The sequence below is a fragment of the Osmerus eperlanus genome, chromosome 1 (assembly GCF_963692335.1).
Source record: "Osmerus eperlanus chromosome 1, fOsmEpe2.1, whole genome shotgun sequence".
Lineage (NCBI taxonomy): Eukaryota > Metazoa > Chordata > Actinopteri > Osmeriformes > Osmeridae > Osmerus > Osmerus eperlanus.
The window spans coordinates 27,114,077-27,231,297 of record NC_085018.1 but is presented as its reverse complement, the minus strand read 5'-3'; the positions used below and the strand labels follow the sequence as shown (position 1 = coordinate 27,231,297).

At 46.0% G+C, this 117,221-nt stretch overlaps 2 protein-coding genes across 11 annotated transcripts in view; both read left to right on the top strand.

The window, feature by feature from the left end:
* Positions 1-3,690: 3,690 nt before the first annotated feature.
* On the top strand, positions 3,691-70,349 carry kif21b (kinesin family member 21B). 9 transcript variants are annotated; one of them, XR_009931691.1, is made up of 36 exons: positions 3,691-4,058; positions 23,538-23,760; positions 23,948-24,130; positions 25,281-25,430; positions 25,571-25,702; positions 25,908-26,087; positions 26,279-26,394; positions 26,594-26,789; positions 27,069-27,258; positions 27,705-27,768; positions 29,839-30,063; positions 30,924-31,026; positions 31,463-31,595; positions 31,928-32,116; positions 32,719-32,918; positions 35,309-35,416; positions 38,313-38,641; positions 39,152-39,314; positions 41,035-41,223; positions 41,401-41,502; positions 42,468-42,633; positions 42,751-42,811; positions 42,919-42,967; positions 45,218-45,432; positions 45,696-45,770; positions 48,450-48,563; positions 52,653-52,691; positions 56,328-56,464; positions 57,711-57,891; positions 57,994-58,158; positions 58,344-58,461; positions 58,581-58,751; positions 62,297-62,496; positions 62,951-63,088; positions 65,001-68,770; positions 68,818-70,349. XR_009931691.1 is itself a non-coding variant. In XM_062474007.1 (35 exons), exons 1-34 carry the CDS (start codon positions 4,018-4,020, stop codon positions 63,048-63,050), a joined length of 5,004 nt encoding a protein of 1,667 aa, XP_062329991.1. In that variant the 5' UTR covers positions 3,691-4,017; the 3' UTR covers positions 63,051-63,088; positions 65,001-70,349. The 9 variants fall into 9 exon arrangements, 7 of the variants coding, with proteins under 7 accessions (XP_062329991.1, XP_062329990.1, XP_062329995.1 ...); XR_009931690.1 differs by having other exon boundaries at positions 65,001-69,223; positions 69,298-70,349; XM_062474007.1 differs by having other exon boundaries at positions 39,155-39,314; positions 65,001-70,349.
* Positions 70,350-79,798: 9,449 nt separating this feature from the next.
* Positions 79,799-117,221, top strand: part of cpne5b (copine Vb) — a 122,106-nt gene continuing 84,683 nt past the window's right edge. For both annotated transcript variants that reach the window (XM_062474017.1, XM_062474016.1), the window contains exons 1-3: positions 79,799-80,604; positions 113,976-114,016; positions 115,186-115,232. In XM_062474017.1, the coding sequence (XP_062330001.1) occupies positions 80,495-80,604; positions 113,976-114,016; positions 115,186-115,232 (198 nt within the window). In that variant the 5' untranslated portion in view covers positions 79,799-80,494. The remainder of the gene's footprint in view (positions 80,605-113,975; positions 114,017-115,185; positions 115,233-117,221) is intronic.

Below are 117,221 nucleotides of genomic sequence, written 5' to 3'. Positions count from 1 at the left end.
GGAGTCGGGCTAGTAATCTGAAGGTTACCGGTTCGATTCCCGGCTGTGCCAATGACGTGTCCTTGGGCAAGGCACTTCACCCTACTTGCCTCAGGGGGAATGTCCCTGTACTTACTGTAAGTCGCTCTGGATAAGAGCGTCTGCTAAATGACTAAATGTAAATGTTAATGTATTGAAGGCAGAGCTGAAGTCCACAAACAGGATCCTGGCATAGGATGCTGGGGAGTCCAGGTGCTGTAGGGTAGTGCCTTGCCCAAGGACACAATGTCATTTAGCACAGCCGGGAATCGAACTGGCAACCTTCTGATTACAAGCCCGATTTCCTAACCGCTCAGCCACCTGACTCCCAGTTCCCTGGTCCCAGAGCAGTCTCCTGGAGTTCTCAGTTGCGTCTGTTTCATAATGAGAGGAGAATGGACATTAGCGACCGCTCAGTCTCCCTGCCAGGACAATTCTGGACGCTCTCTTAATGCTGCTAGCTAGCTCTGTCTCTCTCTGTGTGTGTGTGTGTCTCTGTCTCTGTCTGTGTGTGCGTGTGTCTCTGTGTGTGTGTCTCTGTGTGTGTGTGTGTATCTGTGTTTGTGTGTATGTGTCTGTGTGTGTGTAGGACAAAGAGGCTTTTTGTCTCTTCAGCATCTCTGGCTCTCCCCCAGACGACTTTAGACTCTGTTGCCATAGAAACGAGGTATGGGATGCCCTTAAGAGAAATGGGTTGAGGGAGGGGGAGGAGACCAGGGGGAGGGAGGCAGAGGGGAAGGGAGTGAGAGTTGAGGGGGAGGGCTGAGACCAGGGAGAGACCACACCCAAATCAGTCAGCAGAAATGGACGTATTGTGTAAAAATTTGAATTTGATTCTTAGAGTATTGATACTGTACACTTGAGATTTTTACCTTAACTTAACCTACCCAAAAAATGTCTTCAATTAGAAATTCTGCAGTATTTCTCTGACTGAATTTCCCTCATCTCAGCCTCTGTAAGGCTTTTGGTTTCTCTTACCTAAAGGCCTCAGTCATTAGTCATTGAAGATGCAGGGGCTCTGTCGGCTTTGTGTGTGTTTTTGGGATTGGGGGAAGGGCGGGATCAAAGAACTACTTCAGTATTCCTTCTGACCTGTCTTCCATACCCACTCATTGCCACACACACACATACACACACAACGACACACACAGACACACACACACAGACACACACACAGACACACACAGACACACACACACACAAACCCACTCTTGTCCCATAGTTGCCTTACTGGTTGTGGCACAACCTCAGTCAACAATAGTGTCAGTCGGCCAACGATCTCTCTCTACCATGGCCCTAGGCTGGGTTAGGGTTAGGGTAGTCAGTAGGCCAACCATCTCTCTCTACCATGGCCCTAGGCTGGGTTAGGGTTAGGGTACTCAGTAGGCCAACCATCTCTCTCTACCATGGCCCTAGGCTGGGTTAGGGTTAGGGTAGTCAGTAGGCCAACCATCTCTCTCTACCTTGGCCCTAGGCTGGGTTAGGGTTAGGGTAGTCAGTAGGCCAACCATCTCTCTCTACCCTGGCCCTAGGCTGGGTCCACGTCCATCCATCCGCCCGGCTGGCCCCTAGAGCGAGACACCCTGGCCTGGGTAGAGGGGGAGGCACACACACACACAGTGACCCAGATGAAGTCCCAACCAGCTGACTGTGTGCTTGGAAGCTCTCTCTGTCTCCTCTGTTTGAGCCTCTCTCATTCTCAATGTGTTCCTTTCACTGCAATGTTCAAAATGAGGGTAACTTTATTGACGTGAAAATGTAATTTGGTGACACCAAAGTTTAGACCTACATCTTTCTAGAGGCCAAGACATCTCTGTCTGTCAATCTGTTTGAAGGTTTTTCTGCTTATCCTCATTGTGACATTTACACACACACACACACACACACACAAACAGTTGTGTCCACATTCCAACTTGTACACACCTCCACTCTTCCTGTTGTAACATTTACAGGTTTCTTTACAATATAACAACCTCAACAAGAACCAAGATTTTAAAGTGCCATTGTATTATGGAACCTTTCAAAACATCTGTTGGAGAAGCTATGATTCAGATTAGATATTGCATTGGTGCAGTTTGTCAGATTTGACTCTTTGAGTAGAGAAGGGATCTGGGTCTTAATGGGGCCTGAATCAGGATGAGGCCTAGCCAAGCTGGAGGCCCTGGCCTCCTTCAGGATGAGGCCAAGCTGGAGGCCCTGGCCTCCTTCAGGATGAGGCCAAGCTGGAGGCCCTGGCCTCCTTCAGGATGAGGCCAAGCTGGAGGCCCTGGCCTCCTTCAGGATGAGGCCAAGCTGGAGGCCCTGACCTCTTCAGGATGAGGCCAAGCTGGAGGCCCTGGCCTCCTTCAGGATGAGGCCAAGCTGGAGGCCCTGACCTCTTCAGGATGAGGCCAAGCTGGAGGCCCTGGCCTCCTTCAGGATGAGGCCAAGCTGGAGGCCCTGGCCTCCTTCAGGATGAGGCCAAGCTGGAGGCCCTGGCCTCCTTCAGGATGAGGCCAAGCTGGAGGCCCTGACCTCTTCAGGATGAGGCCAAGCTGGAGGCCCTGGCCTCCTTCAGGATGAGGCCAAGCTGGAGGCCCTGGCCTCCTTCAGGATGAGGCCAAGCTGGAGGCCCTGACCTCCTTCAGGATGAGGCCAAGCTGGAGGCCCTGACCTCCTTCAGGATGAGGCCAAGCTGGAGGCCCTGACCTCCTTCAGGATGAGGCCAAGCTGGAGGCCCTGACCTCCTTCAGGATGAGGCCAAGCTGGAGGCCCTGACCTCTTCAGGATGAGGCCAAGCTGGAGGCCCTGGCCTCCTTCAGGATGAGGCCAAGCTGGAGGCCCTGGCCTCCTTCAGGATGAGGCCAAGCTGGAGGCCCTGACCTCTTCAGGATGAGGCCAAGCTGGAGGCCCTGACCTCCTTCAGGATGAGGCCAAGCTGGAGGCCCTGACCTCCTTCAGGATGAGGCCAAGCTGGAGGCCCTGACCTCTTCAGGATGAGGCCTAGCCAAGCTGGAGGCCCGAAAGTCAAACTGCAGGACCTGCATAAGAGAACTGAGGAATTGAGCTAGATAGAGCATTTAGAAGAAGGCTGTGTGGTCCAGCAAACAGTGGAGGAGAGGAAGAGAGGTGAGGCAGGCATTGTTTGGGCTAGTGATCTGTCTGTTTACCAGAGCTCTGAACAAGAACCTCAGTTTCCTCTTTTGAAGAACCCTGATTCATGGCAGGAAGGAACTTCTGCTCTCTGCAACTTCCCTTTAAACTCGGCTTGTCATCAAAACACTCCGAACTTGAATTCAGTTTGAATTAAACAGGCCCACTTTCTGCTTTACTGGAATATGCCTACCGAATTTTACCTTTGGCTTTGACCTCGTCTGTGTGAAACCCGTGGCCCTTGAGCCAACCCCCGACAGGAGAATGTTCCCTCGTTTTACTGGCGTTTAACGGCTCTCAGATGTTGCCGCCCGACAGCCTTTCTCGGTTAGTGTTCGTGCCTGCTCACTATGCAAGCCAGTGAATGCACCCCTACTGAACTCTTGGAGCACTCTAATAGGTCTACTGAGGGAATTGGAGGCGGGAGCATTTGATGGGAGTGGTGGAACCGCTGTCAATCTGTTGCGATTACGCCCGCCCGCCCCCCCCGCCCCCTCCTCCTCTCTGCTCTACGAGCACTCAACGTGACAGACGCTCACAGGCAAGCTGTGTTTTGGGTGAGCGTCGAAGCGCGTTTGCATGCACGTATGATGACAGGATGTAGCGGTTGAAATAGTGGAAAAGAAAACCGTATTGTCTAAGATATTGCGATGTGACAAACGGCTACCATAGAAATGACTCTGACAATCGCGAGGGCCGGAGCGGAGCGTACGGACGGCAGGTCATGACGGCAGACCGGATCAACCCGACTGCTCGCTGCAGTTGCGCTTTTGTTTAATGCAACAGTGGATTTTCACGATTTTACCAAACTCCCAGAAATAGTTGCAATACTTTACAACTAACCTGCAAGCCTTTGAAAGCAGCGGCATGGCGAGCCAAAACGATTGCTCTGTGAAGGTTTCTTTAAGGTAAGCTCTTTGACGCGCCTCTGAATGTCTACTGAAAGATTTCTGCCGACCTTTGCGGATCACATTGTGTGTGCTTGTCTGTTGCCCGCTGATCAATACACATTAAAAACATTATTTCCCCACACGTGCGCCCTATTAATGGCATTAGCTGGCTTTGTTGTATCTCCTCGTGTAGTCTTTCGCACTGTGTGAGGATAAGTGCAGGAGATATATTTACCTTTACAACATATGGGTGTTGCCTTACTAACATATATCCTACCTATTGAAGCCATGCCTGAAGCATGCGCGCGTCTGGAGATGACGACAGCCTTATCCTGCAGGAGCCAAGGTGTTACTAAGCTTTTCTTATTTATTTTCTATAATGCGCTTAACAGTTAATATTGACTGATAGGTTTGTCTGTCATTAATCCAGTCTCATCCTAGTCCATGAGAACGGGGCGTTTTTGTGACCGCAATGAAATATCACATTTCCTCCATGTGATGCACGCATCCTCCATGCAAAATACTCCTTCGTTTGGTTTTAACTGAGATTAGATTCTGAAAATGACACAAAGAGGTCCTCTCCTTTTAAAGGAACAATCGTCCTTCATCATCTTTGTTAAGAACATCCAAGACTGTCATATAGCCTAGATTAAAGATTATATCCTATTATAGACTGTCACATAGCCTAGATTATCGATTATATCCTATTAAAGACTGGAATTTTTGACAATTGATCCATATTGGACAATTACTGTTTTGCGTCAAGGCTGAATTAAGTCGAAGTTCTTGTCTTCATGACAGTTCAGTGGACGTAAAGCCTAAATAATGTGAAAAGACATGACTTCAGTAGGTTAACCTAATTGGAACTGTATCTGCAGTCATGTGTATAGTTTCAGCCCCGTGGCGAGGCTGGGGTCTGTCGGCCCATTGTTTAACCGTCTCCCACAACGGGGAGGGGGGGGGGGGGTGAAACACAGCAGACGAACACAGTTTTGAAGTGAGCCGTGGTATTGATGGCCCTATATCCCGGGGCTGTAACACATAAATATAGGTTAGTAGCTCGTTGTCAGTAGTGAGTTCTCTTTGTTCTCGGTGCCGAGTAGAGGAAGTGTATAGATACTTTCTGCTGATGCTTTAACCCTTGTGTTATCTTCGGGTCATTCTGACCCATCAGTCATTGTGACCCACCGTCGTATTGCGACAAATTTACCTCATACAAAAACAAAGTGAAGCATTTTCTTTTAACTGTCGGGCTGTCTCAGACCCCCCACATTGGAATGGTTAAAAGAAAATTATTTTTATTTGTTTTTGTATTGGGTAAAATTGGGTAAACACAACAATGGTTCGTTATGAACCTTTGGGTCATGTGACCCGAAGGCAGCACGAGGGTTAAAAAGACGTGGAAAGATGCTGGTGGCGACCGTTGTTCATGTCGGGAAGTTGGAGTGTTTAAACCGGACAGACTAACTGGATTATTAAGATGGCCTTTCAGTAGACCGGAATTATGTGAGGATGAAGAGAGCTGGCAGATGTCAGCGCGGAGGTCACACTTCTCACACACCTTTCACGCTGTGCCGCCTGACACAGTCTGTCAACACGCAGGAAGAACATATAGGCTACGATGTGCCCAGTTGGGTGTCTGCAGCTGGGTGTCTGTTCAGCCTGCCTGTTCAAAACTGAATGGACAACGTATAAAACCACTTAAGACATACAATTCATTATTAATTTAGTTGGAAGGTTTATTGATCTAGTACATTACTTACTAAATCATCATGTCATTGACAGATAGTCTGCCTGAATAGGCCATTATCTCTCTGTAGCTGATGTGGCCTTGTATTTGCATGCATTGTTCCTCATGACTAGCACTGAAGGCAACACTGGGGACAGGAAATATAGGAACAGGTGAACTTCCTGAGGAATAAAACAGGTTTTCCTCATGACAGTGGTCTTTTTCCTGGCAAAACCACAGATAAGAAAGTGTGACTATCCCTAACCCTGCTCCAGCTTTGCTGCTTTGAGTCTGAGTCAAGGCCATAATCATAATACATATTGGGGGGGACACATCCCCCCCAATATATCCAAATCTGTTCAAAATGTCCCCCCCAATATATTGATATCAAAATATAAATGTGTTATGCTACGACAGGCAACCACGCACGCTGTCCGAAATTATCATAACAAATTTAATTTGTCCCCCCCAATGTTGACTCCATGGCTACGGCCTTGTACTGAGTTCTGCTGAGTTCCACACCTGGGTTTGATTGGTGTGTGTGTGTGTGGAGGGGATTATGGATGAGCCAAACACTCACACACCACTCTGACCTGGAGACCCCAGGCCTGCCTGCCGCACGCACGCACACACACACACACACACACACAGACACACACACACAGACAGAAGCTGTTTGTTTTCTGAATGTCAGATGTGACATTCAGAAAGTGTCAGAATCCTGCTGGCTTCTGCATGGAAGCTGGGGTAAGCTATGAACAGTGGGACTCTTCTCATCCTTGTGATGTCATAACTACACAGACCATCCCCAAGCACTCCTTACAGAAGTGTGGAGGCAACAGCCATGTGTTATAAATGGACACAAAGACAAATCTGTTTACCGCTGTCTTGTGAGCAGAGGTGGGAAGGACGAATGGATGGAGAGAGGGATGGAAGGAGGGAGGAATGGATGGAGATAGGGATGGAGGGAGGGAGGGGGGGGGAGAGACAGAGATTATCATACAGGCAGACATCTTCCTGAGGCGCTCTTTAAACCTATTTACCCATAAGCCCCAGGGAGCCTAGACAATGCAGGTCTCATGGGAGTCATCAGCTCCGTTGATGATGAGATGAAAATAAGTTCAGAAACAAAAATGGAATGATTCTGTTCTGGAGACGTGGACTGTGTGTGTTACAATGTTAACTGGCACATGATGATGAGTTGTGGTGTCTGATGGAAGATAGACTCAACTGTTCTACTGAGTAAACACACACTAGCTGCCCTGCCTGGCTGTCTGCACACAGATACACAATCAACAGTTATATGTCATTATAGCTATAAGCTATATATCAATATGCAAGGTCTATTTTTGACAGCCAATCGACATGACACCTATTACATGCATTTATTGACTGTCTGCACCGGTCCCTGTCACGGACCAAAACACTGATCGTGAAAACAGAGTGTGAGTTAGCAGAATGCAGCGGAGACAGAAGGGGGCCCACACAACTGAAATGTATAAGAGGGCTTTAAACTGGAGTTTTACAAATGGTTTGTTTTTATTGTAGTCGTGTGTCCTGTGTGTAGGCTACCAGTCTCGCCTGCTTCCTGTTGACTGTGTGTGACACAGTCAACAGGTCACAGTACACTCCCTCCTCTCTCCTTCCCTCCTTTCTACACTCCCTCCTCTCTCCTTCCCTCCTTTCTACCCTCCCTCTTCTCCTTCCCTCCTTTCTACCCTCCCTCCTCTCTCCTTCCCTCCTTTCTACCCTCCCTCCTCTCTCCTTCCCTACTTTCTACACTCCCTCCTCTCTCCTTCCCTCCTTTCTACCCTCCCTCCTCTCTCCTTCCCTCCTTTCTACACTCCCTCCTCTCTCCTTCCCTCCTCTCTCCTTCCCTCCTCTCTCCTTCCCTCATCTCTCCTTCCCTCCTCTCTCCTTCCCTTCTCTCTCCTTCCCTCATCTCTCCTTCCCTCCTTTCTACTCTCCCTCCTCTCTCCTTCCCTCTTCTCTCCTTCCCTCCTCTCTACCTTTCTCCTTCCCTCCTCTCTACCTCTCTACCTCCCTTCCTTCCTGCAGAACTAATCACCCATCTAACAAGACTGAAAAAATGAAAGCTGATGATAAGACGTCGTAGCTATCCTATAGCATCCTAACTTGTCATATTTGCCAGCGGTTCCTGTCTCTTCTGAGTGTGAGAGCAGAATGGGATGTCTGAAAGGGGTAATCCACTCCAACTTCAGAGATGCCTACTAGTCATAACTAACCCTAACTTACCCTAACCCTACTAGTCATAACTAACCCTAGCTAACCCTAACCCTACTAGTCTGTTGACTAAGTGAAACGCGGAGCATAGAGACACAGTATAGCAAGTCTCACCACTGTAATCAATACAAGATGCACGCTAAGCACTTCCTGTTTTCTCGGGTCACATTTAGTTTGACCTTTCACCCCATGTGGAGCTAACAGTCACAGGGCTCTTAAGTCTCACCCATTTGCCATGAGCCTCACGCATTTCAGCCATTTCTCACGGTCTCGCGCAACACCTTGTGTTTCTCACACATTTCAACCATTTCTCACGCGGAGAAATAAGGGATAACTTGTCCCGCTATATACAATTCATGGACAAGGCACAGGCATACTGAGATGATAGTTGTTTTGAGTTATACAGAGTAAATAGCCAATCAGAAAACATCACCAGAACTTATCTATCTAGTCTTACATCATCCATTATTAAGAAAAGAAGGATGCAAAGTTGAATGCTCTTAGGACCCCAGCAGAGGTCTTTCATGTGCAGGCTTTAGCCGGCTGAACAGTCTGTTTGAGGTGTCCTCTTTCTTGTAAGTCACTTTGGATAAAAGCGTCTGCTAAATGAATACATGTAATGTTAATGTTTGAGTTTTCCTGTCCATTGTCTGTTTCATAACATGAGGTTGGTCGAACAACCTGAACAGCAGGCTGAGGGAGATGCCTGGTGGCTCACAAACCAACTAATGTCATGAAAGTTGATCAGTGCAGAGTCATTATGGACTTAGCTAGTTAGCTTGCCAAGCCATGCTGATAAAGCTGGGGTTTGAAAACAAGAACAATTACAGCTAGTGCTAAATCTGATGATGAAATGTGGATGTGGCAGAATGACAGGATTGTGGGAATAGGAAATCTGCAGTTTAACGCTGCTTATCCTGAATCTAGCCTGGTCACCACAAGCAGTCTTCTACATTTGACTTAAGTTAGCAGAAGATTTTACCCAAAGCGATGTACAATTCAGGGGGAATCTCTGAACCTGTCACTCCTTGATCTGCTGTTGAATTGTCTTCTAGTGAGCTGATCTAACCTCAGAGAGGGTACAGCAGGAGGTCCCCTCCACCCTCAGCTGCTCTGGGATGTTTCAGCTACATTGTTTACACTGAACCAACTGCTTCTGATTGTTGAAAACTGATCGTCTCTAAAGCTACCGTAACGCCCCTCAGGGGCTTTCTGTGAAGTCTGGTTTTCTTCTGATGAACTCTACCTCCAGGTCATGAGCACTCTCACTAAAAGAGCTGTTACAGTAGGACTTCCTGTAAGACAGCCAGGGCCTCCCTTCCACTTCCTGTCGACTTCCTGTTTCAAGGTGTTGATTGACGAAGAAAGGTAGGAAATGGTGTCTTTTAAAGTATCAACAGAATTCTTGGAGTAGCAGCCTAAAAGATTGCCAGTGCATGTACCTTGGTATTCTGTTAAGTTAAAGTACACACACACACACACACTGCTTCATTTGAATTGTCACAGGATTAAAAGTCGGTTGGTTGGACCATTTGCATGTCAGCGATACCAATGAGAACGTATTCTCCGATCTTTGCAACTCAGTGACGTCATATTGTCTCCCCATCTTGTGTGTTCGAGAAAGTGAACAACAACAACATACATAATAAATATCCTGAATAGTCAGCAGCGTTTAAAGTGCCTGAACAAGTTCTGTTATTGTGTAGACTGTAGCTACTCAAATTACTACAATTCTTTATCTATTTACCACTTTTACCTACTTTGTGTGCTAGTTTTGGCGCCTGCTGTATAGACTGATATGGAGCAGCTATATAGACTGTATTATGTAGACTATATATTACTGTATATAGGTGTGTAGACTGATATGGAGCAGCTATATAGACTGTATTATGTAGACTATATATTACTGTATATAGGTGTGTAGACTGATATGGAGCAGCTATATAGACTGTATTATGTAGACTATATATTACTGTATATAGGTGTGTAGACTGATATGGAGCAGCTATATAGACTGTATTATGTAGACTATATATTACTGTATATAGGTGTGTAGACTGAGGTGTTTCATCAATGTGTTTCTGTTAGCCAGCTCATCACAGAGCTGCAGGGACTTGAGACAATACTGTGTGTGTGTGTGTGTGTGTGTGGGTTGGGAGGTCTGTTTGTGTGTGTCTGGTGTCTGTGTGTTCTCTCTAAGGAGATGGTCTGAACAGGCTGTAGAAGTTCTGCATTGAACACACACACACACACATTCATACACATGGTGGTGTGAAGGGGAGAGGAGTAAAGAGGGGAATTACAGGAGTGAACACGTGTAGACGAGGGAGAGAGAGGGGGAGAGGAAAGAAAGAAAAGCAGAAAGTGTTTCTCTTGTCCATAGTGCCACTGTGTCCAGTAAATATCAGCCCTTAACAGAACCAGGCATTCTAATCAGAGTGTGTATGACATGGACAGAAACAGTGTGTTTGTGTGTGGCACAGCTGCACCCATCCCTTATGTTCACACAGAGACAAGGCAATGTGTGTGTGTGTGTCTAGTCAGTGAAAATGAAGGGCTTCATGGTTGTATTACTCCTCCTATCCAGCCAAGGTCAGTATGAATAGTTGTTGATGAAACCCATTGATTTCTGGGTTATTTACATTTGAGTTCTATTTCTCATTGTAATATTCTGTCTCTCTCTTATTCACACACACACACGTACACAGACACACGGACATAACACACACGTACGCAGGCACACACACACACACAGGACCATGCTGGTCCAAAGAGGCCAGTGTGTTGGCCTCCTCTGGCACACTCTGACGCCTCTCTGGGCCTCTGGCCTAACTTCAGAGGACACACGCACTCACACACACATACTATTTGAAGAGACACACACAATATACATAAAGAGAAACCCATGGATTCATATACACACGCTTGAAACCCCTGAATCTCTTCCACCTCTGTAAACCCCTCCCCCAGCCTTGGGCCAGACACAGAGACCCCTCAGCCCCTCCCTTCTCACCCTCCTCTCTCACCCTACCCTCTCTCTCTCTCTTTCTCTGTCTCTCTCTGTCTGTCTCCTTCTCACCCTTCACTCTCTCTCTGTCTCTCTTTCTCTTTCTCTCTCTCTCTGTCCCCCATGTCTGTGTGTGCTGCTCCACTCTGCAGCTTGGATACGAGTCTCCACAAGGAGGTCTGGCCAGCTGGCTAATAAGCACCTCCAGCGCTTAGTAGCTTAATCGCTAACAGAGTGAGTGACTGAGTGTGTGTGTGAGACAGTGCAGTAAGCTTTCCAAGCACTTGCTTGTGTATTTGTGTGTGTATATGACTGCTGTGTGTGAGTGTAAGTTGTGTGGTCCTATATTGAATTTGGAAAACAGCTGATTTAGCACAAAGTACCAACTGCACAACAATTAGCATCAATAGCCTACTGGATTAGGTCGATGCAGACAGTAGACCACTAATAATACCGTCAGCAAATATCCCTACATAGGATGACTCATGTCCCCATAATAATCCATGAAGTAAAAATGGTATAAAGTGTGTTTGGTGACTCAGCAAATTCCGTGTATTAGCGTTATCTATTATTCCATCCAACCTGTTAAGGTGAGACTGTCGCTTATGAATATGCTTATTTGAACCTCCCACATCAAAGAGAAAAGGGTTGCAGTTTATTGCTGACTTTCAACCATTAGTCTTTTATCTTATAACCCTACATCTACCACTTGGAAAAAGACAACCAGGCACAACAGTATATCCTGCTGTTATGCTAAACTGGGGCAGACACGCCAACAGACAAAGCTATGTCTCATACACCTCCAGACAGGGATGTTGACAAGCTATGCTAACCCTCATGCTCAGTGCTGGCAGACAGAGAGACATGCTAACGCTAACCGTCATGCTCAGTGCTGGCTGGCAGAGAGACATGCTAACGCTAACCCTCATGCTCAGTGCTGGCAGACAGAGAGACATGCTAACGCTAACCCTCATGCTCAGTGCTGGCTGGCAGAGAGACATGCTAACGCTTAACCCTCATGCTCAGTGCTGGCTGGCAGACAGAGACACATGCTAACGCTTAACCCTCATGCTCAGTGCTGGCTGGCAGACAGAGAGACATGCTAACGCTAACCCTCATGCTCAGTGCTGGCTGGCAGACAGAGACACATGCTAACGCTAACCCTCATGCTCAGTGCTGGCTGGCAGAGAGACATGCTAACGCTAACCCTCATGCTCAGTGCTGGCTGGCAGACAGAGACACATGCTAACGCTTAACCCTCATGCTCAGTGCTGGCTGGCAGACAGAGAGACATGCTAACGCTTAACCTTCATGCTCAGTGCTGGCTGGCAGACAGAGAGACATGCTAACGCTAACCTTCATGCTCAGTGCTGGCTGGCAGAGAGACATGCTAATGCTTAACCCTCATGCTCAGTTCTGGCTGGCAGAGAGACATGCTAACGCTAACCCTCATGCTCAGTGCTGGCTGGCAGACAGAGACACATGCTAACGCTTAACCCTCATGCTCAGTGCTGGCTGGCAGACAGAGACACATGTTAACGCTAACCCTCATGCTCAGTGCTGGCTGGCAGAGACACATGCTAACGCTTAACCCTCATGCTCAGTGCTGGCTGGCAGAGAGACATGCTAACGCTAACCCTCATGCTCAGTGCTGGCTGGCAGAGACACATGCTAACGCTTAACCCTCATGCTCAGTGCTGGCTGGCAGACAGAGAGACATGCTAATGTAACATGGCCACACTCCGTCACAAGGTCTACGGGCCGCTGTTCGCCACTCGCTGGGCTCGACTTGCCAAGCGCGACCCAACCAGCTACGCCAACGAAAAGCTAGTTCTTCGTTGACGCGGGTGGCCTGTTATATACTTGAGGAGTGAGTTTCACAGATTCACACCCGTTACACTAACGCTAAGCCTCATGCTCAGTGCTGGCAGGCAGAGAGACATGCTAACGCTACGCAACCCCCTGGGGAGACAAGCAGACAGGCTGTGTCAGCGTTTGTGTTTACTACTGTAGTTTTAAAAAGTAAGCCAGCCGTAAGGGTCTGCTGTGTAGTCGATGAGCTTGACCACGTTAATAAGGGCAATCAAAATGTGTCTGTTATACAGCACACAATCACAGAGTAGGCCGTGGGAATGCAACTCTGCAGATGTTGCTGTAGCACTGAGTGTGTGAGTGTGTCATCCACATGCTTCACAGAGCGCTAGGTCATAAAGCTGTGTGAGAGATTCACGGACTGTCTAGTGTTGGTGGATCTGTGCTTCTGTGTTCCTGGTGGTCATGCTGTAGTGTGTCTGTCTGAACTTGGCTTCGGTGCAGGACATGCAGGGAATCTAAACCCGGCCTCAGGGGCAGTTATCTCACCGTGTGTGTGTGTGTGTGTGTGTGCGTGCGTGCATGTGTGTGAAGAATATGAACTTGGCCACTTGGCTGCCTCTGTCGCAGGACCAGTGTGTTAGATCTCGCTCTGCATGCATCTCCCTCCTTCCCTCCTTCCCTTACAGCTAGGAACAGCTAAGCACACAGAGGAGACTGTGTGTGTGTGTGTGTGTGTGAGAGAGGGGGGATGAGTGGTGTGTGTGTGTGCGAGAGAGCGGGGGGATGAGTGGTGTGTGTGTTTGTGTGTGTGAGATAGGTGGGAGGAATGGTGTGTGTGTGTGTGTGTGTGTGTGAGAGAGAGGGGGGTGAGTGGTGTGTTGGAGGGAGGTGATATCAGGGATGACCCAGAATTGTCTTTGTTGGGGCAGAATGACAAGGGCCTCTGTGACATCAGGGCAGTAAGATGTGTCTGACCCCGAGGGGGGGGGGTCAGACACAGGCTCTTTCAGACCCTGATAGAGGACCATGCCGATGACTAGTTTGAGTTTCTACATTGTTCAGGAAACTATTGATTATGTGTCTTATTGGGTCCAGAGATTAATTTTCCTTCGACAGAATCTAGGCAATTTACATATCAGTGGGTTTTGCTTTGACTTAGACAGCTTAGAGAGACAGAAGAGAGGAGGGAGAGTTACAAAACGCTGAGCAAATTGATTGTAAATCCTTTCCAGCACCCTGTCCTTCCACGAAAGAGGAGAAAAATAGAAACAACCAACGAAATCTCTCTCTATCTCTCTTATTAATTTGATGCCACAGTGCTCCCAAACAGAAACATACTTGAGTTCAGAAAAGTTTTCCAGATAAGCAAGCTGTAGTGATCAATGCCACACCTTTCTCCTAAATATGAAGTTTACTCTTGAAAAAGCGCATCACTTTGTTAATGTAATTGTGTCACAAACAGCAACTACAGAAGGCAACAATTATTTTAAAATAATTCACCATTTGCTTTGTGGTGGGAATGCAATATATCAGTAGTTGTGTTTGTCTGATTGTCATGTAAAGGTCAATCATTCCTTAATGGAGTGGTGCTTCCAGAGCACTCAGGGGCTTGATGGGAAGATGTGTATTACCTCAGACCTGCTGACCTGCAGGTTTCTTTCAGCTCCAGTCATGAGGAGCCCAGATACAGTCTCAGTTGTTTCTACCAGCTTGGAAGCCTTACTAGATGTACAGCTTGGTACATCTAGTAAGATGCCAAGAGGTGGGACATAAAGTCAGTACATGCAAGATATGTTCCACATACGATCACAAAAAATGAACAGAGAGATTTATGTACTTCGGTAAATTAGAAAAAGTATTAAAATGTCTAAAAGTTGGTTTTAAACAGATGAGATGAACAATTAAATTAAATCTGAGTTGTGTCAGAAGGTGACGTTTTTGAATGTGGACTTTTTACAGCTTTTTTTATGTAGCCTCAGAAATCCATCCATCCATCATCTTCCGCTTGTCCGGGGGTCAGGTCGCGGGGGCAGCAACCTAAGGAGGGAGGCCCTGACTTTCCTCTCCCCGGCCACTTCCACCAGCTCTTCCTGGGGGACCCTGAGGTGTTCCCAGGCCAGCCGAGAGACATAGTCCCTCCAGCGTGTCCTTAGCCTCAGAAATTTGTGAAATAAATATTTGAAGTCTAATGTTGCATGCTTCAGCATGCTTCAGCTTACACAGACATTGATAGCCAGCTTGTAAAGAGGTCCCTTGTCCATACTGTGGCCAGTTATAAGCTTCTCCACCCAGTCCTGCATCAGTCTGTGTAGGGCTATCTTGTCCAGGTCAATGTGTAAAACTCTTATTCCGTTTAAAGATACATTATTGAACACAGCTGTTCCTGACACGGAAGTTATCAAAGTGGTAAAACTGGGTCCCTTTGATAACCATAACCCTTTGATAACCTAACCCTAACCCTTTGGCTTCTCTCTCATGCAAATGTGTTTTTACACACACATACCCACACACACACCCACACATATCAACCACACACACACACCCACACATACATACACCCACACATACACAAACACTCTTACATACATGGTGCCCCACCCACCTCACCACTCTGGAGGGTCCTTATTTAACACACTTCCTGAACACGCTGTGTGTACCAGCTGTGCCCTTGCCCCTCCCACACACTCACTCATGTGCCAGGATCAGTATCTGTATCAGTGCAGGGTAACCCTTATGTGCACACACACGCTTTCTGATGGTGACTAAACTCAGATGATGGTAGAGGAGAGACAGAGAGACAGAGAGCATTAATGTCAGATACTCTACTGCCAGGTTATATAATGACTATAATCCCACTTGGACATGTTAGTCTGCCGCAGCAGGATTGTCTCTGTCTCTTTGGCTGTCTCTCTGGCTGTCTCTCTGGCTGTCTCTCTGGCTGTCTCTCTGGCTGTCTCTCTGACTGACCTGTAAGCTCAGTAGAACTGTGGCGCTTCAGGCTGCGAGGAGCCGGGCGGCCAGGCTGCTTCTGAGGGGCTTGCTGTCCTGCATGGGCACCCTGCCCAAACACATGATGATTCACTTACAGACTGGTGCTGTGGCTATCCCTCTGTGCGTGTGTGTGTGTGTGAGATGACAGGAATCATGCCTCTCAACTTCATGGTTATAATGAGACTGTTGACATGAGGGGCTTTTAAGTACCGTCATAAATTAGGCTAGCTGTCAGTGTGGTGTGTGTGTGCAGTGTCTCTTCTCTCTCTGTGTGTGTGTGTGTGTGTGTGTGTGTGTGTGGAGAAAAGAAGCCAAGAAGGCCTTCAACTTAACTTATGTCCAGAAAACGTGCAAATTCCCTGACATGTACACATGCACACATGGTTCTGCTCCCATACCTGGTGTCTGTCAGTTCACACACACCTCTTCCTGGTTTAAATATAGGAACTTACTGTATCAGTCGCTCATCTCTCTCAGGATGATGTCATATCCTGCCTGTCTGCTGAGTTTCCACAGCTCAGCACAGCTCTGCCTGTTAGCACTGTCCAATCAGAATGGCCGACAGACAGACAGGTGGCCCTGGCGTGGTTGTCCTCTGGTCAACACTAGGGATGCAACGATTATAGATTTTGATGGAATGATTATAGTCTGAGGAATAACCATGGTTTCACAATTATTATACATTAATTTATTTTACAACATTAGGGATGTATAAATGAACATTCTTAAATTAGAAGTTTTATTTTACAACATTTCTTTGATGGCTTTTGTCTTTAACAGTTGCTGTCTTTCCAAACAGAAATCATAGTTACCAAATAATACAGTACCAAATAAATAAAACAATGATCGTAATTTATGAAACGACTTTTCTAGGTGGGCTTCTTAGGAGTAAAACGTGTAAAAAGTGCATAACTGAGATGAGTAGCCTAAAATAATAACTAGGATACTTATAGTACAGTGCAATATAGTTTATTTGTGCCTGCAACAAAACGTAGGGTTGTGGGTTAAAAACGACATACACAATAATATTATTAATAACAATAAACAAAAATATCAACGACCGTCCAAACACGAGAATGCTCCTGAAGAACCAGGCATTTTTTAGTTCTAATTGGGTGTGCCTGCCTTCGGCGAGCACAACCATTGTTCTGTCTCATATTATTATTTATTTTGCCACCCCTAAGGATCCGTCAATATTTGGACTACATAGACAACGCTGGTGTCAAAATGTTCATCTTGGTAGTGATTGCGTTGCTTGTATTTTGATTTACGTTTCATTGCACGGTTTAGGAGCTGTGGTACCATGAGAGGCCACTAAGCGGTGTGTCACCACAGGACAGAGCAGGCAAAAGTGCTTTTAAACAAAGAATTCGCTTTATTGAATAACAACAACAAAAATTCAGGAAGCAAACATAAAAGGTCTTTAAAGGCAAAAACATAGGCTTCATAAACTTGCTCCTAACTTGAACCCTACTACCGTAGGTGCAAAATTTAAGTTCCGTCGACGCCGAACTAAGCTTGTTCCATGTACCAGGCCGCCTGTCTCGTGTGTGGGTCCACTCCTTTCCTCTCTCACCCTCCCACACCTGAGCTGACACATCCTCTCATGATGCCACAGAGCTTACAAAGTTTTTGTGGTAAAAAGTGCCTTGTGTGCACCAAGGGACCTCAGTGCTAGCCTAACGTCACAACGTCAGCACACCTTAGCAACGATGCATAGATACGATGTGCATAAATACGACATGCTAGTAAGACTGTTGCTCAGCAAGTATCCTGGTGTACTAGCAGCATCATACATTTAAGCAATTCAAGACTTGCATGTACAGTAAGTGATGTCACATTAATTAATGTATTCAAACTCAAGCTTGTGTGGTGCGTCGCTGTCTTCAATGCCACAGCCTAAACTTTATGTCAATCTGTTTCTGTAAACGGCTAACATGTCCTGCGCAAGCACTAGTTAGCTTGCCATAGGCATTTCTCATATGTACAGATGAGGGTAAATTGTGTCTCGTTTTCGCTCATTTTATCCCTTCGACCTCATCTGTTTTCATTTAGTGGAAACGTAGGCCTATATCTACGAATGTGTGGACTCAAACATACATAACCCATCTGCAACCAACGCAAGCACACCCCAGAAATTGTAACCTCTCTAGTTCACTCATGCATCATGCATCATGCATCACTTCCGCATATTGCACAAGCCAGGTCAACAACTTCTGGTAGCTCGCAATTACGTTAGTTCTCTCACACAAAATGCAGTTTCTTACAATGAGTTTAGCTGATCATCCCAAAATGACAATTAACGATGTACATAGGATTCTATGTTACTGACCTTCAAACAAGAGGGAAAAGGGGTTAAAATTGTGGTATTGTTCGAGCTACATTGACAATTACGAAGGTAAGGTTTATCTAACTCACGCAGTAAAAGTAGCTAGGTATCACTAGCTAAATAGCCAACGGATTTGAGCAGTAACATTGGCTAGGCTAGCTAGTTAACCATTTTTGGCTACATTATAATGTACTCAATTATCTATAGTAATAAGAAGAGTTCAGGCTGTTCTTCTTTACATGAAGACAAGGGAGAGGATAGTTCTGAGCCTGCATCGTGTCACATGAGGTTCATGTCTGAACCTGCACAGCAGGACACTGACTAGATAACACATGGTGCTGCCTTCCACTACCCTAACCCTAACCCTAACAGCAGGACACTGACTAGATAACACATGGTGCTGCCTTCCACTACCCTAACCCTAACAGCAGGACACTGACTAGATAACACATGGTGCTGCCTTCCACTACCCTAACCCTAACAGCAGGACACTGACTAGATAACACATGGTGCTGCCTTCCACTACCCTAACCCTAACCCTAACAGCAGGACACTGACTAGATAACACATGGTGCTGCCTTCCACTACCCTAACCCTAACAGCAGGACACTGACTAGATAACACATGGTGCTGCCTTCCACTACAGCAGGGGGAAGAGGGGAAAACAAGGAAAACAGAGTCCAGTCTCCTACTGTTATCTCCCAGAAGCGGAAATGGATGAGGCCCTGTTCCTCTCCTCCACCCCTCTGACCTACTGATCTGTTTTTATTGGCACTGAGAGATGGGAAGAGGGGAGAGAACTAGTGAGGTGGCTAGAGGAAAATGTAGAGGTTTCTCCCTCTCTTTCTCGCCCTGTCATTCATTTACATTTACATTTAGTCATTTAGCAGACGCTCTTATCCAGAGCGACTTACAGTAAGTACAGGGACATTCCCCCCGAGGCAAGTAGGGTGAAGTGCCTTGCCCAAGGACACAACGTCATTTGGCATGGCTGGGAATCAAACTGGCAACCTTCAGATTACTAGCCAGACTCCCTCACCGCTCAGCCATCTGATTCCCTTGTCATAGATCTCTCATGTTTTTTCCCTCCCTCTGTCTCTCTCTCTCTGTCTCTCTCTCTGTCTCTCTCTCTCTCCCTCTCTGTCTCCCTCTCTGTCTCCTTCTCTGTCTCTGTCTCTCTCTCTGTCTCCTTCTCTGTCTCTGTCTCTCTCTCTCTCTCTCTCTCTCTCTCTCTCTCTCTCTCTCTCTCTCTCTCTCTCTCTCTCTCTCCCGTCTCTCTCCCTCCCTCTCTCTGTCTCTTTATTGTTTCTCTCCTTCGCTCCCTGTCTCTCTCCTTCTCTCTCATTCAGTCATTTGTTTCTTCATTAGTCCTATACTGAGATGATTCCCAGTTGGTGACACAAGAACTGCAGAAAATGAATCTCCTGTTTTTCAGTTTCCTACGGCTGTGTGTTGGTCCCAGTCCGGTCCCTCTTGGTTCTGATTTATGTCCCTGTGCTTTGTCTTAACAGACACCATGCAGGCACATGTCTGCATTCATACTGTGGTTATGAGTTTTTGTGGGGCATTTTTGTGGGGTCCATCTGTGTGTGTGTGTGTGTGTGAGTGAGGATGAGTCTGTGTTTTCAACAGATGACTGTGTGTGTGTTTTCAAGTGCATGCTGCAGTGTGTGTACAGTAGTGCTGCAGTTAGAGGACTTTGTCAACCAGTCCTTCCTCTGATGTCTCAGCAGCAGCTCTACGTCTGACACCAACACACTTCTCCCAGGACACCAAATGGCTGCCATTTTCACCCATACCCTCTTTTGTTCAGTTTCATGGGATATGATTTGCATTAAGGGACAGAAGACACAAAATGGCGTCTTTGAGACACATGGCCAGTGGTGAACATGTCTGTAGTTAGGAGGCGTCAGATGAGAGTGGTTCATTGGGGCGTTTGCATTTCAAGTGAAGTGCTTACAGGCCTGGCCCTGAAATACAGTCATGGACACATTTAACACACGCAGTAAATTAAATGACTAGCTGATGGTAAATCTGGCACTTAGTAATCAGTAGTAGGGGAGGTCAGATGGCTGAGCGGTTAGGGAATCGGTGTATTAATCAGAAGGTTGGCAGTTCGATTCCCAGCAGTGCAAAATTACGTTGTGTCCTTGGGCAAGGCACCCTCACCCTACTTGACTTGGGGAGAATGTCCCTGTACTTACTGTAAGTCGCTCTGGATAAGAGCGTGTGCTAAAAGACTAAATGTAAATGTAGTATGCTGGGTATAGTGTCAAACATGGAAGACAGATGACATTTTTTTGTATTTCCAATAATTCAACCTGGACCAATCAGTGGGCACCTAGATGCATCCCCTAAATTGTAGTTTTCATACTCAGCTTTCATCTGTCCATCTCATCATGAATTGGGAGTTGTAGTACCTGGGAGTTGTAGTACCTGGGAGTTGTAGTACCTGGGAGTTGGAGTTGTAGTACCTGGGAGTTGTAGTACCTGGGAGTTGGAGTTGTAGTACCTGGGAGTTGTAGTACCTGGGAGTTGTAGTACCTGGGAGTTGGAGTTGTAGTACCTGGGAGTTGTAGTACCTGGGAGTTGTAGTACCTGGGAGTTGGAGTTGTAGTACCTGGGAGTTGTAGTACCTGGGAGTTGGAGTACCTGGGAGTTGTAGTACCTGGGAGTTGGAGTTGTAGTACCTGGGAGTTGTAGTACCTGGGAGTTGGAGTTGTAGTACCTGGGAGTTGTAGTACCTGGGAGTTGTAGTACCTGGGAGTTGTAGTACCTGGGAGTTGTAGTACCTGGGAGTTGGAGTTGTAGTACCTGGGAGTTGGAGTTGTAGTACCTGGGAGTTGTAGTACCTGGGAGTTGGAGTTGTAGTACCTGGGAGTTGTAGTACCTGGGAGTTGGAGTTGTAGTACCTGGGAGTTATAGTACCTGGGAGTTATAGTACCTGGGAGTTATAGTACCTGGGAGTTATAGTACCTGGGAGTTATAGTACCTGGGAGTTGTAGTACCTGGAAGTTGTAGTACCTGGGAGTTATAGTACCTGGGAGTTGTAGTACCTGGAAGTTGTAGTACCTGGGAGTTATAGTACCTGGGAGTTATAGTACCTGGGAGTTATAGTACCTGGGAGTTATAGTACCTGGGAGTTATAGTACCTGGGAGTTATAGTACCTGGGAGTTATAGTACCTGGGAGTTATAGTACCTGGGAGTTGTAGCACCTGGGAGTTATAGTACCTGGGAGTTATAGTACCTGGGAGTTATAGTACCTGGGAGTTATAGTACCTGGGAGTTATAGTACCTGGGAGTTGTAGTACCTGGCAGTTGTAGTACCTGGGAGTTGTAGTACCTGGGAGTTGTAGTACCTGGGAGTTGTAGTACCTGGGAGTTGTAGTACCTGGGAGTTGTAGTACCTGGGAGTTGTAGTACCTGGGAGTTGTAGTACCTTGGAGTTGTAGTACCTGGGAGTTGTAGTACCTACCTCCCTCCGTCGTTCACCAGCTCAACCTTTACTGTTTGGAAGCTCTGCTGGGCCTGAGGCTGGGGCTGATATGTAAATCTACCCTCACTGTTGTGATGCCTCTGCAACATCAAAGCTAGGGTAGAACAGTAGAACACTGGGTGTGTCTTAGTGTGTGTTGCGTCTTGATGAGTTGGAGTGTGCGTCTTTGTGTTTTGGCGTGGTGAAGTGGTTATCCCCCCAGTAGAACTGAGCACTTTTACTTTTAGTGTGAGCAGATAGAGAGATAGAGGGCCCGATCTTGCACCCAGCGCAATTGACTTTGTCAACGACGCAAGTATCATTCCTAGTTTGCACTCGACGCAAAGCGGACTTTTCCTCCACAGACGCACGTCGAAATGACCTTGCGCTCCCATGGGCGGTTCAGCGAAAAAGGAATCGTGTTCCGGCGCAAAAGTTCCCTGGTGCTATTTTGCAGTTTCCGAAAAACAATTCCGCCACTGACCTGGAAAAACGTGGTCTAAAGTCAATGGCGCATTATTCAGATGCTATTTTAAGGGCGCAAGCTTGGTCCGTGCACACTGCTGGCGAGGCCAGGGTCTTCTTTCTGCGAAGCTACGTTACATTGTTTTGATTTATGGCGTGTTACATTTCTTCAATGATTATAAAAAGATTTTCATGAGAAATCTCTATGTATGTGAACATGATTTGTAACAATTGTGGCAATTTTCTCCCACGCCTGTTTAACCGAAGCTAATTTGGGTGGGTTTCTTCCCCCATCTCCATCAGAATTCGGTTTATTCGCCATGTAGCCTATGTTACACAAACACGGAATTTACTGTGGCAGGAAGGTGCAAACAATAAACATATACAGGTCTTAAATTAAGTAAAAAAGTACAATAGTTAAACTAATTACAAGAACTAAACAATTTGGAAATAAAATATAGGGTAGGCTATATAAAAATAAGAATAAGAATTTGAATGAGCAGCATGAGCGGGCAATTTAGTGCAATGAGAAAACTGCTCTGCCTTTCCCATACAATGTCACTTATCTATCTGTTACGGCCCTGACGAGAACGTTGGTCTCCTTGGTTGTGAACCGCTCTTGGCGTGCGCCTGGCAAATCCGCCGTTATAATAGCAATCCGCCATGGAACAAGCGCTGCTCTTAAAGGGAATGTGAGATGACGCTCTGATTGGTTTATTGCACGTTACGCCCAAACCACACCCATTAGTAATGTAGCTACTTCGGACCTACCCATTTTAGATTTGCGCCAGACGCAAAGTCATTTATCCCGCCGGCAAAATAACAACCGAGCCGCAGTCCCGCCCTCAAAGTTACTTGCGCTTTGCGGTTTGATACTTGCGTTTCAGATCGTCAAAATAGGGGGGAGAGTGATTAACACAACAGGGAGACGCACCACGCTCTCGCTCTCGATCACTAACTCAGTCTCGCTCTCCCTCTTTTGAGACACACAGGAAGGAGAGAGATGGGCGGAGAGGAAGAGAGAGAGATGGATATAGAGATAAATGTTCACGAGGGAAAAGGGAATGATACATGGGTGGTGTGAGGAGAGAGCCGCTAGATAAACACAGGGCCAGGCGAGAGGAGAGCAGAGATATGGGGGATTCTGTTTTAATTCTCTCTCTCCCACATCCCCTATTCTCCCCCTCTATTTCTTTCTTTTATTGAAAAAAAGAATTCTTCCGTTATTTACTGTAGTTACATGCTTCCAGATAGAGCCCGAATACTCTGTCTGTAAGAAATTTTAAGTGTAAGACGGGTGAGTCATGGACTTTGGTGTGTGTGTGTGTGTGTGTGTTTGTGGTAAATTCCTTCAGTAATCCTTAAATTAGGAGCAGCTCTCATTCTCAAAATTCGCACAAATATTTTACACTCAAGATCACCGTTCCAACCTCTCCTGTAGGATTCGTCCCCAGATGGCGAAGGAACAGATGGAGGGCTGCCAGGTGTGCACGCTGGTGACCCCAGGAGAGCCCCAGGTGCTGCTGGGGAAGGACAAGGCCTTCACCTATGACTACGTGTTTGACAGGGAGTCGTCGCAAGACTCCGTCTACCAGGCCTGCGTCCACAAGCTAATAGAGGGATGCTTCCAGGGGTACAACGCAACCGTCCTTGCCTACGGACAGGTAAGGCCACACACACATGTTTACACTTAGTCTCACACACACCACACACACACTTATTCACACACACTTTCGCATAGTCACACACAATAGTTTACATTTGTACTTTCATACAGAAGCACACATGCTGACATAAACATAAAAAGTATGTTTTTTACATGATCCAGTAACTTTGTGTGTGTGCGTGCAGACGGGCTCAGGAAAGACCTACACCATGGGGACGGGCTTCGAGGTCGGTGTGTGTGAGGAGGAGCAGGGTATCATCTCACGGGCAGTAAAGCAGCTGTTCCAGGGCATCGAGCAGCGCTGTGCCCACGCCCACGAGACTCACACTCCCCCGCCACAGTTTAAAGTCAGTGCCCAGTTCCTAGAGGTGAGCACACCCTTTCAGGTGACCAAGATCCTCAAATTCTAAGATGGTTTGTCTGAGAGTGAGTGTGTATAAGTGTGTGCCATAGATGGCAAAAGAACACACATCCTTCACTCAAGTAGAAGTACAGATACTGATGTTTAAAAAGACTGGTAAAAGTTGAAGTACTGACACTTTCACTCAAGTTAAGGTAAAGAAGTGTGGGCTCTGACACATACTTAAGTAAAAAGTATCCATTACTACTACCTGTTTTAGTGTCACGCAAGTAATTGGACCTCACATCATATTAATACATTAGCACAAAAATAAACGATAGACATGCAACGCATTCGCCAGGAATTCTTTTTGATCCAGACAATTTCAAACATCTCTGTCATATATGGCCATGGGTGATCAGGAATGTCACTATTCTCAGTCATGTCGACATCGCTAACTTCCTCTGTCTCAACCATAGCGTACCTTTAAAAAAACAGAGAAACAGAAAAGCCTAAAACCTTTTTCAAAAACCTTTTTCAAAAGATTTTCCCAACCTTTTGAAACTTTTCAAACCTTTAAAAAAAAAAAAAAAACGTTTTTTTTATTTTTATAGAAATGATTCTTCTTGTTGCTTTCTGCCTTGCTCTATAGTAGCTTCGTAGATTTGTTTGTTTGTTGTGCGTCATGTCGCGGCGCCTCTCCCCCTCCCTCTCCGTGTCTTTGCATCGCCAGGAAAGGTAAAAGGGCACCCAATGACAATAAATAATATCGATCCTGCCACCAAATACAGATTTAAACTAAAGTAACAAGCCTGGCTGAAAGTGTAAGAAGTAGAAAGTACAGATATTTGTGTAAAACATTTAAGGACTGAAAGTAAAAGGTTGTCCGAAATATAAATAGTGAATTAAAGTACTGATACCAGAAAAAAGTATGGAAGTACTTCCCATCTCTGGTGTGTGCACATGTTCTGCTATAGTGTGCATAGTCTGCTATAAAGTGCACATGTTCTGCTATAGTGTGCATAGTCTGCTATAAAGTGCACATGTTCTGCTATAGTGTGCATAGTCTGCTATAAAGTGCACATGTTCTGCTATAGTGTGCATAGTCTGCTATAAAGTGCACATGTTCTGCTATAGTGTGCATGGTCTGCTATAGAGTGTCTGTGTGTGTGCTGCAGCTGTACAATGAGGAGATCCTGGACCTGTTTGATGGAGCTCGGGAGCCTGACTGTCGCAGCAGGAAGTCCAGCATCAAGATCCACGAGGACGCCAGTGGCAGCATCTACACCACCGGAGTCACCTCCAGACTCGTCTGCTCCGAGGACGAGGTGTGTGTGTGTGTCTCACCTCCAGGACGAGGTGTGTGTGTGTGTGCCACAGCTGTATTAACATGTATTTGTGTGTTTATGGTGTGTATGTATGTGTGTGTGTGTACGTGTTTGTGTGTGTACGTGTGTGTGTGCCCCAGATGCTGCAGTGTCTGAAGCTCGGTGCTCTGTCCAGGACCACGGCCAGCACCCAAATGAACGCCCAGAGCTCGCGCTCCCATGCCATCTTCACCATCCACCTCTGTCAGATGAGGGTCTGCCAGACAGCACTGGTTAGGGAGGGACAGAGGGAGGAGGGAGGGAGGGAGGGAGGGAGGGAGGGAAGAATGTCATGATTTAGATAAAGAGGCAGAGATGATGGAAATATAGAAATCTTAATGTCTGTTGAGCCTAATCATCTGTCCACCCGCCCACCCCACCCCACCCCACCCCACCCCCCTCCCTCTCCCCCCTCCCCTCCCCCCATGCCCTCTCCAGGAGGGTGGTGGAGAGAGCAGGGAGGTGAGCACTGGAGATTCCTCCTCCCTGGCCCAGCCTGAGTATGAGACACTGATGGCGAAGTTCCACTTTGTGGACCTGGCAGGTTCTGAGAGGCTGAAGAGGACCGGGGCCACTGGGGAGAGAGCCAGGGAGGGCATCTCCATCAACTGTGGTCTGGTGAGGACTGGGGGACTGTGTGTGTGTGTGTGTATGATCAATTGTAGGAAAAACTTTTATATTTCATGTTTGTGCAAAGAGAATGGTTATGATAAGAATGTTGGTTGTGTTTGTTGAATGATTCTGGGGTAATGACTGTGATGATGATGGTGATAACTGTGTGCGCGTGCGTGCGTTTGTGTGGTCTGCAGCTGGCTCTGGGGAATGTGATCAGTGCTCTTGGAGACCAGACCAAGAGAGGGGGACATGTTCCCTACAGAGACTCCAAACTCACACGACTGCTGCAGGACTCTCTAGGAGGCAACAGGTAACATACACACACACTCTAACATCTTCTAATAGGCAACTCTTTCACTACAATGTATGTGATATAACACACATACACCCTACCCTACATCAACTGAATCTAACCCTGTCTCCTTCCTTCATCCCCCTCACCTACACACACACACACCCCCCACACACACACACACTCACCCCCCCCACACACACACACACTCACACAGCCAGACGCTGATGATAGCTTGTGTGAGCCCGTCAGACCGGGACTTCATGGAGACCCTGAACACACTGAAGTACGCAAACCGGGCCAGGAACATCAAGAACCGGGTGGTGGTGAACCAGGACAAGACCAGCCAGCAGATAAGCTCCCTGCGGGCGGAGATAGCATGCCTGCAGATGGAGCTGATGGAGTACAAGGCGGTGAGGGTGGGGGGGGGGGGGGTGGGGGGATGAATTTCTGATTTAATTTCTATGGACCAGCTGGTTTCATGATCCCTGTTAGAAACAGAATTAATCTTGTATGAATATTGTTACTGGGTACTATTATGACAATCTTTTCAACTTCATATTCTGCTCATGAAAATTCACATTCTGGCCCATCAGTCACTTGAAAATATCTTCTCTGAAGCGTTGGATGAGCTGACTTGTGGCTTGCTGTCCTGTCATTGGCTGACCCTCTCCTTGGCTTCCTGTCCCCAGGGGAAGCGCACGGCGGGCGATGATGGTGAGGACGGTCTGAGCGACCTGTTCCAGGAGAACACCTTGCTGCAGCGCGACTGCAACACACTGCGCATGCGCGTCAAGGCCATGCAGGAAACCATCGACCACCTCAACACACGCGTCACACAGCTCCTGACTAACGAAGTGGGAGCCCTGCTCACCAAGTCAGGTGAGAGGAGGGAGACTTCACCCTTTCATTGGGACTGGATGAATCAAAAGTACCTTAATTACGTTACCTATTAACCTATCTCTGAAACTAGACACATAAATAACCAACACTGGAAAACACAAGAAACAAGCTTTAAGTGCACTGAGCTGCTGGTTCTTCAAGTTTAGTTTCAAAGTACATGGGAGTCAGGCGGCTGAGCGGTTAGGGAATTGGGCTAGTAATCAGAAGGTTGCTGGTTCGATTCCTGGTCGTGCAAAATTGACGTTGTGTCCTTGGGCAGGGCACCCTACTTGCCTTGGGGGGAATGTCCCTGTACTTACTGTAAGTCGCTCTGGATAAGAGCGTCTGCTAAATGAATACATGTAAATGTAAAGTAGAACGAAGTGGTCTTGTGGGGCAGCTATGTGCCTCTGAATGACTGAATTTCTCTGACCTTTGACCTGCAGGTGAGGGTAACGAGGAGATTGGGGCGCTAGTTCAAAACTACATCCGAGAGATCGAGGAGCTTCGGTAAGAGTTTCTGGAGTGAATAGTTACTGGAGTTACTGGAGTGAATAGTTTCTGGAGTGAATAGTTACTGGAGTTACTGGAGTGAATAGTTTCTGGAGTGAATAGTTACTGGAGTTACTGGAGTGAATAGTTACTGGAGTTACTGGAGTGAATAGTTACTGGAGTGAATAGTTACTGGAGTGAATAGTTACTGGAGTTACTGGAGTGAATAGTTACTGGAGTTACTGGAGTGAATAGTTACTGGAGTGAATAGTTACTGGAGTTACTGGAGTGAATAGTTACTGGAGTTACTGGAGTGAATAGTTTCTGGAGTGAATAGTTACTGGAGTTACTGGAGTGAATAGTTACTGGAGTTACTGGAGTGAATAGTTACTGGAGTTACTGGAGTGAATAGTTACTGGAGTTACTGGAGTGAATAGTTACTGGAGTTACTGGAGTGAATAGTTACTGGAGTTACTGGAGTGAATAGTTACTGGAGTTACTGGAGTGAATAGTTACTGGAGTGAATAGTTACTGGAGTTACTGGAGTGAATAGTTACTGGAGTGAATAGTTTCTGGAGTGAATAGTTACTGGAGTGAATAGTTTCTGGAGTGAATAGTTACTGGAGTTACTGGAGTGAATAGTTACTGGAGTTACTGGAGTGAATAGTTACTGGAGTGAATAGTTACTGGAGTTACTGGAGTGAATAGTTACTGGAGTGAATAGTTACTGGAGTGAATAGTTACTGGAGTTACTGGAGTGAATAGTTACTGGAGTTACTGGAGTGAATAGTTACTGGAGTGAATAGTTACTGGAGTTACTGGAGTGAATAGTTACTGGAGTGAATAGTTACTGGAGTTACTGGAGTGAATAGTTTCTGGAGTGAATAGTTACTGGAGTTACTGGAGTGAATAGTTACTGGAGTTACTGGAGTGAATAGTTACTGGAGTGAATAGTTACTGGAGTTACTGGAGTGAATAGTTACTGGAGTGAATAGTTACTGGAGTTACTGGAGTGAATAGTTTCTGGAGTGAATAGTTACTGGAGTTACTGGAGTGAATAGTTACTGGAGTTACTGGAGTGAATAGTTACTGGAGTTACTGGAGTGAATAGTTACTGGAGTTACTGGAGTGAATAGTTACTGGAGTTACTGGAGTGAATAGTTACTGGAGTGAATAGTTACTGGAGTTACTGGAGTGAATAGTTACTGGAGTGAATAGTTTCTGGAGTGAATAGTTACTGGAGTGAATAGTTTCTGGAGTGAATAGTTACTGGAGTTACTGGAGTGAATAGTTACTGGAGTTACTGGAGTGAATAGTTACTGGAGTGAATAGTTACTGGAGTTACTGGAGTGAATAGTTACTGGAGTGAATAGTTACTGGAGTTACTGGAGTGAATAGTTACTGGAGTTACTGGAGTGAATAGTTACTGGAGTGAATAGTTACTGGAGTTACTGGAGTGAATAGTTACTGGAGTTACTGGAGTGAATAGTTACTGGAGTTACTGGAGTGAATAGTTACTGGAGTTACTGGAGTGAATAGTTACTGGAGTGAATAGTTACTGGAGTTTCTGGAGTGAATAGTTACTGGAGTTACTGGAGTGAATAGTTACTGGAGTTACTGGAGTGAATAGTTACTGGAGTGAATAGTTACTGGAGTTACTGGAGTGAATAGTTACTGGAGTTACTGGAGTGAATAGTTACTGGAGTGAATAGTTACTGGAGTTACTGGAGTGAATAGTTACTGGAGTTACTGGAGTGAATAGTTACTGGAGTTACTGGAGTTACTGGAGTGAATAGTTACTGGAGTTACTGGAGTGAATAGTTACTGGAGTGAATAGTTACTGGAGTTACTGGAGTGAATAGTTACTGGAGTTACTGGAGTGAATAGTTACTGGAGTGAATAGTTACTGGAGTTACTGGAGTGAATAGTTACTGGAGTTACTGGAGTGAATAGTTACTGGAGTTACTGGAGTGAATAGTTACTGTCCCTCCCCCTCTTACCCTCCCTCCTCTCCCCCCTCTACCTCTCTCCCCCCTCTCATCTCATCTCCTCCCCTTCCCGCTCCCCCTCCGACCCCCCTCTGCTCAGGTCCAAGCTCCTGGAGAGCGAGGCCATGAACGAGTCACTCCGTCGCAGCGTATCTCGTCTCTCCTCCCGCTCACCCTTCCCCCCCTCCCACGGCCCCTCCCCCGGCCACCCGCCTGGCCCCTCCCCCTGCAGGTCCATGGAGGCAGAGATGACGGACGTGATTCGCCGAGCCAAGCTGGACATCGAGAGACTGAAGAAGAAGGAGAGGAGGCAGAGGAGGATGAGGTGAGGAGGGAGGAGGAGGAAGTGGAGGAGTGGAGGGAAGGAGGATGAGGAGGGAGGAGGAGAGAGGAGGAGGGAGGGAGGGAGGATGAGGTGAGGTGAGTTTTCTAATAAAGAAACTTTCTGGAGGGCTGACACTTGGATGTATAGTCAGGACTTTGGTGACAATTGTACCTCACAAATAAATTAACATAACCTGTTTAACCTGTTGGCTGTCTGCTGGTAGAGGAGGAGGAGGAGAGAGAGGAGGGAGAAGAGCGTTCCTCGCAGGTTAACAAGCTGTTGAGGGAGGGGAGATTACGGGCAGGAGAAATGGGGTGTAAAGAGAGAGGGAAAGGGAGAAAGGTCTTCATTAATGGCTGAGCAGCTTCTCCAATCTCCATATGGACTTGGCAGAGCTCCCAAAACATCATGTCCGCTCACTTCTGGCTTAACAAATCAATATTGAAGTTAAGTTAAGAGTCATGGAGGCCCATTCCTTTTTGTAGTGGATTGGCCTGGTGACTCCCTTGTGTGTGCCTGCAGTCCAACACACTCTACGCTCAACTGATGTAAAAGCCTGATTGTAGATATGCATGTCAAACCTGCCATCACGTTACTTTCTGTTCTGTACTCAAGCATGTAACTTCACTGTTTTTACTATAGGTACGGCTATGTGCTTACATGGTAGTTGATGTAATCTTTATGTACAGGCTTCCAATAAAAGTCTGTTCTTGAGTGAACGTTTCCTTACAGTGTGAACTTTCACTCTGAAAGGACTAGAGGGCAGAACCATAACATGAGGTTCAGGATGGCTGTAACAGTAACCATCACTAACTAACCCTAACAGTAACTAACTCTAACCGGCTGTCCTTCACCTGCAGCCCTGAGCTGGAGAAAGGACTGAAGAAACGAGTGAAGCTGCACTCTACCGAGAACGGGGAGGATGCACAGAACGGGGAGGTTGATTCAGACGACTACGTAGAGGTTGGTAGACTACGTAGAGGTTGGTAGACTACGTAGAGGTTGGTAGACTACGTAGAGGTTGGTAGACTACGCAGTGGTTGGTAGACTACGTAGAGGTTGGTAGACTACGTAGAGGTTGGTAGACTACGCAGAGGTTGGTAGACTACGCAGAGGTTGGTAGACTACGTAGAGGTTGGTAGACTACGTAGCGGTTGGTAGACTACGTAGAGGTTGGTAGACTACGTAGAGGTTGGTAGACTACGTAGAGGTTGGTAGACTACGTAGAGGTTGGTAGACTACGTAGAGGTTGGTCACTGCTTCAGGACAGCTGCTGTCACGAACAAGACAAAAGAGGAAAAGAGGAATGGAACGGTCTTCATAAAAATTAACAGTTTTTTAACACCAAATAATTTGATTGTGTATGTGTGTGTACTTTCTGGTGTGTGTGCGTGTGTAGGATGTGATGTCTCCCCTCCAGGAGGAAAGTGGCTGTGAGGAGGACGAGGAGGACGAGGAGGAGGGGAGGGACGAGGAGGAGTTTGACAGCGACGAGAGCCTAGTTGACTCCGACTCCGACACGGACGACAAAGGTAGGAATAAAGAACCTCAACTTTAGGATTAGATTGAAAACAGATGACAAATAAACCCACCTTGTAGCCTGTGAGAAAGACCACAAGTTAAAAATTGTAGTCCGTTTATACTTGAGTGTGCATGTAGCCATCACAATCACAAACTACATCTCACAGCCATTTTCCATGTAACCCATGATTCCCTTTTCCTCTTTCCACTTCCTCCCCACCCATACCCCCGTCCTCTCTTCACCCCTCTCCACCCTGATTCCCCTCTCGACACCTATCCCCTCCCTTTCCACCCCCATCCCCCTGTCCACCCCCTCCCCTCTCCACCCCCATCCTCCTCCTAGCCAATTTCCAGGTGGACCTGGCTGACCTGACGTGTGAGATTGAGATCAAGCAGAAGCTGATAGACGAGCTGGAGAACAGCCAGCGCCGGCTGCTGCAGCTGAAGCTGCAGTACGAGGAGAAGCTGGTCTTGCTGCAGAACAAGATCAGAGACACGCAGCTAGAGAGAGACCGTGTGCTGCAAAACCTCAGTGAGCAGGGGACTCTGGGAAATGTAGGAGCAGTGGTGGATTGGGTCAGGGAGAACTCGATGTGAAACAAGAAATCGCTTTAAAGTTCTAATGCAAACACATCAGATTCTGTGAGTTGATCTCTGGGAAATGTAGGCACGTCAGGGTAAGGTGAGTGAGTGGGTGTGTACTGGACAGTGGGCATAACAAGTTTCCTAAGCAAGTTCATATGTGGGTTATGTCAATGTGCCTGTTCTGCACAAGCTCAGCATTAGACATAGTCAGGATGAACACACAGCCACCTTAGTGAGTGGGTCTGACTGGGACACTCACACAGGCTGTATTGATGATGGGCGATCACGCTCAGACACTGGGACAGTGTTGGCTCAGTGAGTTGACTTGTGTGCTTATCGTCAACAAACAGAGGCTGTGTGTTTCACAACCTCAAAGTACTATGACAGAAAAACAATTTTCAATACTTGGAGCGATAGGTATGTACGCTAACGCGTCATTGCATTTAGCATAGTCCGCACATCCAAAACACAGCTGACTGCCCAAGTTCGGTAACTGTTGGAAATGTAGTCCCACAGGGTCTATTCTCATACTCTACCTTTCCTGCTCAGTGTCCATGGAGAACTACACGGAGGAGAAGGCCAGCCGGATCAAGTGTGAGTACGAGAAGCGTCTGAAGGAGATGAACCGGGACCTGCTGAAGCTGCAGGCCGCGCAGAAGGAGCATGCACGCCTGCTGAAGAACCAGGAGCGCTACGAAAGGGAGCTGAAGAAGCTGCAGAATGAGGTCAACGACATGAAAAAGGCCAAGGTGAGGAGGGGGGAGAAGTGAGGGGGGGAGGTTAGGAGAGGGGAAGAGGTGAAGGACGTGAAGAGAGAAGGCGAGACGAGCAGGAAAAAACATGTTCCATACATGTTGCAATCAAAGGTGATTTCTCTCTCACTTGTATGCCCAGAAGCATGAGGGCAGCTCTTGTCTGTTCCAGAGGTGTTTGTCTGCATCACTGAGGCTGAGGCACGAGAACACTCTGGATCACTGCTACACTACAGTCAGTAGAGCCTACCACGCCGTCCCTCGTGCAGCACTGGGTCACTCTGACCATGCCATGGTCCATCTGATTCCTGCATACAGGCAGAAATTAAAGCTCTGTAAACCTGTTGTGAGGACATCAAAACAGTGGACCAGTGAGGCTATGGAGGATCTGCAGGCGTGCTTGGACTGCACTGACTGGGACATGTTCACAACTGCTACCAAACTCACAGAGGCTGTGGATGAACTCACAGAGACTGTGACGTCGTACATCAGCTTCTGTGAGGACTGCTGTATTCCAACACGCACCAGGGTGAACTTCAACAACGACAAGCCCTGGTTCTCAGCAGAGCTCAGCTGGTTGAGGTCAGAGAAGGAGGAAGCATTTAGGAGTGGGGATAGAGACAGATTCAAGGAGTTGAAGAACAGGTTTAGCAAGGCGGTGAGAGAGGCTAAACGACTGTACTCAGAGAGACTGAAGCGCCAGTTCTCTGCTAACGACTCTGCTTCTGTCTGGAGAGGGCTCAGGCAAATTACCAACTACAAGCCCAGAGCCCCCCACTCCACTAACGACTCCCGCCTGGCCAACGACCTGAACGAGTTCTACTGTAGATTTGAAAGACAATTGGACTGTCCTGATCTACCCCCTCCCACCCAAGAGGCCTCCCCCCTCCCCCCCTCTACAGTGACGACTCTCTCCATTCAGGAGAGTGAAGTTAACAGACTTTTCAAGAGGCAGAATCCCCGCAAAGCAGCTGGGACGGACTCTGTCTCTCCTGCCACCCTCAAACACTGCGCTGACCAGCTGTCTCCGGTGTTTACCAACATCTTTAACACCTCCCTTGAGACATGCCATGTGCCAGCCTGTCTCAAGTCCTCCACCATCATCCCTGTGCCCAAAAAGCCAAGGCCAACAGGACTCAATGACTACAGACCCAGTCGCCCTGACCTCTGTGGTTATTAAGTCTTTTGAGTGCCTTGTGCTGGCACACCTCAAATCCATCACCGACCCTTTCCTGGACCCACTGCAGTTTGCCTACAGAGCCAACAGATCGGTGGATGACGCCGTTAACATGGCCCTCCACTTCACCCTACAGCACCTGGACTCCCCAGCATCCTACGCCAGGATCCTGTTTGTGGATTTCAGCTCTGCCTTCAACACCATCATCCCCGCCCTGCTTCAGGAAAAGCTCTCCCAGCTGAACGTGCCCGACTCCACCTGCAGGTGGATCACCCCTCTGCTCTTCTCCCTGTACACCAACAGTTGCACCTCCAGTCATCCGTCTGTTAAACTTCTGAAGTTTGCGGACGACACCACCCTCATTGGGCTCATCTCTGACGGGGACAAGTGTAATTATAGGTGGGAAGCTGATAACCTGGTGACTTGGTGCAGCCAGAAAAACTTAGAGCTCAATGCTTTTAAGACAGTGGAGATGGATGTGGACTTCAGGAAAAATACAGCCCCACTCACCCCCATCACCCTGTGCGACTCCCCAGTCAACACTGTGGAGTCCTTCCGCTTTCTGGGCACCATCCTCTCCCAGGACCTCAAGTGGGAACTGAACATCAGCTCCCTCACCAAGAAAGCACAACAGAGGATGTACTTCCTACGGCAGCTGAAGAAATTCAACCTGCCAAAGACGATGATGGTGCACTTCTACACAGCCATCATTGAGTCCATCCTCACCTCTTCCATCACCATCTGGTACGCTGCTGCCACTGCCAAGGACAAGAGCAGACTGCAGCGTATCATCCCCTCTGCTGAGAAGGTGATCGGCTGCAATCTGCCTACCCTCGAGGACCTGCACACCTCGAGGACCCTGAGGCGAGCGAGGAAGATTGTGGCCGACCCCTCCCACCCTGGCCACTCCCTGTTCCAGATACTCCCCTCCGGCAGAAGGCTGCAGTCCATCAGGACCAAAACCTCACGCCATAAGAACAGTTTCTTTCCATCTGCTACTGGCCTCTTCAACAAGGCCAAGGACTCCCATTGACATTCATTCATTATTTAATTATGTTGACCACTCATGCTGCTCATTCTTATTTTTATATATATTTTATTTTATATTTAAATTGTTTTATTCTTAGATTGTTTAGTTCTTAGGAATAGTTAAACTTTTCCTTAATACGTAGCAGTCGTCCTCTAACGCAGTACCGGCTCTCGTCCCCAGGTGACGCTGATGAAGCAGATGAAGGAGGAGCAGCAGAGGAGGAGGATGGTGGAGGCCAAGAGGAACAGGGAGATTGCCCAGCTCAAGAAGGAACAACGGCGACAAGAGGTGTGTGTGTTCTCGTGTGCGCGGGGGAAGTATTGTCCTAATAAGGACTATGCACTGATTAGTGCCCCCCTATTACCAGATCCCCTCCCTAACCCTCCAGTACCAGATTCCCTCTAACCCTCCAGTACCAGATTCCCTCTAACCCTCCAGTACCAGATTCCCTCTAACCCTCCAAAACCAGATACCCTCTCTAACCCTCCAGTACCAGATTCCCTCTAACCCTCCAAAACCAGATACCCTCTCTAACCCTCCAGTACCAGATTCCCTCTAACCCTCCAGTACCAGATTCCCTCTAACCCTCCAAAACCAGATCCCCTCTCTAACCCTCCCGTACCAGATTCCCTCTAACCCTCCAAAACCAGATACCCTCTCTAACCCTCCAGTACCAGATTCCCTCTAACCCTCCAAAACCAGATACCCTCTCTAACCCTCCAGTACCAGATTCCCTCTAACCCTCCAGTACCAGATTCCCTCTAACCCTCCAAAACCAGATCCCCTCTCTAACCCTCCCGTACCAGATTCCCTCTAACCCTCCCGTACCAGATTCCCTCTTACCCTCCAGTACCAGATCCCCTCTCTAACCCTCCAGTACCAGATCCCCTCTCTAACCCTCCCGTACCAGATTCCCTCTAACCCTCCAGTACCAGATTCCCTCTAACCCTCCAGTACCAGATTCCCTCTAACCCTCCAAAACCAGATCCCCTCTCTAACCCTCCCGTACCAGATTCCCTCTAACCCTCCCGTACCAGATTCCCTCTTACCCTCCAGTACCAGATCCCCTCTCTAACCCTCCAGTACCAGATTCCCTCTAACCCTCCAAAACCAGATTCCCTCTAACCCTCCAAAACCAGATCCCCTCTCTAACCCTCCCGTACCAGATTCCCTCTAACCCTCCCGTACCAGATTCCCTCTTACCCTCCAGTACCAGATCCCCTCTCTAACCCTCCAGTACCAGATCCCCTCTCTAACCCTCCAGTACCAGATTCCCTCTAACCCTCCAGTACCAGATCCCCTCTCTAACCCTCCAGTACCAGATCCCCTCTCTAACCCTCCAGTACCAGATTCCCTCTAACCCTCCTGTACCAGATTCCCTCTAACCCTCCTGTACCAGATTCCCTCTAACCCTCCAGTACCAGATACCCTCTCTAACCCTCCAGTACCAGATTCCCTCTAACCCTCCCGTACCAGATTCCCTCTAACCCTCCCGTACCAGATTCCCTCTAACCTTCCAGTACCAGATCCCCTCTCTAACCCTCCAGTACCAGATCCCCTCTCTAACCCTTCAGTACCAGATTCCCTCTAACCCTCCAGTACCAGATTCCCTCTTACCCTCCAAAACCAGATCCCCTCTCTAACCCTCCAGTACCAGATTCCCTCTAACCCTCCCGTACCAGATTCCCTCTAACCCTCCCGTACCAGATTCCCTCTAACCTTCCAGTACCAGATCCCCTCTCTAACCCTCCAGTACCAGATCCCCTCTCTAACCCTTCAGTACCAGATTCCCTCTAACCCTCCAGTACCAGATTCCCTCTTACCCTCCAAAGCCAGATCCCCTCTCTAACCCTCCAGTACCAGATTCCCTCTTACCCTCCAGTACCAGATTCCCTCTAACCCTCCAGTACCAGATCCCCTCTCTAACCCTCCAGTACCAGATTCCCTCTAACCCTCCAGTACCAGATCCCCTCTCTAACCCTCCAGTACCAGATCCCCTCTAACCCTCCAGTACCAGATTCCCTCTAACCCTCCAGTACCAGATCCCCTCTCTAACCCTCCAGTACCAGATTCCCTCTAACCCTCCTGTACCAGATTCCCTCTAACCCTCCCGTACCAGATTCCCTCTCTAACCCTCCAGTACCAGATTCCCTCTAACCCTCCCGTACCAGATTCCCTCTAACCCTCCCATACCAGATTCCCTCTAACCTTCCAGTACCAGATCCCCTCTCTAACCCTCCAGTACCAGATACCCTCTCTAACCCTCCAGTACCAGATTCCCTCTAACCCTCCCGTACCAGATTCCCTCTCTAACCCTCCAGTACCAGATTCCCTCTAACCCTCCCGTACCAGATTCCCTCTAACCCTCCCGTACCAGATTCCCTCTAACCTTCCAGTACCAGATCCCCTCTCTAACCCTCCAGTACCAGATCCCCTCTCTAACCCTTCAGTACCAGATCCCCTCTCTAACCCTCCAGTACCAGATTCCCTCTAACCCTCCAGTACCAGATCCCCTCTCTAACCCTCCAGTACCAGATCCCCTCTCTAACCCTCCAGTACCAGATCCCCTCTCTAACCCTCCAGTACCAGATCCCCTCTAACCCTTCAGTACCAGATCCCCTCTCTAACCCTCCACTACCAGATCCCCTCTCTAACCCTCCACTACCAGATCCCCTCTAACCCTCCAGTACCAGATCCCCTCTCTAACCCTCCAGTACCAGATCCCCTCTCTAACCCTCCAGTACCAGATCCCCTCTCTAACCCTCCAGTACCAGATCCCCTCTCTAACCCTCCAGTACCAGATCCCCTCTCTAACCCTCCAGTACCAGATTCCCTCTAACCCTCCAGTACCAGATCCCCTCTCTAACCCTGACCTCCAGTACCAGATCCCCTCTCTAACCCTCCAGTACCAGATCCCCTCTCTAACCCTCCAGTACCAGATTCCCTCTAACCCTCCAGTACCAGATCCCCTCTCTAACCCTCCAGTACCAGATCCCCTCTCTAACCCTCCAGTACCAGATCCCCTCTCTAACCCTCCAGTACCAGATCCCCTCTCTAACCCTCCAGTACCAGATCCCCTCTCTAACCCTCCAGTACCAGATCCCCTCTCTAACCCTGACCTCCAGTACCAGATCCCCTCTCTAACCCTCCAGTACCAGATCCCCTCTCTAACCCTGACCTCCAGTACCAGATCCGTTCTCTGGAGTCCCAGAAGCGTCAGCAGGAGCTGGTCCTGCGCAGGAAGACCCAGGAAGTGACGGCCCTGCGCCGGCTGGCCAAGCCCATGTCGGAGCGTGCGGCGGGCCGGGTGGCGGGAAGGGTGGGGCGCCGTCCACAGCAGCTGGACTCCGGCACCGAGCTCTCGGCCAGCACCACCTCGTCGGAGACGGACACCAACAGGGGTGTTGGGGGCAGCAGCGTGTCCAGCATTGTGAGACAGTGGAACACCAAGTACAATGGGTTCGGCTACCATGATGACAATGAGGGGACCACCAATGGGACACGCGCAGTCAGGTAAGGGTGTTGAAGGCTTAGGGTTCAAGCATTCAAGGGTTCATTAGAACCGTCAAATACTTTGTTAGAGAATGAGAAGGACTGATCTTCTGTCTTTAAAAGAATGCTATTTATCATAAATTCTCAAAGTGTCTAAAAAATATATTTGTGTTAGTGTGTTTGTCTAGCCAGACAGTTTCTGCCTGTTTTTATTCCTGTCTTTGCCAATAGCCATGATCTGTCAAAGCCTAGCTGCATTTCTGTGTTGAGATTTGGCTATTAGATCCTGTCCACTTTACTTCGCAAAGAACCGGTATTGAGTGTTGCAGTTGAATTAGAGAGAGGCTCCAGCCTGTACTGGTCAGTCAAACACAGACTAGAATAGGTTGTCAGCTGGAATGGAGAGGCTTTGAGGTCATTTGTATTGATGGACTGTTTCGCACACTCCTCTCACTCCTCTCTGTCTCCCCCCCCCTCTCTCTGTCTCCCCCCCCCCTCTCTATCTCCCCCCCCTCTCTGTCTCCCCCCCAGCAGGAAGAAGGCCCCTCAGAGGAAGGCAGTGCTCCCTGCTGGCAGCAGCTTCTCCAAGGCGGCTCGTCTAAAGTGGCAGAAGCTGGAGCGCCGGGTTCTGGACATTGTGATGCAGCGCATGACTGTCGCAAACGTGGCGGCCGATATGGACCGTCTCATTAAGGTACCCCCTTCCCTCCTCCCCCCTAGCCTTGGTCTTATTAAGGTACCCCCTTCCCTCCTCCCCCCTAACCTTGGTCTTATTAAGGTACCCCCTTCCCTCCTCCCCCCTAACCTTGACATGGACATCCTTATTATATACCAGTTGTACTCTGTCCTGGATGTGTCCTCTCAGTGAGAGTGTGTCTCTTTGGTTCTTTTTCTCTTAATTTTTTCTTAATCTTTGTATTATTGTGTTATTGTTTTATTATTATTGTGGTAGTGGCACCACCAGGGGGGTATTCCAGGTAGCGGGTTTAGTAAAAGCTCTGAGTTGGTTAACCCTGATTCCCTCAATTACACCCTCAATTACAAATGAAGGTTAACTCTTACCTACTCTACCATGATTAATGTAAACCAGAGATAGAAAGCAAGAGGTGAGGAAGGAGGAGTAGGACAAGCCAGAGCTGAGGAGAAGGTCTCAGGAGATCAAGAATCCACGGAACAATGCTTCACAATTCCTTTTATACCCAAGAACAACCAATAACACCACAATCTTGACCCTTACTTATCAACATATGACTAGCAATGCTACAGTAAGTTTCACAATGAGGTGTGAGAGCCATCAAGTTGAGACTCCATCCAGTAACTCCAGATTTTACCATATAAGAGGTGGGGGCAGGTTGACACTTAGCCTTACAAGATCAGCCTTTATTCTTCTGCCCTAAGTAACCCATCTCTTGGTCAAAATGGAAATTCAGCAAATAAAATGAGTATTTATATAGGATTCTTTTCCCAAAATGAACATCACCTTTGACCATGCACCCTCCTGTAACTGGTGTTCCAGCAAATCTATTTCAAGATTAGCCTTTACTCTTCTACCCTAAGAAGGCTTACACCATCTCTTGGTCAGTTTTTGGCACTTTCTTCATGAGATGCAGTTTGTACAACTCATTTACTTGTAACTGGGAACACATGAGATAACATTAAATTCCACAGTCCCACATGCAGAATTCACCTGCCATCAAATGAACATCTCACTGCGTACAGCATCCATGCTCTATTCAACAGGATCACAAATAATTTTTCTATTCATTATTCTCTTAATGTCAGCCTTAATTATGCCTTACCTGTTCGTAATATGTTTTTATATTTACTATAACATTGAACATGCTATTTTATTAAGACCACCACTTTTTCACCTGTAATATTAACAGTGTGGTTAAATGTTCAATGTATGGACAGGCTGCTGCATTCAAATGTATGCATTGACTCGGCTAGCACTTGTCTCCCACGCCATACGCTGCTACAGCCTACCTATTGCTTTTTTCCAGAATATGTGCTCAGATTCACCATAAACACGTATTAACACTTCTATCTGAAGTGTGGTGAAGTAAGAAAACGTTTTTTTGTCGCCAGGTGCCATGGTGAATCCTAGTATCGGAGTTCCATTTATGTTGGCTTTCAATAATTCTCATGCCCACGCTTAACTCAGAGTGGACGTACTCCGAGTTGATCTAACACATTCAAATCAGCTTTTCTGGAACCGAAAAGTTGGAGTTTCCCATTTTAGGGTAAATCAACTCAGAGTTCAGCGTTAGGTTCACAGTTTGTTGAACCCGCTTTCTGGAATACTCCCTGAACATGTGTTGGACCTTTATTCCTCTTTTGTCGTTCTTTCCTAACCAGCTGATACTGACCTTATATGGACTGTCTGTTTCCCCTCCGGTGTTCTGCTGAGCCAGAAGCGAGAGGAGCTGTCTCTGCAGCAGGACTCCCTGCTCTGCCGGCGGGAGGTCCTCATGGCCGAGGGGGAGGAGCGCCTCCTCCAGGAAGCGAACGAAGAGATTGAGGTCCTCAACGCCAACGTGGACTACATCAACGACAGTCTGTCAGACTGCCAGGCCACCATCGTCCAGATAGAGGAGTCCAAGGTAGGGATGCGTTCACACAAACACACACTCACACACAGGCTAACATATGTATGTATATATATACACATCCTCAAACATACACACACACATACACACCCTCACTTTAAAATACACACACATACTTTACAGTCTCTCGTGTTCCTTTGTGGCCTACTGAAGCCTGGGTGTTTCCTGCAGGATGAGCTGGACTCGGTGGACACGTCTGTGGTCATTAGCTCCTGTTCCCTGGCCGAGGCACGCCACCTTCTGGAGCACTTCCTCAAGGCTTCCATAGACAGGGTGAGGAACACTTAACCATAACCCTAACCATAACCTTGCTGGAGCACTTCCTCAAGGCTTGCATAGACAGGTGAGAAACTGATTCATTGGTTTGTTGTTTGCCTGAACATTCTTGGAACTGGATTGGAGAAAGAGTTTGCATTGGAAGGAAAAGATTACAATTAATTGTTTGTTTATTTGATTTGAGTTGGTGATATCGCACCCCCTGAGCTGTTTACTGCTTTTATACAACAGTTACATCAGTGGAACATTTCTGGAAACAATGAACAACTCAGTGTGTTTTACACTGATTTTATTCAACTCTGCCTAGGAAAAATAAAATAAAATGTTGCTTTTTGGTCGACTAATCACTTTTAATAGTTATCTGGGTGCTAGGCATGATCAAATGAGGCCTATAATTCCTGAAGAGAAAGTGATGCCCTCCAATAGTTAACATGTATAAATAACTAAACTTGTAATGGAAAGAATCCTAAACGTTTTCCTCCAGTGGATAGACAACCCATGAGGTGCTGGTCCACAGTGACAGAAAGCGAGACCATAGTAACCAAATCAGAAACCTTATATCTTGTGAGAGTTGTGGAAAGGCGTAGTTGTTGTGAGAGTTGTGGAAAGGCATAGTAATTGTGAGAGTTATGGAAAAGCGTCGTTGTTTGCACAATATTGGTTAGCTGTGTTGGGTTAGTCACTAGTGCTTTTCCTGGAGTAATTCTCCTTCTGCTGGTAAGGATAAAGAAGCACAGCCAGCGACCACTCTAATGGATGAGTTGTGTTTGACTGGTGTGTGTCTCCCCCTTCTGGTGAGAGCAGGGACTGACTGGTGTGTGTCTCCCCCTGCTGGTGAGAGCAGGGAATGACTGGTGGGTGTCTCCCCCTGCTGGTGAGAGCAGGGACTGCAGGTGTGTGTCTCCCCCTGCTGTTGAGAGCAGGGACTGACTGGTGTGTGACTCCCCTGCTGGTGAGAGCAGGGACTGCAGGTGGCCCAGAAGGAGGCTCAGATCCGCCTGCTGGAGGGCCAGCTCAAACAGACGGACGTGATTGGTTCAGCCCACAACCACATGATCCTGGATGCGCTGCGGGAGAAAGCTGAGTGTATCCCAGAGCTGCACGCGCTCATACACAATGTACAGCAGGGTGTGTATACACATGCACACACACATTCTTATACACAATCAGAGAAACGTGAGGGGTCAGTATGCAGGGTTTCATATCTGTGATGTGTGTGGTGTGTGTGTGTGTTGTGGTCCACAGAGAACGGGTACACCAGCACAGACGAGGAGCCATCAGAGTTCAGCCAGGCCTCGGAGGGCAGGTGAGATGAGCTCTCTGCAGCTCACTGAACGGCTCCGGTATGCTAACAGCATCACCATGTTCATTATTACTCTCTCTTTCTCCTGTTCAATCTTTCTCTCCCTCCAGTGTCTCCTACATGAAGGAGTCTACCAGTCATGATGACTTCAAGCTGAAGGTACAGAACACCCTCATCTCATGTTTGCTCCTTTATCAGGAGAGAGTAATAGCTTACTTCATCACATAATGTGCATAATGTGTGGACTGTACTGACTGGGATATGTTCACAACTGCTACCAATAGTCTGGATGAACGCACAGAGGCTGTGACGTCTTACATCAGCTTCTGTGAGGACTGCTGTATTCCAACACGCACCAGGGTGAACTTCAACAACAACAAACCCTGGTTCTCAGCAAAGCTCAGAAGGTTGAGGTCGGAGAAGGAGGAAGCATTTCGGAGTGGGGATAGAGACAGATTCAAGTTGTCGAAGAACAGGTTTAGCAAGGCGGTGAGGGAGGCTAAACGACTGTACTCAGAGAGACTGAAGCATCAGTTCTCTGATAACGACTGCTTCTGTCTGGAGAGGGCTCAGGCAGACTACAAGCCCAGAGCCCCCCACTCCACTAACGACTCCCGCCTGGCCAACGACCTGAACGAGTTCTACTGCAGATTTGAAAGACAATTGGACTGTCCTGAACTACCCCTTCCCACCCATGAGGCCTCCCACCTCCCCCCTCTACAGTGATGACTCTCTTCATCCAGGAGGGAGAAGTTAACAGACTTTTCAGAATCAGAATCAGAATTCGGTTTATTCGCCATGTATGTTATACAAACACGGAATTTACTGTGGCAGGGAGGTGCAAAACACTAAACATATACGAATCTTAAATTAAGTAAAAGTAAAAAAGTTAAACTTTCTAAGAACTAAACAATCTAAGAATACAACAATTTAAATATAAAATAAAATATATATAAAAATAACAATAAGAATGAGCAGTGTGAGTGGTCAACATAGTGCAAACGGATACTGAGGTAAGGTGGCTTGTGCATACTGTAATTGCCATTAGATGGACTTGTAATAGTTAAATAAGTGAATGAATGTCAATGGGAGTTCTTGGCCTTGTTGAAGAGGCCAGTAGCAGATGGAAAGAAACTGTTCTTATGGCATGAGGTTTTGGTCCTGATGGACCGCAGCCTTCTGCCAGAGGGGAGTAGCTGGAACAGGGAGTGACCAGGGTGGGAGGGGTCGGCCACAATCTTCCTCGCACGCCTCAGGGTCCTCGAGGTGTGCAGGTCCTCGAGGGTAGGCAGATTGCAGCCGATCACCTTCTCAGCAGTGCGGATGATACGCTGCAGTCTGCTCTTGTCCTTGGCAGTGGCAGCAGCGTACCAGACGGTGATGGAGGAGGTGAGGATGGACTCAATGATGGCTGTGTAGAAGTGCACCATCATTGTCTTTGGCAGGTTGAATTTCTTCAGCTGTCGTAGGAAGTACATCCTCTGTTGTGCTTTTTTGGTGAGGGAGCTGATGTTCAGTTCCCACTTGAGGTCCTGGGAGAGGATAGTGCCCAGGAAGCGGAAGGACTCAACAGTGTTGACTGGGGAGTCACACAGGGTGATGGGGGTGAGTGGGGCTGTATTCTTCCTGAAGTCCACCATCAACCATCTCCACTGTCTTAAGAGCATTGAGCTCTAAGTTGTTCTGGCTGCACCAGGTTGTCAGCTTCCCACCTATAGTCAGACTCATCCCCGTCAGTGATGAGCCCAATGAGGGTGGTGTCGTCCGCAAACTTCAGAAGTTTGACAGACGGATGACTGGAGGTGCAGCTGTTGGTGTACAGGGAGAAGAGCAGAGGGGAAAGGACGCAGCCCTGAGGAGATCCGGTGCTGATGGACCGGGAGTCAGAGACTTGTGTTCCCAGCTTAACGCACTGCTTCCTGAGAGGCAGAATCCCAGCCACCCTCAAGCACTGCGCTGACCATCTGTCTCCAGTGTTCACCAACATCTTCAACACCTCCCTGGAGACGTGCCATGTGCCAGCCTTTGTCAAGCCCTCCATCATCATCCCTGTGCCCAAAAAGCCAAGGCGATGCTTTTCGGGCACAGGGATGGGGGGGGGGGGTTCTGTTGATACATTTCGCCTAGGGCGCCAGATGTGCTAGGACCGGTACTGATTGGATCTGCCCAGAGCCACAACACTACAACTCAAACTAGCGCAAGACATCAACGTCATCATTCTCAGCCACTCCCTCTGTCCGCTGATTGGACCACCAAAATTGTGGTTTGCAAAAACCGACTAATATACCGAAAGCCCAGACCTAGTACAAAAGCAAAATGAAAATTGAGCGGAAGTACGTAGAAGGGCAGAGCCAGGCTAATTTTGACTCTCTCTCTGTCTATCCCCCTCCCTCCCTATTTCCCCCCCAGATGGAGCCCTGTCTCTCGGCCCAAATGAAGGCCGTATCGGCAGAGTACCTGTGCCCCGTGATGGACCCCTCCACCAAGGCCATCACCAAGTCGCTGGCCTCCCTCACCGACATCCAGGAGGGGAGCCTGGGGGGGCTGAGCCTCTCTGTGCTGGACCCCCTCTACAGGGACAGGGTGTCCCGCACAGTCAGCCTGCCGGTCAGGGGGCACACCTTGTGAGTTTGCAGATCCCAGACTGTTTGGCTAACGCTAACGCTAATTCTTCATAGTCCCTTTGTTAGAGTTGCGGTGTTGTCTTGGTGTGTTTATAGCTAATACTACTGTAACATATAGCTATATAGCCTTCTACTGCTTTGATAGAAGAGGGAAATGAAATCTCTACCCCTAAAGATTTAATGGTCCTTGGTGGTCTTGTACTGTGGTTTATGCTCTTGCCTTAATGTGTGTGTGTGTGCACTTGTGTGTGTGCTCCTGGCAGTCCCAGGCAGTCCCGGGGGTCTGACACCTCCCCTGTGACCAGGAGGAAATCATATGACCGTGGCCAGTCATACAGGTACCTCTCTCCCGTCAAATCGTTGCTAAGCAGGAAGTGTCACTGTGGGCTGATGCAGACGCACAGTTCAGTTCAGCGCAAGCTGAGGCTCACCGTGACAACGCTAGTGCTGACATTTGGAGGGGGGGGGAGGAGTAATGGAGGGTGTGCTAGTCTAAATCAGGCAGAGCAGTGATTGTCTAAATAAAACCAAACATTGTGCCAGCATTTGCTCTTGGTCACACCAGCACCAGCACAGTATCTTCCGGCATGTAGCACTCACCGCTCTTCTAGATGTTAGTTTGGTTATTTGGTGGTTAATTTAACTTTTGACTACTGTACTATGTGTATCATTGTCAGTTTCCTCCTGAGAGAAATGTTTCTCTCGGTGCCGGTTTGGACTTTCTCAGTCCGTTACTAGATTAACCCTAACACTTACTTTAACAGTTACAAGTCTGCCATGACAGAGAGCAAGCTGCTGCTTTAAATGGGAACTAGAGAGGGTACAATTTCTGGGGAAATTGTAGGGTGTGCTTGCTTGCGTCGGTTGCACAGGGGTCCGTTTTTGAATGACATTTTTAAAACTGATATTTCTGTATATTTTATATAAAAATGCATACTTATTATTTATAAAGATTACATAGATTTAAAAGCATTTTTTTTTTGCTGCTCATTTACAACTGAAAATACGAGTGAAGTGTAGAATGAAATAGATCTTCTCATTTCCCCTGCAAAAGGCATCCTCATCGTTGGATCAAAACGAATAAATTTGGCAGACCGGTGTAAAAATTGACCTAATCTCTATGACGTAAACGTCCTTTTAAGTTTTTCCCTTCTCGTGATATTTTAACTCATATTGCATTCATTCATGAATAAAGAACCCCCTTTGAAGATTATTCTACGACGTTACCCGGCAGTAGAAGATGGAATCGCGATTCAAACAGTACCATCTGCTAACTGAAAATATGCCCCCCAAAACGTAAATAAGCTTGACATTTATTTAGTGGAAAATCGCTCATTCATAAAAAGCTCACTGGTAGCGACCATTGTCAGTAACAACGCAAAATGCGATATAGCCCTGTGTGGAGAAGCTGCCCCAGTAAATTGTACTACTACGGTACAGTACTAGTAGACTACTGCTGTGTTCGTCTTGGTAGAGATTGCGTTGGTTGAATTGGATTTAACGTTCCGTTGTATGGTTTAGGCTGAAATTAATTATTTTCATGAACAGATTGACAACGTTTAGGCTGTGGCAATGAAGTTCAGGTTAGTAGTTAGATAGACTTTTGATTTAAGTAAGGAGAGTGCCGAACATGTTCTGTCGCCGTTTGACTTCCTAAACAGCTGTGTACTGTAGATGTTTTTGTAGTGTGTCTCGCGTAAGCTACAGCGTTGCAGTTAGCTACACTGGTTTGAAACCACAGGTAATGGTAATTTCACCAACAAATCGTTTACTAATGTCAGAATAAATCCTACAACGAAAATGTATATGTGAGGAATGTTTATTTTAACGATTGAAAACAGATACATCATAGACCACTGTAGTATGTGTTGCCCGGGCAACACAGGCTAATGTCATGATGCTAATACTTCAGTGAAATAGTAGACTACTGTTTCCGAAAGTACTTCCTTAATAATATCAGCTTATATTGTACATTACACATCACAATTGTGTGTCATATCACAAAGTAAAATGAGTAAATAGTTATCACCCTGGCCTCTTTGCTTGTGGCGTTTCTGCAGCTGCCTTGCAGTAAAGCTATAGTTAGCCTAGCTATCCCTTAACAGATGCGAAACGAATGTTCTGCCAAAGGTAGTCACGCGTGTTTTCGTGACGTTAGTGACGTAGTGACGTTAGTAACGTCAGTGACTGTGGCTAGCAAATTAGCCACCGTTAGCTTCACTTTTCGCCACAAAAACTTAACTTAAGCCCAAACCATGCAACGGAACGTAAATTCCAATAGAAGCAACTCAATCTCTACCAAGACGAAACTTTTGACACCTAGGTTGTCTATGTAGGCCAAATATTGACTGAGTTTTAGGGGGGCAAAAAGAATAATAATAATAATAATAATATATATGTGAGAGAACAAAGGTTGTGCCCTTGCCGAAGGCAAAGCACACCCAATAATATATATGTGAGAGAACAAAGGTTGTGCTCTCGCCGAAGGCTTGAGCACACCCAATGAGAGGAGCTGCTGTGATTGGCCCAATTACCGACACAAAATAATTATCAACAAAATATTGGCCAAAGATCGACTTGCACTTCCTCTTGCGTCTCGACCCAGAAACTAGGGCCCTGTGACTCAGCCATATGTAGTGAGGGATAGAAGCTGTTTTTTTTTAATTGATCAGAAAATAAGCTGGCATATCTAAAAGAAGTTATATCAATATTTATTGACGGAAGATGACAGATGATGGGTTGACTAGAAGATCACTGTGTATATTGATTTTGAGAAGACAAAAGAAGTTATTGATAAAAAGGAATGTCTCTCTTTCCCACACACCTCACCCCTCCCTCCTCTCCCCGCACACCTCACCCCTCCCTCCCCCTCTCCCCGCACACCTCACCCCTCCCTCCGCACACCCCACCCCTCCCTCCTCTCCCCGTTCCCCATTCACCCCTCCTCTCCACCCGCCCGCCCGCACACCTCACCCCTTCCTCCCTCCTCTCCCCACACACCTCACCCCTCCCACCAGGCCTCCTGACGGGGGCTGCACCCCCCCCTCCTCCCCCCCCCTCAGGCTACGCAACGACCGCAACGTCTTCTCCAGGCTCACCAGCAACCAGAACCAGGGCTCCGCGCTGGACAAGTGAGTGGACACACGTGCAAACACAGGGTTAGGTCTTTAAAACCTCTCAGCGATACGACCATCTTCCCTTCCGGTCTTTTCTCTTACCGTAACAACAAGATCCTTCGTGGGGCTCCTGGCAGGCCTGCAGAGAGCCACACCACTGTGGTAGAGAGTCTCCTCTTTTATTATTGACTAGCTGGTTTATTTCTCCAATAGATCTCACAGAGATTCAAACACACACTAGACCCACTCTCACACAAAGAGACACACTCACACATAAACACACCCTAATAGATGTTAACAGGAAATGTTGGTCACCTTTACCTTCCTTTCTTATTTCAGTTCTCTGTTCTGAAATGGCAGCAGTTAATTTAGCCCCCGGCCCCCAACTCCTAAACAGTTGATTTCGATTTTCTATCTTTATTAATCCCTGACGCTTCTAGAATGTATTGATCCCCTAATTGTTAGAGGAAGCTGCATGGAATGATTTTGTGCTTCGTGGCCGGTCTGGGGGTGTGTGTGTATGGGAGGGAGAGAGGGGTTTAGAGCATCCTGTGGATCCTCATTATCTGAACCAGGAGTCGGTAAATTCACAGGAGAGAACATATTAGCCCCCCACTGTTAATGTTGTCTTTGGTGGCCACTTTGTATTTTGATTGAGGCAGCAGAGAAAAGTGATTGGCACAGAGGGCAAAATGGATTGTCTGATGTCTGCTGGGAGAATAAATGATGAGAGGAATGCATGTTTATACATTGTCCCTCCCTGTGTTGCCTTCTGGTATGAAATGCGCTATATAAATAAAGTTTAACGTATTACTGACAGTAGAAAAGGAGGTTAAGAGCTGTCTAACCCTTACACTGTCTGATGACTTTTATTTTGCAAGGTTTTTCTTTTGTGACCGTAATTGTTTTTTATGGTGACATAGTTATCATTCTTTGTTTCTACGGTGACATAGTATCATTCTTCGTTTCTACGGTGACATAGTATAATTATTTGTTTCTGCAGTGACAGTATCATTCTTCGAATGCTTTTACATCCGAAGATTTTGTGTTTTTGTACAGTTGTATTTACTAACCTTTATATTATGCATTTATTAACCTAAATGACTCTCTGGATAAGAGAGTCTGCTAAATGACTAAATGTGAATGCAGGATATCCCATTGAAGAAAAAATCCTTTTGAAAGGCACTCAGTCCAAAATACATAGAGTATGTATTTACTGATGCGAATACATTTGTCAATAAAAGCAGATGCTAAAATAACATTCTGAATCAAACTGCGTCACAGGGCAGCAGGATACAATACATTATTTCAGTCAGAAGCCATGAGCAGTTTTGTGTTTCCACCCCTAACCCTAACCCATCACACAGACGATGTAGTGTTTACACCCCTTCACACAGATGATGTAGTGTTCACTGTAGGAACATGAGGATGCATAATGATGGGGTCTCTTCAGCCTGCTATTAGAGACAAGGCTGTCTCTCAACTGACAGCTTAGTTGCTATTCTCTGCAGCATGTTGTATCGTCTTTGATTGAGGTCACAAAAGTGTCAGATTCTTTTATATAACGTGCCCCTTTTCTTCCTAATCAGAAATGGGTCCTTCAATGCAATCAGTCTTATGTGCTTCTCAGGCATGAAACAGGGGACATGATCACACATGAAAGTGTATTTAAAGAATGTTTACAAGTGCACATTGTTAAAAAAGGGAAGTTATTTTATTCCCCGCTGTCCGAACTTTCTAAATTCTAATACCTACTGGAGTATTCTTACCTACATTTACATTTATGCATTTAGCAGACGCTTTTATCCAAAGCGACTTCCAAGAGAGAACTTTACAAAAGTGCATAGGTTACTGATCATAACAACGAGATAGCCCCAAACATTGCGAGCAGCCAAAACATGAAGCATACATTGTGAAAAACCAAATAAGTGCCAAAGGGAAGAAACATAAGAGCATGCAGTTAAACAAGTTACAATTAAACAACATGAACCTCAAAAAGTGCAAGAGTGTACCTGTAGAAAAGCAATCAACAGTAAAATATTTCACAGCGAGTACAAGAATTTAAATCCGTTACAACTAACCAACATGAGCAACAAGTCTCTCAATCTCTCTCTTTCTTAAGTACCGTTGTACTCCCGGAACAAGTGCGTCTTAAGCCTTCTTAATCTCTTCTACATGTATGACTGTTGACATGTTGTGAATGTTGTGAATCTGGGAGCAGAGCTACACAAACTCACAGACCAAGCTGCCTGCCACCAAGGCCCACACCCCGTAAAGCACAAAGTGAAAAGCTACGATATGGAGTAATTTATGGAGGGTATATTTGTTTTAACTGCTCTGCTGCCACTGGATATTATCTCTCTCTTTTCAAACGAGCCTTATACAAGTTCATCACCCCTCACAGGGCCAATCCTGTGAACAGAACTATCAAATATTTATAGCATAATATCTTGTTTTAATGCCATGCACATGGAATGGTTCCCCTAGTGATTGTCTAAGACTAAGGGAGACCTTGGGTAAGATGTGTTTTTAATGGCTGATTTGAATCACCTCTTTGCCTGGGTGGGATTTTCTGTGGTCTGTGCCGTTGGACCTAAAGTGAAGACTCCACCCACAGGCATTGCCTCATGTTCTGAAACGTGCATGCCAAAGACAAGCTAATATTACAGCAGTTTTGCTCTGTGAGTTCCTGTCATTATTGACTACCCAATCCTCCAGTCAGCTCACAGTCTCCCTGCTGCTAACCCTCTCTTCTGCATTCTGCATCTGTGTGTTTCGGGATAACTCTCCCCCATCTCCTCCAGGTCCAGTTCCCCTTTCTCCCCAACTGTTCCTTTGTTTTACTGTAGGTAACTGTTTCTGCCTTAAATCCTGTCTTCTAAACCTAACCCTTGCCCTGCTATTGGCTCATTTATGGATAAAGCTCCCATCCCCTGACCCTGCCATGGGCTAGTCTGGGTGCATCTCTAGCCTATTATAGACTGCCAGCCAGGCTAACCATGCAGGATACCAACCTGGGTCAACCTTTTACGTTGAATGTCAACTTCCCTTTTAGGGCTGAACGATTAATTGCATTTGCGATAATATCGCGATGTGACAAAACAAGATTTTGTTATCGCAAATGCTGCGATTTTACTTTGGTGCACGTTACACTTTACCTTGACCTGTACGATGGCCTCAGGCTGGACAGAACCTGACACCACAGACACTTTGCCAATTTTGCCTTAAAAAAAATGCTGCGCAGTGTCAAGTATTGTGCAAAACCTGCCTGGCTAACGTTGCTACCTCACGGGGCAACACTACCAACCTAATTCGGCCCTAAAAGAAATACCAGAAAGCCATGTACGATGCATAGCTAAAATGCTAAACACCAGTGTGTCAAATAAGCCAAATAACAACCGACAGGATCACTGATCTAAATTTTTTAAAGCCTAACTCCATATTCATGAACAAAATTACTCAAGCAGTAACAGCGTTCATCACGAAAGGCATGATGCCCCTCGGTGATACACATACAGTAGGATCCCTATGGCTGTCAGTGCCATACTGTTTCTGTTAGGCTACTGACTGGATCAGAAATGTTCAGACAGTGTTTCTTTTTCTTTTAAGATTTAACCTTTTCGATGCATGATTTATAAATATTTCCGACGGTCCCCACAGCTCAAGTTATTTTTCTCCAAAACGGTAGCTAGCTAGCTTAAGTTAAGAAAGTGCAACGCACATGTTACTAGCCTAAGTTTAGCTTAGATTTACCAATACATTATCGAAGAGTTACAGGCGGTATGTTTTCCTTAATTTTTCTGAACTTTGTGTGTTATTTTGCTGACTGGAGATCAGTAGGCTATATATCTATATTTATAAATAGTAAATCATATAATAATCGCATATTAAATCGCAAATGCAATATTAGTAAAAAAAATCGCAAATAGCTTATTTTCCGAAATCGTTCAGCCCTATTCCCTTCCTATGCCTTTAACCTTGAGCTAACCCTATACCAATAACCCTGTGTCTAACATCAACCCTAACCCTGACCCTATACCAATAACCCTGTCTCTGACCCTGACCCCAATCCTAACCTTAACCCTGCTCCTGTTCTGTCTCCAGGTCGGATGACAGCGACTCCTCTCTCTCGGAGGTGCTCAGGTAGAGATATCTGTCTGTCTTCTCTCTCTTCCCCTCTTCTTCGCTGTCTTCTCTCTCTTCCCCTCTTCTTCTCTGTCTTCTCTCTCTTCCCCTCTTCTTCTCTGTCTTCTCTCTCTTCCCCTCTTTTTCTCCCGCTCTTTTTGTGTGTGATTGGCCAGCACCTCGTCTGGCTCTTAATTTCATTTCACATTTTGGTGAGCATGCTTTACCTCCTACCCCCCCACATCCTCTCACCCCTACCCCCCCCCCCCCCCATCCCTTGCTGTGCCCACACCACCCCCCCACCAGGAGACCTGAACCAACCGTACTGCCATGCTGTGGACTGAGGCTTCTCTACCACAGTCATTAACAAGTTCAGAGAAGATGCCCAAAAGAATTGAGTACACTTGGAAAGACTTGAGATTCAAGGCATTTGGCAGGAAGTAACACAAGCGGTTAATGATGTCATTTCCTCTGACTCCAGCTGTGGAGCAGCAGTCACCTGAGAGAGATGTAGCTCTTCTCTCCTGCCTCACACCAGCATGGATACCTTCATTATCACCTGGGAGACTAGAAAACATCTCTCCCTCTATCACCTTTCCTCTCTATAAGAAGCATTGGATCATCCATTAACAGGTTCCCATTCAGAAGCCCACAGCGTGACAGCCCCACAGTAGCTAGAGCTTTTAATGAATAAGGAATATAGCCTTTCATTTCACTTCCTGTTTTGAATAATGCTTCAACCACACCTAATTAGTATGGATTATATTGTACATCCTTTGTTTGGTTGGTAATCTAACTCTAACCAATCAGGATATATCGGAAGGTATCCTGTTAGACCTGATTGGGTAGTTAATTAGAAGGCCTCTGTTCTCCATGGCAGTAAGGTTCTTTCTGATTGGTGTTCAAATGCCCCCTGTCCACCACTTCTCTTTATCCATAAAAATCTTCTTGAACTCGAATGCCCTCCATTCCAACCCCTTCCTGGTCTCTGCAGCAGCCTGGTTCCAATCCAGTCATGTTTCACTTCAGACTGGAACTGGGCCGGGCAGAAAGGGAAGTGTGAGGTCCCACACCCTAAGCCCCACCCACATTACCTCAAACTGTACCAGGATTGGCCTATAAAGTGGAAACACAGGATGCTAGCTCCATTGGTGGACATGCTGCATGCTGGTGATGACACAGGATGTTGTTTGTTTTTGAGTTGCGAGCTGTCGCTGAGTCGTGCTGTGACCATTTTGTGATGAACAGTGTGACCATCAGCACTGCTGTGTGGAGTTGATTATGATTTGGTTTGTGTTTTGGGTTGTGACCATAGTGGACATACATGCATGCACTCTCTCACACTATCACAACTGGTTTCTGTGTGTTGATGTCACTGTTTTGATGGCTATATTTGCACAATGCTTCACAGAGGTATTGGGGGGGCTGGTCAGTTTATGTTGATGGGGAGGAACTATATATGTGTTTAGGTGTGTGTATTTTTGTGTGTGTGTGTGTGTGTTAGCATTCTAAATACTGCAGGTAAAGTGAAGATGTCTGTAAAGGACTCAGAGTGACGAGACAACGAGACGATCTGACTTCACACCTTCGGTTCTGTCCATCTCTCATCTTTTGTTCTCTCATCTCCAGTCCTTTTTCCCTACACTGACCTCTCCTCTGTCCCCTTCTCTCTCGTTCTCTCCTCATTCTTTAATGTCTCTCCCTCTCTTTTTTGCCCAGCAGTTCAAATCGCCTCGTTCTGATTAAGAGGCAGGGAGCGAGAGAGAGAGAGAGAGAGAGAGAGAGAGAGAGAGAGAGAGAGAGAGAGAGAGAGAGAGAGAGAGAGAGAGAGAGAGAGAGAGAGAGAGAGAGAGAGAGAGAGAGAGAGAGAGAGAGAGAGAGAGAGAGAGAGAGAGAGAGAGAGAGAGAGAGAGAGAGAGAGAGAGAGAGAGAGAGAGAGAGAGAGAGAGAGAGGAGAGAGAGAGAGAGAGAGAGAGAGAGAGAGAGAGAGAGAGAGAGAGAGAGAGAGAGAGAGAGGAGAGAGAGAGATGAGAGAGAGAGAGAGAGAGAGAGAGAGAGAGAGAGAGAGAGAGAGAGAGAGAGAGGTAGGTAGGTAGTACAAGACCGCTTGGAAAAACATAGAAATAATAAGGAAGGACAAGAAAATGAATACGTGGTTGGAAAGAAAGAGCTGAGTGTGAGAGAGAAAGATGGGAGACAGAGAACAAGATGGAGAGGAAGCCTCATTCCACCTTGTAGGTTATCTTTCCAACTATAATCATTTACATTTTACATTTATTCATTTAGCAGACGCTTTTATCCAAAGCGACTTCCAAGAGAGAGCTTTACAAAGTGCATAGGTCACTGATAATAACAACGAGATAGCCACAAAACATTGCGAGTAGCCAAAACATGAAGCACACATTGTGAACAACCAAAATAAGTGCCAAAGGGAAGAACCATAAGAGCATGTAGTTAAACAAGTTACAATTAAACAACATGAACTGCTATAAGTGCAAGTGTACCTGTAAAAAAAAAAAAAAAAAAAAAAAAAAAACATTAAAACAAAAATTAAAAAATTAACAAAAAAAAAAAACAAACAAAAAAAGAAAGCGAGCAACAATAATAAAAACAATATATCACAGCGAGTACAAAAATTTAAGTCAGTTACCACTAACCACAAGAGCAACAAGTCTCTAAGCAAGAGTCATTGTGATCCTTGAGGAAACTATATATAATCCAGCACAACTGATTCTAATAATTACATGATTGACAAAGTGTGAAAAACTGGTGGAAAACCGGAGAGTTCTCCAGGATCTCCAGGAGCAAGGATCTCCAGCAGCAGGGATCTCCAGGAGCAGGGATCTCCATGAACAGGGTTGGACTACCTTGGTGTGATCCTTGAGGAAACTATATATAATCCAGCACAACTGATTCTAATAATTACATGATCGACAAAGTGTGAAAAACTGGTGGAAAACCGGAGAGTTCTCCAGGATCTCCAGGAGCAAGGATCTCCAGCAGCAGGGATCTCCAGGAGCAGGGATCTCCATGAACAGGGTTGGACTACCTTGGTGTAGATATTACCCAGAGCAGCTTTAGTTTAAGCAGGTAGATGGAGTAACTGGGATGGATGGAGAGAGAGTGGAGAAGAAAGATGACAGGACAGCCTTAGATAAGATGACAGTAAGGATTATAGATGCAGCAACTAAAAAAGGTGTGCAGGTTTGTGTGTGTTTGCGAGTGTGCAGGTTTATGTCAAGTGTTTGTGTGTTGGCGAGTGTGCAGGTTTATGTCTGTGTGTGTGTGTGTGTGTGTGTTGGCGAGTGTGCAGGGTTATGTCTGTGTCTGTGTGTTGGCGAGTGTGCAGGTTTATGTCTGTGTGTGTGTGTTGGCGAGTGTGCAGGGTTATGTCTGTTTGTTTGTGTGTGTGTTGGCGAGTGTGCAGGTTTATGTGTGTGTGTGTGTGTTGGCGAGTGTGCAGGGTTATGTCTGTGTGTGTGTGTGTTGGCGAGTGTGCAGGTTTATGTCTGTTGGCAGGGTGTTCTAATGATTTTTGATCCTCTGGTGTGTGTAGGTCCGTTATAACATCACATCACTGGGGGAACACAGGGCACAATCACTCTGGTGGACGGTGTGACTGTGTGTGACTGTGTGTGTGTGTGTTTCCCTCAGGGGGGTGATCAGTCCCTTGGGGGGGCTGAAGGGGGGGCGGACGACGCCCCTGCAATGTGTAGCCGCAGCTGAAGGACACTCCAAACCCGTCCTCTGTGTGGATGCCACCGATGAGCTGCTCTTCACAGGCTCTAAAGGTACACACAAACCAGACTTCCCAGATGGTTCTGTGTAACTAACCAGACTTCCCAGATGGTTCTGTGTAACTTACCATCTGGCTGTGTCAGAACTGACTCTAAATACAACCTGATGAAGAGATAATAGCTTGTTTGAGGGCTTTATCATGACATCTCATTACTGTATAACAGCAATTCCCAGCCTGTGGTCTACGAGGGTAATACAGTTGGGCCGCAAAACCAATGAAAACTAAGCTTTGAAAAATTAATAAATATCAAAATGTTGATATATACTGTTGGTAAATTATTATTTGAATTCTTACTCATTTTAAAATTAAATTTTAATAGGGTCCTCATTAATGATGCAAATCTTTTTGCATCATTAATGAGTTCAAATTTCTGAGAATAATTTTTTTTCTTGATTTATAAAAGTTTTTTCACACTTACAGTGAAAGGAGGAGAGGGGAGAGGGAGAACAGAGAATCCTACAACAGAGCATATCATGATGCAAATCCTTTTGTAATTTTTAATTAATCATGACCGAAATGTTAAATAGTTACGCTTGGCACGTTGACGAAAGACCAACTGACGTTTTCGCCTTAATTTGATGGCTTCTGGCTTGGCTCCACAGCGTACTGTAATGTAACATGTCTTTCTCAGTTTCTAACAAAAATCTGGAAACGGGAGAGATCTCTGAGTGTAGGGTTAAGAGAGAAATAGCTAAGGGTTAACAATCTGTTCTGGTTATTAAAAGTCACTAGAAGTTCTAGACCTGGCCTGACCGTGGTAGTTACGCAGGTTACCTCTCTTCATAATGTGCGCTTACTGTCGCGCTGATGAACACTTTGTCTTATTTAATCGCTCAAATAAATGTTGCAGTGAAAGCGAACTGTTTGGCTCCTGTGGTGTTAAACATGTGTGATAAGCGAACTGTTTGGCTCCTGTGGTGTTAAACATGTGTGATAAGCGCGAATTAAGTGAACGGATGTGTTGTGCGGCCGCAAAAATATTTGAGGTATGCAAGTGGAAAAGGTCGGGAATAGCTGCTGTACAGTTGGTAACCCCGACTCGTTGTGTCTTTTACCCCTTTATCCACCTCCTCTCTCCCCTGTATCTCTCTCTCTCTCTCCCCTGTATCCCCCCCCTCTCTCTCTCTCTCTCTCTCTCTGTCTCTCTCTCTCTCCCCTGTACCCCCCCCCCTCTCTCTCTCTCCCCTGTATCCCCCCCCTCTCTCTCACTCTCCTGCCCCTCCCCCCCACCCCCCAAGACCGTACCTGTAAGATGTGGAACCTGGTGACAGGTCAGGAAATCGTCACACTGAAGGGCCACCCCAACAATGTGGTGTCTGTGAAGTACTGCTCCTCCTCCTGCCTGTTGTTCTCTGTCTCCACCTCCTACATCAAGGTGTGGGACATCCGCGATTCCGCCAAGTGTGTCCGCACCCTCACGTGAGTCCCCAATATCCTTTTTTCTCTCCTCTCTTCTTCTATCATTTCCTTTATCCATCACTTTCACCCTCTCTACGACCCCACCCACCATCGCTCCCCCAGCTCGTCAGGTCAGGTGGTGTCGGGGGATGCGTGTGCTGGCTCCACCACACGCACCATCACCTTTTCCCAGGGAGAGTACCAGATCAACCAGATCGCCCTCAACCCTTCTGGCTCGGTGCTGTACGCTGCCGCCGGAAACTCTGTACGCTCCTGGGACCTCAGCAGGTAACACACACACACACACACAGAGGCATGAGCACAAGGGCACCCCCACAGTATTTCCTGCTTATTCTACCATCCTTATTCTTCTCTTCAATCCTCTCTCTCCCTCTTCCTCTCTGTCTCTCTCAACTCCTCCCTCTATGTCTCTCTCTCCTCCCTCTCTCCTTCCATCTCCTGCCCCCCAACAGGATGCAGCCAGCAGGGAAGCTGACAGGCCACACAGGCTCGGTCATGTGTCTGACGGTTGGTCAGTCTATCCTGGGGAAGGACCAGGTCATCACCGGCTCCAAGGACCACTATGTCAAGGTACACACACACACACACACATACATAGAGGGTCTATATGACTCTCCTAAACAGTAGATGTCTGGGAGGTATGGTAGTCAGCGCTGCTGTTTCCTACTTGACGAGTCGTCTCATGCCAGGTGTTTGATGTGGCGGAGGGAATGCTGGGAAACGTAGGCCCGGCTCACAACTTTGAGCCCCCGCACTACGACGGCATCGAGTGTCTGACTGTGCATGGAGACGTGCTCTTCAGTGGTTCCCGTGACAACGGCATCAAAAAGTGGGATCTGGATCAGCAGGAGCTCTCACAGGTATGTGAGTGTGTGTGTGTATTTATATATGTGTATGTGTGGTGGTATGTGAGTGTGTGTATTTATATAAGTGTATGTGTGGTGGTATGTGAGTGTGTGTGTGTGTATTTATATATGTGTATGTGTGGTGGTAAAATGTCAAGGATAAAGTACCTCAGGACCTGTTCCGATTTGCTCTGCTTATTTCCCCAGACGCCCTGTGATCTGTGGCCCACAAACACCATCGTTATCACTTGAGAGGGGGGTTCTGTGTATGTGTGTCTGTGTGTGCTCAAGGCTGACTATTATAGTGTGAGAGTGTGTGTGTGTGTGTGTGTGAGAGTGTGTGTGTGTGAGAGTGTGTGTAAATCTTGATAAATCTTGTCTAGGGCGCCAAATGTGCTAGGACCGGTACTGGCTGTAAGATCGCCTATACTCGTGCATTGCTTCCCTTACAAAAAAGAAGTATACTTCAAGTTTATTTTGTTAGTATACTTAGTATAAAAAGTATACTATTATCATGTTATTTAAAATATACTAGCAGTGTACTTATTTATATACTATTTTTGTACTTATTTATATGCTATTTTTGTACTAAGTAAACTGAATTGGCCCACTTTTTAGGTCACTTAGTACACTTTAAAGTACACTTATAGTGTATTTCAAGGTTTACTTTGGAATACTGTAAAGTAGCCTGTGTAGTGCACTTTCAGTTCATCAAGTATACCTCCTAAAGTACTTCAAAGTATACCTTGGAATACTCTAAAGTAGCCTGTGTAGTGCACTTTTAGTCTATCAAGTATACTTCCTAAAGTACTTCAAAGTATACCTTGGAATACTGTAAAGTAACCTGTGTAGTGCACTTTCAGTTCATGAAGTATACTTCCTAAAGAGCCTCCAAGTACACTTTGCAATACTTTTAAGTGCACTTTCAAATAATGAAAGTACTTCAAGAAATGAACTTAATAAATTAAATTTTACTATTACTTACTAATATATTATAATGTTTAGGAGCCCCTCAAACACCCTAGATTATAAGTCACTTAGCAATACGGGGGCCCTTGCAAAGTTGCACTGTAGTTTCTTAGCTGAAAGAAGCTATTCACTGCGCAAGCGTTCACGTTTTAAGAATCCAGCTCTTCTTATGAAACGTAACAGTAATTTAACTCATGGTTACAATGGTAAACCACCACAACAATGACCACGCAACAAAACACTACATTCTAAGCAGACACATTTAAAAAACGAAATTCATGAAGTTACATTTGTATTTCGAACAAACGGCAAACTTATCAGCAAATTTTAACACTATTTACCGCCTTGCATCATGGGAATAGACCAGCCAATGAGCCACGCTATCTTCATTTTTTCACGTCGTTATTTTGTTTTTCAGTCAGTTTGACAGTATAACCTTCAAATGCATAATGCAACCCTTCTGTCTGCCTCTTTCTCAAGTAGCCTTTTCCTTTTTCCATTAATACTCCAATTGATAATTATTAGTATAAGATTATAGGGCTTCAGAATGTTTTGGAAGTAATTAAGGTTACAGCTTCAGTACCAAAAAAGATTCAATGTGCAATGCATAATAGATTTTCATAGACATGAATAATTAGAATGAGATGGATCTAAAAAATGTAACCTGTAATGTACTTTAAAATTATTTTGACTGTTTTTGCTGTATAATAATAGAAAACGTACATCCGATTCCAGAAGAAATGTATACCATTTTCTGTTTCTAAGCATACTTCTTAAAAGTATATCAAAAGTGAACTATTTTCAAAGCATACTTATAAGTATATCAAAAGTGAACTATTTTCTAAGTATACTTCTTAAAAGTATATCAAAAGTGAACTATTTTCTAAGCATACTTCTTAAAAGTATATCAAAAGTGAACTAAGTGTACTATCCATATTTTAATATACTTATAGTATACTTTAATATACTTCTTTTTTGTAAGGGTTGGTATCATTGTTCCCGTATCAAGTGTGGCACATATTCCAGGGCGGGTTATAATCCGATTTACAAACACAAAGCTCCCTTGGGAATGGGAGCTTTTATAGAAAATGCAAATACGGTATGCATGTGTGTGTATGCATGCGTGTGTATGCATGCGTGTGTGTGCATGCGTGTGTGTGTATGCATGTGATGTGTGTGTATGCATGTGATGTGTGTGTATGCATGCGTGTGTGTGCATGCGTGTGTGTGCATGCGTGTGTGTGCATGTGTGTGTGTGCATGCGTGTGTGTGTATGCGTGTGCAGGGGTGGGACTGGTCATGCTTCACTAATTTTCTGTGTTTGTTGATTCAGTACAACATGGCAGATAATTCTCATTGTTAATTCATCCAGTAGTATAATCATATTTACATTTACATTACATTTATTCATTTAGCAGACGCTTTTATCCAAAGCGACTTCCAAGAGAGAGCTTTACAAAGTGCATAGGTCACTGATCATAACAACAAGATAGCCACAAAACATTGCGAGTAGCCAAAACATGAAGCACACATTGTGAACAACCAAGTAAGTGCCAAAGGGAAGAACCATAAGAGCATGTAGTTAAACAAGTTACAATTAAACAACATGAACCGCTATACGTGCAAGTGTACCTGTGGAAAAAACAAGCAACAATAATAAAAACAATATATCACAGCGAGTACAAAAAATTTAAATCAGTTACCACTAACCACAAGAGCAACAAGTCTCTGAGCAAGAGTCATTGTGATCCTTGAGGAAACTAACATCGGGTCAAGCGAACCATTCCTAAGTACCGTTGTACTCCCGGAACAAGTGCGTCTTGAGCCTTTTCTTGAAGGTGGAGAGACAGTCAGTGTCTCTGATGGAGGTGGGGAGTTGATTCCACCACTGGGGGGCCAGACAGGAGAAGAGCTTGTGTTGGGACTGGGCGGTCTTGAGCGGTGGGACCACCAGGCGGTTGTCTGAAGAAGACCGTAGGTGACGGGTGGGGGTGTAACGCTGCAGGAGAGACTTGATGTAGACGGGTGCAGTCCCGTTCACTGCTCGGAAGGTCAATACCAGGGTCTTGAATCTGATACGGGCCATGATAGGTAGCCAGTGGAGAGAGATGAGGAGCGGGGTAACATGGGAGCGTCTGGGTAGATTGTAGACCAGGCGGGCCGCTGCGTTCTGAATCCTCTGAAGAGGGCGGGTTGCACATGCTGGGAGACCAGCGAGCAGCGAGTTGCAATAGTCCAACTTGGAGAGGACAAGTGCTTGGACTAGCAGCTGGGTGGAGTGCTCAGACAGGTATCTCCTGATCTTCCGGATGTTGTAGAGGGTGAATCTACACGACCGGGAGACCGCAGCAATGTGGAGCATATGCTTCTAAAATGGTCCATGTTGCTAAGATACACTGTTGTCAACAACCGCCCGTCCGTAATTTCTTCCCCAAAGATGTTCAAGCTGAGTTTATACCATTCTCTAAAGTTATACACATACCCATTGCGTATACTGTTCCTTTATCTCTCCACTGAAAAAGTCAACTCTACCTTCCTCTCTCTGTCTTTTCTGAATCCATTCTGTCTTTTTCCATTCCTCTCCTCTCCAGCAAATCCCCAATGCCCACAAGGACTGGGTGTGTGCGCTGGCCTTTGTGCCCAGCCGGCCCCTGCTGCTAAGTGCGTGCCGGGGGGGCATGATGAAGGTGTGGCACGTGGACAACTTCACGCCCATAGGGGAGCTCCGGGGTCACGACAGCCCCATCAACGCCATCTGCACAAACTCCAGACAAATCTTCACAGCTTCGAGGTACAGCCTAACCTACTAACCATAATAATAACCCTAATCATAATCCTACTAACACTAACCCTACTGCTTTACTGGGGGATAAGGTCAGGTTCAGAATGTAAGGACAGCTCAGTTAGGGTTAAGTTCTAGTTGTCTTTTACCATCAACATATTTTATGAAGAGGGTCTGTTCTCTTACTCTTTCTCTTCTGACTGTTTCTCCCCTTTCTTCTCTTCTAACCCTAACCTCTCTTCACTGACTTGACAACTTCACTGATCTCCTCCCCTCTCCTTTCCTCACCTACTCACCTCACCTATCATCTACTCCCTTTACTCTCCCATATTCTCCTCAACTCCAATCCCCTCCTCCCCTCTCCTTTTCTCTCCTCTCCTCCCCTTTCTTGTCCTCTCCTCCCCTTTCTTGTCCTCTCCTCTACCCTCCTCCCCTCCTCTTTCCTCCTCCCCTCCTGCTGCAGTGATGGCAGGGTGAAGTTGTGGAGCTATGTCCCAGGTCTGACTCCCTGTCTCCCTCGGAGGGTCCTGGCCATCAAAGGCCGCGCCACCAGCCTCCCATGAGCCTCTGCTCCGCTCGCCGCCTCCCCCGCTCTCCTCTGGTACTCTCTCTCTCTCCTCTGGTACTCTCTCTCTCTCCTCTGGTACTCTCTCTCTCCTCTGGTACTCTCTCTCTCTTCTGGTACTCTCTCTCTCCTCTGGTACTCTCGCTCTCTTCTGGTACTCTCTCTCTCCTCTGGTACTCTCTCTATCCTCTGGCACTCTCTCTCCTCTGGTACTCTCTCTCTCTTCTGGTACTACTTTTCTCCAGTCTTCCTTCTGTTTCTTAAAATTCTGAATTCAGAACACATACTTTTTTTTCTAGGCGATTTGCAAGTTGATAATTTGTCTCCTTTATATCTTTTCTTATACACTTCTGCTACCGTCACCTTTCCCTACTCTCTGAGTAGTAGCGAATATCTGCCCTAATTGCTTTTCACTTTGAACAAGTGACTCAGTTCTGCTCAGCCTGCTTGTGTCATCTGGTACAGTCCAAGATGGTCGACTGTGAGAGTGGTCAGCTCTGCCTCGTCTAATTGGCTCCAGCCTTCCACAGATTCAGCTTTGCTAGTTTCCTGAACAGAACAACATTTAGCGTTAGCTCCTGCTAACACAATGCCTGACAAATGTTTGCTTGTCACCGTTTTAGTGAGTGGAATGTGTGGTGGGCTTTGAAAAATGAAGTAATGGTTGACAGGAGGTGATGAGGTGGAAGGAGTTGCCTAGTCAGTAGAGCTGAGCTGGGAAGAAGGATGTTCTCATCCTTCAGGATCCTAATGTTATTATAGGTCTTAATACACGTCTCTAAGATGTATGTTTATCTGAGAATGAGAGAGAGACAGTAGAAGGGCGGGTGAGAGTTTGAGGAGGAGGGAGAGAGAGGGGAGGGAGGGAGAGAGGGAGAAAGAGTGAAGGAGAGGGAGGGGGCGAGCAATAGAGTGGGGAGGGTGGGTGGTTGAGAGAGGGAGAGGGGAGGGTGGGTGGTTGAGAGAGAGAAGGGGGAAGGTTCCGTTTGTTCAGTGTTCTTGCAGGGGAGGCTTGTCGACACAGGGTAGAGTGATGTTTGATGTCTATTTTGGGTCTGAGTCCTTTGTGCTCTGTAATTGGTGAGGCAGTGAAGGGTCGGTGTGTTTGTGTGTTTGAGCTGGTATGTGTGCATGAGGGGGCGATGGGGGGCAGAGAGGAGGAGAGTTCATTCTCTTTATTTGAACTGCTGGTTTTGATGTTTGTCTCTCTGGTCTTGTGTGGGATGTACAATGGATGTGTTTGAAGATTCAGGAAATTGAGTCATACTTTCTCTTCTTTCTCCTCCTCTCACTCATGTTCTCTTCCTCTGTCCCCAATCGTCTCTATCTCTCCTGGATGCCCTCTCTCCCGCTACTCCCCCGGCACCTCTCTCTCTCCCTCTACTCCCCCTCCACCTCTCTCTCTCCCTCTACTCCCCTCCACCTCTCTCTCTCCCGCTACTCCCCCTCCACCTCTCTCTCTCCCGCTACTCCCCTCCACCTCTCTCTCTCCCGCTACTCCCCTCCACCTCTCTCTCTCCCTCTACTGCCCCTCCACCTCTCTCTCTCTCCCTCTACTGCCCCTCCACCTCTCTCTCTCTCCCTCTACTGCCCCTCCACCTCTCTCTCTCCCTCTACTCCCCCTCCACCTCTCTCTCTCCCTCTACTGCCCCTCCACCTCTCTCTCTCTCCCTCTACTGCCCCTCCACCTCTCTCTCTCTCCATCTACTCCCCCTAAACCTCTCTCTCCCTGCTCCTCCCCCTCCACCTCTCTCTCTCCCGCTACTCCCCTCCACCTCTCTCTCTCCCTCTACTGCCCCTCCACCTCTCTCTCTCTCCCTCTACTGCCCCTCCACCTCTCTCTCTCTCCCTCTACTGCCCCTCCACCTCTCTCTCTCTCCATCTACTCCCCCTAAACCTCTCTCTCCCTGCTCCTCCACCCTTTATCTGTTCCTCATCTCCCTCTCAGTGACATGACAGTGAAGATCTGGACAGTGAAGATGGATAAGGCGACGGTCAACAGCGGCCATCGTGTAGATGTCATCCGCATGTGACCAGCGGCCATCGTGTAGATGTCATCCGCATGTGACCTCATCTCGTGACCTCAGGCGTTCACACATCAAGGCGATGCAAAGTGTCATTTTTTTATTTTGTGCTTTTTCTACTGCCATTTCTACTTACAAAGTGCCAACTGATTTGAATGAGATGAAACCCCATACATTGTTGCTCTCGAAACTGGCATTTAAAGGAAAGCATCATTTTTACTGAGTAAAACAAAATGTCCTTGATCGACATTCATAGATACAGCTGCTGACAGACTGGAGTATTTGTGTATTTGTGTTCCGTCAAGGATAACACGGCATCCATATCCTCATCCTCAGGGAACGCCATATATGAGCCAATAGAATGAGGAGGAGGATTTCTGCAGGATTGTTAGTGTTTTGATCTCCCATAGGTTGATGACTGAGTCACACAGGCTGAAGCCTGTGCTGGAAGCTCAGGGGATGGTGGGGTGCTTTAGGTTGGTGGCAGAAATCACAAGGATATTATATAACACACTTATAGAAACATGTGACACTGTTCTGATGTGTTTCTTCTGACCTCCTGTTCAACACTAACCCCTCCCAGCTCCCCAACACTAACCCTGTGGGCCTCATGTACGTACATTTGCAAACGTAGCGTTATTAGCGCCATGGCCAACCCGCAGATTGCGCACGCTGTGATAGTTCAGTTTATGTCGTATTTACGAAACCTGCAGTTCATCGGGTAATCAGCGCCTTTCACCGCCCACTATACCGTAAATTGTGAGCATTTAAACGCGCAATTGAATGGGCCTCTTTCTATCAAGGATCAGCCATCAAAGTCAAAACAGCGAAAACAAAGATTTAGTGATAACGAAATTGATGTGCTTGTTCATGAGGTAACAGCGAATTTAAATATTACACAAGGCCGGAATTCCACACCGACACAAAAAAATGCAATCTGGACCGAAATTACAAATTCCAGTATCTGTAATATTGCATGGCTGCTTAATCTGTAACGTGTAATGATTTTGTGTTCACTCTACTGAGAAAGTGTGATCCTTGTGGCAAATATCCTTTCAGATCGCCTCCTCGAATGTGTCTTCGTCTTGCTCGGATTACTGCTGTCATTTCACCAGGAGGCATATGTGAGGGAACCCGCGTGCCTCCAGGTTTACACCTGCTTTTAAGAGGCGCAGAATTTTCACCGCAAAATAGAAGCGCACTTTCACAGGCAGTTTTTGTACATACCGCGGAATACATAATCAGGCGCACTTTACGCATCCCCTCCCATCTCTTTATGGGAAACTCCCACTTTCCCCTTGACCCTCCCGTGAATGCATATGCATGAAACGGAAAAGCGCAATTTGCCATTTTCAGTTCCCGTGACAAGCAGTCTGCGCTTTTACCTCAGTGCGGCATGTTTGTACATACCTCGCCATACTTTTATGCGCAAATTGCGAAACAAATACGCCTGAAGTGGGCGCAAAAGCGTTAGTACATGAGTCCCTGTGTGTCTATGTTTCACTCTAAAGGTCCCTCTTCCCCCAGGAGAACTCTTCTTTACCTCAGTGAAACTGGTTCAGGTGTGCTTGTCCAGCTCAGTGTTTGTGTACTTAGGACATGTGTAGCGTTCTGATTCCTCATCTCCTGAAGTGGTGTGAGGTAGCCTGTGAGCTTGCATGTCTTTGGTCAGAGCTGGCTCCCTGGGAAGCCCAGATCCAATAACACCACTAACACCGGCAGTCCCAGAGGAACTAACAAGCCATCCTCTTATCGCAGCGAGAAATGCTCACGCTTGCAGAAATGGGCTACCCACACACACACCCCTACCCAGATTACTGTGCACACACACCTCTCCAGTTCACTGCACATACACACATAACCACCAACCCAAGAGCTCCACAGGGGTTAAAGTACCAGATCGTTATCTCTCTGTCTTCCACACAAAGCCTGAGACTTTCATGCAGATCACCCTGAGAGCTCTCTGCTCTCTGGCCCTGTGTGCTGGCCTCTCAGTAGCGCTCCTGTCTGAAGGTTAGCCACGCTGGTGGACAGCCCAGCGCTCCCAGGCTCACTGTGCTGCACTGCTCTGGAGGCTCCAGGCTGGATTTGTCTAATTGGAGCTCTCAGCTCGGCAGGCAGCTTATTTAGGCTGGTGTTGGGGAACTGGGTCAGAGAGAAGAGAGAGAAGAAAATCTTTCTTTCTGTATTGAGATCCTTTCTTCTTTTGTTGAGTCGAAACTACTGCAACTATCTTGCTACTTTGTGTGTGTGTGTATGTGTGTGCACGTGCTTTCCTCATGCCTGTCAGGCTTTGGCACGCCTTTGCATCCTAGATTTACCATCTGCTTAATGGAACATTTTTATCACCCTCAATCAGAGCCTCCTCAGGCAAACACACACAGATAGCAAACATTTTATTTAAACTTGTAACTCGTAACCAGTAATGATAAGAACATTACTAAGCTTATCACCCTGCTCCTGTTTTACCGCCTGATGCAGATGTACAACAAGAAAAGCAATGCCATCTTGATGCGTATGTATCTATGAACAGTATAAATCCAAACATGCCTCCTGCCACCACACACCCTCCCCCCTTTACAGTTATTCCTTTGTAAATTGAGTGTGCTTTACCCTGCTTAAGATGAGAAATAATCGTGTACTGTGCAATAGAACCTTGGATCAGAGCAAGATATCAGTGGCTTGAAAAACACAGAACAGAGATTCCTGATTGTTCTGATCCCACATCAAATCCCATCCCATTTTCTAGTATTTTTCTTATATTTGTTAAGATGTGAGAACATTGATTTTATGATCTGGTTTCTCACAAGACGCCGATGCTGCTAGCTGATATCAAAACCTACTGGAGGGTTTTTGTTCCTTTATTGAAGGATATGGGAAATACGATAAATCAATCCTGGTATTTTTTTGTCTATAAATCTAGAAGCGGGATCGTGATAGAATAATAAAATGGCAACCCAGTATAGATCCCTTCATGTACCAAATGCCTTGACTTTTCAAAAGCCATTTTTAAAGAGACCGTAGTCTCAGACTCTGGTCAAAGATGGAGGATTTTTGGGCCTTTCTTCTGTCTCCTGCTATTAGCCTTATTCTGTCCGAGTTCCTTTCATAACATTCCTCTTCATAATGGTCATCTCAACCTGCAGAGATATTTGGTGTGGTGCCCATGTTGGCCGCTAGAAGGATATCCTGGCATAGCTGATGATAAGCGTACAAAGCTAAAGTCTCTGGTGCTAAACCTGGTAACCTACATGAACACCTCGTTTGACCTCCTGTCCTGGTCAACTGAAACACTGTGTTTCCCACGCACCTGTGTCATGGCTGCGGACTACTCCAGTCCTGGGAGACTAAATACCTTTAGTGATGTGATTTCATCGGTCAGTGAAATTGATTATTTATACTGCTTGAAAAAGAGCCTTCACTAATGTGTAGTTCTGAAGCCTAATATCAGGCATTGATGATCCAAAAACTACAGTTCAATTCACCGTCAGGCCACGCACCTCTGTAACGAGTCACGAGGTGCACTTCTACTGAGACTTGAACATTTTGGAAGAGAAACTCCTCAGATTCTCAGAAACGTCCTTCTCTGGTCTAGTGGGTTGTTCTCCTGTTTCCCACCCACAGCTGTGCCAATTAAAAACCTTAGCTAGTTTGCTAAGAGCTAGTTTGCTAAGAGCTAGTTTGCTAAGAGCTAGTTTGCTAGGAGCTAGTTTGCTAGGAGCTAGTTTGCTAAGTCGCTAGCTCAGCTTCTTGTCTTGTGTTGCGTTCACTGTGTTCTGCTCTCAAGGCTAAACCTGTCTCTTCTAGCTGCTTTCACTGTTTCTATCTCTCCTCTCTTTATGTAGTTGCTAGAGAACACTTGGTAGTGCTGTAGCTTTAAGGTGCCTTGCATGCATGTACATAGGCTGTGGGACTGCATGATGAGGACTGGGCCAAAACTGTCAATCATTAAGTTTGAAGTTGAACCTTTTGAAAGCTAAGGATGGTCTACTTATTATCAATGTTATAATTTAGTTGTAAATGTTGAAGATTCAGTGATTACTGATTCAGTGATTCATGAAAAAAAGAGAGATCAGAATGTCTCAAGAAGCCAAGTGGAGTTCCGCTCATGTTTGACAGTCTGGCTGGCGTGCCCATTGTTTAGGAGGTCTAATCACCTGGCTGGCGTGCCCATCGTTTAGGAGGTCTAATCACCTGGCTGGCGTGCCCATCGTTTAGGAGGTCTAATCGTTAAACCTTGTCCCTCGATTTCTGTGACTTGATAATTTGTATATATGTGTAGGACTGTATATGCTGTTTTTATTTAATTAATTTTTTTATGTTTGAATGCTTGGTTATCTTTTGCCCCATAACTCCCTGGAGACCCTGAGCAGTTCCTGTACCTGTGAGGGAGCCGGTCATGCACACATACTGGTCTGTGTGTGCTTACCTCTGAAACAGGGACTTGGGTCTAATGTGATGGTGCTAGTGAGTGATATGTCCTCGCTCTCGTCTTGTTGTTTATCAGTCCCTTTACCCACCTACAAGAGGCAGTATCCGGTCACTGCACTATGCCTAATAAGCACATTAAGCCTACCGTTACAGCAAAGCTAACAGGCTAACTTCAGCACCTGTAAGTGCATGATACTTAATACCAGTTCAAGCATGTTCCTCTCCTTCAGGCTAACCGCCTGGAGAGGGATGAGTTCTCCGCCTTCAGCCCCAACTGCCTCCACACACAAGCAGACAGGATGGTGGATGTTAATTACTGTTTGTCTATGCTTCCGTTGTTATTCAGTAATCAGACTGTAGCGCCTTAGTTGGTAGATGCTTGTCATGTTTTCTCTATTTACACATTTTCTCGACTGGTTCTAATTCTATGGCTGAAAAAACATTCTGAGCTTACCTCTCAGCTGCTGTGGAATGCGAGCTTCTGGAGGGTACATCCTCTCTATCAGAGAGAACAGGCCTGCCCAGAGGGCACAGTCACCAGGGAGGCTTTATATGAGGCATTGTGAGGTCATGTGTGGTGGAGAATCTGAACTTTGACCCTCCCGCAAGAGGGAAGGTAATTACAGGATTCAAAGGTCAAACATGGCTTTTATTGCACATGCTCCTCCCTCTGATCACTGTAAATATGTAGAATTTATTTTCTTTTTCTTACAATATGCATGTGACCAAACCATGTAAAATACCATGACTGTAAATACTGTAAGTACAATTGTATTTAATGAAGCATCAACGTTCTTTCATGCAAATAAAAACAAGTCAAAGTCAAAACATGACAAAAGTAATTGGTCTTTTTTCTTTGTTCTGAAACCTGCGCTGCGCTAAACTTCCCAGACAACCTTAAGTGGACCTGTTATAGTTTGACAGGTGTCTGGGGGGGAGGGGTGGGAGGTGGGGGAGGGGGTTGAGCATTTTAACGGCAGTAAACATGTTCGTTCAGGGACCCCGACACCCCCGGCTCTGCCAGCTCTGCCGTGAGGGTTGCTGTGGTGTTGCACCCACACCTCATACATCTGTGGTGTTGCACCCACACCTCATACATCTGTGGTGTTGCACCCACACCTCATACATTTGTGGTGTTGCACCCACACCTCATACATCTGTGGTGTTGCACCCACACCTCATACATTTGTGGTGTTGCACCCACACCTCATACATCTGTGGTGTTGCACCCACACCTCATACATCTGTGGTGTTGCACCCACACCTCATACATCTTTCCTTTGCAGATCAGGATATTACCTGGTGTGGGGGTGCGGTTTGTCAGGGATTTGGCAGAAATCTCAATCGTAGTCGTAGTAATGTACGATGGTTATTAAAAACCTGGAGGGTTAGGGTTGGGGTTCGATACGTTTTCAAATGCCAATCCTTTAACAATAAGTGCTCAAACATACAACCAAACACATTCCCGTCCCGCATTCTTGGACTACATTTTAAGACCATAAACATTCTCAATGCTCTTTAACTCATTCTCGCAAACTTGGAGTGTAAGACCAAACTACATGTGCACACACACACACACACTATTCTCTTTATCGCTCCTCTCAGACACACACACACCCTCCCTCGCTGCCACCCTTAGTTTGGGTACCAGTGTGCTCTACATCAGCTCTGTTCATCAATATTTAAACTCAGCAATAGAATTTTAATGTTGCACTCTGTTTAATTTCATAATGACACTGGTGAATTTGGTCTCATTTAATTACCCATCAGCCTCTGCTTGCAGTCCCTCATGCCTTCCTCCCAGCACTGTGTAACACCAATTAGCATTCTTAGATACCAGTATCACCGTGGTAAATGCTGCATAAATACATAATCAATTTATTTCCTTAAAAATTATTTTGCTTTTGTTCAAAATAATTCCAAAATTATTTTGAATCTTCTCCTCTTAACTGCACATCATTTTCCTGAGCTTTTTAGTTTTTTTGTTTCATTTTTGCGAACAAGTTTGAACTCCTCTATTACCCGTTAAAGTGTTGTGGCTCTGCTGCTGGCAGTGGGCTTCAGCAGCATGTTTTACCACTGAAAAGGCCTGCTCACTTCTGCTGAAGCTGGCATTGTGGGGTGTCTCTCTGGCTGTATGTAGAGGACCTCTCAAACAGGAAGTGGAAGTGTCTTCAGTCTTGAGTGCCTTTTCAGCTGATTTCCCCTGGTCTGACTCCCTGGGAGCTGGCGTTAACTTAATAAGGAGATAAGGGGTGAGAGTGCTGCCTGTATCACAGGAAGGACAGACAGAGATGGAGGCTAGGAAGTGAGGATAGAGGGCTGTGAAGGATATACGAGGGTAAAGGAAGATGGATAAATAGAGGATAAAAAGGAGAGGAAGAGAACAACAGTAAGCAATTCAGATGTGAAGATGTGACAGATTGATGGATGGTTCGACAGTTGACCTCTGGGAGTGTTTTACAGAGTTAATTTGGGAGACAGAAGTGAGGGAGTTCTCCATCTCCAGACTGACATGTCAGCTACTGGCTCTAGTGACTGGAGAGGATCAGTCCCGCCTTGCTGTCACAGAGATGGAGGGAGAGGGGACAGGAGAGAGGAAGGATGAGAGAAGGGAGAGGAGAGGTGAAGTGAGGGGAAGATGGACAGGAGATGTTGGAAGGTCAGCGAATGCACAGCCGTGAAAAGCAGAGGAAGAAACAGAATATTAAAGAGTCTGAGACTAGACTGAGTTCTAAGAAATGTAATACCGTCCAACGTTTAAATAAAACAATTCAAATATTCCCCAGATTCTTCAACATATTTATAGATGTACTGACAGTCTCCATGGATACAAACAAAGCAGGGTCTCATCAGTGGAATGAGTGTGAAGTTTACTGCTTTCTCTGTTTTTGCATTACCTGTTCCCACACACACCACAATCACATGCAAAGATGGACACACATATTGTGTTGAAGATCACGCATAGCAAACTGATACACACTTCTAAACATTGAATGGAAGTTACATTTAAGACAAGGACAATTATATAAGACCAGACACATTTAAAGACACATAAGAGCGTCTGCTAAATGACTAAATGTAAATCCAGTCAGGGGCATTCTTCTCCCATTCAAAACAACTATAATTGAGCTGGCTGTATGAAAAATATGAATACAACTCTACCTTAAAATGTGGAGTATATTATAGATAAAGCCTGTGATTTCAGTTTGCCCTCCATGTGTTTATGTATGTGCAGTCCATGTCTACCATCATCCAAACTTCTCCTTTTTTAGTTGGTCTTTTTCTTCTTCTTCTCAACGTCTCCAGGCTCCATGCCAGCTGTTGGGTCCGGCTCCACTGTTTCCTTCCAGGGCAGGAAGTGGTAGGACACCAGGGCGGTGAGGAGGTACAGGAGCATGCCGGTGTAGCGGCCCACCACCAGGCAGAGCGGCTGTGCCAGCACAAACAAGCAGAACACGCTGATGGAGGCTCGCTCGTCCAGCTCCACGCGGTCCTCCTGGCTGCCCCTCAGCACCCCGAAGAAGTACACCAGCGCCACCGCAGGGTAGAAGGCCAGTTCAAACATGGTTCTAGATCCACACTGACACAAGGGCTAGAACATATGGCTGTGCGCAAAAATTTAAACACTTGTTTGTACAGCACACCACAAATGTCAACTTTTGTCCAGTGGATTTCTTTCAGGCCGGAATCTTGTTTCTTTGATTGTGGAGATTTTCATCAGAAATAGACGCACGTATTTGTCTTGCAGGTTTGCAAACACTCTTGTGCTGTGGAGACAAACTGTGATGCGAAGGTATATCCTGCAGAGAGAACCTTGGACCCTGTGAAACATTAGTAGTCTTTGGCGCCATCAAAAAAAGGATGGACTTTAACCTGCCTCACAAGCACAGCGTCTTAATACTACAGTATGCACTATTCTCAGTACTAACCTTGCTTACCATCCAATCTTAACTTAGAATAGAAAGAATTAGAGGCCCTCTTTTAGTATGTTTGAGCAAGAAAATACTGTATTCTGTATTAAGATAACAATTTCCCATGCAGGACAATGAGGGTGTTGCAGCGGCAGAGATCAAGTAAGAATGAAAGTAAAAATACAATCGACAAATAATAAACATATACAGTAATATAAACAATGTGGAACATATAAACAATGACAGATTTTCTATAAACAAGGTGCACCTGAAATCGATAAAACGAGCGTCCTAGTAGTACATGTTGTACCTCAAAACCTACTGAATGGTCTAAGTTTCATGTTTTTTGTGGCTGCAATGCAAGACAGTGTCCTGATCCCCAGTAGCAGTTGGTACAACTGTAGGTACTACAGGTACGGCAGGTACTGCAGGTACGGCAGGTACTGCAGGTACTGTAGGTACTGCAGGTACTGCAGGTACTGCAGGTACTGTAGACACTACAGGTACTGTAGGTACTGCAGGTACTGCAGGTACTGCAGGTACTGTAGGTACTGCAGGTACTGTAGGTACTGCAGGTACTGTAGACACTACAGGTACTGTAGGTACTGCAGGTACTGCAGGTACTGTAGACACTAAAGGTACTGCAGGCACTACAGGTACTACAGGTACTGCAGGTACTGCAGGTACTGTAGGTACTGCAGGTACTGCAGGTACTGTAGGTACTGTAGGTACTGCAGGTACTGTAGACACTACAGGTACTGCAGGTACTGCAGGTACTGTAGGTACTGCAGGTACTGCAGGTACTGTAGGTACTGTAGGTACTGCAGGTACTGTAGACACTACAGGTACTGCAGGTACTGCAGGTACTGTAGGTACTGCAGGTACTGTAGACACTAAAGGTACTGCAGGCACTACAGGTACTGCAGGTACTGTAGGTACTGCAGGTACTGTAGACACTAAAGGTACTGCAGGCACTACAGGTACTGCAGGTACTATAGGTACTGCAGGTACTGTAGACACTAAAGGTACTGCAGGCACTACAGGTACTGCAGGTACTGTAGGTACTGCAGGTACTGTAGACACTAAAGGTACTGCAGGCACTACAGGTACTGCAGGCACTACAGGCACTACAGGTACTGTAGGTACTGCAGGTACTGTAGACACTACAGGTACTGTAGGTACTACAGGTACTGCAGGTACTGTAGGTACTGCAGGTACTGTAGGTACTGCAGGTACTGTAGACACTACAGGTACTGTAGGTACTACAGGTACTGTAGGTACTGTAGGTACTGCAGGTACTGTAGACACTACAGGTACTGCAAGCACTACAGGTACTGTAGGTACTACACTACAGGTACTGCACTACAGGTACTGTAGGTACTGTAGGTACCTGTACCCTGGGCTACACGTCTCTCTCAGGCCTGGGCTACACGTCTCTCTCAGCCCTGGGCTACACGTCTCTCAGCCCTGGGCTACACGTCTCTCTCTCAGCCCTGGGCTACACGTCTCTCTCAGGCCTGGGCTACACGTCTCTCTCAGGCCTGGGCTACACGTCTCTCTCAGCCCTGGGCTACACGTCTCTCTCTCAGCCCTGGGCTACACGTCTCTCTCAGCCCTGGGCTACACGTCTCTCTCTCAGCCCTGGGCTACACGTCTCTCTCTCAGCCCTGGGCTACACGTCTCTCTCAGGCCTGGGCTACACGTCTCTCTCAGCCCTGGGCTACACGTCTCTCTCTCAGCCCTGGGCTACACGTCTCTCTCAGCCCTGGGCTACACGTCTCTCTCAGCCCTGGGCTACACGTCTCTCTCTCAGCCCTGGGCTACACGTCTCTCTCAGCCCTGGGCTACACGTCTCTCTCAGCCCTGGGTTACAAGTCTCTCTCAGCCCTGGGCTACACGTCTCTCTCTCAGCCCTGGGCTACACGTCTCTCTCTCAGGCCTGGGCTACACGTCTCTCTCAGGCCTGGGCTACACGTCTCTCTCTCAGCCCTGGGCTACACGTCTCTCTCAGGCCTGGGCTACACGTCTCTCTCTCAGCCCTGGGCTACACGTCTCTCTCAGGCCTGGGCTACACGTCTCTGTCAGGCCTGGGCTACACGTCTCTCTCAGCCCTGGGCTACACGTCTCTCTCAGGCCTGGGCTACACGTCTCTCTCAGCCCTGGGCTACACGTCTCTCTCAGCCCTGGGCTACACGTCTCTCTCAGCCCTGGGTTACAAGTCTCTCTCAGCCCTGGGCTACACGTCTCTCTCAGGCCTGGGCTACACCTCTCTCTCAGCCCTGGGCTACACGTCTCTCTCAACCCTGGGCTACACGTCTCTCTCAGGCCTGGGCTACATGTCTCTCTCAGCCCTGGGCTACACGTCTCTCTCTCAGCCCTGGGCTACACGTCTCTCTCAGCCCTGGGCTACACGTCTCTCTCTCAGCCCTGGGCTACACGTCTCTCTCTCAGCCCTGGGCTACACGTCTCTCTCAGGCCTGGGCTACACGTCTCTCTCAGCCCTGGGCTACACGTCTCTCTCTCATCCCTGGGCTACACGTCTCTCTCAGCCCTGGGCTACACGTCTCTCTCAGCCCTGGGCTACACGTCTCTCTCTCAGCCCTGGGCTACACGTCTCTCTCAGCCCTGGGCTACACGTCTCTCTCAGCCCTGGGTTACAAGTCTCTCTCAGCCCTGGGCTACACGTCTCTCTCTCAGCCCTGGGCTACACGTCTCTCTCTCAGGCCTGGGCTACACGTCTCTCTCAGGCCTGGGCTACACGTCTCTCTCTCAGCCCTGGGCTACACGTCTCTCTCAGGCCTGGGCTACACGTCTCTCTCTCAGCCCTGGGCTACACGTCTCTCTCAGGCCTGGGCTACACGTCTCTGTCAGGCCTGGGCTACACGTCTCTCTCAGCCCTGGGCTACACGTCTCTCTCAGGCCTGGGCTACACGTCTCTCTCAGCCCTGGGCTACACGTCTCTCTCAGCCCTGGGCTACACGTCTCTCTCAGCCCTGGGTTACAAGTCTCTCTCAGCCCTGGGCTACACGTCTCTCTCAGGCCTGGGCTACACCTCTTTCTCAGCCCTGGGCTACACGTCTCTCTCAACCCTGGGCTACACGTCTCTCTCAGGCCTGGGCTACATGTCTCTCTCAGCCCTGGGCTACACGTCTCTCTCTCAGCCCTGGGCTACACGTCTCTCTCTCAGCCCTCGACTACATGTCTCTCTCAGGCCTGGGCTACACGTCTCTCTCAGCCCTGGGCTACACGTCTCTCTCTCAGCCCTGGGCTACACGTCTCTCTCAGCCCTGGGCTACACGTCTCTCTCAGCCCTGGGCTACACGTCTCTCTCTCAGCCCTGGGCTACACGTCTCTCTCAGCCCTGGGCTACACGTCTCTCTCAGCCCTGGGTTACAAGTCTCTCTCAGCCCTGGGCTACACGTCTCTCTCAGGCCTGGGCTACACCTCTCTCTCAGCCCTGGGCTACACGTCTCTCTCAACCCTGGGCTACACGTCTCTCTCAGGCCTGGGCTACACCTCTTTCTCAGCCCTGGGCTACACGTCTCTCAGGCCTGGGCTACACGTCTCTCTCAGCCCTGGGCTACACGTCTCTCTCTCAGCCCTGGGCTACACGTCTCTCTCAGCCCTGGGCTACACGTCTCTCTCTCAGCCCTGGGCTACACGTCTCTCTCAGGCCTGGGCTACACGTCTCTCTCAGCCCTGGGCTACACGTCTCTCTCAGCCCTGGGCTACACGTCTCTCTCAGGCCTGGGCTACACGTCTCTCTCTCAGCCCTGGGCTACACGTCTCTCTCTCAGCCCTGGGCTACACGTCTCTCTCAGGCCTGGGCTACACGTCTCTCTCTCAGCCCTGGGCTACACGTCTCTCTCAGGCCTGGGCTACACGTCTCTCTCTCAGCCCTGGGCTACACGTCTCTCTCTCAGCCCTGGGCTACACGTCTCTCTCAGGCCTGGGCTACACGTCTCTCTCTCAGCCCTGGGCTACACGTCTCTCTTTCAGCCCCTTTTAGAAACTCTCTCTCTCAGCAAAACCAACACACTCATGGCGGTATATGATTCACATATCAGTTCAATGGTCACAATTAATTGGACATCCTGAGGGAATGAAGTGACAACAAGAGATCTTCTAGATCATTTGAATGGTAATGTTCAGTAAGTTAGTGCGCACCGACACAGGAGATGATAAAAATACCAGCGGTTTTCCTGACCTTTGCCACCACTACTCGACTCCCTGAATCCGGACCTCGTTGTCTGTGTCCCTGAGGGTCTGTTTTGCTTAATTGCTCAACAACACAGCGTTATTTTCAGGCGGCATGACGCAAGTGAACAGAAATGTGGCAATTAGAGTGCAGGAAGAAGAGCAAAAGAATGGAAGGAACGACAGAGGAGGGGGCAGTTTCCTGCCCGCTCTGTCATTAGTTGGGGGTGGGAGGGGGACAAACTGATCGACCACCTGCTGGGCCACTGTGGTTTGTGAGGAACACAGAGCCACATACGAGTTTATAGTTTATAGTTTATACATTTCATTTATAGTTTTGGAACTTTTTTAAGTAAATTTGCAACAAAAAAAAATTTGAAAAGTGAAAAAAGTATTTTTGAAAGGTGAAAAACAATCAAAGGTTTAAAAAATATTTTTTTTAAAGGTGTAATACAAAAAAAAGGTCTAAAAAATATTTTGTATAAATTGTGTCCTATGTGTCCTTGTGTCCTGACAAAAAGTTTTGAAAGGTTGAAAAAATATTTTCGATTTTTTATTTTATTTTATTGTTTTGCATCATTGATGAGTAATTGATTATGATAAAAGATTGATGATGACTCATCAATGAAGCAAAACTATTTTTGAAAAAATATTGGAAATATATTTTCAACCTTTCGAATCTTGTTTTCCAAAATATTTGTGAAAAATTGTTTTGTCCAAAATATTTGTGAATTTTTTTTTGGAAAAAATATTTGTGAAAATATAGAAATTCTACTGTACTCTATTGTGCTCTGTTCTGCTTTACTCAACTCTGTTTTAAGATTATCTGTTCTCCTCTCACCTTTCCTCCTCTCTCCTTTCACTGTGTGTGTGGATTTATTTTTTTAGAAAAAAATACTTTTGAATGGTTGAACAAATATTTTACATTTACATTTAGTCATTTAGCAGACGCTCTTATCCAGAGCAACTTACAGTAAGTACAGGGACATTCCCCCGAGGCAAGTAGGGTGAAATGCCTTGCCCAAGGACACAACGTCATTTTGCAGGCCAGGAATCGAACAGGCAACCTTCGGATTACTAACCCAATTCCCTAACCGCTCAGCCACCTGACCCTCACATTTTAGTAAAAAAAAATGTTTTTTTAAGTTTCGAAAGGTAGAATTTTTTTTATAAAAGATGGATGAGACAAGAGGAAGTTGTCTACATGCAATGTCTACATGACTGAAAATAGAGACATTCCTGATCACCCATGCATGGCCATATATGAGGGAGTTGTTCGAAATTGTCGCAGTCAAAAATAATTCCTGGCATGTCTATAGTGTGTTTTTGTATTAAAGTAGGCTATTAATATGATGTGAGGTCCAGTTACCTGCTTGACACTAAAACAGGTGTAGTAATGGAAACTTTTTACTTAACTTGAAAGGGGGGGGGGGGAATTACGAAAAGGTAATTCGTAATTTTCGGCAAATATAACAATATGAGTCCAACGTAATGTTTATATTACATAAAGCTCAAAAAACAATTTTGCACTCAAATTAATGCAAAAAAAGCGCTCTCGCATGTGGAAGTTCTGATCTAAACTCACATCAAACCTTGGTCCTAGGTTGGGGCTAAACCTCTAATGTTTACAACGTCTGGCATACTTATTTAAAATATAGGGTAAAAATAAAATATAAGGTATATTAAAATATACCTTCCTATCTGCTACAACTACGGGTGAAACTTCACTGACGATCTGACGGTGTGTGTGTGTTATGAGGAGGATAGGGGAGTTGTAAAGTAATCTACATGGAGAACTTGGTACTGATAAATACCAGCGACATATAGCTGTTTGTTTGCATAAATGGCAGGATCACTGTTTGCATGCAAATCAAACACCATAGTCTCATGGTTGCATGCAAGGCGCCCCGTCCCGCTACATACGCTGCATTCTTACTTCGCAGATCTTCATATCCCCAATGTCTTCAGGGGTGTGGCTGGATGTGCCGCTAGCTGGGGTTGAGCGAGCGGTGCCGGGATGCTGCGGCGGGTGCAAACACAATCGCTCCAATGCCAGTTGACAGCTAAATACATTACATGTTTCTACCGACCAGTGGATTGACTATTGAAAGACAGCAACAGCTTAAATAGCCTACATGGCCGATAGATAATTTACTTTTATTATCAGTAGTTCATGTTGTAGCCTATATTGGCTAGTGCTTTTGGGCATAAGGCGCAGTCCTACCCGCCCTTCTATCAAAACTGATGTCTAGTCTCGCATACCATGACGCATCTTGACCAACTCTGATCAAATGCTTATCTGCGCGTGTCAACTCCAAGCGGTATGGTTGTAGACTAGAAAACCCTAGCACGAGAAGGGGGGTTAACATTCGCATGTAATGTGTGTGGGAGTGGGTGGAGAGCCTTGACAGCCCTTTTCTCTCCATACGCTTCGCTCTGCGCACAAAGGCGGCGTCGTTCCTGCAAGCTGCTGCCACTGGAAGGAACCGATATTGATCAGTTGATAACGGGTCACTGTTCTGAAGTGATCGGCGGTTTTGTGTGAGCTCTGGTTCCGTTCTAGCCGGCAGGTTCAGGTGGGCGCGCCTGTCCGATTTCACACGCTAGCCTACTCTATGTACAGTTCGCCAAGTGCGCTTCTTCAATTCGAAGACGCGATAGTCGGGTCGTCTTGAATTCCCTTACTGTTTTTTTCTCCCCTTTCTTTCTTTCTCTCTTCCACCAACGTTTTTGAGGTGGCTGGGTCTCCCGGTTGGACCGGGGGCCGAAAGATCTCTGATCTGGTCTCGCGAGTCACCGGGGACACCACGCGCTCTACAGGGGCCAGGCTGTGCGAGTCACGGATCAGTCCGGAGCCTCCACGCGCGCTCGCCCTCATGGAGGGGGACGTTATGGACAAGCTGGAGGACATGGCCTCTGTGTACGAGTTCGACCCCATCACGGGGAATATCCCCGCCACCAAGGTGGAGATCACCGTCTCGTGCAGGTGAGTGTTACGAAGACAGTGGAGGCACTCATGCTGATCCCGTAAACTATTCTCAGAAAAGTACAAAAGTTTTCAAACCTGTTAGCCTAATTTAGAAGTGATCTTGTTATGTATCGAGCTGTGGTCAATTCATCCAAGAGGCATGGTGTTTGCTTTCGCCACAGTTGTGATTTTCGAAAAGCAAAAAAACATTTAAGGCATGAAACTACTTTTAACTTCTGCGCGATTCTCACAATAGTATATGTTTTACGAGGGAAAAGTGTAATCATTTGAGATTTAGTTCGGATGCAGGCACTGCCCTAACAGTTGCATATAGCTGCAAGTGTAACACTTATCGACATTGACATGGACATCGACATTGACAAAAGTTAAATATTTTCATGGCACCACCATTATACGCGAAAGGCGTATAACTTTGGTTGTCACTTATTAATGCGCATAAATAGCCTAATCTATTGTTTGTATTTCACGCGCTCTAAAATAAAAATGTAGGTATCCATACCTCCAATTTGGTCATGAAAAAGACTGTCAACGGTTTAACAGACGGTCCGTCGCAGAACAGGGGGCGTGCGCTGGGGTGCACCCGCAGTGCGGGAGAGCAGGGGTGTGTGAGAGAGGAGCAGGGGTGTGTGAGAGAGGAGCAGGGGTGTGCGAGAGAGGAGCAGGGGTGTGCGAGAGAGGAGCAGGGCAGGCTCTGTGTATGGTCAGGGCAGGTGGTCAGGGCAGGCCCTGTGTATGGTCAGGGCAGGTGGTCAGGGCAGGTGGTCAGGGCAGGCCCTGTGTATGGTCTTACACGTGCAAATGTCTTAGCTTTGCTCTAGTCATGGACATGTCTTTTAAAAGTGATGAAAAGAGTACATGTTAGATATAAAAATGTTACATAATTTGCACAGCCATGTCCCTGGATTATATCCGAGCGCCATTCATCATGATTACAACAACATCTCGTTTTTAGTCAGCACTAAAATGCACACACAAAAAAAACGTACTCAAAGGCTTGTGAGGATTTTTTCAATTTCTGTCTATTGAGGGACGTTTAGTAGTGAAGGCCAGATTCTTCAGCTACTCTCTCCTCGTTTCTGATGGTGAACTCTGCCTTGCAAGCCTGCACAATTTATTTTGCGTTTCAACAAGCCAGGTTTTGCATTATTGAACACTATGCCAAAATTGTTATTTTTAAAAGGATGGGAGTGCTTTGATTCGGTATACGGTCGCTATTTCTTCCTTTGTTCTGTGCCCTCACAAGAGTATTCACTTGTGCGGCTATAAAAAAATGTTTCTATGCAGGGTTAGGTTAGTATGATTTCAGTTAAATAAAAGATCATTTGTAGTCACTCTGCTTGAATGACATTTAATTTGGAACTACTTAGCTTGTAAGTTTTCAGAACAAGAAATATTTAGAGGGAGTCTAACATCCTTAAGTTCAGTGAAGGTGGATTTATTTAGTCTATGGTGATGGTTAAAGAAGCCTCCTAACCTTATTGTGTAAGTGTGTACTCTGTATAGAACCTACTCTCTAAGTGTGTACTCTGTGTGTAGAACCTACCCTCGAAGTGTGTACTCTGTGTGTAGAACCTACCCTCGAAGTGTGTACTCTGTGTGTAGAGCATCGAAGTGTGTCTATGTGAAAGCATTGTCATTGTTTGCGTTTTGAATGCAAGATGTGTGAAGTTAGTGTGCTGGTGTGGGTGGCAGATCATCATATAGAGTTTGTATCATTTGTTTATGTCAAAAACCTTTTTATTAACCTTTTTATTTCAGCCATTGTAGGTGTCACACACCTCTTTTAAGGCTCTTTGTGGCTGGTGGATGGTATAAATACTTTCATGCGTGATCGTTTTTATTTAATTGGCTATATTCTAGCCACTATTGTAGTCTAACTAGATGGATAACTACCACTAGTACAACTCAAACTAATACTGTAGATAACTAGCTCGCTCTTATGTGCCGGCTGACCTCTGACAAGGGGGGGATAGTGATGACCTCAGATCCCGCGGTGACCGGCGGCAAGATCCACATCAGCGTGGGCCGCCTGGGGCAGCTGTTTGCGGTGAAGTTCCACATCCTGAACGAGGGGAAGGGCAGTGTCTCCATTGCTCATTTTGGTTCGTGAATACATTGTCCCACAGCTGTCAGAGCAGTAATATTAATACATTGTCCCACAGCTGTCAGAGCAGTAATATTAATACATTGTCCCACAGCTGTCAGAGCAGTAATATTAATACATTGTCCCACAGCTGTCAGAGCAGTAATATGATTTTTATGGTACCAGTGTCTTTGTCTCCCTCTCCTCTCTTTCTCTCAAGCACTCACACACACACACACACACACACACACACACACACACACACACACACACACACACACACACACTCACACACACTCACACACACACACACTCACACACACACTCACTCACTCACTCACTCACACACACACACACACACACACACACACACACACACACACACACTCACACACACACACACTCACACACACACTCACTCACTCACTCACTCACTCACTCACACACACACACACACACACACACACACACTCAAGCTCTGCTTCCGCACGCGTGCCCACTCATGCACACACAGTAGTAACAGCCATTCACCCCAGCCTAACACAGCATATGTGAGGCATAAGGGGCTTAGCAGGGTTAGCATGGTTAGCAGGGTTAGCATGGTTAGCAGGGTTAGCATGGTTAGCAGGGTTAGCAGTTATGAATCGAAACATTTCAGAAGCTCAGACAGGGTTAGGGTTAGTAGGGTTAAGGTTAGGGTTAGTAGGGTTAAGGTTGGGGTTAGTAGGGCTGTACACGCCGACTCCTGTAGTTAGTTACTGTACATGGAGAGAGAAAGAATGAACCAGAGGAAGAGAGAGATGAGAAGGATGAGATTTCCTGGGCTCATTTCATCCTTGCACATCGATACAGCTCTTTGATTTAATTCCCAAGCTAAACGCCTGCAACTCTTACATTAGCATACAGATTTATGCACGGCATATGAGAAGCAGTGCTTCTATCAGATGGCTCCACAGATCTAGGCCAGATTATAATCAAGTGTAGCGGGGTTTGCTCGTTTAAGATTAGCAATACTTAATTTATAATAAAGTATGTAGTTCTTGGGGGCACCACCTCTTATTGTTAAAGGGATAGAGGAAACCTTATTGAATAATATTTAAATAATAGCCTTCGTAATAATCAGTCTAATCTTGAGTCGTGAATTCTATGAAAGTAGAGCAGATCAGATAACGTGAGTGATACGCGAATATTATACACAATGATTTATTTAGGAGAATGTAATTATAATGAACAAATACCAGATAAGTTATGGGTTAGTCAGAGTAGTACAGTGGCTGGATGCAAATGAGGGCGAGCAACACAATGGCTGTGTAGAGCGCGTGTAAAGGGGGGAGGGAGAGAGAGAGAGGGGTAGAGAGGGACAGGTAGGCCTTTGTGGTAACAATGGACGAGCAAGGGCAACTGACTTAGCAAGGGTTAAGCTAACTCATTTGTAAAATACAATCAAACATCAACAATTTAATCACAACATGCCAATATGTCACAGGTAAGAAATATTGCAAATCGTAGTTACTTTTGTCGGTTTGAAGAAAGGTAGAGTCAATGGTTTCGTTATCGTCCAACGAAAATAGAACAACGGAATCTTTGGCCAAAGTTCCGGGCGCTCAGTGAATTTGCAGGTTGAGAGGAATAGTTTAGAAATGACGCGTTCACTTCAGTTTAATTCCTACGAACAAGCGGGGGTGATTGTACGTTTGGGGGTTTTATACTCCAAAGGAAAAGGGGGGGTCCCCGTGAAGGTGACCTCTTTCATTGGTCAGTTTTCCCCCACCTGGGCGTCGTCCTGAGATCTGCCTAGGTGTGAAGTGGCTGTACCTTTTGAGTTCCGTTATTTCAACTGTCCATGGAATGCTCAAACTTCAGAATATAACAATACAACATTCGTAAATGGTTTTGTTAGTATGGTACAATCATTTTGATATCAAGATTGGCTGACTTAACTATACTTGAAGGGAAGTTATAATCAAACCTCAATTAAACAACGTTCTAAGTAAATGGGAAAAACACACATTATAACACATCAACTACTGTCATTGAAATAGTGTCCATGAGCCATGTAGTCCTTGAGAATATGTTTGTAAATCCACATAAGAAAGTTCTTCCTTGTAAATCCTTTGTCTGATACTGTGGGCCGTGTGGCCTCTGTATCTGACCCCATGCTGGGTCAGAAGCTTTGAAGCTTCTCCTCTGGGAGAAGGACGAAGGGGGAAGACCCTTTCCTTGTCGGGGGTAGGAGAAGGTGTGATGGTACCGTGCTTTGTCTGTGGACTGTGCTACACAAGTCTCAGCCTTGTCTGAATCAAGTCTCAGCCCTGTCAGAGAGTTAGTTTAGGCTCTCTCTCTCTTCACGCATGCATGCGCACACACATACGCATGTACACATACACACATACGCACACATGCACACACATCAATACACATGCACTCATACACACATAGATTTGCACACATACATATGAATGTGTAAACTGAAAACCTCCAATGGGACGTAACTCTAACATCCACTAAACGTCCCCGTTCCACGTCCAACTTGAACTTAATTACATATTAATATATAATACCCTAAAAATGATTGATTTGTATGAGCGAACACCAAAAAAGTCTGCATGTGAAAATGTCAAAACGCGTCAAGAGACTTTGATCTACTCTTTCTCTTGCAATGTCGGTATCCGATGCAATATTGTGATTCACCCTCCCTCCCTCCCCCTCCCTCGCTCCTTCGCTTTCTGAGTAGGGATGCATCTGGACCTGTCACGGGGGTAATTATAGTCATTTGGCAGCGATTACTGCTTCTTTCATTAAAGCTACTGTCTGAGGAGACGGGGAATCATGACCTGAGAGCAGCTGAGACAAGGGAGGGAGGGAGGGGGAGAGGGAGGGGGGAGGAGGGAGGGAGGGAGGGAGGAGGGAGGGAGAGGGGGAGGAGGGAGGGGGGGAGGAGGGAGGGAGGGGGGGAGGAGGGAGGGAGAGGGGGAGGAGGGAGTGGGGCAGGAGGGAGGAGAGAGAGAGAGGGAGGGGGAGGAGGGAGGAGGGAGGGAGGGAGCAGAAGAGAGGAACGGAAGTGGAGAATGGGGGCGGGAAATAAGAAGGAGGGGGAGAGGGGAAGAGAAAACAGCAACAAAGTGTTAAGATCGTGAGATGGATTTGATTAGAAGTACATAAGGGCTGGCCGAGGGGCTTTTTAAGAACCAAAAAAAAATCTTCATAAAATCTAAGGAGGGAGGTTAAATTGGATAAATATTGCATGACATTAGCCATCCTACTGGAGGACTGAGGAGGCTGGGATGACGCTGTTGACAGAAACACTGTGTATCTTTTCAATGAAAACCCAATAACTCTAAGGTGTAGAATGTCATGTAGTCTCCCTCTCTGGCCAGCTAGTGAAGATTAACAGCTTTGTATATCAGAACATGAAAAACAAATACCCTTTGGGTGAGTGGTATTCTTAAATAGGCTGCTTTCCATCAGTGAAACAAGAACAAAATAACCATTTAAAAGTGGTGATATATCTTTAGACCTTCTTTGTCAATAAGTATTTTCATTTTAGCTTGCTTGAATATGTCCAGAATAAAAAATGGTCTCTTCATCTCAGCCTCAATAAGATTTTCCTTCATTTGGCAATTATATTATTGCCAATCTCATAGGACAGAAAGTAAGTGCCACATGATCCTACTTAACCTTGTCACTGTTGTAATTACAGTAGGATTACAGGTAGGATTAACTCCGTATCATGTCAAATGGAACTGATACACACAGGCGATAGGAGGCCCTAAACCTAACTGAGTCCCTGAAGGAAACTCAGAACTCAGATAGTCCTGTTCAGAGTGCAGCATGTCGTTCTGGTGTGACGTGGCCAAGTTTTAAATATAGTTAACATTGTGTTTGTGTCATTGTTACATTTGAAGAGGTCTGTCATTAACCATTGATCAATTAACAATAATTGGGTGTGCATATTTCTCATGAGCTACTATAGCAGGGTATAGATCAAACATTGTTTATTATATTCAAAACATTCAAAACAGTATAAGAGTAAGAAAGTAATCATTAGTTTAATAGTAATTAGTAATCTTTAACTAGAGAGGGTACAATTTCTGGGGAAATTGTAGGGTGTGCTTGCTTGCGTCGGTTGCACAGGGGTCTGTATATTTTATATAAAAATGCATAGGGCCTACTTATTATTTATAAAGATATATAGATTTAAAAGCATTTTTTTTTGCTGCTCATTTACAACTGAAAATACGAGTGAAGTGTAGAATGAAATAGATCTTCTCATTTCCCCTGCAAAAGGCATCCTCATCGTTGAATCAAAACGAATAAATTTGGCAGACCGGTGTAAAAATTGACCTAATCTCTATGACGTAAACGTCCTTTTAAGTTTTTCCCTTCTCGTGATATTTTAAGGCATTTAGCCTACTCATATTGCATTCATTCATTAATAAAGAACCCCCTTTGAAGATTATTCTACGACGTTACCGTCAGTAGAAGATTGAATCGCGATTCAAACAGTACCATCTGCTAACTGAAAATATGCCCCCAAAAACGTAAATAAGCTTGACATTTATTTAGTGGAAAATCGCTCATTCATTAAAAGCTCAGTGGTAGCAATCATTGTCAGTAACAACGCAAAATGCGATATAGCCCTGTGTGGAGAAGCTGCCCCGGTAAAGTCTACTACAGTACAGTACTAGACTACTGATGTGTTCGTCTTGGTAGCGATTGCGTTGGTTGAATTCGATTTAACGTTCCGTTGTACGGTTTAGGCTGAAATTAATTATTTTCATGAACAGATTGACAAAGTTTAGGCTGTGGCAATGAAGTTCAGGTTAGTAGTCAGATAGTTTCACCTATTGAAAGACTTTTGATTTAAGTAAGGGGAGTGCCAAACATGTTCTGTCGCCGTTTGACTTCCTACAGCTGTGTAGATGTTTTTGTAGTGTGTCTCGCGTAGGCTACAGCGTTGCAGTGAGCAACACTGGTTTGAAACCACAGGTAATGATAATTTCACCAACAAATTGTTTACTTGTAATGTAATGTCATAATAAATCCTACAACGAAAATGTATTTGTGAGGAATGTTTATTTTAATGATTGAAAACAGATGCATCATAGACCACTGTAGTATGTGTTGCCCGTATAACAGAGGTTAATGTCATGCTAATGCCTCAGTGAAATAGTAGACTACCGTTTCCGAAAGTAGATGTGGGCCTACTTCCTTAATAATATCAGCTAATATTGTACATTACACATCACAATTGTGTTTCACATCACAAAGTAAAATGAGTAAATAGTTATCACCCTGGCCTCTTTGCTTGTGGCGTTTCTGCAGCTGCCTTGCAGTAAAGCTATAGTTAGCCTAGCTATCCCCCAAGTTAACAGATGCGAAACGAATGTTCTGCTACAGGTAGTCACGCGTGTTTTCGTGACGTTAGTGACGTAGTGACGTTAGTAACGTCAGTGACTGTGGCCAGCAAATTAGCCACCGTTAGCTTCACTTTTTGCCACAAAAACGTAACTTGAGCCTGAACCATGCAACGGAACGTAAATCCCAATAGAAGCAACTCAATCGCTACCAAGACGAAACTTTTGACACCTAGGTTGTCTATGTAGGCCAAATATTGACTGAGTTTTAGGGGGGCAAAAAGAATAATAATAATAATATATATGTGAGAGAACAAAGGTTGTGCTCTCGCCGAAGGCTTGAGCACACCCAATTATTGTTAATTGATCAATGGTTAATGACAGACCTCTTCAAATGTAACAATGACACAAACACAATGTTAACTATATTTAAAACTTGGCCACGTCACACCAAAACAATCTAGATGGATAAATAGCATATTTTTCATTGGGTAAATGAAAAATATGTATTTTAGATTTTGAGGTGAATTGTCCCTTTTAATAACTGGGCAGCTATTTTCACTGTTTCCTTTGTATCACATTGGTGTGCTGCAGTGCTGCATTCCTGCAGCGCTGCAGGAATGTCTTGTGTTCATGTGTTGGCTGGCACGTTATAGTGGTGGAGTAACTGCTCAGGAGCCTGTCAGAAACAAGCCTTGATTCTCTCAGTCTGGTGATAGACAATATATACTGTAGGAGTGGACACTTGATTCAAATAAAAAAACAAGATGGAAAAACAGAGATTTTATCTAACTTGTCTGGAGTCATTTTTCTCAATCCTAGATCATTGTACACTGGATACCCTAAAAACCCAATCACTTCATAATTGTCCTCCAAGTTGTCCTTCAGTACTAGAAACAAGGGAGTGTGATAGCTTGAATAAGCTCTTAGCAAGCCCCTTCTCAAACCACAGTCCCCAGCTAATCAGCTCATCCCAATTCGTCTTCCATTTCAGCTGTAATGAAACTCTTCATTTACAGATCTCGGAAACCCTGTTATCCTCTAGTGCCCACTCAATCCGCAGTAGAACATACCGCAAGAGATCTCTTAAAGAAGATCATTTGCTGATGAGCGAGACATTTCATGACCTTACAAGCGCTCTATTGGTGGTGAGCAGAGTGCCTGCTCTCTCTGTGAGCGTTAACAAGGGTCTATTGGTGGTGAGCAGAGTGCCTGCTCTCTCTGTGAGCGTTAACAAGGGTCTATTGGTGGTGAGCAGAGTGCCTGCTCTCTCTGTGAGCGTTAACAAGGGTCTATTGGTGGTGAGCAGAGTGCCTGCTCTCTCTGTGAGCGTTAACAAGGGTCTATTGGTGGTGAGCAGAGTGCCTGCTCTCTCTGTGAGCGTTAACAAGGGTCTATTGGTGGTGAGCAGAGTGCCTGCTCTCTCTGTGAGCGTTAACAAGGGTCTATTGGTGGTGAGCAGAGTGCCTGCTCTCTCTGTGAGCGTTAACAAGGGTCTATTGGTGGTGAGCAGAGTGCCTGCTCTCTCTGTGAGCGTTAACAAGGGTCTATTGGTGGTGAGCAGAGTGCCTGCTCTCTCTGTGAGCGTTAACAAGGGTCTATTGGTGGTGAGCAGAGTGCCTGCTCTCTCTGTGAGCGTTAACAAGGGTCTATTGGTGGTGAGCAGAGTGCCTGCTCTCTCTGTGAGCGTTAACAAGGGTCTATTGGTGGTGAGCAGAGTGCCTGCTCTCTCTGTGAGCGTTAACAAGGGTCTATTGGTGGTGAGCAGAGTGCCTGCTCTCTCTGTGAGCGTTAACAAGGGTCTATTGGTGGTGAGCAGAGTGCCTGCTCTCTCTGTGAGCGTTAACAAGGGTCTATTGGTGGTGAGCAGAGTGCCTGCTCTCTCTGTGAGCGTTAACAAGGGTCTATTGGTGGTGAGCAGAGTGCCTGCTCTCTCTGTGAGCGTTAACAAGGGTCTGTGGCCCTGGAGGGCCCGGGGAGGCAGAGCCTGAGATGGGGACAGTTTGATGTCTGCTGGTACTAAAGCAGAGCTGTGAGTCTTTGGTGTATGGTGACTTTAGGGGGCAGAATGTGTGTGTGTGAGGTGCAGTGAGGAGGGTGGTTGGTCAGAACATTGTGCACACACAATGTTCTGACCGGGGTCAGACACAGAGACAGGCTGACGGACAGACAGACGGGCGGACAGACGGGCGGACAGACAGACGGGCGGACAGACGACAGACAGACGGGCGGATAGACAGACGGGCGCCGGGCGGACAGGCAGACAGACGGGCAGACAGGCTGACGGACAGGCTGACTGACAGACAGACAGACAGGCTGACGGATGGGCGGACGGACAGGCTGACAGGCTGCCGGTCAGGTTGACGGACAGACAGGCTGACAGACAGACAGGCTGACGGACAGGCTGACAGACAGACAGGCTGACGGACAGACAGGCTGACGGACGGGCAGACGGACAGGCTGACGGACAGACAGACAGGCTGCCGGACAGGTTGACGGACGTACAGACAGGCTGACAGACAGACAGGCTGACGGACAAACAGACAGGCTGACGGAAAGGCTGACAGACAGACAGGCTGACGGACAGACAGACAGGCTGACGGACAGACAGACAGGCTGACGGACAGACAGACAGACAGTCAGGCAGATAGGCTGACAGACAGGCTGGAAGACTGACGGACAGACAGACAGGCTGACAGGCTGACGGACAGACAGGCTTGGAGAGTGGCAAGATAGACACACCTGCAAGAAAGAAGAGAGAATTTAGAGTTGTAAATCATTGGAAACAGAAATGATTGGATTTATAGAAAAAAAGATAGAAAGAAGAAACAACTGCTGTCTCTGACAGCCTGTCTGGCGACATGGGGCATCTCTAACCCTCTCTGTGGAGTGGAAATAAGAGTTACTGCTGATCAGTGTTGTAACAGTATTCAGAGTCTAGAGTAAATATATGCAAAATTGCGTTTGAGAACCTTCAGAGCAAGGTTGTCTACTCACTGACCTGCATTAGACCATAAAGATTCTCGGAGGTCACACAATTAGCTTAGCTCTATTGGCTAGCTACTCGCTAACACTATTAGCGTAATTAGCTCGTAAACAGACAGGTCCTTGAAAACTTGTTGAGCTGTCTGAGTCACAGCCATCAGAGTGGATAGCATCTGTCTAGGCCATGTGCTAGCTTGTAATGGGAGCCTAATGTCCTTCTGATAAGGGCTGAGTCAGATCTGATAGCTCTTCTACCTGGGCCTTCTGTCTCTTTCACAGATAACTCCTGAGGAGCTAACAGGGGCATTTTTATATAATAATCCCTCTGCAGTCCATATCATTCAGATAACACATGTACAAAACTGAAGAAAGGCTAACACAGGGAAGGCTAAGATGCTACAACTTTAGGGGAGTAACTTTGGGGCACATCTTTGTGATTTGTAATGCTTAGGGACAAAAACATAAAAAGGACTATAACCATGCCGCATAAACTAAAACAGTTATCTCTTTTGAGGTTTACATGCTTCAGCTTGATGGTTAAATGAGGAAGGGAACTGTACATGATTTAACTCTGGGTACATCACAATAGCTATAAAACCGTATTCATACTGAGGAGAAAGAATTGGATTTGTATTGAGTGACATTTCACCAGCCAGGTGTATAAGAAATGGTGCAAATGAGTCTGGTAAAATGTTCCATGAGGTAATGCCCGAACAAGAATAGGTGAGTACCTAGAGTTATGTCCTCTTGCAGAGAAATTGTAATTGGCCTTGAAGTTGTGAGAATGTGTGGGAGTCTGCTCTAATTCCACCCAACCGTGAGAAGGCATGCTCTATCTAGGCCAGTCTCCCAGGCTGGCTTTCACACCTTTCTGGTGGTGTGCCCGTGGGGCTGCTGGAACTCTGGCAGGCTGGTGCAGTTCCACCCTGTGTGCCAACTATGGAGAGGGTGTTTATTAGTGGAGGTAGCGAGTCCACCGTGGGAAGTCAAGTGTGAGATGTGAGTCTGAATGTGTGGGCGACAGCCTGCTGGAAATGACACAGCTATACCTTACCTCCAGGGGGTGTGTGGTATTTTCCTGAAAAGTTATCTGAATTTAGGGAGACATTTTTAAAGAGGGTGTTTATTGGCGATCAAGCAAGAAATGTATGTAGAAGGGGAGGGAGGGAAGGACAGCATGAGAGAAAAGAGGTAGTGTGTAACTTTGATCTAAAACCCTAAAGTCGAGATCTGCTGGAACTCATATAGGCAACCCACTTGAAGTGGCAGAAAATCAGACAGCGCTGCAGGCAGTACACACACACGCGCACACACAAAACCTCTTAAATTTGTAACCACACCTCACTAAAATATTCAAACGATGTGTATGACATCGGGTTTTGCCAAACCTCTGTTAGCTAGCAACAGATAGTTGAATCTGTGCTGTTCTGCCTTGTTCCCTCCCCACCCCAGATCTAATAGCTGTTTTAGACCTGTAAGGGGAGGATCTATCATGAACAGTAGAGTTTAGTGTAGTTTCATGTATAGTTGTTACCGAGATGGGATTTTTCTGGGTGTCTAAGTAGGAGACACACCAACACAGGACAGAAGAGGCTGATGGTGTCGACACTGCTTTTATAGAAGAGGGAAACGTTTGGGAATGGAGTTGCGTCAGATAACACGTAGCTTCAAGTCTCACCAACCCACTCAGAAGTATTGCAAGCCAAGAGGCTAAGTTTAGGAAAATGGCCGCCCGCAACATTTCTGCTTTAGAGAAAAGCCCAACAAATTAATCAGACAAAATATTATTATGAGCAAACATATCCACAGTACAGTACTGTCCTCATACTTAATTTGACCCATTTCTCTCTTCCTTAATATCCTAAACTCTGTCGAGATATTTTGGAATTTGAGAAGTCCAACTATATATGATCTAGCACTGTGTAACATTGTGTACATATACAATCGCTCTAAGCACACTGTGCTCTAACACTGGATGGCTGCAACTCAATATGTGCAACCTTCCCTAACTGTCCCCTGTTCCCCTCGGTCTGCCTTCTTGGAGAGCCATCATGTCTGCAATCCCATCAGGGTCTCCCAGAGGAGCACCAGGCCTGGATAATTCAACAGCTGGCGGGAAAAAGGATGCCTGCTTTGCTCTGCCATCGATCCCTATCTGAAACCCCAGGAATGCCGCTGGCTTGATGGGAGAGTTTTGTTAAAGGGATGACCTTAAGGATGATCAGGATGATAATTCTATTGAGAGTTTAGCCATAGATCTACAATGTAGACAGCCTCCCTTTATCAACCCCTTTCATTTTCTCTCTTTCTTCCCTTCATAACGGTCCTCCAATTGCCCCCTCTATTGTCTTCATTGACAATCTTTTTGTAACCTTATGGCAAGAGCTCCCAGCCCTCCAGCCTCTTCTCCTAGTCTACCTCTCATTCTGCTCTTACCCTCTGAGCGACCCAAATAACAACAGGTCACAGGATAATGCACGTTGAAAGACTCCAAGTATACATTGGTACAGGGATAGCTGATGCCATCTGGGGAGGGCTATGGATAGAGTCCTTGGGGATGGTTCAGGTCTTGAGAGACATAAAGACAATAAATGATCATCGTCTTCTCATTTTCCTTCTTTTCATAACTCCCCCCTCCTCCCGATTCGCTGGGAGCAACTCATCCTTACAGATCACAGACCAATCCTCTTGTGTGGAGAGCCAGAAGCTAGGACAGTGTAGTGGGAGATTATTGATTGGGGATCTAATTGAAAAGCAGCGAGTCTCTTGTTGTTACTTCAGTGTCCAGAGGGTGTCATGTCCCTGACATGTCAGAGACAGTGTGCTCACTCTGGTGGCTTCGTCTCTCCTCAGTCTCCTGGGATAATAGTAAGATAATAGTAAGATAATAGTAAGATAATAGAAGGGATAAAGTAGTTTTGATGCAAACAGGTTGATGGAATCACCCCTCCCTCTAGGACAGGAAGTGCCCCCCTGCTTCCTTCTCTCCACCTCTCCAATCGTTGTTTTGTTTTTGTGATGTTTAGAAACAATTTCAACACTTTGGACCTTTTGGGACACTACACACCTTTAAACATGCTAATACAGACCTATTTAGCAATTTTTCAGGTAATCAAGTAATCAATTTAAAAATAAATTCAATTTTTGGGGGAATCTGTATACCCTTTTTAGGACATAACGACATTGCTTCTTGTGGACATCTTCCACCATCTTAGATTTGAATTCAGTGCATGAGCTGTGAGGTCAGTAAGGCAGAGAGGACATGGTGTATGCATTATTCATGTTACACCCATCAGGATATTCAGCTTGTGTTCTCATGGTTAAACTAGGTGGGCAGGAGTGCACTGTAACCACACACATACTGTTCACTTTGGCAACATCTGTTTTAAGAAACAGAAGTGGGTGTGATTTTGGCTGCAAAGCACAAGAAAATTCGCTGACACTGACACAATGGTTTTTGTATGTATGTTGAGGAGCTGTTCGTGTTGGAGAAGCTGGTGATGCATGGCACGGTTACTGGAACCCCCATGGTGTTCGAGCTACAGAGACCAGGGGCTTTGATGTCAGATGCCCAGCCTTCAGACTAGGGTCATCATTCAAAGTCAGCCAATGACCGACCATATGTTCTAATTATGGCCAAATAAGGTAATGTGTTGACCTGCTGTGCCTGACTGACTGTGAGTCTCTAGTCCTCCTCAGGGTTGTTAGTGGATCATCAACTCCATGGTTCTCCCACTGAGGGCCTGCACTAGGTTTTCATCATGAATGAAATACTTCAAATTGCTAGTTCATAAAAAGCAGTGTGCATTCGTTTTTATTCGTATTGCTTTCATATTACATTTACATTTAGTCATTTAGCAGACGCTCTTATCCAGTGCGACTTACAGTAAGTACAGGGACATTCCCCCCGAGGCAAGTAGGGTGAAGTGCCTTGCCCAAGGACACAATGTCATTTCAGCATGGAATGACATTGTATTATAACGGGAATCGAACCGGCAACCTTCTGATTAGTAGCCCGATTCCCTAACCACTCAGCCACCTGACTCATATAAATTCTTCTATGATGTTTAACCAAATTTTAGTTGCATGCTTATAAGACAGAACTTGCAATCCCAAGCCTATCCTCTATTCTCAGCCATAAGAAGAGCAGAGGGAGTTGCACCAGAGCTGGAGAGGAGGAGAGGATCTCCCAGCGCTGAGAGAAGCATCTCTCCATAAAGACCATCTTTGGTCTTTCGTGCTTTCGTCCCATCTTGGTACATCTGCCGCCAGGTGTTATGGTCAGCAGCCAAGCCCTCCAGGTCCCCAGGTCTGATTTTACACCTCTTTAGCGCTGTTATTTGGTCTTTATAGCGCTTCTTCTGCCCTCTAGCAGAGCGTTGGCCTTGGGCGAGCTGGCCATACCACACTTTGTGAGGCAGCCGATTGAGGGGCATCTTTATAACATACCCCTGTCATCGTAGCTGATGGTGGGTGATGGTGGCCTCAATGCTCTTAACCCTGCTCTCCTGAGGATCTCAGTGTGTGGCACACGGTCATGCCAAGTGGTTCCTAGCATGCGCTGGAGACAGCGGATCTGAAAATGCTACAGAGACTTCACATGGCGGCTGTAAGTGACCCAGGCTTCACAACTGTAGAGGAGGGTGGTGATGCAAACGGCTTGATACACAGAGACTTTTGTATGGAGATATAAGTTCTTGTTTTGAAAGACCCGGCGCCTGAGTCTCCCAAAGGCAGCTGATGCTTGTTGGATTCTGTTCTGGACCTCATTGTCGATGTTATTGTCCTCAGAGAGGATGCTCCCCAGGTATTTGAATGATGGTACTACAGATAGATGCTTATCAGTAGGGATGGGTATCGAGAACCGGTTCTTGTTTAGAATCGGTTCCCAGTGAATCGATTCCTTGGAATCATTAGCAAAATTCCTTAACGATTCTGTTAACGATTCTTTGTGCCGTTGCGCATGCGCTAACTTTTATAGTTTATTCAGACAGACTGCAGCAAACATGGCTTAGGAAGAAGCGTTCTAAAGTTTGGTTGTATTTCACACGACAAAATGACAACAACGCCACTTGTAACGAGTGTAAAAAGTCTATTTCGTCGAAGGGAGGAAATACTACAAATATGAAGAAGCATTTTAACACACAGCATGGAATGAAGTTACTGGAATGTCATGTGTTCGATGCATGCAGCAGCGCAGCTAACGTTCGCGCTTCATCTCTAACTATCTAAGGTAGAGCTAAACTGCTCAAAAGTGATCACAACCACTTGTTACTGTGTGAAGCAATTTGCCTTTATTGTGTGTAGTCGATCTAGTTATCTTCTGTCCCGTCGTTTGAAGCATACATTTTAGCTCCGGCATTCGTCTCCCATTAGTATTGATTTTATTGATCATTTCACGTTATCGGGGCAGCGTGTGTTATCAGCAAACGTTCGTGTGTCCCATTATTAAACTGAGCATATCGATTTTTAATCCATTATTAAACTTAGCATTTGAATTGTTTAAACTTTTAATAGTCCTGTTAAATGTGCCTGAAAACGCCTAAACAACATACCCAAAGTACATTGAAAGCTGTTGTTGAACCATTTGGAGTACATGCATGTAAATGGTCTCTTTTGAAAGGTGACACTGAAGTTATTTCCCCTGTTGTTAGGACCCCTGTAAGTCCTACTGGTGTTGAGTAATAGAAGCTTGAACACAAGGAAACTGAAAGTTTCTATCTCCGACTAGATTTTGTTTTGAAAACAGAGGCCTGAAGAGGCCTAGAGGTGGTAGGTATTAGCTCATTTCAGAGCCAGTCAAAGCCAGTTTGAGAAATTTGTTTGGAACGAGTGTGTGTGTGTGGGGGGGGGGGGTGCAGGACGCACAGACCTAGTTGGCTGTAGAGGGGAGAATCGATAAGAGAATCGATAAAGAATTGAATCGATAAGCAGGAATAGATAAGGAGTCAGAATCGTTAAAATCTTATCAATACGCATCCCTACTTATCAGTGATGCTGAAGATGGGTGGAGTAGATGGGATGTTTGAGCTCCACTGACAGAATACATCTGTTTTGGTGATGTTGATAGTCAGCCCCATCCTGCTGTATGCCTTCACAGCTGCATCCAGGACAGCCTGGAGGTCTTGTGGAGTGTGAGCCACAAGAGTGTACAGTCATCTGCATACTGCAGCTAGAGGCCCCTCACTCTGTGCAGCTTGGTGGTTGCTTGCAGCCTCCTGATGTTGAAGAGATTGCCATATAGCTTATAGACTACTGTCACCCCGCTGTTGTCCTCAATTTCCTTATGGAGAAGTTGGGTGATGCATAGGAGGAAGATGTTAAAGAGCACTGGTGCACAGGGGTCAGGCAGGGGTGTGTACTAGCACCAAGGAAGGAGGCAGACTCTTGTCCTCCCCCTATTGTCACCCTAGCATTCATACCATCATGAAGCTGACATAGGATGTTGACAAACTTGCTAGGGAATCCAAACCGGAGCAGGATGTCCCACAGTAGGTCTCTCTGCACAGTGTCGAAGGCTTTGGAGAGGTCGACAAAAGCCATAAACAGGTCTTGATGTTGCTCCTTGTACTTTTCCTGAAGTTGCCTGGCTGTGAAGACCATGTCGACTGTACTCCTGTTCTTTCTAAAGCCACACTGTGATTCTGGGAGCAATGACTCTGGTATGTTGTTGAGTAGCATCTGCAGCAACACCTTGTGATATAGGAGTGATATACCCCTGTGGTTGCCACATATGGTCTTGTCACCTTTGTTCTTGTATATGGTGACAATTTTGGCATCTCTCCATTGCTGTGGGATGTTTTCATCAGCCCATACTTTAATGATGTGTTGATGTAGCGCTCTTGTACAGAGGTAACCACCCTGTTTAAGCAGTTCTGCAGGGATATTGTCAATGCCCGGAGACTTGTTGTTCTTCAGGGAGCGGACGGCTGACAGAACATCTAGGAAGGTCGGGGGCTGGTTAAGGTTGTCAATCGGTGGAAGTTCAGGCAGTTTATCCAGGATGGTGTGGTCTGCTTCAGAGTCCTGATTAAGCAGGGTCTTAAAATGTTCAGCCCACCTCTCCAGTACACTGCTCTGGTCTTTTAGGACTCTGAGCCCATCTGCTGTTTTCAGGGGTGTAATGCAGTGGTTTGTTGGGCTGTAGATAGATTTGACTGCATTGTAAAAGTTATGTATATGATTTCTATCAGCGAAAGACTGGATTTCCTGTGCCTTCTCTGTCCACCACTTGTTTTGCATTGTCCGCAGGGTCCTTTGCACTTCACGCCTCGCTCTCTGCCATTGCTGTCTGGCGGTGCTCGATGAGGGTTTTTTCAGGGTTTCCTGGTGTGCTTTGTGCATGGTGTTGAGCGAGTTACGGATGGTGTCTGAGTTATAGTCAAACCAGTCCTGGTGGTTCTTGGTCTTATAGCCGATTGAGTGGGTTGCTGCTTCATGAAGGGCTGATAGTGGTCCACTGCTGGTCTGTGGCATTCTCTCCACTAAAGATGAGCTCTAGCTTTTCAAGTTTTTCAGCCAGGGAGCATCGAAACTCATTGCTTGTGCTGGTATCTTCCAGACGGGGGCAGTCTAAGTATCTCCCACTGGACCCACGTTTCCGCTTGGGGGGCGTACGCTCATGTGGACTTTGGCCATTATCATCCGGTGGTTTGTCCAGCATTCTGCACCTCTCATGGCCCGGCACATGTGAACGTCTTTGATGTCGCAACGTCTCACGATGACATAGTCAATCAGGTGCCAATTTTTTTTTTGATCAAGGTCTTTTTATTGGTTTTTACATTTTACAGATAAACAAACTCAAACAACCCCCCCACCCTCCCAGATACCAGACATATGCATACAAATATTACATAACCAGACATCCGTAAAAAATTTTTTTTTTTTAATGAATAAAGTAAATAGAAATTATACAAATGAAATTGTTTACATTGTCATATTGTCAGCTTCCATTCCCTCAACAAAAGTAAAAAAAGGCTGCCAAATATTATAAAATTTCTCAGTAGACCCTCTAACTGTATATCTGATTTTCTCCAATTTTAGATGCCACATGACCTCCCTGATCCAATGGCTATGTGTCGGTGGAATAGGGTCTTTCCATTTAAACAGTATCAGCCTCCTAGCTAGAAGCGAACAGAAGGCCAACATGTTGACTTCCCTTTTACTAAGAGAGGCGTCTTCGGGGGCTACACCGAACAATGCAATTAGTGGGGATGGCTCGACTACCTTTCCAAGTATCCCAGAGAAGGTCTCAAAAATATTCAGCCAGAACATGTAAAGTCCTGGACATGTCCAGAACATATGCAGCAGAGTGGCGGGATCCTGCCTACATCGATCACATGTGGGGTCTATATCAGTAATCTTAGAGAGTCTGACTTTAGACCAGTGCAGACGATGAACAATTTTAAATTGTATAACAGCATGTCTAAGGCATATGGATGATGAGAAAATTCTCTGTATTATTTTGTGCCACATTTCTTCTGAAATAGGTTCATCTAAGTCCGTCTCCCACTTATTTTTAAGTATGTCCAATGGTGTCAAGTCGTATATATTGAGTTGTTCGTAGATTCTGCTCATAGCCCATTTTTTTTACAGATTTACAATTGAAAATTAAGTCTAACAGCGAACTGGGAGGGCACGATGGGAAGCAATCGGAATTTAAGACTACAAAGTTCCGAAGTTGCAAATACCTAAAAAAATGTGATTTGGGAATGTTATACTTCTGTACCAGCTGTTCAAAGGAGGCAAAATTACCATCAATATAGAGATCAGACAGCGAGACCACCCCCTTCCTAGACCAAGCATCAAAGGCTTCATCCATCATTGATGGAATAAACATGTGATTTTTAACAATTGGTGCAGCCATTGATAAATCTTTAAGGGAAAAAGATCTTCTAACCTGATTCCAGACTTTAATTGAATGTGTTATAATTGGATTAGAAGTGAAGCTAGAAATAGGCTGTGTGAATGGTAGTTTGGAACACAATAAAGCTGCTAGAGAGGTGGACTCAACTGAAGCCCTCTCGAGAATTGTCCACGCAGGGGCAGTAGTATCGTTCCTCAACCAATACAGCAATGCTCTTATGTTGGCCGCCCAATAGTAATACATGAAATTTGGGAGTGCCATCCCTCCCATTGTACGGGGTCTCTGCAATATAGTTCTTTTAATTCTTGGTGGTTTTTTGTTCCAAATAAAGGTTGAGATCTGATTATTCAGTTTGGAAAAGAAAGATTTTGTTTAAAAAAATGGAAGACATTGAAAAATATACAAAAACTTAGGCAACACGTTCATCTTTACCGCATTGATTCTTCCACCCAAAGAGAGAGGCAGATGGTCCCAGCGCTCAAAGTCCTGTTTTAGATTAGCTAATAAAGGTTGATAATTAGCCACATATAGATCTTTATGGTTATGTGTGACCCATACCCCAAGGTACTTAAATTTTTTAGGGCTAACTTTAAAGGGAATTGAGCCGAGAGACATCCGACTAGCTCCATCACCAATAGGCATGAGTTCACTTTTCTGAATATTGACTTTATAGCCAGAAATGTTTCCAAATTCTGTAAGTAAAGTCATTAGTTTTGGGAGACTTGAGAGGGGTTGGGACATGTACAATAACATGTCGTCCGCATAAAGTGAAACTTTGTGTTCCAGCCCTGCCCGCTGGATACCTTTAATGTCTACATTTTGTCTGAGAGCTAAAGCAAGTGGTTCCATTGCAACTGCAAATAGCAATGGGGACAAAGGGCATCCCTGTCTTGTGCCGCGTTGTAGCTCAAAGTAAGTGGATACATTATTGTTAGTGCGCACAGCCGCCAACGAAGACGTATATAAAAGTCTGACCCATGATATAAGCTTATGGCCAAATCCAAATCTCTTCAATGTGCTAAACAGATATTCCCACTCCACCTGGTAGAAAGCCTTTTTAGCATCTAATGAAAGCACTACCTCTAGCTCACCGGGTGGAGAAGGGCCATAAAGAATATTCATAAGTCGTCTGACGTTAGAGAAGGAATACCGACTTTTAATAAAGCCTGTTTGGTCAGGTGATATGACAGAGGGAAGAACTTCCTCCAAACGGCGCGCGAGGACCTTAGCAAGAACTTTTTCATCAGTGTTAAGAAGGGAGATTGGACGGAATGAGCCGCACTCGAGAGGGTTCTTGTCTGTTTTAAGGATTAAAGAGATAACTGCCTGTCGCATGGTTGGTGGTAGGGATTTCAATGAAAGAGATTCTTCAAATACTTCTAACAATAAAGGGGAGAGCTGTTTTGAGAATTTTTTTAAAAAGTCTGTGGGGAAACCGTCCGGCCCCGGTGATTTGCCACCTTGCATTGATCTAATTGCTAATGTTATCTCCTCAGTTGAGAGGTCCTCCTCCAATTGATCAGCCACCTCAGGGTTAATGGAGGGGACTTGTACATTTCCAAAAAAATCTTCCAACGAGGAAGGCTCTGCACTAGAGTCGGAGGTGTACAGTGACTGGTAAAAAGTTTTAAAACAAGAATTGATTTTTTGGCTATCAGTATTTTTTAAGCCCTGCTCATCATTAATAGCAGGAATGGTCTGATTGGCAGTTTGTTGCCTTAACTGATGAGCAAGCATTCTCCCAGCCTTTTCCCCATGCTCATAGGATCCATGCCGCGATTTAGAGATAAGGTATTCGGCCTGTCGTGTTGTCAGGAGATCAAACTCGGTCTGCAAAAATATACGCTTTTTCATTGCCCCGGCACAGGGCATATGGCTATATAGTCTGTCTAATTTAAGAATATCATCCGTCAGCTCTTTAAGGCGTGCAGTGTTTTTCTTTTTCTTGATTGCGCAATATGAGATTATCTGGCCCCGTAAATATGCTTTTAGTGACTCCCATACAGTTAAAGAAGACATTCCTGGTGTTTGGTTAATCTCCAGGAATGATGCAATCTCAGAGGATATGAATTTAGTAAAAGCATCTTCTGATAAAAGCAGAGAATTAAGTCTCCAGGGACGGTAAATGGACTGTATATTAGGGATACGTATTTCCATAGCTAGAGGACCATGATCTGAAATAACTATTGTTTTGTAATCACACTTGGTTACAAGAGGAAGAAGTCTTTTATCAAGGAAAAAATTATCTATACGGGAGTAACTCCTATGAACGGGGGAGAAAAAAGAGTATTCTCTGGAGGTAGGATTGCGAAATCGCCACACGTCAGCAACGTCATATGATTTAAGAAATACTTTAATTGAACGTGCTGATTTAGACAGGGATGCCTTTTTGGATGAACTACGATCTAATACCGGGGAAAGTGTACAATTTGTGTCACCACCAAGAATAAGGTGGTGCGATGACATATTTGGTAGACGTGAAAAAATGTTTGAAAAAAACCCAGGGTTGTCCCAGTTTGGCGCATATATATTGGCCAAGATAACTGGTAGAGAGCAAAGTTGTCCCACTACAATAACATATCGCCCCAAGGGGTCAGCCTCTACACTAGTCATAGTAAATGGTGTGTTTCTATTAATAAGTATGGCTGTCCCTCTAGCTTTGGAATGGAAATTGGAGTGATAAAATTGTCCTGCCCAACTCCCTTTCAGCCGAAAATGATCCACTGTAAGTAAATGTGTCTCCTGTAGGAATGCGATATCAACATTGAGCTGTTTCAAATGTGAAAGTACTTTTTTACGTTTCACTGGATGGTTGAGTGATTTAACATTCCAACTCACAAAGTTGACTGAGCAGCCATCCAACCCTCTGGAATTATAGTTGCCAGACATATTTAGGGGAAAAGTCATACATCTGAAACCTATACAAGCCACAACATGACAGCAGTGACATAAAACGGACACCCGACAGGGTAAGTCTGGTCAATAAAAAAGTCTGGTAACATCCCCCCACCCCCCTTTACACCTACAAGAACATGGTGAGTACAATACCCCTTCAAAACAAATCCACACATTTAGTGCTTGTGTATGGGACACTAAAGAGCAAACCGCTCAGGCTCCCGCCGAACCCCCCTATATGGAAGTAACTCAGATAGCGCATTGTGATATTAAATCAAATTCTGCTCTTAAATAAAAAATAAATCATAAAGAAAAAGAAAATTAGTCTGAAGACAATGGCAAAGGCAATTACACCTTAAGATGCATATTGTACGCTCCTCATAAAAAGTAACAGAGCATCACAGGCTCATAACAAAGGGTAACCAATAGGCTGTAGGCTACTGTTTATCAAAACAGGCTATACAAGAAAATAAGATGAGAGGAAGTCTGTACAGTACATTAAAGTATTCTGTGTAATAAGGTAGACCTGGTATGATCATTATTTACAGCAACACAAGTTAGGAAAATATTGTCCACACAAAGTTGCCCTTGAAATGAGTCAGAGCATCACTTACCCATGACTGAGGATGACCAACCCCACATGACAGCAGCTGAAGATAATGTGAACAGAATAAGTATTGCTCCATTGGGGTAGGTTTTAAATTGGAATAACGTAACCTACATAAAGCTCAGTCATTCAATAACATTCAGGCCTCAGTAGAGATTATGTTCTTTTTAACGTAGCCCATCGCTTTTTCTGCATCGGTGAATTCTCTTTCTTTACCGTCATGTGTGATGCGTAGTCGGGCTGGGAATAAGATGCCGAATCGGACGCCCTCGCGTTTGTGCAGCAATTTCCAAACCTCCGTGAACGCAGCCCTGGCCTTGGCGACGCCTGCAGTATAGTCTGGAAATATGGCGATCGAGTCCCCGCTGAATCTCAGCGGAGCTTGAGAGCGCGCACGGCTCAGCACATCGACACAGTCTTGATAATAGTGGAGTTTAGCTACGATGGCGCGTGGTTTCCCATCTGGTCTTCTTGGACCCAGGCTTCTATGCGAGCGGTCCACAAGCACATCCTTATCCAGCTGTAGTATTTCTCTCAGCAGCCTCAACACCGACACAGTAGAGCTTGATCCATCCGTCTCAGCTACTCCCAGAATTCTTATGTTGCACCGCCGCATTCTTCCCTCCATGTCTTCGCATTTGCCTTTTAGCCCAGCTACCTCTGTTTTCAAGTCAGCGACCACAGACTGCAAAGTTGTCACCTCGTCCGACCACGTTGATAGCCCGCCTTCCACATCCTTGATAGTAGCCTTCATTTTATCCATCTCCGAATGGATCGCTGCTGTGTTGTTTATTATTTCCAACTTAACCGCTTGAATTTCGGTTTTGAGGGCATTGAAGTCCTCGGCAAGCGCATTGTTCAGTTCGGATTTAATCACCGCCGATATGTCCGCCTTTAGCGTGCGAAGAATGTCGGATTTCAAGGCTACAGCGTCCATCTTCTCTGGGCTGGTTGAAGCGGGTGGAGTCACTCAAGATCGGGTGACGGTTGAACTCGGTGTCGGGGCGGTGTTAGGCCTAGTATCGACTGATCCGTCGTACTGATATTTGCGTAGTTTTTCAGCCGTTGCCTCACATATAGACACTTTTCTTGGTTCAGAAACAGGTTCAGAGCAGAATCACCAAAGTTTTTGTAATGTAAAGCGCGAAATAACTTAAAATTGCAGCAGTTCGGCGGGAGCTCAAGTCAAACACGTCCTACTCCATTGCCAGTCAAACTCCGCCCCCTCAGGTGCCAATTTTTAGATGCATCCATGATGTTTTATATTTGGTCTTTTGCTGGAAGATGGTGTTGGTTATGGTCAGGTTGTGCTCAGAGCAGAGAGTAAGTAATCTCATGCCATTTGAGTTGGCCTGACCAATACCATGCCTGCCAAGCACTCCTTTCCATATCTTGTCACTCTGCCCCACAAGAGCATTGAAGTCCCCAAGGAGGAGGATCTTGTCGGTCTTGGGGATCCGGTGGGGATCCGGTGGAGAGCCTCATCCAGTGACTGATAGAATGAGTCTTTAACCTCTGTGTCAAATCAAATCAAATTTATTTGTATAGCCCTTTTTACACGCAAGCATGTCACAGAGGGCTTCACATATGCCAATAGAACTGCCCCTCAACCAACCTAAACCCTCAAGGAAGACAAGGAAAAACTCCCAGAAAAACTCCCAACAGGAGAAAAAATGGAAGAAACCTTGGGAGGAGCAATTCAGAGAGGGATCCCCTCCTCCAGAGACGGTTGGTGAGGGAGAGGAGCAGAACACAGGCTAAACATAGTCATACAGTGTCAATGGGTTTTGAAACACCAAAATCCATTGTTCAACTTTATAGATGTAGGACAGGACTGGGAGACTCGCGACCAGATCCAGCGTTGGCCGACCGACGACAAAGCAGGTGCTGACAGCTCAAACCCCCCACACCACAAGGGATGTGTGTGGGGGGGGACAGAGAGGAGAGCAGGGATTAGAGAATGCCAGGAGCAGCTAACAGTTACAGTCATAATAGACAACCCGTCCCGTCCCCCGTTGCCTCCAACTAGTAACAGAAACAATAATAGTAACAATATACAGCAACGGAAACTATAACAGTGACAATATACAGTAACAGATTTACTTTATTTGTAACATCTAGATGTAACATCCAGATGGGGCAATGTGAACATATAAGCTATAATTACAATTTAAAAGTTACATGTGATACACACATAGGCAAACACACACCCCAGATTTACATAGAAGTAAATACACACATACTTACCTTTAACAATCGTAGAATTGACTAAACAATAACGTTTTTAACCTAATTTTGAATGTCGAAACAGTATCAGCCTCCTTAATTGAGACAGGTAATTTATTCCAGAGAAGAGGTGCTCTATATGAGAACGCCCTACCTCCAGCTGTTTTTTTCTTAATTTTGGGAACCACCAGATAGCCGGCATCTTGAGATCTAAGTGTCCTTGCGGGGCAATAGGGTGCAAGGAGACCGGAGAGGTACAGTAGTGCCAATCCATGCAGAGATTTGTAGGTTAGTAGTAGAACTTTGAAGTCAGCTCTGGCTTGGATAGGGAGCCAGTGTAAAGAGACAAGAGTAGATGTTATGTGATCAAACTTTCTTGTTCTAGTCAATAGTCTAGCAGCAGCATTTTGCACCCGCTGTAAAATTTTTAGGTAGGTAATTGGGAGGCCAGAGAACAACACATTGCAGTAGTCCAATCGGGACTTAACAAATGCATGTGTTAGTTTTTCTGCATCATCCTTTGAGAGGAATTTTCGTATTTTGGCAATATTACGTAGATGGAAAAATGCAGTTCTGTTAATTTGCTTAATATGGTACTCAAACGAAAGGTCTGGGTCCATTGTGACTCCTACATTTTTTACCAGCTGGCTTTGAGAGACTTTGACGCCGTCTACGTATAGGGTCAGATTGGATAAATTATTTCTGTATTTTTTAGGACCGAAAATTTGAACCTCGGTTTTATCCGAATTAAGAAGAAGGAAATTTGCAGTCATCCAAGTTCTTAACCCAGAAACACATTTTTCCATAGCATGTGGACATTCTCCAGACTTTATAGACATATATAGCTGACTATCATTTGCATAACAGTGAACATTTACCTACCCCAGAGCTTCTAATTATGTTTCCTAAAGGCAACATATAGAGTGAAAATAACAGAGGGCCTAGAACTGAACCCTGCGGTACTCCGTATTTTACAGTGGAGCTCCTGGATGAGCAGCCATCATAGTGGACATATTGTGATCTATCAGATAGATACGATCTAAACCACTTAAGTGACGTACCAAAAATCCCAACATAGTTCTCCATATGTTCCAGGAGAATCTCATGATCCACAGTGTCAAAAGCTGCACTTAGGTCTAGAAGAACCAGGACAGAGATAGAGCCCGCGTCAGAGGCCAATAATAGATCTTTGACTACCTTGGCTAATGCAGTTTCAGTGCAACTTGGTGCATACACACTAAGGAGTGTAGCAAAGTGGCTCTTCGCCAGGGGGATACGGAGGGTCATCAGTCTTTCACTGATGCCCACAGGTGTTTCAGTGAGTCTTGGTAGCAGTGTGTTCCTGATGGCCAGTCCCACACCGTGCAGATGTTGTCCACCTAGGGGGTAGCCTTTCCAGAAAAAGGTGTAACCAGACCCTTCATCAAGGAGCCTGGTCTCGTTAAGCGCGGCAATATCGATGTTGTAACGCCTCAGCTCATCCCCCAGTGCTGTTCTTCTGTGAGGTCTTTCGGTCCTTTCGGAGTCCAGGAGAGTTCTTACATTCCATTTTGCCAGTTTTAGGTTTTGGGATTTATTTCTTCTGTTTTGACCGCAGAAGTGGAATGACCCGACAGGTGCGGTATCCTGTCCAGGTGTAAGTTGAGTGGGAATTTTTTAGGCCACCTTTTCTAGGCCCCTCCTCAGTTTGAGGTGAGCAGTGTGGACCCTAAATAGGGGCTGCTCAGTCACACAGGGCCACTCAGTCCCAGCTGATAGCGACCAATACCCTGTGCCGCTGACGTGCAGGGTTCTGACTAGAAGCTCACAGTCTATTCAAACCTGCTTCTGTCGCCAGTTGCCCCAACACCGCCAGTCTTCAACCAGATTCAACCAGACCGTGGTCAGAGGTGGATACCTGCGCAAAGAGATTATTTAGAGTGCCGTGGGAGGCACGCTATCCCCAGTTGCACTATCTTCGCCATGGTGAGGTAAATCTACACACACACACACACAAACACTACATACAGTACACCAGTTCCTATCCTACCCTAACCTAGCCCAGTACACCAGGTCCTATCCTACCCTAGCTCACTGGTGACTGCTCCTTGTAGGGTGTATAGCTTTTATAACCCCCTGGATGATCAGCTGGGTTCACCTTACCGTGTCACTGCCCATAGCAGTCATACAGCTGACACATATATGCATAATTCATTGTGAGTTCTGCTTGCGTAGCACCCTTAACCTACCAGAGCCCCTGTTATAATACTGTCTCTGCAAAGGAGACTGTCTCTGCCAGGAAGACTGTCTCTGCCAGGAAGACTGTCTCTGCAAGGGGGCCTGTGTCTGCAAGGGGGACTGTCTCTGCAAGGGGGACTGTCTCTGCAAGGGGGACTGTCTCTGCCAGGGGGACTGTCTCTGCCAGGAAGACTGTCTCTGCAAGGGGGACTGTCTCTGCCAGGAAGACTGTCTCTGCCAGGAAGACTGTCTCTGCAAGGGGGACTGTGTCTGCAAGGGGGACTGTCTCTGCCAGGAAGACTGTCTCTGCAAGGGGGACTGTGTCTGCAAGGGGGACTGTGTCTGCAAGGGGGACTGTCTCTGCCAGGAAGACTGTCTCTGCAAGGGGGACTGTCTCTGCCAGGAGGTCTGGGTGCTCCCAGATGCAATGGCTCTACTGTCACCTCTCATAGGTGTTATTTCAAGATTATAGCTGACATGTTACATCAAATATATATGTACACTGAAAGCACAGACAAACCCGGCTGGAAGTAGGGACATGAGGTTTTATATATAGTGTACTGTATGTAGTATGTATAAATGCATGTATAATATGTTGTTACTTATATAATAATAGTATATTATATCATGTATATGATATGTTTGTACTGTATATTACAATATGACAGCCAGGGAGGCATCTGCAGTTGTGATTGTGTTTCTGTAGGAAATGCGCTGGTAGCTTTTGTAAAGTGGAGAAGAAGCCGTTTTGCCAATTTGTGTGTGTGTCATGGAGCTTGAATGCTTTGAGGATTTTTCTTGTGACAGACCTCCACACACATACGGCCTGTGGATGAATAATTGATAGTCATGTTGTTTGATGCTCCAGCTGTTGCTGCAGCCTTTTGTCCTGCCTCTGTGCTCTGTTCATGTTGGAACATCCTCCCAATCCAGGCTGGCAAAGACTTGAAAACATGTGTGTGTGCATATGTGTGTTTGTGCAACCATATACGTTTTTTATATGCACTTGTATGACTAAAAGAATGACAGTCATTTAGAATCTGGGACAGAGACAGGTCCCCTGAACCTCCTCAGACTGGGGCGTTCCTGGGGTTTAGCGGGGGTCAGCCTACTGATGTTGTTGCATTATGGGTACAATTCCAACACCCACATCCTCCCAGGACTCCTTAATGAAGTCCACTAATGGCAGGGCAAGACCTTGATATATTACTACTATATTACATTTACTGTCCAGTGCTTGGGTGCACTTGATTTAACCTGGTGCTTTGAAACAATAGGTCAGTCCCCTAAGTATGAAAAAAAATGACCTCTTTAGTGGTAATCCAGTACAGTATATGCATGAATTTAATTTATGAAGTAAACCCAGATATGCTGGAATTAATTTCACTCATGGTCTCAGGATTAGTTTAGTAGACTGCTGAAGAGGTTGAGAGAGAGAGAGACAGACACAAGGAGAGGTGATGCTACAAGAACCTTCTAATAAGCAAACAGAAGTTGTGAAACCTGCTAAATCTGTTACACAAGTGTGTAGGTTCTTCAGAGATGTGGAAGAAACTTTAATGAGACAGAACTTAGTGTTATGTAAACCACATTCTGTTATTTCTTATAACATCTGTTATTTTGACCACAATTTGACTTGTCAAAATGACTGAGGATAGACTTGGTCAGTTAGCAGGAACACAGACCCTGTAGGCCTGGTGTGAATAGTGGGGTAGAGGGGTAGCAGGAATCATGCTGACAGGCTGACGGCCGGATGCCATGGCGATGGAATGAGCCATCACACAGCGTCATTCATTTCCTCCAGTTGAGCTGCTTATAATGACATTCTCTGCAAGTCTCCTTTTCACAGGATACAAAACACTCAGTGTTGCATGGCCAGACTGAGGCCAGAGCCCAGCTCTGTGTTATGTTGACGCACTCCTCAATATGCAGGATATAATCCCTCAGCCGTAATTGAATTTAGAGTCACGAAAGAGAGTGGGCAAAGAACCACATTTACACTTGCCAAGCAAAACATGTAATTTACCAATGTAATCATCGACACCTGCTCCTGTGCTCTCTGGTGTGTGAGATTTTGTGTTTGGGGTGGTGGTGGTGTGTGTGTGTCTGTCTGTGTGTGTCTGTGCATGTGTGTGTGTCTGTTTGTGTGTGTGTGACCAATACGATCAGCAGCCCAAGGATAGATAGCAGGAAAGATACTTTGAGGTTTTTTCAATTCATATCACATACTTAATTCTAAGTTTTAAATTCTAAATTCATGCCTTGCTGAATGGGAGCTTAAAACACTATATAAACAGAATAGTTTAAACACACTGTTAACATTTGCAATTGTGTGCAAAAGTTTCTTTACACACTGAATCAATATCTGAATCATACATCTGCGAGGTTTTCACATGAAGATGTGGGACCAGTCTAAGCTAGTGTAAACAGCATCCACTACTTTGTTTGGTTCCAACCGAGTCATTATCTTCCTGCTGTTTGACTTGTGATGAGCTAGCAAGTGGTTCATGTGGACCTACTCACTCACTGACCCCACTCAAGACCTTCAGATTGATGGTGTTCATTTTAAGGGTGAGAACACACCTGATCAGACAGTGGATAAGCAGCTCTTTACCCCAACAGGAGTTTCTTCTCCTCAAACCCTCAAACCCTCTAATCCCCTAACCCTCTAACCCTAACCCACAAACCCCCGGACCCTCTAAACCACATATGTCAGAGTCAAGGCCCGCGGGCCACATCCGGCCCGCGAGAAGGTTTTTTACGGCCCCTGGGATGATCTTGATTTATTATTAGAACCGGCCCGCAGACCGCAGCAAGCCGGCAGCCCGCAGATCTTTTACACGCACCAATACTACATTTCCCACAATGCAACGGTGACGCACCGAGCAGTAGGCTGCTTCATTTCAATATTTATTGGCACAGCAGTCGTCAGCATCACAGTAAAATTAACTTTCAGATACCCATCAAAAATGGCAAAACGGAAGGTGGACACTGAGAACCGGGGGTTTCAAACAAGGTGGGAGTCGGAGTATATGTTCACGGAGGTAGCTGGAAAACCTGTGTGTCTTCTGTGTGGAGAAAGTGTGGCGGTACTGAAAGAGTATAATCTGAGACGACATTATGAAACGAAACACGCGGACAAAAACAAGAATATGGACATGGAACAAAGGCTACAAAAGGCAGAGGAATTAAAACGAGGCCTCAAATCTCGACAGGCTCTGTTCAAAAAAGCCAAATCACAAGGCCAGGCTGCTGTCAAGGCCAGTTTTATTTTGGCAGAAGAGATCGCTAAATCAGCCCGGCCATTTACGGAGGGGGATTTCATCAAAAACTGCATGATTAAAGTTTGTGACGGAATATATTTGTTAGGTTTTCAGTAGGTTCAATTAGGTTCACTAGACTATATGCGTCATTTAAAAAATTTTCAATGAACATTCGAACAGTCCGGCCCTCGGCTTGTAGCTAAATTTTTTATTTGGCCCTCCGTCCATTTGACTTTGACACCCCTGCTCTAAACCCTCTAACCCCCTAACCCTCTAACCCTAACCCTCGAACCCCCTAACCGTCTAACCCTCGAACCCCAGGACCCCCTAACCCTCGGACCCCCTAACCCCCTAATCTTCTAACCCTCTAACCCTAACTGCTGTCTAATCTTCACCATGTGTCAAATGGCCAGGTTTCCTATAGGAGTGATATCTAATAATCAAATGGCCAGGTTTCCTATAGGAGTGATATCTAATAATCAAATGGCCAGGTTTCCTATAGGAGTGATATCTAATAATCAAATGGCCAGGTTTCCTATAGGAGTGATATCTAATATATATTATTATTTTGTGGCTTGTATAGTGTGGTGTGTATCTTTGGATTTATTTATTTACTTACATATTTATTATTGCTCCTCTAGCCATCTGTCCTACCACAGGATATGAATTATCTGGTCATCCTGCATGGTCCTGGGGGAGTCCACCCCTCCTTAAGTCCAGCTTACCTGCTTAAAGAGAAATATTCCATTACATGGCAAATACAAAAATTAAAAAAATTACCTGTAATAAGAATATGAGGTACTTACCTGGTTACTCCTTAACATCTGTGATGATCCTTGTTGAGGCCTCCGTTACTATCTGCAGACAGCTGCCTTTAGTTAATACACTAAGGTGTAATTGTTGATTTCTAACCCTAACCCTAACCCTCTAACCCCCTAACCCTCTAACCCCCTAATCCTCTAACCCTCCAACCCTCTCCATAGCGATCCAGCTATGAAAAGAATGTGAGAGAGAAGCAGAGAAGGAGGCAGAGTGAGAGAGAGAGAGATAGCAATTAAAAGAGGGATGGAGGTGAGGAAAGTGAATGCCAGAGAGAAAGAGACCAATAGACACAGTCGTTTCAGGAGAGAGATCGCCCCAGCAAGCAGGGCAGAAGGGGTGATGGTGTGAGACAAACTAGCCCCCGGCAGCCATTTTGAAAAGGTCAAGCAGAGAGGCGTTGCTCCTCTGCGACAGAAGAGTACAGTACTGTTCCTATTCTGTAGGGGTGGAGAGAGAGATAGGGAGGAGAGAATGAAAAAGAGAAATAAAGATTTACAGTGACAAGTGTGACTGGCCTTTTCTGTGGAGATGAAAATGGAGAGATGAAGGGGGAAGGGATTGAAAGAAAATAATCAATTTAACATACCAGAGGCAAGCGCTCACATTCACCTGTTGAAATGGCAGTGTCCCGGGGACTGAAGAAGACAGTGACAGACAGAGAGGGTTAGCCTGGAACCACACCTGCCTGATCCTGGTTTGGTTGCTCTGGCAGACACGTCTGACCCCCCCCCCCCCCCCCCCCTCCATTCAGACAGATTTCCATCTGACCTGGCCTGGGTTGGACAAATCACAACCGTTTATCTAATACAATGACTGTACAGAAGCGAGCCATTGGAGCTGGGGGGAGCCTTCGACATTTTTGAGCATGACCTTTTCTCTGTCATCCCCCATCCCTATAATCATCTTCCTTCGACCTGCACCACAAATCAAGATTCTCGCGCTTCCGCTCTGATGAGCAACCATCATCAGGAGCTCCTCCCTGCCTCTGCTGGAGGGGGAGGAGGATAGGGAGACAAAGGGAGGAGGGGGGAAGGAGAATGAAAGGTGAAGTAATTGCAGAGGAGGAGACATCAACAGGTGGATGAGCTGTGCAGATAATCAGGAGGCTTGCCTACGATTCCCTGAGAGGGGAGCCACGTGACGTCATGCCAGGCTGACGTCAGCCTGTCTGGCATGCAGGGAAGAGCTTACACACCTTTGGGAATTTCAGGAATTTGGGGGAATTAACAGGAATGTTTCACCCCCTTAGCAACTCTAACACACACGTACAAACACACTCACATATTTACACATCTCATTATGCCAGTCTGGACAAATAAACATCAAGAAGTGAGAGTCAGGTGGCTGAGCGGTTAGCGAATCGGGCTAGTAATCTGAAGGTTGCCAGTTCGATTCCCGGCCGTGCCAAATGAGGTTGTGTCTTTGGGCAAGGCACTTCACACTACTTGCTTCGGGGGAATGTCCCTGTACCTACTGTAAGTCGCTTTGGATAAGAGCATCTGCTAAGTGACTAAATGTAAATGTAAGAAGATATGGACATTTAACTGCAGCTTAGTCTCGATAACCCTGTTCATACAGCAGCTAGTGCTACTAGGATACCAGAGCTGTTTCATGAATGAGTAGTCAGTCTAAATATCAATTTCTATGCAAAAGCCAGTTATCTCAGGAACATCTGAGAAAATAGTTAGACAGGTTGGAAGACCTGCACAGTGATTCACATGACACATGTTCCAAGATGGACAAGTTGCTTCTCAGACAGTGGTGTTGAATCTGGGAGAGTTTTAGTCGTAATTCTGTTGCTGTCCTATCTGGTGGTATGGATGAGTATGTATTTGGTGGCATGAATGAATATGTATCTGGTGGTATGGATGAGTATGTATTTGGTGGTATGGATGAATATGTATCTGGTGGTATGGATGAGTATGTATTTGGTGGTATGGATGAGTATGTATCTGGTGGTATGGATGAGTATGTATCTAGTGGTATGGATGAGTATCTAGGGATGATTGTGTTTGACATTTGTGCTTCTTTGTCTCTGTTCTCTTAGGAATCTTCTTGACAAAGATACGTTCTCCAAGTCCGACCCATGTGAGTATGGCTCTATACATTGTAAGCCTAATCATACTAACCCTAACCCTAATCATACTAACTCTAATCCTCCTAACCCTTACCCTACATACTAACCCTAACCACCTCAACCAGGCTTGGCTGCCTCTCACCCTCTTTCTCACTCTGTCTCCCACTCTCTCTCTCTATGCATCCTTTCTTCTAATTCTCCTGTCTTCCATCTCTCCCTCTTACTTCACTACCTCATTACATGCCTCTTCCTTCTTCTTTCTCTGTTCCCCCAACATCTCGTCCTCCCTTCCTCCTTCCTGTTCCATCGTCTCCTCCCACGTTGTGTCATGGTGATGGTCATGTGACGTGAGGATTGTCTCCTCCCACGCTGTGTCATGGTCATGTGACGTAAGGATCGTCTCCTCCCACGCTGTGTCATGGTCATGTGACGTGAGGATCGTCTCCTCCCACGCTGTGTCATGGTCATGTGACGTGAGGATCGTCTCCTCCCACGCTGTGTCATGGTGATGGTCATGTGACGTGAGGATCGTCTCCTCCCACGCTGTGTCATGGTGATGGTCATGTGACGTGAGGATCGTCTCCTCCCACCCTGTGTCATGGTGATGGTCATGTGACGTGAGGATCGTCTCCTCCCACGCTGTGTCATGGTGATGGTCATGTGACGTGAGGATCGTCTCCTCCCACGCTGTGTCATGGTGATGGTCATGTGACGTGAGGATCGTCTCCTCCCACGCTGTGTCATGGTGATGGTCATGTGACGTGAGGATCGTCTCCTCCCACGCTGTGTCATGGTGATGGTCATGTGACGTGAGGATCGTCTCCTCCCACGCTGTGTCATGGTGATGGTCATGTGACGTGAGGATCGTCTCCTCCCACGCTGTGTCATGGTGATGGTCATGTGACGTGAGGATCGTCTCCTCCCACGCTGTGTCATGGTGATGGTCATGTCAGTGTGACGTGAGGAGTAGATCTCCATGTTTCTAGCGCTCTAGTGCAGAGCAGTGTGTGTTTGTTCAGCCTGCTGTAGCTAATTCTGTTGTATTGATCTGCTCTATTCGATCTCTCTCTCCCTCCTTTAATCTCCTTTTTCTCTCTCTCCCTCCCTCCTTCAATCTCTCTCTTTTCTTTCCTCTTTCTCCCTTTCTCTCTCCCTCTCCCTCTCTCTCTCTCCTCCACAGTGTGTGTGCTCTACACGCAAGGAGTGGAAACCAAGCAGTGGAGAGAGGTAAGTGAGTGGTACTTAACAAAAATGCAAACACTATGTCCTCTGTCTGTGTTGCACTGATAGTGGAGGGTTTCTGTGAGTGCTGTGCCTTCAACTCCTCTCTCTGTTATTGGACTGAGAGATAAGGTCACACACACACACAAAAGAGACGCCAATTAGTCCCTGGCAGGGCCCTATTGACTGCCTCTGAGGGAAAACAGCAAAAACTAAAAGTTTCTCTCTCCTGTCTTCATTGCTCCCTCCTTTGTTTTACCGTTTCATTTATAGTATATCTTAATCTTTCCTACAGCAGAGAGAGTAGGGACATTTATGGGGGGTTTTCTTACAAGGAGTTTGGGGGAATTGTAGTTTTTACACGTTATCAACCCATGTTGTTTGTTGTAGATTGTTCTGAACTTTGTTCGGAAGATCTTTATGATGTTTCCACAGATCAGTGTGTGTGTGTCTAGCATACTGTATGCATGTAGGTTATGGATGAAGACAGCCAATAAATGCTTCTGATTGAATTGTTGTGTGTGTGTGTCATTTAGGGCTGCAACAACGAATCGATTAAATCGATTAAAATCGATTATTAAAAGCGTTGGCAACGAATTTGATTATTGATTCGTTGTGTCGCGCGATTATTACGCCACTCAATATGTCGCAGAGATTTGTTTGAGTATTAAAAAAAAGTTTAGTTGAGCACGGAGCGGAGCGGAGGTAGAGGAAAGGCCATCGGAGAGACGTTGTTGAGTAACGTTGTTCTGAAACACATGGCGGAGGCAGAGAAATCAGTACGACCCAAGTCATCCAAGGTGTGGGAGCATTTCACACTAAATACATCGAAACAGTGTGTTAATTGACCGAGGTGAAGTTAGTTTCATATTCGACATTCGTCTCACATTCGGAAAACGCTACTTTGCAGCATCGCGTTAGGGACCGGGTGAAAACAACCCATTCCATTTTGAAAAATGGAATGGGTTCCTCAAACCTCAAACATACACCAGAGTATCTTAACAATGTCTGGTATACTTCCACAGCCTTTACTTTTTCAATGAAGTTTCAAATAAAATGATAGAAAATCACTAATCTTTGAAAATAGCTTAATCCTCGCAAATCTTAACTTTTTTCAAAATTGTGTCAAAAAATCTTAAATATACACCAGATTATTCTAATAAAGTCTGGCCTACTTCCACAACCTTTCAATTTTCAATAAAGTTTTAAACAAAACTCAAATAAATTGCTCATCTTGGAAAATAGCATTAAACCTCCTGTTAAATGTGCCTAAAAACGCCTAAACAGCATACCCAAAGTAAATTGGAAGCTGTTCTTGAACCATTTGGAGTACATGCATGTAAATGATCTCTTTTGAAAGCTGACACTCTGAAGTTATGTCCCCTGTTGTCAGGACCCCTGTCAGTCCTTCTAGTGTTGAGTAATAGAAGCTTGAACACAAGGAAAGTGAAAATTTCTATTTCCTCCTAGATTTTGTTTTGAAAACAGAGGCCTGAATAGGCCTAGAGGTGGTAGGTATTATCTGGAAGACTAAATTGGACCACAGGTTGAAGCCTTACCCAATTCAAATCAAAAGTCAAACATAATACCACAATATATTCATATTTGACACATGTTTTTATAAGAGTACATCCAGGAATTTTCTAAAAGGGTCTTTTGGAGACTCCAAAATGACCCTTTGTAACCAAGGTCAAGGTCAAATAAAAAGGTATTATTTTTCATAATTGTTATCTCTGGCCCATCTCTGGTACTTAGAAATATCATATATAATAGCTAAATCCCTAATTAGTAATACTGAAACAAAAAAACTGAAGCATGAACACATTGGAGTGCTTTATCTGATTCCAAGGATTGGCGCACAAAGAACACTGATTCTGTCAACCATATTGCGCAATCGACTGTTATTTTGAAGGCTCCACAGACGCATACAAATGAGGTATTGGCATTTTCAGCTAGCTGTCAGCTACAAGGCTAACGAGCTAATTTCAGAGCCAG

What these genes read in the sequence shown, in the direction of transcription:
- kif21b (XM_062474006.1), top strand. Translation starts at nt 4,018, where the DNA reads ATGGCGAGCCAAAACGATTGCTCTGTGAAGGTTTCTTTAAG. An exon ending in CCGTCCTTGCCTACGGACAG is followed by an intron (nt 23,761 to 23,947) that starts GTAAGGCCACAC and finishes GTGTGCGTGCAG; the next exon opens with ACGGGCTCAGGAAAGACCTA. An exon ending in TCAGTGCCCAGTTCCTAGAG is followed by an intron (nt 24,131 to 25,280) that starts GTGAGCACACCC and finishes TGTGTGCTGCAG; the next exon opens with CTGTACAATGAGGAGATCCT.